Raw genomic sequence first — 124,412 nt, 5'->3', positions numbered from 1 at the left:
TGTCCACCGTCTTTGTTCGACGGCTGCTGCTGCTGCTACTACAGCAGCTGCTGCTACAGGAGCTGCAGCTGCTGCTACAGCTGCTGCTACAGGAGCTGCAGCTGCTGCTACAGCTGCTGCTACAGCTGCTGCTGCTACAGCAGCTGCTGCTACAGCAGCAGCTGCTGCTACTACAGCAGCTGCTACTACAGCAGCTGCTACAGCAGCTGCTACAGGAGCTGCTGCTGCTACAGCAGCTGCTACTACAGCTGCTGCTGCTACAGCTGCTGCTACAGGAGCTGCTGCTGCTGCTACAGCAGCTGCTGCTGCTACAGCTGCTGTAGCAGCAGCAGTAGCTGCTGCGTGGAAAGTCGCTCGTGTCGGGGTTTGTGTTCCGTGACGAGATGGGCGAGTGAGCTGTGTGCTTCCTTGAGAGCGTGATGGCAGCCAAGGAGGAGGAGCAGTTTCAGCTCAAATCGTTGCCGGCAGCAATGCGTCCTGCGTCGCCTGCCGCGAGTGTGACGCGCCCAGTCGGATGGCACAGGCAGAGGGTCACGTGACGCACACCAAGCTTGTCAATGTCAAACCCCAGAATGCCCAACCCCAAACCCCTATCTCCTAAACCCCAAACTCCTAAACCCCAAACCTATAACTCCTAAACCTACAACTCCTAAACCTACAACTCCTAAACCTACAACTCCTAAACCTACAACTCCTGCATCTCTAACTCCTAAACCTACAACTCCTGCATCTCTAACTCCTAAACCTACAACTCCTAAACCTACAACTCCTGCATCTCTAACTCCTAAACCTACAACTCCTAAACCTACAACTCCTAAACCTCTAACTCCTAAACCTACAACTCCTAAACCTCTAACTCCTGCATCTCCAACTAGCGCCTACATCTGAACCTCTCCATCCTCATCCTCTAACCCCAATCTCCAACCCCCTAAACCCTCTAACCCCCCAACTCGTAGTCCCCCGAACTCTTCACCGTGAACCTCGTCTCGTGGGTACAATTCAGTGACAGGGTAGAGGTGCCAGGCCCTTCCAAGTGGTTTCTTCATCCCATGCCGACAGGGAAAGTCGTGGGGTGGGTTGTGGTGGGTTTGGGGACGCGGATATTTGGCACGGGAAACCCGATGTCTCTTGGCCCGGTGAGAGGGAATCTGTGAGGTTCTGTCTCTGCTGAGCCACTGGTGGAAATTCCACGTTCCTATGGCGCGGAGGGTGGCGGAGATGAAGGGGGTGGAGGTGGGAGCAGTTGGTGAGTCCATCCAAAGGACGATTGTTTTACTTCCACAGCGCCTCTCATTAGCACAGTTGGGTACGTACGGTGCGAAATAAATTAAACACACACACAGACTCACGTAGGCACTCACACAGTCACTCACACAGTCACCCACTCACAGCCACCCACTCACAGCCACTCACCCACTCACACAGTCACCCACTCACACAGCCACTCACCCACTCACACAGTCACCCACTCACACAGCCACTCACCCACTCACACAGACTCACGTAGGCACTCACACAGTCACTCACACAGACACCCACTCACAGCCACTCACACAGTCACTCACCCACTCACACAGTCACTCACCCACTCACGCAGTCACCCACTCACACAGCCACTCACCCACTCACAGCCACTCACACAGCCACTCACCCACTCACACAGCCACTCACCCACTCACACAGTCAGTCACCCACCCACTCACCCACTCACAGCCACTCACACAGCCACTCACCCACTCACACAGCCACTCACCCACTCACACAGCCACTCACACAGTCACTCACACAGCCACTCACACAGCCACTCACCCACTCACACAGTCACTCACACAGTCACTCACACAGTCATTTACCCACACACACAGTCACTCACCCACTCACACAGTCACCGACTCACACTGTCAATCACACAGTCACTCACCCACTCACACAGTCACTCACACAGTCATTTACCCACACACACAGTCACTCACACAGTCACTCACCCACTCACGTAGTCACTCACCCACTCACACAGCCACTCACACTGTCACTCACCCACTCACACAGTCACTCAACCACTCACACAGCCACTCACCCACTCACACAGTCACTCACCCACTCACACAGCCACTCACCCACTCACACAGTCACTCACCCACTCACACAGTCACTCACCCACTCACACAGCGACTCATCCACTCACACAGTCACTCACACAGTCACTTACCCACTCACAGTCACTCACACAGTCACTCACCCACTCATACAGCCACTCACCCACTCACACAGTCATTCACCCACTCACACAGTCACTCACGTAGTCACACAGTCACTCACCCACTCACACAGTCACTCACCCAGTCACTCATCCACTCACACAGCCACTCACAGTCACTCACCCAGTCACTTACCCACTCACAGTCACTCACACAGTCACTCACCCACTCACACAGCCACTCACCCACTCACACAGTCATTCACCCACTCACACAGTCACTCACGTAGTCACACAGTCACTCACACAGTCACTCACCCACTCACCCACCCACACACGCCTCCAATTGGCACGGCTGGCTATGTTACGGTGCGAAAGAGGTCTAACACACACCTACACTACGCACATTTGTTGTGAGCATTCATTTGCCAGACCTCGAGGCGTCGTTTTGCCACCCCCCTCCTCCTGCCGCGTTGCCGTCTGCTGCGAGATTCGGAGCGTGATGCACGCATGGACGGGCACGGCCTGTTTGGTGGAGAACTCGCACGGAGAGGCGCGCGTGTCCCCTCCCCTCCCCTGGCTCCGAACCGGAACGACGCGGGTCTGGTTCAGATTGTCGCTCCCACCACCACCACCCACCCACCACCACCCACCCACCCACCACCACCCACACCCACCCACCACCCACCACCCACCCACACCCACCACCACCCACCCACCACCACCCACCACCACCCACGCACCACCCACCCACCACCCACCACCACCCACCACCACCACCCAAACACCACCACCCACCACCCACGCACCACCACCACCACCCACACACCACCACCCACCACCACCCACCCACCACCACCCACCCACCCACCACCACCACCCACCCACCACCACCCACCACCACCACCACCCACCCACCACCCTCCCACCACCCACCCACCCACCACCACCCACCCACCACCACCACCCATATTGCTTTATACGAACTCGTTACGGAAGGCCCCGGATTGCTCCCGTGATGTTTCCTCGCCACGTGACGATGCCCGCCATTGCCACGTGACGCGCCGGCATCGTCACTCTGACATTCGGACTCGGGCGCCCTGACAACTTACAGACTAAAGAAGTTCAACTTACTTACGATAGATGTTCAACTTACTGACATACAGACGTTCAACTTACTTACGATAGAAGTTCAACTTACTTACATACAGATGTTTCAACTTACATACGATAGAAGTTCTACTTACGATAGAAGTTCAACTTACATACATACAGACGTTCAACTTACATACGATAGAAGTTCAACTTACTTACGATAGAAGCTCAACTTACATACGATAGAAGTTCAACTTACTTACGATAGAAGCTCAACTTACATACAGACGTTCAACTTACATACGATAGAAGCTCAACTTACGATAGAAGTTCAACTTACATACAATAGAAGCTCAACTTACATACGATAGATGTTCAACTTACTTACATACAGAGTTCAATTTACATACATACAGACGTTCAACATACATACGATAGAAGTTCAACTTACGATAGATGTTCAACTTACTTACATACAGACGTTCAACTTACTTACGATAGAAGCTCAACTTACGATAGAAGCTCAACTTACATACATACAGACGTTCAACTTACAATAGAAGTTCAACTTACTTACATACAGACGTTCAACTTGCATACGATAGACGTTCAACTTACATACATACAGAGTTCAATTTACATACATACAGACGTTCAACATACATACGATAGAAGTTCAACTTACGATAGATGTTCAGCTTACTTACATACAGACGTTCAACTTACTTACGATAGAAGCTCAACTTACGATAGAAGCTCAACTTACATACATACAGACGTTCAACTTACAATAGAAGTTCAACTTACTTACATACAGATGTTCAACTTGCATACGATAGAAGTTCAACTTACATACATACAGACGTTCAACTTACATACGTACAGACGTTCAACTTACATACATACAGACGTTCAACTTACATACGATAGAAGTTCAACTTACATACATACAGACGTTCAACTTACATACGTACAGACGTTCAACTTACATACATACAGACGTTCAACTTACATACATACGATAGAAGTTCAACTTACATACGTACAGACGTTCAACTTACATACGTACAGACGTTCAACTTACATACATACGATAGAAGTTCAACTTACATACATACAGACGTTCAACTTACATACATGCAGACGTTCAACTTACGATAGAAGCTCAACTTACATACATACAGACGTTCAACTTACATACGATAGAAGTGCAACTTACATGCATACAGACGTTCAAGTTACATACGATAGAAGTTCAACTTACTTACATACAGACGTTCAACTTACGATAGAAGTTCAACTTACATACATACATAAGTTCAACTTACATACAGACGCTCAACTTACTTACGATAGAAGTTCAACTTACTTACATACAGACGTTCAACTTACATACAGACGTTCAACTTACTTACGATAGAAGTTCAACTTACATACAGACGTTCAACTTACATACATACAGACAGTCAACTTACTTACGATTTGAGTTCAACTTACTTACGATACAAGTTTAACTTACAGACTAAATAAGTTCAACTTACTTACATACAGACGTTCAACTTACGATAGAAGTTCAACTTACATACAGACGTTCAACTTACATACATACAGACGTTCAACTTACTTACATACAGACGTTCAACTTACATACATACAGACGTTCAACTTACTTATGATAGAAGTTCAACTTACTTACATACAGACGTTCAACTTACAGACGTTCAACTTACATACAGACGTTCAACTTACAGACGTTCAACTTACATACAGACGTTCAACTTACATACGATAGAAGTTCAACTTACATACATACAGACGTTCAACTTCCATACATACAGACGTTCAACTTACAGACGTTCAACTTACATACGATAGAAGTTCAACTTACTTACATACAGACGTTCAACTTACATACGATAGAAGTTCAACTTACATACATACAGACGTTCAACTTCCATACATACAGACGTTCAACTTACAGACGTTCAACTTACATACGATAGAAGTTCAACTTACTTACATACAGATGTTCAACTTACATACGATAGAAGTTCAACTTACATGCATACAGACGTTCAAGTTACATACGATAGAAGTTCAACTTACTTATAATAGATGTTCAACTTACTTACGATAGATGTTCAACTTACTTACGTACAGACGTTCAACTTACATACGATAGATGTTCAACTTACGATAGAAGTTCAACTTACTTACATACAGACGTTCAACTTACATACGATAGAAGTTCAACTTACATACATACAGACGTTCAACTTACATACATACGTTCAACTTACATACGATAGAAGCTCAACTTACATACAGACGTTCAACTTACATACAGACGTTCAACATACATACGATAGAAGTTCAACTTACGATAGATGTTCAACTTACTTACATACAGACGTTCAACTTACTTACGATAGAAGCTCAACTTACGATAGAAGCTCAACTTACATACATACAGACGTTCAACTTACATACGATAGAAGTTCAACTTACATACAGACGTTCAACTTACATACGATAGAAGTGCAACTTACATGCATACAGACGTTCAAGTTACATACGATATAAGTTCAACTTACTTACATACAGACGTTCAACTTACGATAGAAGTTCAACTTACATACATACATAAGTTCAACTTACATACAGACGTTCAACTTACTTACGATAGAAGTTCAACTTACTTACATACAGACGTTCAACTTACTTACGATAGAAGTTCAACTTACATACAGACGTTCAACTTGCATACATACAGACGTTCAACTTACTTACAATATAAGTTCAACTTACTTACGATACAAGTTTAACTTACAGACTAAATAAGTTCAACTTACTTACATACAGACGTTCAACTTACGATAGAAGTTCAACTTACATACAGACGTTCAACTTACATACATACAGACAGTCAACTTACTTACGATTTGAGTTCAACTTACTTACGATACAAGTTTAACTTACAGACTAAATAAGTTCAACTTACTTACATACAGACGTTCAACTTACGATAGAAGTTCAACTTACATACAGACGTTCAACTTGCATACATACAGACGTTCAACTTACTTACATACAGACGTTCAACTTACATACATACAGACGTTCAACTTACTTATGATAGAAGTTCAACTTACTTACAGACGTTCAACTTACAGACGTTCAACTTACATACAGACGTTCAACTTACAGACGGTCAACTTACATACAGACGTTCAACTTACATACGATATAAGTTCAACTTACATACATACAGACGTTCAACTTCCATACATACAGACGTTCAACTTACAGACGTTCAACTTACATACAGACGTTCAACTTACATACGATAGAAGTTCAACTTACATACATACAGACGATCAACTTACAGACGTTCAACTTACATACAGACGTTCAACTTACATACGATAGAAGTTCAACTTACATACATACAGACGTTCAACTTCCATACATACAGACGTTCAACTTACAGACGTTCAACTTACATACAGACGTTCAACTTACATACGATAGAAGTTCAACTTACATACATACAGACGTTCAACTTCCATACATACAGACGTTCAACTTACAGACGTTCAACTTACATACAGACGCTCAACTTACATACGATAGAAGTTCAACTTACATACATACAGACGTTCAACTTACATACAGACGTTCAACTTACATACAGACGTTCAACTTACAGACGTTCAACGTACATACAGACGTTCAACTTACATACAATAGAAGTTCAACTTACATACATACAGACGTTCAACTTGCTTACATATAGACGTTCAACTTACATACATACAGACGTTCAACTTACATACAGACGTTCAACTTACTTACGATAGAAGTTCAACTTACATACAGACGTTCAACTTACATACGATAGAAGCTCACCTTACATACATACAGACGTTCAACTTACATACATACAGACGTTCAACTTACATGCAGACGTTCAACTTACATACATACAGACGTTCAACTTACATACAGACGTTCAACTTACTTACATACAGACGTTCAACTTACTTACATACAGACGTTCAACTTACTTACATACAGACGTTCAACTTACATACATACAGACGTTCAACTTACAGACGTTCAACTTACATACATACAGACGTTCAACTTACATACATACAGACGTTCAACTTACATACATACAGACGTTCAACTTACATACATACAGACGTTCAACTTACAGACGTTCAACTTACATACATACAGACGTTCAACTTACATACATACAGACGTTCAACTTACTTACATACAGACGTTCAACTTACATACATACAGACGTTCAACTTACATACATACAGACGTCCAAGTTACATACGATAGAAGTTCAACTTACATACATACAGACGTTCAACTTACATACATACAGACGTTCAACTTACATACATACAGACGTTCAACTTACTTACATACAGACGTTCAACTTACTTACGATAGAAGTTCAACTTACATACAGACGTTCAACTTACTTACGATAGAAGTTCAACTTACTTACATACAGACGTTCAACTTACATACAGACGTTCAACTTACATACAGACGTTCAACTTACATACATACAAACGTTCAACTTACATACAGACGTTCAACTTACATACAGACGTTCAACTTACATACAGACGTTCAACTTACATACATACAAACGTTCAACTTACATACAGACGTTCAACTTACATACAGACGTTCAACTTACGATAGAAGTTCAACTTACAGACTAAATAAATTCAACATACATACTAAATAAGTTCAACTTACAGACTTAATAAGTTCAACTTACAGACTAAATAAGTTCAACTTGCATACTAAATAAGTTCAACACAGTCACTCACCCTCTAACACAGTCACTCACCCTCTAACACAGTCACTCACCCTCTAACACAGTCACACTCTAACACAGTCACTCACCTTCTAACACAGTCACTCACCCTCTAACACAGTCACTCACCCTCTAACACAGTCACTCACCCTCTAACACAGTCACTCACCCTCTAATACAGTCACTCACCCACTCACACAGTCACTCACCCTCTAACACAGTCACTCACCCTCTAATACAGTCACTCACCCTCTAACACAGTCACTCACCCACTCACACAGCCACTCACCCTCTAACACAGTCACCCTCTAACACAGTCACTCACCCACTCACACAGTCACTCACCCACTCACACAGTCACTCACCCTCTAACACAGTCACTCACCCTCTAACACTGTCACTCACCCTCTAACACAGTCACTCACCCTCTAACACAGTCACCCTCTAACACAGTCACTCACCCTCTAACACAGTCACTCACCCACTCACACAGTCACTCACCCACTCACACAGTCACTCACCCTCTAACACAGTCACTCATCCTCTAACACAGTCACTCACACAGCCACTAACACAGCCACTCACCCTCTAACACAGTCACCCTCTAACACAGTCACCCTCTAACACAGTCACTCACCCACTCACACAGTCACTCACCCTCTAACACAGTCACTCACCCGCTCTCACAGCCACCCTGCGATGAGCACGCCTGGCTGTGTACGGCGTGAAGGAAGTTGAACCCACCCCAGCCCGCGTGGCTGCTGTACGAACTCCTCCTGTCGACGTGCTGAGCGCTGGACCTGCCCTCGTGGTAGCCCAGCGCCCCCTGCCTGTTTTAAGGCAGCGGTGAAGACGACAAGGAGGAGGGGAACTGAGTTGAGAAGAGATGGTGGTGGTAGTGGTGGTGATGATGGTGGTGGTAGTGGTGGTGATGATGGTGGTAGTAGTGGTGGTGGTGATGGTGGTAGTAGTGGTGGTGGTGATGGTGATAGTAGTGGTGGTGGTGGTAGTAGTGGTGGTGGTAGTGGTGGTGATGATGGTGGTAGTAGTGGTGATGATGATGATGGTGGTGGTAGTGGTGGTGATGATGGTGGTAGTAGTGGTGATGATGATGATGGTGGTGGTAGTGGTGGTGATGATGGTGGTGGTAGTGGTGGTGATGATGGTGGTAGTAGTGGTGATGATGATGGTGGTGGTAGTGGTGGTGATGATGGTGGTAGTAGTGGTGGTGGTGGTAGTAGTGGTGGTGGTGGAGACTGGGGCCATGCCGGGGAAGCCACGTGTTGTTGATGTTGTTGTTGATGTTGTGGTCTCGGCCACAGGCCACGCGTGTTGTCCACATTCACGCCGCTGCTTCATTAAACGAAGAGGTTGAAGTCATCGTGATCTGCCCTTGTTCTGCTCCCCCCCCCCAGGGGTTGTTGTGAACTGGCCGTGGTGGCGAGGAGACTTTATCTCCCCCGCAGGAGGTTGTGGGTTCCATCCTGACCCTGACGATGCCCGCTGCTGCTGTTGCTGTTGCTGGAGTTTGCGTCTCTCTCCCCGCGGTCACGGGGATTGTTCTCTGGGTTACCCCCCGTCCACATTTAGAGTCAACATGTGTCTGTGTGTGTGTGGTGTCACAACCTGTGTGTGTGTCACAACCTGTGTGTGTGTCACAACATGTGTGTGGTGTCACAACCTGTGTGTGTGTGTCACAACCTGTGTGTGTGTCACAACATGTGTCTGTGTGTGTCACAACCTGTGTGTGTGTGTCACAACCTGTGTGTGTGTCACAACATGTGTCTGTGTGTGTCACAACCTGTGTCTGTGTGTGTCACAACCTGTGTGTGTGTCACAACCTGTGTGTGTGTGTCACAACATGTGTGTGTGTGTCACAACATGTGTGTGTGTGTCACAACCTGTGTGTGTGTCACAACCTGTGTGTGTGTGTCACAACATGTGTGTGTGTGTCACAACCTGTGTGTGTGTCACAACCTGTGTGTGTGTGTCACAACCTGTGTGTGTGTGACAACCTGTGTGTGTGTCACAACCTGTGTCTGTGTGTGTCACAACCTGTGTGTGTGTCACAACCTGTGTGTGTGTCACAACCTGTGTGTGTGTCACAACCTGTGTGTGTGTGTCACAACCTGTGTGTGTGTGACAACCTGTGTGTGTGTCACAACCTGTGTGTGTGTCACAACCTGTGTGTGTGTCACAACCTGTGTGTGTGTCACAACCTGTGTGTGTGTCACAACCTGTGTGTGGTGTCACAACCTGTGTGTGTGTCACAACCTGTGTGTGTGTCACAACCTGTGTGTGTGTCACAACCTGTGTGTGTGTGTCACAACCTGTGTGTGTGTCACAACCTGTGTGTGTGTCACAACCTGTGTGTGTGTCACAACCTGTGTGTGTGTGTCACAACCTGTGTGTGTGTGTCACAACCTGTGTGTGTGTGTCACAACCTGTGTGTGTGTGTCACAACCTGTGTGTGTGTGTCACAACCTGTGTGTGTGTGTCACAACCTGTGTGTGTGTGTCACAACCTGTGTGTGTGTGACAACCTGTGTGTGTGTCACAACCTGTGTGTGGTGTCACAACCTGTGTGTGTGTCACAACCTGTGTGTGTCACAACCTGTGTGTGTGTCACAACCTGTGTGTGGTGTCACAACCTGTGTGTGTGTGTCACAACCTGTGTGTGTGTGTGTCACAACCTGTGTGTGTGTGTCACAACATGTGTCTGTGTGTGTCACAACCTGTGTGTGTGTGTCACAACCTGTGTGTGTGTCACAACCTGTGTGTGTGTGTCACAACCTGTGTGTGTGTGTCACAACCTGTGTGTGTGTGTCACAACCTGTGTGTGTGTGTGTCACAACCTGTGTGTGTGTGTGTCACAACCTGTGTGTGTGTCACAACCTGTGTGTGTGTGTCACAACATGTGTGTGTGTGTCACAACCTGTGTGTGTGTGTCACAACCTGTGTGTGTGTCACAACCTGTGTGTGTGTGTCACAACCTGTGTGTGTGTGTCACAACCTGTGTGTGTGTGTCACAACCTGTGTGTGTGTGTCACAACCTGTGTGTGTGTCACAACCTGTGTGTGTGTGTGTCACAACCTGTGTGTGTGTCACAACCTGTGTGTGTGTGTCACAACATGTGTGTGTGTGTCACAACCTGTGTGTGTGTGTCACAACCTGTGTGTGTGTCACAACCTGTGTGTGTGTGTCACAACCTGTGTGTGTGTCACAACCTGTGTGTGTGTCACAACCTGTGTGTGTGTGTCACAACCTGTGTGTGTGTGTCACAACCTGTGTGTGTGTGTCACAACCTGTGTGTGTGTCACAACCTGTGTGTGTGTGTGTCACAACCTGTGTGTGTGTCACAACCTGTGTGTGTGTGTCACAACCTGTGTGTGTGTGTGACAACCTGTGTGTGTGTGTCACAACCTGTGTGTGTGTCACAACCTGTGTGTGTGTGTCACAACATGTGTGTGTGTCACAACCTGTGTGTGTGTCACAACATGTGTCTGTGTGTGTCACAACATGTGTCTGTGTGTGTCACAACATGTGTCTGTGTGTGTCACAACATGTGTCTGTGTGTGTCACAACCTGTGTGTGTGTCACAACCTGTGTGTGTGTGTCACAACATGTGTGTGTGTGTCACAACCTGTGTGTGTGTGTCACAACATGTGTCTGTGTGTGTCACAACCTGTGTGTGTGTCACAACCTGTGTGTGTGTCACAACCTGTGTGTGTGTGTCACAACCTGTGTGTGTGTGTCACAACCTGTGTGTGTGTGTCACAACATGTGTCTGTGTGTGTCACAACCTGTGTGTGTGTCACAACATGTGTCTGTGTGTGTCACAACCTGTGTGTGTGTCACAACCTGTGTGTGTGTGTCACAACATGTGTGTGTGTCACAACCTGTGTGTGTGTCACAACATGTGTCTGTGTGTGTCACAACATGTGTCTGTGTGTGTCACAACATGTGTCTGTGTGTGTCACAACATGTGTCTGTGTGTGTCACAACCTGTGTGTGTGTCACAACCTGTGTGTGTGTGTCACAACATGTGTGTGTGTGTCACAACATGTGTCTGTGTGTGTCACAACCTGTGTGTGTGTCACAACCTGTGTGTGGTGTCACAACCTGTGTGTGTGTGTCACAACCTGTGTGTGTGTCACAACCTGTGTGTGTGTGTCACAACATGTGTCTGTGTGTCACAACCTGTGTGTGTGTGTCACAACCTGTGTGTGTGTCACAACCTGTGTGTGTGTGTCACAACCTGTGTGTGTGTCACAACCTGTGTGTGTGTCACAACCTGTGTGTGTGTCACAACCTGTGTGTGTGTCACAACCTGTGTGTGTGTGTCACAACCTGTGTGTGTGTCACAACCTGTGTGTGTGTCACAACCTGTGTGTGTGTGTCACAACCTGTGTGTGTGTGTGACAACCTGTGTGTGTGTCACAACCTGTGTGTGTGTCACAACATGTGTCTGTGTGTGTCACAACATGTGTCTGTGTGTGTCACAACCTGTGTGTGTGTCACAACCTGTGTGTGTGTGTCACAACCTGTGTGTGTGTGTCACAACCTGTGTGTGTGTCACAACCTGTGTGTGTGTCACAACCTGTGTGTGTGTCACAACCTGTGTGTGTGTCACAACCTGTCTGTGTGTGTCACAACCTGTGTGTGTGTCACAACCTGTGTGTGTGTCACAACCTGTGTGTGTGTGTCACAACCTGTGTGTGTGTGTCACAACCTGTGTGTGTGTGTCACAACCTGTGTGTGTGTGTCACAACCTGTCTGTGTGTGTCACAACCTGTGTGTGTGTCACAACCTGTGTGTGTGTCACAACCTGTGTGTGTGTGTCACAACCTGTGTGTGTGTCACAACCTGTGTGTGTGTCACAACCTGTGTGTGTGTCACAACCTGTGTGTGTGTGTCACAACCTGTGTGTGTGTGTCACAACCTGTGTGTGTGTCACAACCTGTGTGTGTGTCACAACCTGTGTGTGTGTGTCACAACCTGTGTGTGTGTCACAACCTGTGTGTGTGTGTGTGACAACCTGTGTGTGTGTCACAACCTGTGTCTGTGTGTGACAACCTGTGTGTGTGTCACAACCTGTGTGTGTGTCACAACCTGTGTGTGTGTCACAACCTGTGTCTGTGTGTGACAACCTGTGTGTGTGTCACAACCTGTGTCTGTGTGTGACAACCTGACACAAAGTCTTCTACAGTCGCGGTCTTTCCTCAGATCCCCCCCCCACACACATGTTCCGTATGTTCCCGCATGTAGCCCGCAAACATAGCGCTGTGTGGAAAACTAATTTCATACACCCCGCACCCCCACGCACCCCGCGCCTCCACGTGAGGGTCTCTGCACATCGTGAAGGTCTCTGCACATCGTGAGGGTCTCTGCACATCGTGAAGGTCTCTGCACATCGTGAGGGTCTCTGCACATCGTGAAGGTCTCTGCACATCGTGAGGGTCTCTGCACATCGTGAAGGTCTCTGCACATCGTGAGGGTCTCTGCACATCGTGAAGGTCTCTGCACATCGTGAGGGTCTCTGCACATCGTGAGGGTCTCTGCACATCGTGAGGGTCTCTGCACATCGTGAGGGTCTCTGCACATCGTGAGGGTCTCTGCACATCGTGAAGGTCTCTGCACATCGTGAGGGTCTCTGCACATCGTGAGGGTCTCTGCACATCGTGAGGGTCTCTGCACATCGTGAGGGTCTCTGCACATCGTGAAGGTCTCTGCACATCGTGAGGGTCTCTGCACATCGTGAAGGTCTCTGCACATCGTGAGGGTCTCTGCACATCGTGAAGGTCTCTGCACATCGTGAGGGTCTCTGCACATCGTGAGGGTCTCTGCACATCGTGAGGGTCTCTGCACATCGTGAGGGTTTCTGCACATCGTGAGGGTCTCTGCACATCGTGAGGGTCTCTGCACATCGTGAAGGTCTCTCTACAAACTCGAGTTGAGCTTTGCTCTTTGCATCTTTCGGTAAAGTCACGTGGGTAGAAAATGAACTAAATCACGACGTTTCGGGCGCAACACACGAGCGTCCGTCACCAGGTGGGACACCCACAGACGCCCCCGGGGCAACCTCGCAACACGAGACGTTCATGCCGCGACTTGTCATCACGTGACGAACAAGGTCACGTGGGGGGGGGGGGAGCTGCGGGCAGCACCATCACCACGACTTGCCATCACGTGACGAACAAGGTCACGTGGGGGGGGGGGGGAGCTGCGGGCAGCACCATCACACGACTTGTCATCACGTGACGAACAAGACCACGTGGGGGGGGGGGGGGGCTGCGGGCAGCACCATCACCACGACTTGCCATCACGTGACGAACAAGGTCACGTGGGGGGGGGGGGAGCTGCGGGCAGCACCATCACGCGACTTGTCATCACGTGACGAACAAGACCACGTGGGGGAGGGGGGGCTGCGGGCAGCACCATCACCACGACTTGCCATCACGTGACGAACAAGACCACGTGGGGGGGGGGGGGGAGCTGCGGGCAGCACCATCACACGACTTGTCATCACGTGACGAACAAGACCACGTGGGGGAGGGGGGCTGCGGGCAGCACCATCACCACGACTTGCCATCACGTGACGAACAAGGTCACGTGGGGGGGGGAGCTGCGGGCAGCACCATCACGCGACTTGTCATCAAGTGACGAACAAGACCACGTGGGGGGGGGGGGGGAGCTGCGGGCAGCACCATCAGGCGACTTGTCATCACGTGACGAACAAGACCACGTGGGGGGGGGGAGCTGCGGGCAGCACCATCAGGCGACTTGTCATCACGTGACGAACAAGACCACGTGGGGGGGGGGGTGAGAAATGTGACGTCACATCAAAATGCGCAACTTTAAATAAAGACAACACGTTCTACTTAATTAAATAGACTTTGTAATAAATGTTTTCTCCTACAACATCCGAGTGCAGCGCCACATTAAATACGCACTACAATGACAACAATAGTTTAAAGCGATTTGAAGCATTTTTATTTTCAAAATGTAAATATGGTTTTGGGGGGGGGGGCAGAGCTTTGTGACGTCATATTTGAGGGGAGGGGGGGGGTCAGACATTTGTGACGCCGTGTGACGAGGTGGGGGCAGAGCTTTGTGACGTCATATTTGAGGGGGGGGGGGTCAGACATTTGTGACGCCGTGTGACGAGGTGGGGGCAGAGCTTTGTGACGTCATATTTGAGGGGGGGGGGGGGGTGGGTCAGACATTTGTGACGCCGTGTGACGAGGGGGGGTCAAGAATCGTCCAAAATCGCGTGACGTCATTTATGAACGGCCCCTTATCTGGCAAGACAATGAACAGTTGAGTAGTGTGAGTTTGGCTCTCGTCTCCTCGGCTGTGTGTGTTGCTGGGTGTGTCTTGCTGAGCCTGTCCCTGACTGGGAGTGGATTCAAGTCTCCGTCAGATTCCTCGTCCACGATCAACGGATGCGGCGTCTGATTCTAGACGAACTCAACTCAACTTGACCAGCGAGCTGCTGAGACCCCCACTGAGCTACCGTGGAGATACTTTTCAAGCCATTGGGGGGGACCACATCTTCCAGAGGGTCTGGGGGGGGTCCCCCCTCAGAAAAAATGTTAATTTGAAACCGAATTTCCTGCCTAAAATACAGCGAAACCTTGGATTGCGAGTAACTGGGTCTGCGAGCGTTTTTCAAGACGAGCAAATTTCTAAAATAAATATTAATCTGATAACCGAGCGATGTCTTGCAATACGAGCACTACTGCAGTACGTACAGGAAACGCTTTGTCTGGCGAGCGTCACGTGATCACAACTGAGCCAATGGGTCTTCTCTCTCTCTCTCTCGCTGCGGGATTGTGGGTAATCGTCTCCCGTGCTCGGTCTCAGTCGGTGTGCCTCACTCGTGTAGTCAACATCCGTGCGAGCGCACAGTAGGCTGTGTACTGTAGTGCTGTGACCACGTGTGTGCGCGTCAAGCATCGTTTTCATTTTGTGTCCAAGTGTAGTGACGTGTCTTTAGTAACTTTACTGCAAGTGAAAGTTGTCCTACACAATAACCCTCCTCTCATCTCTCTCGTCTCCCTCACACCAGCTACGATTGAATGTAATTAATACATTTTATTACTTTATATTGAATTTAAATAATACAAATATAAAAAGGTACAGCATTTTGTATTAATACTGGGAGGAACCACCTGGTTCCACCAGCCCACAGGGGATTATTGTGTCCGTCCGTCGTGCATCCAAAAATGGGAGGGGTGGGGCTGGGTGGAGAGGGGAGGGTGGGGAGGGGCTGGGTGGGGAGGGGAGGGTGGGGCTGGGTGGGGGCTGGATGGGGGGGGTGGGGCTGGGTGGGAGGGGTGGGGCTGGGTGGGAGGGGAGGGTGGGGCTGGGTGGGGGGCTGGATGGGGGGGTGGGGCTGGGTGGGGATGGTGGGGCTGGGTGGGAGGGGAGGGTGGGGCTGGGTGGGGGGCTGGATGGGGGGGTGGGGCTGGGTGGGAGGGGTGGGGCTGGGTGGGAGGGGAGGTGGGGCTGGGTGGGGGGCTGGATGGGGGGGTGGGGCTGGGTGGGGATGGTGGGGCTGGGTGGGAGGGGTGGGGCTGGGTGGGAGGGGTGGGGCTGGGTGGGAGGGGAGGGGCTGCTCACCCCCGTGGTGCCCTTATAAAACTCAACGTTTCACCTACTCACGCCGCTTGTGCCCGCCCTCACAGTCGGGCTTATTTGCGGAATACACCACGCCCTGGCCGTTGACCCTGCAGGCCATTGACCGAGCAACCCAACAACGTTCCTACCAGCTCCCTCCGCAGGAATGTGTTCATTTTTATATGAATATTTTGGGTTGTGAAAGGAATCATCTGAGTTTCGATTATTTCTCATGGGGAAATTCGCTTTGATATACGAGTGCTTTGGATTATTAGCACGTTTCCGGAACGAATTATGCTCGCAATCAAAGGTTTCACTGTAGTAAAACATTCGCGAACACATTGGATGGACTTTTTACAATATAATGCTTAATAGTGTATTGTATTTCATTGCCCTGTTTTTTCTTTTTTACCATTTCTTGTTTCATTGTTTGCAATGACAGAGACGAGGGATTCATAAAGTACAACCATTACATCTTCTTGGTTCTTTCGGTAAAGTCACGTAGAAGGGAAGTAATAAAATAATAAAAATAAAACATAATAAAATACAATTCTCACTAAAAGTACAACCATTACCACAATCACATCAACAGAAATCTATTTTATAGAAATATCTTGCGGGGGGGGGGAATTTTGAGCAGATTTGAATATTATATATATTATAATATACATTATTTATAATATATATTATAATATACATTATTTATAATATATATTATAATATATATTATAAATAATATATATTATAATATATATTCTAAATAATATATATTATAATATATATTATAAATAATGTATATTATAATATATATTATAAATAATATATATTATATATTATATGATAATGACGGCCTTGCTATACACGCGTGGTGATGTGTACTCGGAGAGAAATCCACGCGCCCGCGGGGAGAACTTACCAACTTTAAATATGAACTAAAACTATTGACAAACTATGTTCTATTTTTCGATTTAAAGCTTTCGTGACTGCAGGGATTCATCTTCTTGGTTCTTTCGGTAAAGTCACGTAGAATGGAAATAATAAAATCATAAAAATAAACCAATTAAATATAATAACATTTCGATTTAAAGCTTTCGTGACTGCAGGGATTCATCTTCTTGGTTCTTTCGGTAAAGTCACGTAGAATGGAAATAATTAAAGAATAAAAATAAACAGAATAAATAATTCTCACGACGTTTCGGCCACAACGCAAGCAGCCGTCCTCGGGTGAAGAATGACACGTCCTGGGCTCGGAGCGTCTATTTAAGCTGGGAGCGAGGAGGAAGAGCGCCTTGACACAATAATTTGCACATCAAGAGGAATGTTAGCATATTTATGGGAAATGCAGATATGCGACTAGTACTACTTGTGAAATGCGTAGGAGGTTTGGCGGGGGGTTTAAAGTCATATTTTGCCCGTGCATTATGCAGGACCAGCAGCATTTGACGAGGAGAGGCGCCTACTGAGCTCCCGTGAAGGTCTGTCTCAGGAGCGGCCTGGCCAGCACCAGCGACATCCCAACGGAGTGGAGGCGACTCGTCGTCGTCGTCGTCGTCTGGAGATTGATATCAGGAGCCACATCCTCGAATCGCGTGTTTCTCAACGTGGAGGGGAACAAATCCACGCGACCACGGGGAGAGAGAGAGACGCAGACTCCAAATATACAGCAGCAGCAGCAGGCGTCGTCAGGGTCGGGATCGAACCCACGACCTCCTGTAGACCAGGCGAGGTAGTCAACATCTCCTAGCCACCGTGATGATGATGAGAGACACAGACCTCCTGTAGACCAGGCGAGGTAGTTAACATCTCCTAGCCACCGTGATGATGATGAGAGACACAGACCTCCTGTAGACCAGGCGAGGTAGTTAACATCTCCTAGCCACCGTGATGATGATGAGAGACACAGACCTCCTGTAGACCAGGCGAGGTAGTCAACATCTCCTAGCCACCGTGATGATGATGAGAGACACAGACCTCCTGTAGACCAGGCGAGGTAGTTAACATCTCCTAGCCACCGTGATGATGATGATGATGAGAGACACATACCTCCTGTATACCAGGCGAGGTAGTTAACATCTCCTAGCCACCGTGATGATGATGAGAGACACAGACCTCCTGTAGACCAGGCGAGGTAGTCAACATCTCCTAGCCACCGTGATGATGATGAGAGACACAGACCTCCTGTAGACCAGGCGAGGTAGTTAACATCTCCTAGCCACCGTGATGATGATGATGAGAGACACAGACCTCCTGTATACCAGGCGAGGTAGTTAACATCTCCTAGCCACCGTGATGATGATGAGAGACACAGACCTCCTGTAGACCAGGCGAGGTAGTCAACATCTCATAGCCACCGTGATGATGATGAGAGACACAGACCTCCTGTAGACCAGGCGAGGTAGTCAACATCTCCTAGCCACCGTGATGATGATGAGAGACACAGACCTCCTGTAGACCAGGCGAGGTAGTTAACATCTCCTAGCCACCGTGATGATGATGAGAGACACAGACCTCCTGTTGACCAGGCGAGGTAGTCAACATCTCCTAGCCACCGTGATGATGATGAGAGACACAGACCTCCTGTAGACCAGGCGAGGTAGTCAACATCTCCTAGCCACCGTGATGATGATGAGAGACACAGACCTCCTGTAGACCAGGCGAGGTAGTCAACATCTCCTAGCCACCGTGATGATGATGAGAGACACAGACCTCCTGTTGACCAGGCGAGGTAGTCAACATCTCCTAGCCACCGTGATGATGATGAGAGACACAGACCTCCTGTAGACCAGGCGAGGTAGTTAACATCTCCTAGCCACCGTGATGATGAGAGAGACACAGACCTCCTGTAGACCAGGCGAGGTAGTCAACATCTCATAGCCACCGTGATGATGATGAGAGAGACACAGACCTCCTGTAGACCAGGCGAGGTAGTCAACATCTCATAGCCACCGTCATGATGATGAGAGACACAGACCTCCTGTAGACCAGGCGAGGTAGTCAACATCTCCTAGCCACCGTGGCTCCCTGATCAAGATTCAGAATCTGGGGAAATCCGAAGAGCGAAGAAGCCCTCTTTGACACATGCCCACGCTGGACTCTGCCGCCGATGACGAGAGAATCAAAATCGATATTGAGATTGGAGAAATCCGATAAGCTGCAAAGCGCTTTTCAACACCCGTCCAATTGGCCGCTGATTGACAGCAGATGTCACTGACGATCAGCTGAGCACCGCGGGACAGCTGAGCACCGCGGGCCAGCCAATCAGCGCGCGGGGCGTGGTCGGCATCCCCCCCCCCTCACGACTCACGCGCTGGTTAACCAATCAGCGCGCGAGACGGGGACGGCGACCCCGGCGACCCCCAACGGCCTTCACGCTGAACAACCAATCAGCGCGCGGCACGGCGGGTCGACCAATGGGATCGCGCGAATTGGTGGGAGTGGGAGGGGGGGGGTTGGCGCGCGCGCGGGTACCCTCGGGTGACCCTGACAACGAGTGACGACGACGTCACGCCCCTCCTCCACCAGCCCCGCCCCTCCTCACTATGCGCGCCATCTTGGGTAGGGGTGGCCCCATTGGGGGACTCCCGCGAACCCCTCGTGACGTCGCTCTGCTTCCCTGAGCAAGATGGCGGCGGCGCGGCTTCAATGCCCCGCCCCTCGCCCCGCCCCTCGCCCCGCCCCCCCGGTGGGTCACCCCCGGTGGGTCACCCCCAGTGCAAAGCGAGACGCGAGGGTGACGGGGACAGGAGGACGACGATGCTGCTGATGATGATGATGATGAACTCCGCGTCGCGGCTCGGGGCCGCGCTGCTCCCGCGCGCCCGCCACTCGCCGTTCCTGTGCCGGGCGCCGTGGCGCGCCGCCAGCAGCGTCCACGAACGGATCGAGAGGCGGCGCCGCGCGGCGGAGATCGGCGGAGGCCTGGCGCGGGTGGAAGCACAACACGCGCGGGTACAGTGCAGTGTGGTGTACAGTGTAGTGTGTGTAGTGTAGTGTGTAGTAGTGTAGTGTGTAGTGTGTAGTAGTGTAGTGTATAGTGTAGTGTGTAGTAGTGTATAGTGTAGTAGTGTAGTGTATAGTGTAGTGTGTAGTAGTGTATAGTGTAGTGTACTGTGTAGTGTAGTGTATAGTGTAGTGTAGTAGTGTAGTGTATAGTGTAGTGTGTAGTAGTGTATAGTGTAGTGTGTAGTGTAGTAGTGTAGTGTATAGTGTAGTGTGTAGTAGTGTATAGTGTAGTGTACTGTGTAGTGTAGTGTATAGTGTAGTAGTGTAGTGTATAGTGTAGTGTGTAGTAGTGTAGTGTATAGTGTAGTGTACTGTGTAGTGTATAGTGTAGTGTATAGTGTAGAGTATAGTGTAGTGTACAGTGTAGTAGTGTATAGTGTAGTGTAGTGTATTGTGTAGTGTATAGTGTAGTGTATAGTGTAGTGTATAGTGTAGTGTATAGTGTAGTGTGTAGTAGTGTATAGTGTAGTAGTGTAGTGTATAGTGTAGTGTGTAGTAGTGTATAGTGTAGTAGTGTAGTGTATAGTGTAGTGTGTAGTAGTGTATAGTGTAGTGTGTAGTGTAGTAGTGTAGTGTATAGTGTAGTGTGTAGTAGTGTATAGTGTAGTGTACTGTGTAGTGTAGTGTATAGTGTAGTAGTGTAGTGTATAGTGTAGTGTACTGTGTAGTGTATAGTGTAGTGTATAGTGTAGAGTATAGTGTAGTGTACAGTGTAGTAGTGTATAGTGTAGTGTATTGTGTAGTGTATAGTGTAGTGTATAGTGTAGTGTATAGTGTATAGTGTAGTGTGTAGTAGTGTATAGTGTAGTAGTGTAGTGTATAGTGTAGTGTGTAGTAGTGTATAGTGTAGTAGTGTAGTGTATAGTGTAGTGTGTAGTAGTGTATAGTGTAGTGTGTAGTGTAGTAGTGTAGTGTATAGTGTAGTGTGTAGTAGTGTATAGTGTAGTGTACTGTGTAGTGTAGTGTATAGTGTAGTAGTGTAGTGTATAGTGTAGTGTGTAGTAGTGTAGTGTATAGTGTAGTGTACTGTGTAGTGTATAGTGTAGTGTATAGTGTAGAGTATAGTGTAGTGTACAGTGTAGTAGTGTATAGTGTAGTGTATTGTGTAGTGTATAGTGTAGTGTATAGTGTAGTGTATAGTGTATAGTGTAGTGTGTAGTAGTGTATAGTGTAGTAGTGTAGTGTATAGTGTAGTGTGTAGTAGTGTATAGTGTAGTAGTGTAGTGTATAGTGTAGTGTGTAGTAGTGTATAGTGTAGTGTGTAGTGTAGTAGTGTAGTGTATAGTGTAGTGTGTAGTAGTGTATAGTGTAGTGTACTGTGTAGTGTAGTGTATAGTGTAGTGTACTGTGTAAGTGTATAGTGTAGAGTATAGTGTAGTGTATAGTGTAGTGTATAGTGTAGAGTATAGTGTAGTGTACAGTGTAGTAGTGTATAGTGTAGTGTATAGTGTAGTGTAGTAGTGTATAGTGAATTGTGTAGTAGTGTAGTAGTGTATAGTGTAGTGTATAGTGTAGTGTATAGTGTAGTAGTGTAGTGTATAGTGTAGTGTGTAGTAGTGTATAGTATAGTGTAGAGTATAGTGTAGTGTACAGTGTAGTAGTGTATAGTGTAGTGTAGTAGTGTATAATGTAGTGTATAGTGTAGTGTATAGTGTAGTGTGTAGTGTAGTGTAGTAGTGTATAGTGTAGTGTGTAGTGTATAGTGTAGTAGTGTATAGTGTAGTAGTGTAGTGTAGTAGTGTATAGTGTATAGTGTAGTGTATAGTGTAGTGTATAGTGTAGTGTACAGTGTAGTAGTGTAGTGTATAGTGTAGTAGTGTAGTGTATAGTGTAGTAGTGTACAGTGTAGTGTATAGTGTAGTAGTGTATAGTGTACAGTGTAGTGTACAGTGTAGTGTATAGTGTAGTGTGTGTGGGTAGTGTGTAGTGTAGAGTACAGTGTAGTGTGGAGTGTAGTGTGTAGTGTGTGTGGGTAGTGTGTAGTGTATAGTGTAGTGTGTGTAGTGTAGTGTGTGTGGGTAGTGTGTGTGGGTAGTGTGTGTAGTGTAGTGTGTATGGAGTGTAGTTTGTGTGTAGTGAGTGTGCGGGGAGTGGTGGTGCAGTGGTTAGCGTGCTGTGTGTGTGTGTAGTGAGTGTGTGGGGAGTGGTGGTGCAGTGGTTAGCGCGCTGTGTGTGGTGTGTATGGGGAGTGGTGGTGCAGTGGTTAGCGCGCTGTGTGCGTACAGTACATGTAGTAAAAGCAAGTAGCAGGCCCACTCACTGTCTACAGCATCCCACGTCAGAGAATGAGGAGGTTTACCGCAGCCTTCGCTCGGAGGTTCGGAGAGCCGTGAGGCGCTGTAAGGATGGGTGGTGGTCGCGGGTTGCTGAGGAGATGGAGTCTGCCTCAGTGGCCCGCGATCACAAATCACTATTTAACTCCATCAAAAAAGTAACCTGCAGCGCCACACCTATTACCATCATTAGAGGAAAAAACGGTGATCCAATCTCCGACCCCCAGGAACAGGTTTGCAGATTTGCTGAGCATTTCTGTGAGGTCCTGGGGGAGGGGAAATCCCTCAGCCAGGAAAACATCATGGCACAAAGTGGGGATAACCCTGCTGAGGCTGCGGTGCCTCAAATATTGGAAGAGGTCACCCCCTGTGAGTGGCTGGCTGAGGTGCCAGCTGTTGAGGAAGTACTGAGGGCGATCCGGAGTCTGAGACCAGGGAAGGCACCGGGCAGAGATGATCTCCCAAGCGAAATGCTGAGGCGTTTGTGCACAGACTGCCCTATATGACATCATAACAACAGTCTGGACCACTGGACGGGTTCCGCAGGACTGGAAGGATGCCCTGGTGGTCCCCCTCTTTAAGAAGGGGGACCGCACAGACTGTAACAACTACAGGGGCACCTCACTCCTCAGTGTGCCGGGAAAGGTCCTGGTAAAGATTATTCAACATCGCCTTGCCAGGCACTCTGAGGAGAGGCTTGCGGAGCCCCAATGCGGTTTCAGGCCAGGGTGGTCCTGCACAGATGCCATATTTTCTGTCCGTCTGCTACAGCAGAGGTGTAGGGAATTTCAAAAAGACCTACATCTCTGCTTTATTGACCTTGTCAAGGCCTATGATACCATCAACAGGCCTGGGCTCTGGGTTGTTCTTTGTGCTTTCGGAGTCCCTGACCCTCTGCTCACGATCATTAAGAACCTTCATAATGGTGAGCGGGCCCGGGTAAAACTACGTGGCCGGGAGTCGGAGCCATTCCCTGTTCACCTTGGGGTGTGACAGTAATGTCCTCCCACATTATTTTACGCATTTTTCGACCACGTAGTTCGAGAAGCCTTCCATGGCTGTACCGGTGGAATGTCCATCTGGTACAGATACAATGAGAGGCTGATCGATGCCCGAGTGCGATCGAGGGATGGCTCCCTATTGGTCAACCACGTTATGTATGCCGATGATCTGGTGATTGCTGCTCACTTTGAGAAAGAGTTGGAGACGCTGCTGCTGAGACTGGAGCGTGCTACTTAGAGGTGGGGCCTTACCATCAGCCCCACCAAAACTAAGCAGCTGCCTGGGTATTTTGTACCATCGGGCACTCCACCCCCACAACTCCCAATCGGTGATGGGGCAGTTGTGGAGAGAGTGGAGAGTTTCCCATACCTGGGCAGTGTGCTTATGACCGGCTCCGGTTTGGCAGCAGAGGTCTCACTCCGAATCAGTCGAGCGGCAATATCTTTTCATCGGCTGCGTAACGCTGTGTGGAAGCTACCTGGTCTGTCGCTCCGCACGAAGCTTCAGGTCTTCTTGGCCACGGTCATTCCCTCCCTTCTCTACGCTTGCGAAACGTGGACCCCCCTAATGGAGCATCTTCGCCGGTTAGAAACATTCAGGCTGGCCTGCCTACGATCCATCCTGGGTTTAACCTGCAGGCTGGATTGTGTGAGGAGCTCACAAATCCTTGAAAGATCTGGGCAAAGTCCCATCGGTGAGCTCCTCTGGCAGGCAAGGCTGCGTTGGCTGGGTCATGTAGCCCGCATGCCCAGCCACCGCATGCCTAAACAGCTTTTGTTTGGCAGGATTGAGGGGGCTAAATGGCCACGGCACGGGCTAGAGAAGAGATGGAGTGATGTGGTACAGGAGGACGTGGAGTTGAGTGGACTTGCCGATGACTGGTACCAGCGGTGTCAAGATCGGCCTCAGTGGAGGAGGCTCGTGAAGGACGCTACTGGGCAGTTGGAGGCAGTCGCCCTCCAACAACAACGGAGGGCGGAGGAGCGATGCTCACAACAACGAGCGGAGCGCCGGGTGGCTAAAGCACAGCAAGTTGGCACAGTAGGGGGCACAGGTGGTGCATCAGCCAGTCATCTCGGTCATCTCGGTCAGTCGACCCGTGGCACCTGCTGGGTCTGCCCCGTGACCTCCTGCCAGCGGGCGTTCGACACTTCACGTGGCCTCAGGGTGCACATGGCCTGGCACAAGCGTCGTGGTGACGTCACCGCCACTTAGTGGCGAATGGCGGTTGTTGTTGTATCTGTCTGTGTGTGTGTGTATCTGTGTGTATCTGTATGTATCTGTGTGTGTGTCTGTGTGTGTGTATCTGTCTGTGTGTGTGTGTATCTGTGTGTATCTGTGTGTGTGTCTGTGTGTGTGTCCCAGGGCAAGTTGACGGCGCGTGAGCGTCTGCTGGTGCTGCTGGACCCCGGCTCGTTTGTGTGTGTGTATCTGTGTGTATCTGTGTGTATCTGTGTGTATCTGTGTATCTGTGTGTATCTGTGTGTATCTGTCTGTGTGTGTGTGTATCTGTGTGTCTGTGTATCTGTGTGTGTGTGTGTGTGTATCTGTGTGTGTGTATATCTGTATGTATATGTATCTGTGTGTCTGTGTGTGTGTATCTGTATGTATATATATCTGTGTATCTGTGTGTATATGTATCTGTGTGTATCTGTGTGTGTGTCTGTGTGTGTGTCCCAGGGCAAGTTGACGGCGCGTGAGCGTCTGCTGGTGCTGCTGGACCCCGGCTCGTTTGTGTGTGTCTATCTGTGTGTATCTGTATGTATATGTGTGTATGTGTGTGTATGTGTGTGTATCTGTGTGTATCTGTGTGTATCTGTATGTATATGTGTGTATCTGTGTGTATCTGTGTGTATCTGTGTGTATCTGTGTGTGTGTGTGTATCTGTGTGTGTGTGTGTATCTGTCTGTGTGTATGTGTATCTGTGTGTGTGTGTGTCCCAGGGCAAGTTGACGGCGCGTGAGCGTCTGCTGGTGCTGCTGGACCCCGGCTCGTTTGTGTGTGTCTATCTGTGTGTATCTGTGTGTATGTGTGTGTGTGTCTGTGTGTATCTGTATGTATATGTGTGTATCTGTGTGTGTGTCTGTGTGTGTGTCCCAGGGCAAGTTGACGGCGCGTGAGCGTCTGCTGGTGCTGCTGGACCCCGGCTCGTTTGTGTGTGTCTATCTGTGTGTATCTGTGTGTATCTGTGTGTGTGTCTGTGTGTGTGTATCTGTCTGTGTGTGTGTATCTGTGTGTGTGTATCTGTCTGTGTGTGTGTGTATCTGTGTGTCTGTGTATCTGTGTGTGTGTGTGTCCCAGGGCAAGTTGACGGCGCGTGAGCGTCTGCTGGTGCTGCTGGACCCCGGCTTGTTTGTGTGTGTCTATCTGTGTGTATCTGTGTGTATCTGTATGTATATGTGTATCTGTGTGTATGTGTATCTGTGTGTGTGTGTGTCCCAGGGCAAGTTGACGGCGCGTGAGCGTCTGCTGGTGCTGCTGGACCCCGGCTCGTTTGTGGAGAGCGACATGTTTGTGGAGCACCGCTGCGCCGACTTCGGCATGTACAGTGACACCAACAAGGTGCCGCACAGACAAAGGTCCCCCGTGTAGCCTCCAGCAGGCTGTAGGGGCAAGTGCTGTGAGTAGCGAGCAGCAGCAGCACCTATGAAGGTAGACACAGACAAAGGTCCCCCGTGTAGCCTCTAACAGACAGTGGCACACGAGGGGTGAGTGGCCAGCACCACGCCCGACCGCCTTTGTCTCCCCAGGTACTAATTTGACCCACGTGATGCCCTGGGCCGGGTCAGATCATCGTCACCACCAGTGGCGCTGACTGCTACACCACCGCTCCCCATGCACACACAGCACACACACACACAGCACACACAGCACACACACACAGTACACACACTGCACACACACACAGCACACACAGCACACACACAGTACACACACAGTACACACACAGTACACACACAGCACACACACACAGTACACACACACACAGTACACACACACAGCACACACTCACACAGCACACACACAGCACACACACAGCACACACACACAGTACACACACAGCACACACACACAGTACACACACACACACAGTACACACACACAGCACACACACACACAGCACACACACAGTACACACACAGTACACACACAGTACACACACACAGCACACACACACACAGCACACACACAGTACACACACAGCACACACACACAGCACACACACAGCACACACACACAGCACACACACAGCACACACACACAGTACACACACTGCACACACACACAGCACACACACACACAGCACACACACAGTACACACACACAGCACACACACACAGCACACACACAGCACACACACACAGTACACACACTGCACACACACACAGCACACACACACAGCACACACACAGCACACACACACACAGCACACACACAGCACACACACACAGCACACACACAGCACACACACGCACAGCACACACACACAGTACACACACACACAGTACACACACAGTACACACACAGTACACACACAGCACACACACACACAGCACACACACAGTACACACACAGTACACACACACAGCACACACACAGCACACACACAGCACACACACACAGCACACACACAGCACACACACAGCACACACACACAGGACACACACACACAGTACACACACACAGTACACACACACACAGTACACACACAGTACACACACAGTACACACACAGCACACACACAGCACACACACAGTACACACACACAGCACACACACACAGCACACACACACAGTACACACACACACAGTACACACACAGCACACACACACACAGTACACACCAGTACACACACACAGCACACACACCCTCAGCACACACACAGTACACACACACACAGTACACACACAGCACACACACACAGGACACACACACACAGTACACACACACACAGTACACACACACACAGTACACACACAGTACACACACAGTACACACACAGTACACACACAGCACACACACACACAGCACACACACAGCACACACACACACAGCACACACAGCACACACAGCACACACACAGCGCACACACACACAGCACACACACACAGTACACACACAGCACACACACAGCACACACACACAGCACACACACACAGCACACACACACAGTACACACACACACAGTACACACACAGCACACACACACACAGTACACACCAGTACACACACACAGCACACACACCCTCAGCACACACACAGTACACACACACACACACAGTACACACACAGCACACACACACACACAGTACACACAGCACACACACAGTACACACACACACAGTACACACACACACAGCACACACAGACACACACACAGAACACACACACACAGAACACACACACAGCACACACACACACAGTACACACAGCACACAGTACACACACACACAGTACACACACAGTACACACACACACAGTACACACACAGTACACACACACACAGTACACACACACACAGTACACACACAGCACACACACACAGCACACACACAGCACACACACACAGAACACACACACAGCACACACACACAACACACACACACAGCACACACAGTACACACACACACACAGTACACACACACACATCACACACACCCTCAGCACACACACAGCACACACACACACAGAACACACACACAGCACACACACACAGCACACACACACATCACACACACACACAGCACACACACACACACACAGAACACACACACAGCACACACACACAGCACACACACACAGCACACACACACACAGCACACACACACAGCACACACACACAGTACACACACACACAGCACACACACCCTCAGCACACACACCCTGACCACGTGGGGTTCCATGTGGAAGCACTCAGCTGCTGCTATTGGCTCAGAGGTCACAGGGGGTCACAGACAGCCCCCCCCTCCCCCCGTGTCCTCACCCCAACCCTGAGGTCACGCAGCCATCAACTCAACCACGCCACCACCACCACTACACCACCACCACTACACTACACCATCACACCACCACCACCACCACTACACCATCACCACCACACCACCACCACCACACCGCCACCACCACCACTACACCACAACCACACCACCACCACTACACCACCACCACTACCACACCACCACACCACCACCACCACTACACCACCACCACCACTACCACACCACTACACCACCACTACACCACCACCACTACACCACCACACCCACCACCACCACTACACCACCACCACTACACCACCACACACCACTACCACACCACCACCACTACACCACAACCACACCACAACCACACCACCACCACTACACCACCACCACCACTACCACACCACCACACCACCACTACCACACCACCACCACCACTACACCACCACCACTACACCACCACACCCACCACCACACCACCACTACCACACCACCACCACTACACCACCACTACACCACCACCACTACACCACCACACCACCACCACCACTACACCACCACCACTACACCACCACTACACCACTACCACACCACCACCACTACACCACAACCACACCACAACCACACCACCACCACTACACCACAACCACACCACAACCACACCACCACCACTACACCACCACTACACCACCACCACTACCACACCACCACTACCACACCACCACCACCACTACACCACCACTACACCACCACCACTACACCACCACACCACCACCACCACCACACCACCACTACCACACCACCACCACTACACCACCACTACACCACCACCACTACACCACCACTACACCACCACCACTACACCACCACCACTACACCACCACTACCACACCACCACCACCACTAAACCACCACCACTACACCACAACCACACCACAACCACACCACCACCACTACACCACCACTACACCACCACCACTACCACACCACCACACCACCACTACCACACCACCACCACTACACCACCACTACACCACCACCACCACACCACCACCACTACACCACCACTACACCACTACCCACACCACCACCACTACACCACAACCACACCACAACCACACCACCACCACTACACCACCACTACACCACCACCACTACACCACCACCACTACACCACCACTACACCACTACCACACCACCACCATTACACCACCACCACTACACCACCACACCACCACCACTACACCACCACCACACCACCACCACTACACCACCACTACACCACTACCACACCACCACCACACCACAACCACACCACCACCACTACACCACCACTACACCACCACACCACCACCACCACTACACCAGCACCACCACTACACCACCACCACCACCACTACACCATCACACCAGAGGCTACACGGGGGACCTTTGTCTGTGTGTGTACAGTGTGTACAGTGTGTGTACTGTACGCGTGTGTACAGTACCCGGGGTACAGTGTGTACAGTGTGTACTGTACGTGTGTACAGTACCCAGGGGACAGTGTGTACAGTGTGTGTACTGTATGTGTGTGTACAGTACCCAGGGGACAGTGTGGTCACCGGACGAGGACTCATCAACGGGCGCCTCACTTACGTCTTCAGCCAGGTGAGCAGCAGCAGCCTCACCACACTCACCACACTCACCACACTCACCACTCACCACTCACTCACTCACCACTCACCACTCACTCACTCACTCACCACTCACTCACTCACCACTCACCACTCACTCACCACTCACTCACCACTCACTCACTCACTCACCACTCACTCACCACTCACCACTCACTCACCACTCACTCACTCACTCACCACTCACTCACTCACTCACCACTCACTCACTCACCACTCACCACTCACTCACTCACTCACTCACTCACCACTCACTCACTCACCACTCACCACTCACTCACCACTCACTCACCACTCACTCACTCACTCACCACTCACTCACCACTCACCACTCACTCACCACTCACTCACTCACCACTCACTCACCACTCACTCACCACACACTCACTCACCACACTCACCACTCACCACTCACTCACTCACTCACCACTCACTCACTCACCACTCACCACTCACTCACTCACTCACTCACTCACCACTCACTCACTCACCACTCACCACTCACTCACCACTCACTCACCACTCACTCACTCACTCACTCACCACTCACTCACTCACCACTCACCACTCACTCACCACTCACTCACCACTCACTCACCACTCACTCACTCACTCACCACTCACTCACTCACTCACCACTCACTCACTCACCACTCACCACTCACTCACTCACTCACCACTCACTCACTCACCACTCACCACTCACTCACCACTCACTCACCACTCACTCACTCACTCACCACTCACTCACCACTCACCACTCACTCACCACTCACTCACTCACCACTCACTCACCACTCACTCACCACTCACTCACTCACCACTCACTCACCACTCACTCACTCACCACTCACTCACCACTCACTCACTCACCACTCACTCACTCACTCACCACTCACTCACTCACCACTCACTCGCTCACCACTCACCACTCACTCACCACTCACTCACTCACCACTCACTCACCACTCACTCACTCACCACTCACTCACCACTCACTCACCACTCACTCACTCACCACTCACTCACCACTCACTCACCACTCACTCACCACTCACTCACTCACCACTCACTCACCACTCACTCACTCACCACTCACCACTCACTCACTCACCACCTCACTCACCACTCACTCACTCACCACTCACTCACTCACCACTCACTCACCACTCACTCACTCACCACTCACTCACTCACCACTCACTCACCACTCACTCACTCACCACTCACTCACCACTCACTCACTCACCACTCACTCACCACTCACTCACCACTCACTCACTCACCACTCACTCACCACTCACTCACCACTCACTCACTCACCACTCACTCACTCACCACTCACTCACTCACCACTCACTCACCACTCACTCACTCACCACTCACTCACTCACCACTCACTCACCACTCACTCACTCACCACTCACTCACCACTCACTCACTCACCACTCACTCACTCACTCACTCACCACTCACTCACTCACCACTCACTCACTCACCACTCACTCACTCACCACTCACTCACTCACCACTCACTCACCACTCACTCACCACTCACTCACTCACTCACCACTCACTCACCACTCACTCACCACTCACTCACCACTCACTCACTCACCACTCACTCACTCACTCACCACTCACCACTCACTCACCACTCACTCACCAATCACTCACTCACCACTCACTCACTCACCACTCACTCACTCACCACTCACTCACTCACCACTCACTCACCACTCACTCACTCACCACTCACTCACTCACCACTCACTCACTCACTCACCACTCACTCACCACTCACTCACTCACCACTCACTCACCACTCACTCACCACTCACTCACCACTCACCACTCACTCACCACTCACTCACCACTCACTCACTCACCACTCACTCACCACTCACTCACCACTCACTCACCACTCACTCACTCACCACTCACTCACCACTCACTCACCACTCACTCACTCACCACTCACTCACCACTCACTCACCACTCACTCACCACTCACTCACTCACTACTCACTCACCACTCACTCACTCACCACTCACTCACTCACCACTCACTCACCACTCACTCACCACTCACTCACTCACCACTCACTCACCACTCACTCACCACTCACTCACTCACCACTCACTCACCACTCACTCACTCACCACTCACTCACCACTCACTCACCACTCACTCACTCACCACTCACTCACCACTCACTCACTCACCACTCACTCACTCACTCACCACTCACTCACCACTCACTCACCACTCACTCACCACTCACTCACTCACCACTCACTCACCACTCACTCACTCACCACTCACTCACTCACCACTCACTCACTCACCACTCACTCACTCACCACTCACTCACCACTCACTCACCACTCACCACTCACTCACCACTCACTCACCACTCACTCACCACTCACTCACCACTCACTCACCACTCACTCACTCACCACTCACTCACCACTCACTCACTCACCACTCACTCACCACTCACTCACTCACCACTCACTCACCACTCACTCACCACTCACCACTCACTCACCACTCACTCACCACTCACTCACCACTCACTCACCACTCACTCACTCACCACTCACTCACTCACCACTCACTCACCACTCACTCACCACTCACTCACCACCCTCACCACTAGTACACTCACTCACCACTCACTCACCACTCACTCACCACTCACTCACCACTCACTCACCACCCTCACCACTAGTACACTCACTCACCACTCTCTCACCACTCACTCACCACTCACTCACCACCCTCACCACTCACCACTTACTCACCACCCTCACCACTCACTAGTACACTCACTCACCACTACTACTCACCACTAGTACACTCACTCACCACTAGTACACTCACCACCCTCACCATCACCACTCACCACTACTACTCACCGCTCTCACCACCACGCTCACCACTCCCCACTACTCACCACTACTCATCACTAGTACACTCACCACACTCACCACTACTCACCACTACTCATCACTAGTACTCACCACGCTCACCACTAGTACACTCACCACTACACTCACCACTACACTCACCACCACTAGTACACTCACCACTACACTCACCAACACCACTACTCACCACCACCACCACACTCACCACCACACTCACCACCACACTCACCACCACACTCACCACGCTCACCACCACTACACTCACCACCACCACCACGCTCACCACACTCACCACTACCACACTCACCACTACACTCACCACACTCACCACTACCAGGCTCACCACTACACTCACCACTACACTCACCACCACTAGTACACTCACCACTACACTCACCAACACCACTACTCACCACCACCACCACGCTCGCCACCACGCCAACCACTAGTACACTCACCACCACACTCACCACGCTCACCACCACTACACTCACCACCACCACCACGCTCACCACACTCACCACTACCACACTCACCACTACACTCACCACACTCACCACTACCAGGCTCACCACTACACTCACCACTAGCACACTCACCACCACACTCACCACCACGCTCACCACCACGCTCACACCACCACCACGCTCACCACTACACTCACCACCACTACCACTATTACACTCACCACTACACACTCACCACTACACTAACTCACAACTCACCACCCACTCACCACACTCACCACTACACACTCACCACTACACTAACTCACAACTCACCACCCGCTCACCACACTCACCACTACACACTCACCACTACACACTCACCACTACACACTCACCACTACACACTCACCACTACACACTCACCACTACACACTCACCACTACACACTCACCACTACACACTCACCACTACACACTCACCACTACACACTCACCACTACACTAACTCACAACTCACCACCCGCTCACCACACTACTCCCCCACTCTGTGCCGACTGGTGACGCTGTGACGCTGTGTGTGTGTGACGCTGTGTGTGTGTGACGCTGTGTGTGTGTGTGATGGTGTGTGTGTGTGACGCTGTGTGTGTGACGCTGTGTGTGTGTGTGACGCTGTGTGTGTGTGACGCTGTGTGTGTGACGCTGTGTGTGTGTGTGTGTGACGCTGTGTGTGTGTGTGACGCTGTGTGTGTGTGACGCTGTGTGTGTGTGACGCTGTGTGTGTGTGTGACGCTGTGTGTGTGTGTGACGCTGTGTGTGTGTGACGCTGTGTGTGTGTGTGTGACGTTGTGTGTGTGTGACGCTGTGTGTGTGACGCTGTGTATGTGTGTGACGCTGTGTGTGTGTGACGCTGTGTGTGTGACGCTGTGTGTGTGACGCTGTGTGTGTGTGTGACGCTGTGTGTGTGTGACGCTGTGTGTGTGTGACGCTGTGTGTGTGTGACGCTGTGTGTGTGACGCTGTGTGTGTGTGTGACGCTGTGTGTGTGTGACGCTGTGTGTGTGTGACGCTGTGTGTGTGTGTGTGACGCTGTGTGTGTGACGCTGTGTGTGTGTGACGCTGTGTGTGTGACGCTGTGTGTGTGTGACGCTGTGTGTGTGTGACGCTGTGTGTGTGTGACGCTGTGTGTGTGTGACGCTGTGTGTGTGTGTGACGCTGTGTGTGTGTGACGCTGTGTGTGTGTGACGCTGTGTGTGTGTGTGTGTGACGCTGTGTGTGTGTGACGCTGTGTGTGTGACGCTGTGTGTGTGACGCTGTGTGTGTGACGCTGTGTGTGTGTGTGACGCTGTGTGTGTGTGACGCTGTGTGTGTGACGCTGTGTGTGTGACGCTGTGTGTGTGTGTGACGCTGTGTGTGTGACGCCGTGTGTGTGTGACGCTGTGTGTGTGTGACGCTGTGTGTGTGACGCTGTGTGTGTGACGCTGTGTGTGTGACGCTGTGTGTGACGCTGTGTGTGTGTGTGACGCTGTGTGTGTGTGAGACGCTGTGTGTGTGACGCTGTGTGTGTGTGATGCTGGGTGTGTGACGCTGTGTGTGTGACGCTGTGTGTGTGTGACGGTGTGTGTGTGACGCTGTGTGTGTGTGACGCTGTGTGTGTAACGCTGTGTGTGTGTGTGACGCTGTGTGTGTGTGTGTGACGCTTTGTGTGTGACGCTGTGTGTGTGTGTGTGACGCTGTGTGTGTGACGCTGTGTGTGTGACGCTGTGTGTGTGACGCTGTGTGTGTGACGCTGTGGGTGTGACGCTGTGTGTGTGACGCTGTGTGTGTGACGCTGTGTGTGTGTGATGCTGTGTGTGTGACGCTGTGTGTGTGACGCTGTGTGTGTGACGCTGTGTGTGTGTGACGCTGTGTGTGTGACGCTGTGTGTGTGACGCTGTGTGTGTCACGCTGTGTGTGTGACGCGGTGTGACGCTGTGTGTGTGACGCTGTGTGTGAGTGACGCTGTGTGTGTGTGACGCTGTGTGTGTATGACGCTGTGTGTGTGACGCTGTGTGTGTGTGTGACGCTGTGTGTGTGTGTGTGACGCTGTGTGTGTGTGTGACGCTGTGTGTGTGTGACGCTGTGTGTGTGACGCTGTGTGTGTGACGCTGTGTGTGTGTGTGTGACGCTGTGTGTGTGTGTGTGACGCTGTGTGTGTGTGTGTGACGCTGTGTGTGTGTGTGTGACGCTGTGTGTGTGTGTGACGCTGTGTGTGTGTGTGACGCTGTGTGTGTGTGTGACGCTGTGTGTGTGACGCTGTGTGTGTGTGTGACGCTGTGTGTGTGACGCTGTGTGTGTGTGACGCTGTGTGTGTGACGCTGTGTGTGTGTGTGACGCTGTGTGTGTGTGTGACGCTGTGTGTGTGTGTGACGCTGTGTGTGTGACGCTGTGTGTGTGTGTGACGCTGTGTGTGTGTGTGACGCTGTGTGTGTGTGTGACGCTGTGTGTGTGTGTGACGCTGTGTGTGTGACGCTTGTTGTGTTCCAGGACTTCACGGTGTTTGGAGGCAGCCTGTCTGGAGCCCACGCACAGAAGATCTGCAAGGTGACGCCACACGCCTAGCACACGCCTAGCACACGCCTAGCACACGCCTAGCACACGCCTAGCACACGCCAGGCACACGCCTAGCACACGCCAGGCACACGCCAGGCACACGCCTTGCACACGCCTTGCACACGCCTGTCACACGCCAGGCACACGCCTAGCACACGCCTAGCACACGCCTGGCACACGCCAGGCACACGCCTAGCACACGCCTAGCACACGCCTAGCACACGCCTGGCACACGCCAGGCACACGCCTAGCACACGCCTTGCACATGCCAGGCACACGCCTAGCACACGCCTGGCACACGCCAGGCACACGCCTAGCACACGCCAGGCACACGCCTAGCACACGCCTTGCACACGCCAGGCACACGCCTGGCACACGCCTGGCACACGCCAGGCACACGCCTAGCACACGCCTACCACACGCCTGGCACACGCCTGGCACACGCCTGGCACACGCCTGGCACACGCCTGGCACACGCCAGGCACACGCCTAGCACACGCCTACCACACGCCTGGCACACGCCTGGCACACGCCTAGCACACGCCAGGCACACACCTGGCACACGCCTGGCACACGCCAGGCACATGCCTAGCACACGCCTACCATACGCCTGGCACACGCCTAGCACACGGGTAGCACACGTGTCTGCGTGCCACACCGTGTCTGTGTGTCACATCGTGTCTGTGTGTCACACCGTGTCTGTGTGTCACACTGTGTCTGTGTGTGACCCCGTGTCTGTGTGTCACACCGTGTCTGTGTGTCAACGTGTCTGTGTGTCACACCGTGTCTGTGTGTCACACCGTGTCTGTGTGTCACCGTGTCTGTGTGTCACCGTGTCTGTGTGTCACACCGTGTCTGTGTGTCACCCCGTGTCTGTGTGTCACCGTGTTTGTGTGTCACATCGTGTCTGTGTGTCACACCGTGTCTGTGTGTCACACTGTGTCTGTGTGTGACCGTGTCTGTGTGTCACACCGTGTCTGTGTGTCACACCGTGTCTGTGTGTCACCGTGTCTGTGTGTCACACCGTGTCTGTGTGTCACACCGTGTCTGCGTATCACCGTGTCTGCGTGTCACACCGTGTCTGTGTGTCACACCGTGTCTGCGTGTCACACCGTGTCTGCGTGTCACACCGTGTCTGTGTGTCACACCGTGTCTGTGTGTCACACCGTGTCTGTGTGTCACACCGTGTCTGTGTGTCACACCGTGTCTGTGTGTCACACCGTGTCTGTGTGTCACACCGTGTCTGTGTGTCACACCGTGTCTGTGTGTCACACCGTGTCTGCGTGTCACACCGTGTCTGCGTGTCACACCGTGTCTGTGTGTCACACCGTGTCTGTGTGTCACACCGTGTCTGTGTGTCACACCGTGTCTGCGTGTCACACTGTGTCTGTGTGTCACACCGTGTCTGTGTGTCACACCGTGTCTGTGTGTCACCGTGTCTGTGTGTCACACCGTGTCTGTGTGTCACCGTGTCTGTGTGTCACACCGTGTCTGTGTGTCACACCGTGTCTGCGTGTCACCGTGTCTGCGTGTCACACCGTGTCTGTGTGTCACACTGTGTCTGTGTGTCACACCGTGTCTGTGTGTCACACCGTGTCTGTGTGTCACCGTGTCTGCGTGTCACCGTGTCTGTGTGTCACACCGTGTCTGCGTGTCACACTGTGTCTGTGTGTCACACCGTGTCTGTGTGTCACACCGTGTCTGTGTGTCACCGTGTCTGTGTGTCACCGTGTCTGCGTGTCACACCGTGTCTGCGTGTCACACTGTGTCTGTGTGTCACACCGTGTCTGTGTGTCACACCGTGTCTGTGTGTCACACCGTGTCTGCGTGTCACACTGTGTCTGTGTGTCACACCGTGTCTGTGTGTCACACCGTGTCTGTGTGTCACCGTGTCTGCGTGTCACACCGTGTCTGTGTGTCACACTGTGTCTGTGTGTCACACCGTGTCTGTGTGTCACACCGTGTCTGTGTGTCACACTGTGTCTGTGTGTGACCCCGTGTCTGTGTGTCACACCGTGTCTGTGTGTCACCGTGTCTGTGTGTCACACCGTGTCTGTGTGTTACCGTGTCTGCGTGTCACACCGTGTCTGTGTGTCACACCGTGTCTGTGTGTCACACCGTGTCTGTGTGTCACCGTGTCTGTGTGTCACACCGTGTCTGTGTGTCACACCGTGTCTGTGTGTCACCGTGTCTGCGTGTCACCCCGTGTCTGTGTGTCACACCGTGTCTGTGTGTCACCGTGTCTGCGTGTCACACCGTGTCTGTGTGTCACCGTGTCTGTGTGTCACACCGTGTCTGTGTGTCACCGTGTCTGCGTGTCACACCGTGTCTGCGTGTCACCCCGTGTCTGCGTGTCACCCCGTGTCTGTGTGTCACACCGTGTCTGTGTGACCCCGTGTCTGTGTGTCACACCGTGTCTGTGTGTCACCGTGTCTGTGTGTCACACCGTGTCTGTGTGTCACACCGTGTCTGTGTGTCACCGTGTCTGTGTGTCACACCGTGTCTGCGTGTCACCCCGTGTCTGCGTGTCACCCCGTGTCTGTGTGTCACACCGTGTCTGTGTGTCACCGTGTCTGCGTGTCACACCGTGTCTGCGTGTCACACCGTGTCTGTGTGTCATACCGTGTCTGTGTGTCACCGTGTCTGTGTGTCACACCGTGTCTGTGTGTCACCGTGTCTGTGTGTCACCGTGTCTGTGTGTCACCGTGTCTGTGTGTCACACGGTGTCTGTGTGTCACACCGTGTCTGTGTGTTACACCGTGTCTGTGTGTCACACCGTGTCTGTGTGTCACACCGTGTCTGTGTGTTACACTGTGTCTGTGTGTCACACCGTGTCTGTGTGTCACCGTGTCTGTGTGTCACCGTGTCTGCGTGTCACACCCTGTCTGTGTGTCACACGGTGTCTGTGTGTCACCGTGTCTGTGTGTCACACGGTGTCTGTGTGTCACACTGTGTCTGTGTGTCACACCGTGTCTGTGTCACCGTGTCTGTGTGTTACACCGTGTCTGTGTGTCACCGTGTCTGTGTGTTACACCGTGTCTGTGTCACACCGTGTCTGTGTGTCACCGTGTCTGTGTGTCACACCGTGTCTGTGTCACACCGTGTCTGTGTGTCACCGTGTCTGTGTGTTACACCGTGTCTGTGTCACACCGTGTCTGTGTCACACCGTGTCTGTGTGTCACACCGTGTCTGCGTGTCACACCGTGTCTGTGTGTCACCGTGTCTGTGTGTCACCGTGTCTGTGTGTCACACCGTGTCTGTGTGTCACACCGTGTCTGTGTGTCACTGTGTCTGTGTGTCACACCGTGTCTGTGTGTCACACCGTGTCTGTGTGTCACACCGTGTCTGTGTGTCACCGTGTCTGTGTGTCACACCGTGTCTGTGTGTCACACCGTGTCTGCGTGTCACCCCGTGTCTGTGTGTCACCCCGTGTCTGTGTGTCACACCGTGTCTGTGTGTCACCGTGTCTGTGTGTCACACCGTGTCTGTGTGTCACACCGTGTCTGTGTGTCACAGTGTCTGTGTGTCACCGTGTCTGTGTGTCACCGTGTCTGTGTGTCACCCCGTGTCTGTGTGTCACACCGTGTCTGTGTGTCACCGTGTCTGTGTGTCACACCGTGTCTGTGTGTCACACCGTGTCTGTGTGTCACCGTGTCTGTGTGTCACACGGTGTCTGTGCGTGTCTGTGTCTGTGTGTCACCGTGTGTGTGTGTCACCGTGTGTCTGTGCGTGGCGGTGTCTGTGCGTGGCGGTGTCTGTGTGTCACCGTGTCTGTGTGTCACCGTGTCTGCGTGTCACACCGTGTCTGTGCGTGTCTGTGTGTCACCGTGTCTGTGTGTCACCCCGTGTCTGTGTGTCACCGTGTGTCTGTGTGTCACCGTGTCTGTGTGTCACCGTGTCTGTGCGTGGCGGTGTCTGTGTGTCACCGTGTCTGTGTGTCACCGTGTCTGTGTGTCACCCCGTGTCTGTGTGTCACCGTGTGTCTGTGTGTCACCGTGTCTGTGTGTCACCGTGTCTGTGCGTGGCGGTGTCTGTGTGTCACCGTGTGTGTGCGTGTGTGTGTGTCACCGTGTGTGTGTGCGTGGCGGTGCAGGTGATGGACCAGGCGGCGCTCGTTGGCGCTCCGATCATCGGCCTCAACGACTCGGGCGGCGCTCGCATCCAGGAGGGCGTCGACAGCCTCGCCGGCTACGCCGACATCTTCCTGGTGAGCCAACACCACCAACACCACCACCACCACAACCACTACCAACACCAACACCACCAACAACACCACCACTCCACCACCACCAACACCACCACTCCACCACCACCAACACCACTACCATCCAGGAGGGCGTCGACAGCCTCGCCGGCTACGCCGACATCTTCCTGGTGAGCCTCCAACACCAACAACACCACAACACCACCAACAACACCACTACCACCACCAACACCACCACCACCATCACCACCACTACCACCACCACCACTACCACCACAGCCACTACCACTACCACCAACACCAACACCACCACCACTGTGTATGTGTGTGTGTTGTTGTTGTAGAGGAACGTGATGTCGTCAGGAGTGGTGCCCCAGATCTCCCTCATCATGGTGATGTTGTTGTTGTTGATGTTGTTGATGTTGTTGATGTTGTTGATGTTGTAGAGGAACGTGATGTCGTCAGGAGTGGTGCCCCAGATCTCCCTCATCATGGTGATGTTGATGTTGTTGATGTTGTTGATGTTGTTGTTGTTGTAGAGGAACGTGATGTCGTCAGGAGTGGTGCCCCAGATCTCCCTCATCATGGTGATGTTGATGTTGTTGATGTTGTTGTTGTTGTTGTTGTAGAGGAACGTGATGTCGTCAGGAGTGGTGCCCCAGATCTCCCTCATCATGGTGATGTTGATGTTGTTGATGTTGTTGATGTTGTTGTTGTTGTAGAGGAACGTGATGTCGTCAGGAGTGGTGCCCCAGATCTCCCTCATCATGGTGATGTTGATGTTGTTGTTGATGTTGTTGATGTTGTTGTTGATGTTGTTGTTGTTGTTGATGTTGTTGTTGTTGTTGTAGAGGAACGTGATGTCGTCAGGAGTGGTGCCCCAGATCTCCCTCATCATGGTGATGTTGATGTTGTTGTTGATGTTGTTGATGTTGTTGTTGATGTTGTTGTTGTTGATGTTGTTGTTGTTGTTGTAGAGGAACGTGATGTCGTCAGGAGTGGTGCCCCAGATCTCCCTCATCATGGTGATGTTGATGTTGTTGATGTTGTTGATGTTGTTGTTGTTGTAGAGGAACGTGATGTCGTCAGGAGTGGTGCCCCAGATCTCCCTCATCATGGTGATGTTGATGTTGTTGTTGATGTTGTTGATGTTGTTGTTGATGTTGTTGTTGTTGTAGAGGAACGTGATGTCGTCAGGAGTGGTGCCCCAGATCTCCCTCATCATGGTGATGTTGATGTTGTTGTTGATGTTGTTGATGTTGTTGTTGATGTTGTTGTTGTTGATGTTGTTGTTGTTGTTGTAGAGGAACGTGATGTCGTCAGGAGTGGTGCCCCAGATCTCCCTCATCATGGTGATGTTGATGTTGTTGATGTTGTTGATGTTGTTGTTGTTGTTGATGTTGTTGTTGTTATTGATGTTGTTGATGTTGTTGTTGTTATTGATGTTGTTGATGTTGTTGATGTTGTTGATGTTGTTGATGTTGTTGATGTTGTTGATGTTATTGATGTTGTTGTTGTTGTTGTAGAGGAACGTGATGTCGTCAGGAGTGGTGCCCCAGATCTCCCTCATCATGGTGATGTTGATGTTGTTGTTGATGTTGTTGATGTTGTTGTTGTTGTAGAGGAACGTGATGTCGTCAGGAGTGGTGCCCCAGATCTCCCTCATCATGGTGATGTTGTTGTTGTTGATGTTGTTGATGTTGTTGTTGATGTTGTTGTTGTTGTAGAGGAACGTGATGTCGTCAGGAGTGGTGCCCCAGATCTCCCTCATCATGGTGATGTTGTTGTTGTTGATGTTGTTGTTGATGTTGTTGTTGTTGTTGTTGTTGTAGAGGAACGTGATGTCGTCAGGAGTGGTGCCCCAGATCTCCCTCATCATGGTGATGTTGATGTTGTTGTTGATGTTGTTGATGTTGTTGTTGTTGTAGAGGAACGTGATGTCGTCAGGAGTGGTGCCCCAGATCTCCCTCATCATGGTGATGTTGTTGTTGTTGATGTTGTTGATGTTGTTGTTGATGTTGTTGTTGTTGTAGAGGAACGTGATGTCGTCAGGAGTGGTGCCCCAGATCTCCCTCATCATGGTGATGTTGTTGTTGTTGATGTTGTTGTTGATGTTGTTGTTGTTGTTGTTGTTGTAGAGGAACGTGATGTCGTCAGGAGTGGTGCCCCAGATCTCCCTCATCATGGTGATGTTGTTGTTGTTGATGTTGTTGATGTTGTTGTTGATGTTGTTGTTGTTGTAGAGGAACGTGATGTCGTCAGGAGTGGTGCCCCAGATCTCCCTCATCATGGTGATGTTGTTGTTGTTGATGTTGTTGTTGTTGATGTTGTTGTTGATGTTGTTGTTGTTGTTGTTGTTGTAGAGGAACGTGATGTCGTCAGGAGTGGTGCCCCAGATCTCCCTCATCATGGTGATGTTGTTGTTGTTGATGTTGTTGATGTTGTTGTTGTTGTTGTTGTTGTAGAGGAACGTGATGTCGTCAGGAGTGGTGCCCCAGATCTCCCTCATCATGGTGATGTTGATGTTGTTGTTGATGTTGTTGATGTTGTTGTTGATGTTGTTGTTGTTGTTGTTGTAGAGGAACGTGATGTCGTCAGGAGTGGTGCCCCAGATCTCCCTCATCATGGTGATGTTGTTGTTGTTGATGTTGTTGTTGATGTTGTTGTTGTTGTTGTTGTAGAGGAACGTGATGTCGTCAGGAGTGGTGCCCCAGATCTCCCTCATCATGGTGATGTTGTTGTTGTTGATGTTGTTGTTGTTGATGTTGTTGATGTTGTTGTTGATGTTGTTGTTGTTGATGTTGTTGTTGTTGTTGTAGAGGAACGTGATGTCGTCAGGAGTGGTGCCCCAGATCTCCCTCATCATGGTGATGTTGTTGTTGTTGTTGTAGAGGAACGTGATGTCGTCAGGAGTGGTGCCCCAGATCTCCCTCATCATGGTGATGTTGTTGTTGTTGATGTTGTTGATGTTGTTGTTGTTGTTGATGTTGTTGTTGTTGTTGTTGTAGAGGAACGTGATGTCGTCAGGAGTGGTGCCCCAGATCTCCCTCATCATGGTGATGTTGTTGTTGTTGATGTTGTTGATGTTGTTGTTGTTGATGTTGTTGTTGATGTTGTTGTTGTTGTTGTTGTAGAGGAACGTGATGTCGTCAGGAGTGGTGCCCCAGATCTCCCTCATCATGGTGATGTTGTTGTTGTTGATGTTGTTGATGTTGTTGTTGTTGATGTTGTTGTTGATGTTGTTGTTGTTGTTGTTGTAGAGGAACGTGATGTCGTCAGGAGTGGTGCCCCAGATCTCCCTCATCATGGTGATGTTGTTGTTGTTGATGTTGTTGATGTTGTTGTTGTTGATGTTGTTGTTGATGTTGTTGTTGTTGTTGTTGTAGAGGAACGTGATGTCGTCAGGAGTGGTGCCCCAGATCTCCCTCATCATGGTGATGTTGTTGTTGTTGATGTTGTTGTTGTTGTTGTTGTAGAGGAACGTGATGTCGTCAGGAGTGGTGCCCCAGATCTCCCTCATCATGGGCCCCTGTGCCGGGGGTGCCGTTTACTCGCCAGCGCTCACCGACTTCACTTTCATGGTCAAGGTGAGTCACACACTCACACACACATACACACACACACACATACACACATACACATATATATACACACACATACATACACATACACACTCACACTCGCCAGCGCTCACCGACTTCACTTTCATGGTCAAGGTGAGTCACACACTCACACTCACACATGCACACACATACACACACATACATACACACACATACACACATACACATATATATACACACACACACATACATACACACATACACACACATACATACACACACATACACATATATATACACACACACACATACACACACACACTCACACTCGCCAGCCCTCACAGACTTCACATTCATGGTCAAGGTGAACATATACACTGACACACACACACAGATACATACACACACTCACACACTCACACACACACATACACACTCACACTCACACAGCACTCACAGACTTTACATTCATGGTCAAGGTGAGTCACACATAGTCACATACACACACACATACACACACACTCACATACACTCATACACACACACACTCAGATACACACACACATACACACTCACAACAACAACAACCGCCATTCGCCACTAAGTGGCGGTGACGTCACCACGACGCTTGTGCCAGGCCATGTGCACCTTGAGGCCACGTGAAGTGTCGAACGCCCGCTGGCAGGAGGTCACGGGGCAGACCCAGGTGCCACGGGTCGACTGACCGAGATGACCGAGATGACTGGCTGATGCACCACCTGTGCCCCCTACTGTGCCAACTTGCTGTGCTTTAGCCACCCGGCGCTCCGCTCGTTGTTGTGAGCGTCGCTCCTCCGCCCTCCGTTGTTGTTGGAGGGCGACTGCCTCCAACTGCCCAGTAGCGTCCTTCACGAGCCTCCTCCACTGAGGCCGATCTTGACACCGCTGGTACCAGTCATCGGCAAGTCCACTCAGCTCCACGTCCTCCTGTACCACATCACTCCATCTCTTCTCTAGCCCGTGCCGCGCCCGTTTAGCCCCCTCGATCCGGCCGAACAAAAGCTGTTTAGGCATGCGGTGGCTGGGCATGCGGGCTACATGACCCAGCCAACGCAGCCTTGCCTGCCGGAGGAGCTCACCGATGGGACTTTGCCCAGATCTTTCAAGGATTTGTGTGTGTGAGTGTATGTGTGTGAGTGTGTGTGTGAGTGTCTCTGTGTGTGTGTCTGTGTGTATATAACTGTGTGTATGTAACTGTGTGTGTGTGACAGGACACGTCGTATCTGTTCATCACGGGTCCCGACGTTGTGTCTGTGTGTGTGTAATTGTGTGTGTGTGTATAACTGTGTATGTGTGTGTGTGTGTGCGTGTGTGTGTGTGTGTGCGTGTGTGTGTGTGTGTGTGCGTGTGTGTGTGTGCGTGTGTGTGTGCGTGTGTGTGTGCGTGTGTGTGTGCGTGTGTGTGTGCGTGTGTGTGTGTGCGTGTGTGTGTATGTGTGTGTAACTGTGCGTGTGTGTGTGTGCGTGTGTATGCGTGTGTGTGCGTGTGTGTGTGTGTATGTGTGTGTATGTGTGTGCGTGTGTAACTGTGTGTGTGTGTGCGTGTGTGTGTGTGTATGTGTGTAACTGTGTGTGTGTGTGCGTGTGTGTGTGTGTGTGCGTGTGTGTGCGTGTATGTGTGTGCGTGTGTAACTGTGTGTGTGCGTGTGCGTGTGTGTGTGTGTGTGTATGTGTGTGTATGTGTGTGCGTGTGTAACTGTGTGTGTGCGTGTGCGTGTGTGTCGGTGCGTGTGTGTGTGTGTGCGTGTGTGTGTGTGTGTGTGTGTGTGCGTGTGTGTGCGTGTATGTGTGTGTGTGCGTGTGTGTATGTGTGTGTGCGTGTGTGTGTATGTAACTGTGTGCGTGTGTGCGTGCGTGTGTGTGTGCGTGCGTGTGTGCGTGTGTGTATGCGTGTGTGTGTAACTGTGTGCGTGTGTGTGCGTGTGTGTGTGTGCGTGTGTGTGTGTGTGCGTGTGTGCGTGTGTGTGTGTGTGTGCGTGTGTGCGTGTGTGTGTGTGTAACTGTGTGTGTGCGTGTGTGCGTGTGTGTGTGTGCGTGTGTGTGCGTGTGTGCGTGTGTGCGTGTGTGTGTGTGCGTGTGTGTGTGCGTGTGCGTGTGTGTGTGTGTGTGTGTGCGTGTGTGTGTGCGTGTGCGTGTGTGTGTGCGTGTGACAGGACACGTCGTATCTGTTCATCACGGGTCCCGACGTCGTCAAGTCGGTGACCAACGAGGACGTGAGCCAGGAGCAGCTGGGAGGAGCCACCACCCACACGGTCACGTCAGGTGCTCGCCCGCTTAGTCACCCACTTAGTCACCCACTCAGTCACCCACTCAGTCACCCACTCAGTCACCCACTCACTCACTCACTCGCTCAGTCACCCACTCACACACTCACTCACTCATACACTCACTCACTCGCTCAGTCACTCACTCACACACTCACTCACTCACACACTCACCCACACAGTCACGTCAGGTGCTCGCCCGCTTAGTCACCCACTCAGTCACCCACTCAGTCACCCACTCACTCACCCACTCACTCACTCACTCGCTCAGTCACCCACTCACACACTCACTCACTCATACACTCACTCACACACTCACTCACACGGTCACGTCAGGTGGTCACCCGCTTAGTCACCCACTTAGTCACCCACTCACTCACCCACTCACTCGCTCACTCGCTCAGTCACCCACTCACACACTCACTCACTCATACACTCACTCACACACTCACTCACACAGTCACGTCAGGTGCTCGCCCGCTTAGTCACCCACTTAGTCACCCACTCACTCACCCACTCAGTCACCCACTCACTCACTCATACACTCATACACTCACTCACACACTCACTCACACAGTCAGGTCAGGTGCTCACCCGCTTAGTCACCCACTTAGTCACCCACTTAGTCACCCACTCACTCACCCACTCACTCACTCACTCGCTCAGTCACCCACTCACACACACACTCACTCATACACTCACTCACACACTCACTCACACGGTCACGTCAGGTGCTCACTCGCTTAGTCACCCACTTAGTCACCCACTTAGTCACCCACTCACTCACCCACTCAGTCACCCACTCACTCACTCGCTCAGTCACCCACTCATACACTCACTCACACACTCACTCACACACTCACGTCAGGTGCTCACTCGCTTAGTCACCCACTCAGTCACCCACTCACTCACCCACTCAGTCACCCACTCACTCACTCACTCGCTCAGTCACCCACTCACACACTCACTCACTCATACACTCACTCACACACTCACTCACACGGTCACGTCAGGTGCTCACTCGCTTAGTCACCCACTCAGTCACCCACTCACTCACCCAGTTACTTACTCACACACTCACTCACACGGTCACGTCAGGTAGTCACCCGCTTAGTCACCCACTTAGTCACCTACTCACTCACCCAGTCACTCACTCACACACTCACTCACACGGTCACGTCAGGTGCTCACTCGCTTAGTCACCCACTCAGTCACCCACTCACCCAGTCACTCAGTCACCCACTCACTCACTCACTCGCTCACCCAGTCACTCACACACTCACTCACTCACCCATTCGCTCAGTCACCCACTCACTCACTCACACACACACTCACTCACACGGTCACGTCAGGTGCTCACTCGCTTAGTCACCCACTCAGTCACCCACTCACTCACCCAGTCACTCACACACACACTCACTCACTCGCTCAGTCACCCACTCACTCACTCATACACTCACTCGCTCAGTCACCCACTCACTCACTCGCTCAGTCACACGGTCACGTCAGGTGCTCACTCGCTTAGTCACCCACTCAGTCACCCACTCACTCACCCAGTCACTCACACACACACTCACTCACTCGCTCAGTCACCCACTCACTCACTCATACACTCACTCGCTCAGTCACCCACTCACTCACTCACTCGCTCAGTCACACGGCCACGTCAGGTGCTCACTCGCTTAGTCACCCACTCAGTCACCCACTCACTCACCCACTCACACACTCACACACTCACTCACACGGTCACGTCAGGTGCTCACTCGCTTAGTCACCCACTCAGTCACCCAATCACTCACCCAGTCACTCACTCACACGGTCACGTCAGGTGGTCACTCGCTTAGTCACCCACTCAGTCACTCACTCACTCACCCAGACACTCACACACACACTCACCCACTCAGTCACCCACCCACTCACTCACTCACTCACCCACTCACTCACTCACCACTCATACACTCACTCACTCATACACTCACTCACTCAGTCACCCACTCAGTCACCCACTCACCCACTCACACACTCACTCACTCACTCACACGGTCACGTCAGGTGGTCACTCGCTTAGTCACCCACTCAGTCACCCACTCACTCACCCACTCACTCACACACTCACTCACTCACTCGCTCAGTCACCCACTCACTCACTCAGTCACTCACTCACTCACACGGTCACGTCAGGTGGTCACTCACTTAGTCACCCACTCAGTCACTCACTCACCCACTCAGTCACCCACTCACTCACTCACTCACTCGCTCAGTCACCCACTCACTCACTCATACACTCACTCACTCAGTCACTCACTCACTCACACGGTCACGTCAGGTGGTCACCCACTCACTCACCCACTCAGTCACCCACTCACTCACTCACTCGCTCAGTCACCCACTCACTCACTCATACACTCACTCACTCACACACTCACTCATACACTCACTCACTCAGTCACTCACTCACACACTCACACACTCACTCACTCACACACTCACTCACTCACACACTCACTCACTCATACACTCACTCACTCAGTCACTCACTCACACACTCATACACTCACTCACTCAGTCACTCACTCACTCACTCACACACTCACTCACACACTCACTCACTCATACACTCACTCACTCGCTCAGTCACCCACTCACACACTCACTCACTCACCACTCACTCATACACTCACTCACTCATACACTCACTCACTCATACACTCACTCACTCAGTCACCCACTCAGTCACCCACTCACCCACTCACACACTCACTCACTCACTCACTCACTCACACGGTCACGTCAGGTGGTCACTCGCTTAGTCACCCACTCAGTCACCCACTCACTCACTCACACACTCACTCACTCACTCGCTCAGTCACCCACTCACTCACTCAGTCACTCACTCACTCACACGGTCACGTCAGGTGGTCACTCACTTAGTCACCCACTCAGTCACCCACTCACTCACCCACTCAGTCACCCACTCACTCACTCACTCGCTCAGTCACCCACTCACTCACTCATACACTCACTCACTCACTCACACACTCACTCACTCACTCATACACTCACCCACTCACTCACTCACCACTCACTCATACACTCACTCACTCATACACTCACTCACTCAGTCACCCACTCAGTCACCCACTCACCCACTCACACACTCACTCACTCACTCACATGGTCACGTCAGGTGGTCACTCGCTTAGTCACCCACTCAGTCACCCACTCACTCACCCACTCACTCACACACTCACTCACTCATACACTCACTCACTCAGTCACTCACTCACACACTCACTCACACGGTCACGTCAGGTGGTCACTCACTTAGTCACCCACTCAGTCACCCACTCACTCACCCACTCAGTCACCCACTCACTCACTCGCTCAGTCACCCACTCACTCACTCATACACTCACTCACTCACTCACACACTCACTCACTCATACACTCACCCACTCACTCACTCACCACTCACTCATACACTCACTCACTCATACACTCACTCACTCAGTCACCCACTCAGTCACCCACTCACCCACTCACACACTCACTCACTCACTCACACGGTCACGTCAGGTGGTCACTCGCTTAGTCACCCACTCAGTCACCCACTCACTCACCCACTCACTCACACACTCACTCACTCACTCGCTCAGTCACCCACTCACTCAGTCACTCACTCACTCACACGGTCACGTCAGGTGCTCACTCGCTTAGTCACCCACTCAGTCACCCACTCACTCACCCAGTCACTCACACACACACTCACTCACTCGCTCAGTCACCCACTCACTCACTCATACACTCACTCGCTCAGTCACCCACTCACTCACTCACTCGCTCAGTCACACGGTCACGTCAGGTGCTCACTCGCTTAGTCACCCACTCAGTCACCCACTCACTCACCCAGTCACTCACACACACACTCACTCACTCGCTCAGTCACCCACTCACTCACTCATACACTCACTCGCTCAGTCACCCACTCACTCACTCACTCACTCGCTCAGTCACACGGCCACGTCAGGTGCTCACTCGCTTAGTCACCCACTCAGTCACCCACTCACTCACCCACTCACTCACCCACTCACCCACTCACACACTCACTCACACGGTCACGTCAGGTGCTCACTCGCTTAGTCACCCACTCAGTCACCCAATCACTCACCCAGTCACTCACTCACACGGTCACGTCAGGTGGTCACTCACTTAGTCACCCACTCAGTCACTCACTCACTCACCCAGACACTCACACACACACTCACCCACTCAGTCACCCACCCACTCACTCACTCACTCATACACTCACTCACTCATACACTCATCCACTCACTCACTCACTCACCACTCATACACTCACTCACTCATACACTCACTCACTCAGTCACCCACTCAGTCACCCACTCACCCACTCACACACTCACTCACTCACTCACACGGTCACGTCAGGTGGTCACTCGCTTAGTCACCCACTCAGTCACCCACTCACTCACCCACTCACTCACACACTCACTCACTCACTCGCTCAGTCACCCACTCACTCACTCAGTCACTCACTCACTCACACGGTCACGTCAGGTGGTCACTCACTTAGTCACCCACTCAGTCACCCACTCACTCACCCACTCAGTCACCCACTCACTCACTCACTCGCTCAGTCACCCACTCACTCACTCATACACTCACTCACTCAGTCACTCACTCACTCACACGGTCACGTCAGGTGGTCACCCACTCACTCACCCACTCAGTCACCCACTCACTCACTCACTCACTCGCTCAGTCACCCACTCACTCACTCATACACTCACTCACTCACACACTCACACACTCACTCACTCACACACTCACTCACTCATACACTCACTCACTCAGTCACTCACTCACACACTCATACACTCACTCACTCAGTCACTCACTCACTCACACACTCACTCACACACTCACTCACTCATACACTCACTCACTCGCTCAGTCACTCACTCACACACTCACACACTCACTCACTCACCACTCACTCATACACTCACTCACTCATACACTCACTCACTCATACACTCACTCACTCAGTCACCCACTCAGTCACCCACTCACCCACTCACTCACTCACTCACACGGTCACGTCAGGTGGTCACTCGCTTAGTCACCCACTCAGTCACCCACTCACTCACTCACTCACACACTCACTCACTCACTCGCTCAGTCACCCACTCACTCACTCAGTCACTCACTCACTCACACGGTCACGTCAGGTGGTCACTCACTTAGTCACCCACTCAGTCACCCACTCACTCACCCACTCAGTCACCCACTCACTCACTCGCTCAGTCACCCACTCACTCACTCATACACTCACTCACTCACTCACACACTCACTCACTCACTCATACACTCACCCACTCACTCACTCACCACTCACTCATACACTCACTCACTCATACACTCACTCACTCAGTCACCCACTCAGTCACCCACTCACCCACTCACACACTCACTCACTCACTCACACGGTCACGTCAGGTGGTCACTCGCTTAGTCACCCACTCAGTCACCCACTCACTCACCCACTCACTCACACACTCACTCACTCACTCGCTCAGTCACCCACTCACTCACTCAGTCACTCACTCACTCACACGGTCACGTCAGGTGGTCACTCACTTAGTCACCCACTCAGTCACCCACTCACTCACCCACTCAGTCACCCACTCACTCACTCGCTCAGTCACCCACTCACTCACTCATACACTCACTCACTCAGTCACTCACTCACTCACTCATACACTCACTCACTCAGTCAGTCACTCACTCACTCATACACTCACTCACTCAGTCAGTCACTCACACACTCATACACTCACTCAGTCACTCACACGGTCACGTCAGGTGGTCACCCACTCACTCACCCACTCACTCACACACTCACTCACTCACTCATACACTCACTCACTCACTCAGTCACTCACTCACACACTCACACACTCACTCACTCACACACTTAACTCACTCATACACTCACTCACTCACTCAGTCACTCACTCACACACTCATACACTCACTCACTCAGTCACTCACTCACTCACACACTCACTCACACACTCACTCACTCATACACTCACTCACTCGCTCAGTCACTCAGTCACACACTCACACACTCACTCACTCACCACTCACTCATACACTCACTCACTCATACACTCACTCACTCATACACTCACTCACTCAGTCACCCACTCAGTCACCCACTCACCCACTCACACACTCACTCACTCACTCACACGGTCACGTCAGGTGGTCACTCGCTTAGTCACCCACTCAGTCACCCACTCACTCACCCACTCACACACTCACTCACTCACTCACTCGTTCAGTCAGCCACTCACTCACTCAGTCACTCACTCACTCACACGGTCACGTCAGGTGGTCACTCACTTAGTCACCCACTCAGTCACCCACTCACTCACCCACTCAGTCACCCACTCACTCACTCGCTCAGTCACCCACTCACTCACTCATACACTCACTCACTCACTCACACACTCACTCACTCATACACTCACCCACTCACTCACTCACCACTCACTCATACACTCACTCACTCATACACTCACTCACTCAGTCACCCACTCACTCACCCACTCACTCACACACTCACTCACTCACTCGCTCAGTCACCCACTCACTCAGTCACTCACTCACTCACACGGTCACGTCAGGTGGTCACTCACTTAGTCACCCACTCAGTCACCCACTCACTCACCCACTCAGTCACCCACTCACTCACCCACTCAGTCACCCACTCACTCACTCGCTCAGTCACCCACTCACTCACTCATGCACTCACTCACTCAGTCACTCACTCACTCACTCATACACTCACTCACTCACTCAGTCAGTCAGTCACTCACTCACACACTCATACACTCACTCACTCAGTCACTCACACGGTCACGTCAGGTGGTCACCCACTCACTCACCCACTCAGTCACCCACTCACTCACTCACTCGCTCAGTCACCCACTCACTCACTCATACACTCACTCACACACTCACTCACTCATACACTCACTCACTCACTCAGTCACTCACTCACACACTCACACACTCACTCACTCACACACTCACTCACTCGCTCAGTCACCCACTCACTCACTCAGTCACTCACTCACACGGTCACGTCAGGTGGTCACTCACTTAGTCACCCACTCAGTCACCCACTCACTCACCCACTCAGTCACCCACTCACTCACTCACTCGCTCAGTCACCCACTCACTCACTCATACACTCACTCACTCACTCATACACTCACTCACTCAGTCAGTCACTCACTCACTCACACACTCATACACTCACTCACTCAGTCACTCACACGGTCACGTCAGGTGGTCACCCACTCACTCACCCACTCAGTCACCCACTCACTCACTCGCTCAGTCACCCACTCACTCACTCATACACTCACTCACTCACACACTCACTCACTCATACACTCACTCACTCACTCAGTCACTCACTCACACACTCACCCACTCACTCATTCACTCACCCACTCACTCACTCACTCACACACTCACTCACTCACTCACCCACTCACTCACTCACACACTCACTCACCCACTCACCCACTCACTCATTCACTCACCCACTCACCCACTCACTCACACACTCACTCACCCACTCACCCACTCACCCACTCACCCACTCACTCATTCACTCACCCACTCACTCACTCACTCACACACTCACTCACCCACTCACCCACTCACCCACTCACTCATTCACTCACCCACTCACTCACTCACTCACACACTCACTCACTCACTCACCCACTCACTCACTCACTCACACACTCACTCACCCACTCACCCACTCACCCACTCACTCATTCACTCACCCACTCACCCACTCACACACTCACTCACTCACCCACTCACCCACTCACTCATTCACTCACCCACTCACCCACTCACACACTCACTCACTCACCCACTCACACACTCACTCACTCATTCACCCACTCACTCACTCACTCACTCACCCACTCACCCACTCACTCATTCACTCACCCACTCACTCACTCACTCACACACTCACTCACTCACTCACCCACTCACTCACTCACTCACTCACTCACACACTCACTCACTCACTCACCCACTCACTCACTCACTCACACACTCACTCACCCACTCACCCACTCACCCACTCACTCATTCACTCACCCACTCACCCACTCACACACTCACTCACTCACCCACTCACCCACTCACTCATTCACTCACCCACTCACCCACTCACACACTCACTCACTCACCCACTCACACACTCACTCACTCATTCACCCACTCACTCACTCACTCACTCACCCACTCACACACTCACTCATATACTCACTCACACACTCTCTCACTCACCCACTCACACACTCACTCACTCATTCACCCACTCACTCACTCACTCACTCACCCACTCACACACTCACTCATATACTCACTCACACACTCACTCACTCACCCACTCACACACTCACTCACTCATTCACCCACTCACCCACTCACCCACTCACCCACTCACACACTCACCCACTCACCCACTCACACACTCACTAGTGACGGTGTTGGTGGTGACGGAATTGGTGGTGACGTTGGTGATGATGGTCATTGTTGGTGATGGTGTTGGTGACGGTGTTGGTGGTGACAGTGATGGTGGTGACCTTGGTGATGATGGTCATTGTTGGTGATGGTGTTGGTGACGGTGTTGGTGACGGTGTTGGTGGTGACAGTGATGGTGGTGACCTTGGTGATGATGGTCATTGTTGGTGATGGTGTTGGTGACGGTGTTGGTGGTGACAGTGATGGTGGTGACCTTGGTGATGATGGTCATTGTTGGTGATGGTGTTGGTGACGGTGTTGGTGACGGTGTTGGTGGTGACGGTGATGGTGGTGATGGTGACGGTGACGGTGTTGGTGTTGTTGCCATGGTGACCCCAGGTGTGGCTCACCGTGCGTTTGAGAACGACGTGGACGCGCTGCTCAACCTGCGGGAGTTCTTCAACTTCCTGCCGCTCAGCAACCGCGACCCGGCACCCGTCCGGGTGTCACATGACCCCAGGTGGGCGGTGATGGTGATGGTGGTGGTGGTGATGGTGGTGATGGTGGTGGTGGTGATGGTGGTGGTGGTGGTGGTGGTGATGGTGGTGATGATGGTGGTGGTGATGGTGGTGGTGGTGGTGGTGGTGGTGATGGTGGTGGTGGTGGTGATGGTGGTGATGGTGGTGGTGGTGATGGTGGTGGTGGTGGTGGTGATGGTGGTGGTGGTGGTGATGGTGGTGATGGTGGTGGTGGTGATGGTGGTGGTGATGGTGGTGGTGATGGTGGTGGTGGTGATGGTGGTGGTGGTGATGGTGGTGGTGGTGATGGTGGTGATGGTGGTGGTGGTGATGGTGGTGATGGTGGTGATGGTGGTGGTGGTGATGGTGGTGGTGGTGATGGTGGTGGTGGTGGTGGTGATGGTGGTGGTGGTGGTGGTGATGGTGTTGATGATGTTGGTGGTGGTGGTGATGGTGGTGGTGGTGGTGGTGATGGTGGTGGTGGTGGTGGTGATGGTGGTGGTGGTGGTGATGGTGGTGGTGGTGGTGGTGATGGTGGTGGTGGTGGTGACGATGTTGATGATGTTGATGGTGTTGATGATGATGTTGAAGATGATGATGGTGATGTTGATGATGTTGATGATGGTGTTGATGATGATGATGGTGATGATGATGTTGATGATGGTGATGTTGATGATGTTGATGATGTTCATGTTGATGATGGTGATGGTGGTGGTGGTGATGATGTTGATGATGTTGATGATGTTAATGTTGTTAATGTTGTTAATGTTGATGATGTTAATGTTAATGATGTTGATGATGTTAATGTTAATGATGTTGATGTTGATGATGTTGATGATGTTGATGGTGATGGTAGTGATGATGTTGATGATGTTGATGATGTTAATGTTGTTAATGTTGTTAATGTTGATGATGATTATGTTGATGATGTTGATGATGTTGATGATGTTGTTGATGATGTTGATTATGTTGATGTTGTTGTTGATGATGATTATGGTGATGATGTTGTTGATGATGTTGATGATGTTGATTATGTTGATGGTGATGATGATGATGTTGTTGATGTTGATGTTGTTGATAATGATTATGGTGATGATGTTGATGTTGTTGATGATGATGTTAATGATGGTGATGATTATGGTGATGATGTTGATGTTGTTGATGATGTTGATGGTGATGATGATGTTGTTGATGTTGATGTTGTTGATGATGATGATGTTGATGTTGTTGTTGATGATGATGATGTTGTTGATAATGATTATGGTGATGATGTTGATGTTGTTGATGATGATGTTAATGATGGTGATGATTATGGTGATGATGTTGATGTTGTTGATGATGTTGATGATGTTGATGGTGATGATGATGTTGTTGATGTTGATGTTGTTGATGATGATGATGTTGATGTTGTTGTTGATGATGATGATGTTGTTGTTGATGATGATTATGGTGATGATGTTGATGATGATGATGATGTTGATGTTGTTGATGATGATGATGTTGATGTTGTTGTTGATGATGATTATGGTGATGATGTTGATGTTGTTGATGTTGATGATGTTGATGTTGTTGTTGATGTTGATGATGTTGATGTTGTTGATGTTGATGATGTTGATGTTGTTGATGATGATGATGATGATGTTGATGTTGTTGATGATGATTATGGTGATGATGATGATGATGTTGATGTTGACAGCGACCGCCTGGTGCCGGGGCTGGACACGGTGGTGCCGCTGGAGTCGTCCAAAGCGTACGACATGCTGGACATCATCCACTCGGTACACTACACTGTACACTACACCGTACACTACACTGCACACTACACTGTACACTACACTGTACACTACACTGTACACTACACACGACATGCTGGACATCATCCACTCGGTACACTACACTGTACACTACACCGTACACTACACTGCACACTACACTGTACACTACACTGTACACTACACTGTACACTACACACGACATGCTGGACATCATCCACTCGGTACACTACACTGTACACTACACCGTACACTACACTGCACACTACACTGTACACTACACTGTACACTACACTGTACACTACACACGACATGCTGGACATCATCCACTCGGTACACTACACTGTACACTACACCGTACACTACACTGTACACTACACCGTACACTACACTGTACACTACACCGTACACTACACTGTACACTACACCGTACACTACACTGCACACTACACTGTACACTACACTGTACACTACACTGCACACTACACTGTACACTACACTGTACACTACACACGACATGCTGGACATCATCCACTCGGTACACTACACTGTACACTACACCGTACACTACACTGCACACTACACTGTACACTACACTGCACACTACACTGTACACTACACTGTACACTACACTGTACACTACACTGCACACTACACTGCACACTACACTGTACACTACACTGTACACTACACCGTACACTACACTGTACACTACACTGTACACTACACTGTACACTACACTGTACACTACACCGTACACTACACTGTACACTACACTGCACACTACACTGTACACTACACTGTACACTACACACGACATGCTGGACATCATCCACTCGGTACACTACACTGTACACTACACCGTACACTACACTGCACACTACACTGTACACTACACTGCACACTACACTGTACACTACACTGTACACTACACTGTACACTACACTGTACACTACACACGACATGCTGGACATCATCCACTCGGTACACTACACTGTACACTACACTGTACACTACACTGCACACTACACTGTACACCACACTGTACACTACACACGACATGCTGGACATCATCCACTCGGCACACTACACTGTACACTACACTGTACACTACACTGTACACTACACTGCACACTACACTGTACACTACACTGTACACTACACTGCACACTACACTGTACACTACACTGTACACTACACTGCACACTACACTGTACACCACACTGTACACTACACTGCACACTACACTGTACACTACACTGCACACTACACTGTACACTACACTGTACACCACACTGTACACTACACTGTACACTACACTGTACACTACACACGACATGCTGGACATCATCCACTCGGTACACTACACTGTACACTACACTGTACACTACACTGTACACTACACTGCACACTACACTGTACACTACACTGTACACTACACTGCACACTACACTGTACACTACACTGCACACTACACTGCACACTACACTGTACACTACACTGCACACTACACTGTACACTACACTGTACACTGCACACTACACTGCACACTACACTGTACACTACACTGTACACTACACTGTACACTACACTGTACACCACACTGTACACTACACTGTACACTACACTGTACACTACACACGACATGCTGGACATCATCCACTCGGTACACTACACTGTACACTACACTGTACACTACACTGTACACTACACTGCACGCTACACTGCACACTACACTGTACACCACACTGCACACTACACTGTACACTACACTGTACACTACACACGACATGCTGGACATCATCCACTCGGTACACTACACTGTACACTACACTGTACACTACACTGTACACTACACTGTACACTACACTGCACACTACACTGTACACCACACTGCACACTACACTGTACACTACACTGCACACTACACTGTACACCACACTGTACACTACACTGTACACTACACTGTACACTACACACGACATGCTGGACATCATCCACTCGGCACACTACACTGCACACTACACTGTACACTACACCGCACACTACACTGTACACCACACTGTACACTACACTGTACACTACACTGTACACTACACACGACATGCTGGGCATCATCCACTCGGCACACTACACTGTACACTGCACTGTACACTACACTGTACACTACACTGTACACTACACTGTACACTACACACGACATGCTGGACATCATCCACTCGGCACACTACACTGCACACTACACTGTACACTAAACTGTACACTACACTGTACACTGCACTGTACACTACACTGCACACTACACTGTACACTACACTGTACACTACACTGTACACTACACACGACATGCTGGACATCATCCACTCGGCACACTACACTGCACACTACACCGCACACTACACTGTACACTAAACTGTACACTACACTGTACACTGCACTGTACACTACACTGCACACTACACTGTACACTACACTGCACACTACACTGCACACTACACTGTACACTGCACTGTACACTACACTACACACCACACTATACACTATTATACACTACACTATACACTACACTATACACTACATTACACACTACACTATACACTATTATACACTACACTATACACTACACACACTACACTACATACACTACACTACACACTACACTATACACTACACTATACACTACACTATACACTACACTACACACTACACTACACACTACACTATACACTACACACACTACACTACATACACTACACTACACACTACACTATACACTACACTATACACTACTATACACTACACTATACACTACACTACATACACTACACTATACACTACATACACTACCCTACACACTACACTATACACTACATTACACAATAGACGACACACACACATGCTGGACATAATCCACATGGTACCATCGCTGCACACACACAACACACAGACTACACACTCACCCACTCACTCACCCACTCACCCACTCACACAGTCACTCACCCACTCACCCACTCACTCACTCAGTCACTCACCCACTCACACAGTCACTCACCCACTCACACAGTCACTCACCCACTCACACAGTCACTCACCCACTCACACAGTCACTCACCCACTCACACAGTCACTCACCCACTCACACAGTCACTCACCCACTCACACAGTCACTCACCCACTCACACAGTCACTCACCCACTCACACAGTCACTCACCCACTCACTCAGTCACTCACCCACTCACACAGTCACTCACCCACTCACTCACCCACTCACACAGTCACTCACCCACTCACTCAGTCACTCACCCACTCACACAGTCACTCACCCACTCACACAGTCACTCACCCACTCACACAGTCACTCACCCACTCACACAGTCACTCACCCACTCACACAGTCACTCACCCACCCATTCACACAGTCACTCACCCACTCACACAGTCACTCACCCACTCACACAGTCACTCACCCACTCACACAGTCACTCACCCACTCACACAGTCACTCACCCACTCACTCAGTCACTCACCCACTCACACAGTCACTCACCCACTCACTCACCCACTCACACAGTCACTCACCCACTCACTCAGTCACTCACCCACTCACACAGTCACTCACCCACTCACACAGTCATTCACCCACTCACACAGTCACTCACCCACTCACTCAGTCACTCACCCACTCACACAGTCACTCACCCACTCACTCACCCACTCACACAGTCACTCACCCACTCACACAGTCACTCACCCACTCACTCACCCACTCACACAGTCACTCGCCCACTCACTCAGTCACTCACCCACTCACACAGTCACTCACCCACTCACTCACCCACTCACACAGTCACTCACCCACTCACTCAGTCACTCACCCACTCACACAGTCACTCACCCACTCACACAGTCACTCACCCACTCACACAGTCACTCACCCACTCACACAGTCACTCACCCACTCACTCAGTCACTCACCCACTCACACAGTCACTCACCCACTCACCCACTCACACAGTCACTCACCCACTCACACAGTCACTCACCCACTCACACAGCAACTCACCCACTCACGCAGTCACTCACCCACTCACCCACTCACTCACTCAGTCACTCACTCACCCACTCACACAGTCACACAGTCACTCACCCACTCACTCAGCAACTCACCCACTCACACAGTCACTCACCCACTCACACAGTCACTCACCCACTCACACAGCCACTCACCCACTCACACAGTCACTCACCCACTCACACAGTCACTCACCCACTCACACAGCCACTCACCCACTCACACAGTCACTCACCCACTCACACAGTCACTCACCCACTCACTCAGTCACTCACCCACTCACTCAGTCACTCACCCACTCACACAGTCACTCACCCACTCACAGTCACTCACCCACTCACACAGCAACTCACCCACTCACCCACTCACGCAGTCACTCACCCACTCACCCACTCACTCACTCAGTCACTCACTCACCCACTCACACAGTCACACAGTCACTCACCCACTCACTCAGCAACTCACCCACTCACACAGTCACTCACCCACTCACACAGTCACTCACCCACTCACACAGCCACTCACCCACTCACACAGTCACTCACCCACTCACACAGTCACTCACCCACTCACACAGCCACTCACCCACTCACACAGTCACTCACCCACTCACACAGTCACTCACCCACTCACTCAGTCACTCACCCCCTCACACAGTCACTCACCCACTCACACAGCCACCCACCCACTCACACAGTCACACAGTCACTCACCCACTCACACAGTCACTCACCCACTCACACAGTCACTCACCCACTCACACAGTCACTCACTCACTCACACAGTCACTCACTCACTCACACAGTCACTCACCCACTCAGTCACTCACCCACTCACACAGTCACTCACCCACTCACCCACTCACACAGTCACTCACCCACTCACACAGTCACTCACCCACTCACACAGTCACTCACTCACTCACTCACACAGTCACTCACCCACTCACACAGTCACTCACCCACTCACACAGCAACTCACCCACTCACGCAGTCACTCACCCACTCACCCAATCACACAGTCACTCACCCACTCACACAGTCACTCACCCACTCACACAGTCACTCACCCACTCACACAGCCACTCACCCACTCACCCACTCACACAGCCACTCACCCACTCACACAGTCACTCACCCACTCACACAGTCACTCACCCACTCACACAGTCACTCACCCACTCACACAGTCACTCACCCACTCACTCAGTCACTCACCCACTCACACAGTCACTCACCCACTCACACAGTCACTCACCCACTCACTCAGTCACTCACCCACTCACTCAGTCACTCACCCATTCACTCAGTCACTCACCCACTCACTCAGTCACTCACCCACTCACACAGTCACTCACCCACTCACACAGCCACTCACCCACTCACTCAGTCACTCACCCACTCACACAGTCACTCACCCACTCACTCAGTCACTCACCCACTCACACAGTCACTCACCCACTCACCCACTCACACAGTCACTCACCCACTCACATAGTCACTCACCCACTCACCCACTCACACAGTCACTCACCCACTCACACAGTCACTCACCCACTCATACAGTCACTCACCCACTCACCCACTCACCCACTCACTCACTCAGTCACTCACCCACTCACTTTGTCACTCACCCACTCACACAGTCACTCACCCACTCATACAGTCACTCACCCACTCACCCACTCACCCACTCACTCACTCAGTCACTCACCCACTCATTTTGTCACTCACCCACTCACATAGTCACTCACCCACTCACACAGTCACTCACCCACTCACACAGTCACTCACCCACTCACTCAGTCACTCACCCACTCACACAGTCACTCACCCACTCACACAGTCACTCACCCACTCACACAGTCACTCACCCACTCACACAGTCACTCACCCACTCACCCACTCACCCACTCACTCACTCAGTCACTCACCCACTCACTTTGTCACTCACCCACTCACACAGTCACTCACCCACTCACACAGTCACTCACCCACTCACACAGTCACTCACCCACTCACACAGTCACTCACCCACTCACACAGTCACTCACCCACTCACACAGTCACTCACCCACTCACCCACTCACCCACTCACTCACTCAGTCACTCACCCACTCACTTTGTCACTCACCCACTCACACAGTCACTCACCCACTCACACAGTCACTCACCCACTCACACAGTCACTCACCCACTCACACAGTCACTCACCCAATCACACAGTCACTCACCCACTCACCCACTCACTCACTCAGTCACTCACCCACTCACACAGTCACTCACCCACTCACACAGTCACTCACCCACTCACACAGTCACTCACCCACTCACACAGTCACTCACCCACTCACACAGCCACTCACCCACTCACACAGTCACTCACCCACTCACACAGTCACTCACCCACTCACACAGCCACTCACCCACTCACACAGTCACTCACCCACTCACACAGTCACTCACCCACTCACTCAGTCACTCACCCACTCACTCAGTCACTCACCCACTCACTCAGTCACTCACCCACTCACACAGTCACTCACCCACTCACACAGTCACTCACCCACTCACACAGTCACTCACCCACTCACACAGCAACTCACCCACTCACCCACTCACGCAGTCACTCACCCACTCACCCACTCACTCACTCAGTCACTCACTCACCCACTCACACAGTCACACAGTCACTCACCCACTCACTCAGCAACTCACCCACTCACACAGTCACTCACCCACTCACACAGTCACTCACCCACTCACACAGCCACTCACCCACTCACACAGTCACTCACCCACTCACACAGTCACTCACCCACTCACACAGCCACTCACCCACTCACACAGTCACTCACCCACTCACACAGTCACTCACCCACTCACTCAGTCACTCACCCCCTCACACAGTCACTCACCCACTCACACAGCCACCCACCCACTCACACAGTCACACAGTCACTCACCCACTCACACAGTCACTCACCCACTCACACAGTCACTCACCCACTCACACAGTCACTCACTCACTCACACAGTCACTCACTCACTCACACAGTCACTCACCCACTCAGTCACTCACCCACTCACACAGTCACTCACCCACTCACCCACTCACACAGTCACTCACCCACTCACACAGTCACTCACCCACTCACACAGTCACTCACTCACTCACTCACACAGTCACTCACCCACTCACACAGTCACTCACCCACTCACACAGCAACTCACCCACTCACGCAGTCACTCACCCACTCACCCAATCACACAGTCACTCACCCACTCACACAGTCACTCACCCACTCACACAGTCACTCACCCACTCACACAGCCACTCACCCACTCACCCACTCACACAGCCACTCACCCACTCACACAGTCACTCACCCACTCACACAGTCACTCACCCACTCACACAGTCACTCACCCACTCACACAGTCACTCACCCACTCACTCAGTCACTCACCCACTCACACAGTCACTCACCCACTCACACAGTCACTCACCCACTCACTCAGTCACTCACCCACTCACTCAGTCACTCACCCATTCACTCAGTCACTCACCCACTCACTCAGTCACTCACCCACTCACACAGTCACTCACCCACTCACACAGCCACTCACCCACTCACTCAGTCACTCACCCACTCACACAGTCACTCACCCACTCACTCAGTCACTCACCCACTCACACAGTCACTCACCCACTCACCCACTCACACAGTCACTCACCCACTCACATAGTCACTCACCCACTCACCCACTCACACAGTCACTCACCCACTCACACAGTCACTCACCCACTCATACAGTCACTCACCCACTCACCCACTCACCCACTCACTCACTCAGTCACTCACCCACTCACTTTGTCACTCACCCACTCACACAGTCACTCACCCACTCATACAGTCACTCACCCACTCACCCACTCACCCACTCACTCACTCAGTCACTCACCCACTCATTTTGTCACTCACCCACTCACATAGTCACTCACCCACTCACACAGTCACTCACCCACTCACACAGTCACTCACCCACTCACTCAGTCACTCACCCACTCACACAGTCACTCACCCACTCACACAGTCACTCACCCACTCACACAGTCACTCACCCACTCACACAGTCACTCACCCACTCACCCACTCACCCACTCACTCACTCAGTCACTCACCCACTCACTTTGTCACTCACCCACTCACACAGTCACTCACCCACTCACACAGTCACTCACCCACTCACACAGTCACTCACCCACTCACACAGTCACTCACCCACTCACACAGTCACTCACCCACTCACACAGTCACTCACCCACTCACCCACTCACCCACTCACTCACTCAGTCACTCACCCACTCACTTTGTCACTCACCCACTCACACAGTCACTCACCCACTCACACAGTCACTCACCCACTCACACAGTCACTCACCCAATCACACAGTCACTCACCCACTCACCCACTCACTCACTCAGTCACTCACCCACTCACACAGTCACTCACCCACTCACACAGTCACTCACCCACTCACACAGTCACTCACACAGTCACTCACCCACTCACACAGTCACTCACCCACTCACACAGTCACTCACACAGTCACTCACCCACTCACACAGTCACTCAGTCACTCACCCACTCACACAGTCACTCACCCACTCACTCAGTCACTCACCCACTCACACAGTCACTCACACAGTCACTCACCCACTCACTCAGTTACTCACCCACTCACACAGTCACTCACCCACTCACACAGTCACTCACCCAGTCACACAGTCACTCACACAGCCACTCACCCACTCACTCACTCACACAGCCACTCACCCACTCACTCACTCACTCACACAGTCACTCACTTAGCCACTCACCCACTCACTCAGTCACTCACCCAATCACACAGTCACTCACCCACTCACACAGTCACTCACCCACTCACTCACCCACTCACACAGTCACTCACCCAATCACACAGTCACTCACCCACTCACACAGTCACTCACCCACTCACTCACCCACTCACACAGTCACTCACCCACTCACTCACCCACTCACACAGTCACTCACACAGTCACTCACCCACTCACTCACTCACTCACTCACACAGTCACTCACCTACTCACACAGTCACTCACCCACTCACACAGTCACTCACCCACTCACACAGTCACTCACTTAGCCACTCACATAGTCACCCACCCTCCTATTAGTTGGCTACGTACGGTGCGAAAGAAGTTAATCGTACACGCACACATTAGCTACATGCACACAGACACACATACACTACACACAGACATACACACACTACACACAGACACACACAGTACACACAGACACACACACTACACACAGACACACACACACACTGTATTCATATTCGTTGTTTTTTTCGGTAAAGTCACGTAAGTAAAAAAATTAAATTAATAAAATTAAAATTAAAATCACGACGTTTCGGAGGCAACACAAGCACACACACTACACAGACACACACACACACTACACACAGACACACACACACTACACACAGACACACACACACTACACACAGACACACACACACTACACACAGACACACACACACTACACACAGACACACACACACTACACACAGACACTACACACACACACAGACACACACACACTACACACAGACACACACACACTACACACAGACACACACACACTACACACAGACACACACACACTACACACAGACACTACACACACTACACACAGACACACACACAGTACACACAGACACTACACACACACACTACACACAGACACACACACACTACACACAGACACTACACACACACACAGACACACACACACTACACACAGACACTACACACACACACTACACACAGACACACACTACACACAGACATACACACACTACACACAGACGCACACACTACACACAGACACTACACACAGACACACTACACACAGACACACACACTACACACGGACACACACAGACACACACACACACTACACACAGACACACACACTACACACAGACACACACACTACACACAGACACACACACTACACACACTACACACAGACACACACTACACACACAATACACACAGACATACACACACACTACACACAGACACACACACACACACTACACACAGACACAACAACCGCCATTCGCCACTAAGTGGCGGTGACGTCACCACGAAACCGCCATTCGCCACTAAGTGGCGGTGACGTCACCACGACGCTACGACGCTTGTGCCAGGCCATGTGCACCCTGAGGCCACGTGAAGTGTCGAACGCCCACTGGCAGGAGGTCACGGGGCAGACCCAGGTGCCACGGGTCGACTGACCGAGATGACCGAGACGAGTGGCTGATGCACCACCTGTGCCCCCTACTGTGCCAACTTGCTGTGCTTTAGCCACCCAGCGCTCCGCTCGTTGTTGTGAGCGTCGCTCCTCCGCCCTCCGTTGTTGTTGGAGGGCGACTGCCTCCAACTGCCCAGTAGCGTCCTTCACGAGCCTCCTCCACTGAGGCCGATCTTGACACCGCTGGTACCAGTCATCGGCAAGTCCACTCAGCTCCACGTCCTCCTGTACCACATCACTCCATCTCTTCTCTAGCCCGTGCCGCGCCCGTTTAGCCCCCTCGATCCGGCCGAACAAAAGCTGTTTAGGCATGCGGTGGCTGGGCATGCGGGCTACATGACCCAGCCAACACAGCCTTGCCTGCCGGAGGAGCTCACTGATAGGACTTTGCCCAGATCTTTCAAGGACTTGTGAGCTCCTCACACAATCCAGCCTGGTTAAACCCAGGATGGATCGTAGGCAGGCCAGCCTAAATGTTTCCAACCGGCGAAGATGCTCCACTAGGGGGGTCCACGTTTCGCAAGCGTAGAGAAGGGAGGGAATGACCGTGGCCGAGAAGACCTGAAGCTTCGTGCGGAGCGACAGACCAGGTAGCTTCCACACAGCGTTACGCAACCGATGAAAAGATATTGCCGCTCGACTGATTCGGAGTGAGACCTCTGCTGATAAACTGGAGCCGGTCATAAGCACACTGCCCAGGTATGGGAAACTCTCCACTCTCTCCACAACTGCCCCATCACCGATTGGGAGTTGTGGGGGTGGAGTGCCAGATGGTACAAAATACCCAGGCAGGTGCTTAGTTTTGGTGGGGCTGATGGTAAGGCCCCACCTCTTAGTGGCACGCTCCAGTCTCAGCAGCAGCGTCTCCAACTCCTCTTCTGAATGAGCAGCTATTACCAAATCATCGGCATACATAACGTGGTTGACCAATAGGGAGCCATCCCTTGATCGCACCCGGGCGTCGATCAGCCTCCCATTATATCTGTACCAAATGGTAATTCCCCCGGTACAGCTATTGAAGGCTTCACGAACTACGCAGTCGAAATAGATGTTAAATAATGTGGGAGCCAGAGGACATCCCTGTCGCACCCCAAGGTGTACAGGGAAAGGCTCCGACTCCCGGCCACGTAGTTTTACCCGGGCCCGCTCACCATCATGAAGGTCCTTAATGATCGTGAGCAGAGGGTCAGGGACTCCGAAAGCACGAAGAACAACCCAGAGCCCAGTCCGACTGATGGTATCATAGGCCTTGACCAGGTCAATAAAGCAGAGCTGTAGGTCTTTTTGGATTTCCCTACACCTCTGCTGTAGCAGACGGACAGAAAATATGGCATCTGTGCAGGACCGCCCTTTCCTGAAACCGCATTGGGGCTCCGCAAGCCTCTCCTCAGCGTGCCTAGCAAGGCGATGTTGAATAATCCTTGCCAGGACCTTACCCGGCACACTGAGGAGTGAGATGCCCCTGTAGTTGTTACAGTCGGTACGGTCCCCCTTCTTAAAGAGGGGGACCACCAAGGCATCCTTCCAGTCCTGCGGAACCCGTCCAGTGGTCCAGACTGTTGTTATGATGTCATATAGGGCAGTCTGTGCACAAACGCCACCCTCCCTCAGCATTTCGCTTGGGAGATCATCTCTGCCCGGTGCCTTCCCTGGTCTCAGACTCCGGATCGCCCTCAGTACTTCCTCAACAGCTGGCACCTCAGCCAGCCACTCACAGGGGGTGACCTCTTCCAATATTTGAGGCACCGCAGCCTCAGCAGGGTTATCCCCACTTTGTGCCATGATGTTTTCCTGGCTGAGAGATTTTCCCTCCCCCAGGACCTCGCAGAAATGCTCAGCAAATCTGCAAACCTGTTCCTGGGGGTCGGAGATTGGATCACCGTTTTTTCCTCTAATGATGGTAATAGGTGTGGCGCTGCAGGCTACTTTTTGATGGAATTAAATAGTGATTTGTGATCGCGGGCCACTGAGGCAGACTCCATCTCCTCAGCAACCCGCGACCACCACCCATCCTTACAGCGCCTTACGGCTCTCCGAACCTCCGAGCGAAGGCTGCGGTAAACCTCCTCATTCTCTGACGTGGGATGCTTTAGGCGATGAGAGTGGGCCTGTCGCTTTTTCTCAATTAACCTGAACACCTCCTCCGTCAGCCAGGGTTCCCGGGGAGGTCTGGACCGCGTACCCAAAGCAGCCATTGCAGCTGCATGAGTCACAGTCTTAAACCTCGCCCATTTACCCTCGACATCAGGTGGAGTGGGGGACGATGCCAACCCCAGCTGCAAGCGATGATGAAATTCTCGCTTGCAACTTTCATCAGCTAACTTAGACCAGGCCACTTTTGGTTGGAATGGGATCCTGGGTGTACACCCACCACCGGAGTGGAAGAATGGCAGGCGCATCTTACAGATGACTAGTCGATGGTCAGAGGGCAGATCCGCTCCACGGTAGGTCCTGGTGTCAAGGACATGGGCTCGCATCCGCTGGTCCGTCACTACGTAGTCCAGCAGATGTTCTTGCTTGGACCCGGCATGCATCCATGATGTTGTGTGGATGCGCCGATGCCGGAAGAGCGTGTTGGTAATTACAAGCCCATGGGCTGCACAAAAATCTAGCAGCCTCCTACCGTTATTATTGAGCTGATCTGGCCCATGCCTTCCAATCACTCCAGACCAGGTGCCAGCATCATGACCAACTCGGGCATTGAAGTCACCCAACAAGATGACTCTGTCCCGAGTGGCCACTTTAGCCAGCACCTGTGACAGGAGGTCATAGAAAGCGTCCGACTCATCGGCTTTGCCTGCATCCCTCCACGGATGTTCGTCTTCGGTGGGGGCATAAGTAACCACGACCACCACTCCTCGCCTCTGGTTGATGGGAAGGCGAGCCCAAAGTATCCTGGGGCTTACAGCTTCCCACACCTCACCGCCACGCTCCCACGCCCCCTTCATTCTTTTGTTCAGAAGAAGAGCCACACCCTGTTGTTTGGCAGTCTCCTGCCCCGAGTAGAGGACTGTCCACCCCTCATGGTGGCAGGAGCCAGAACCGGTCCACCGGACCTCCTGAATGCCACAGAGATCCAGGCGGTACCGGTCCAGCTCCCGACAGAGGAGTGGCAGCCTCTCCTCCGCAGTGAGCGTTCGAACATTCCACGTGGCCATCCGCAATGGTTTTTCGTTGTTTCTGGAGAAGCCCCGAGGGTTAAAATTCAATCTCCTGGCTCCGCCAAATGGGGTTTGGCCAGGAGACGTCATAAAAGCCTGACCCCCCGGGGCCTCCGGCACAAGCTTATTAATTACAGGTTTATGTTTAATTCGTAGTTTAGTGGTGGTTAATTGAAGGTGGAGGGGTTACCAGCCCCTCGCACCCGTCCAGAGCCCCCGTTTAGCCACTGTGGTGGTCACAGACGCCATGAGGGGAGAGGCCAATGGGCATTGGCCCTCCCCCCACAGCACTGCCCACGACAGACACACACACAGACACACACACACACAGACACACACACAGACACACACACACTACACACAGACACACACACACTACACACACACTACACACAGACATACACACACACGACACACAGACACACACAGACACACACACAGACACACACACTACACACAGACACACACAGACACACACAGACACACACAGACACACTACACAGAGACACACACAGACACACACACACACAGACACACACACTACACAGAGACACACACACTACACAGAGACACACACACACTACACACACTACACACAGACACACACACACACACAGACACACACAGACACACACTACACACAGACACACACACAGACACACACAGACACACACAGACACACACACACACACAGACACACACAGACACACACACTACACACACACTACACACAGACATACACACACACTACACACAGACACACACAGACACACACACACTACACACACACTACACACAGACCCCACTACTCCCCCATGCCCCCTCGTGCCCCCCCCCAAAGCCCCTCCCTCTTGCCTCACCCATGTTCCCTCCCCCCCCCGTGACCCCTCCATGCCCCACCCCGTGACCCTGCCCGTGACCCCCCGTGACCCCCCGTGACCTCCCCATGCCTCCCCCCGTGACCCCCCCCCCGTGACCCCCCCATGCCTCCCCCCGTGACCCCCACCCCGTGCCCCCCCGTGACCCCCCGTGACCCCCCCGTGACCCCCAGACGGTGGACGAGGGCGACTTCTTTGAGCTGATGCCGCGCTACGCTCGCAACCTGGCCCTCGTCCACCGTCTCGGGGGTCACGGGGGGGTCACGGGGGGTCACGGGGGGGCACCGGGGTCGGGGGCTCATGGGGGGGGTCACGGGGGGGGGTCACGGGGGGGGATGGGAGGTCACGGGGGGTACGGGGGGGTCACGGGGGGGGAGGTGGGGGCATCGTGGGCAACCAGCCCCGCGTCGCCTCCGGTGGGGTCACGGGGGGGTCACGGGGGGGGGGGGGGTCACGGGGGGGGGAGGGGGGGGTCACGGGGGGGAGGGGGGGGCACGGGGGGAGGGGGGGGGGGGTGAGTGGTCGTGGTGAGGAGCTCACCTTGAGTAGCTGCTGTGTGTGCGCAGGCTGTGCGTGATGCCTGTCACTGTGCCGCGTGCGTGTGTGTGTCTGTGTGTGTCTGTGTGTGTGTGTGTCTGTGTGTGCCGTGTGTTTGTGTGTGTGTATGACTGTGTGTGTGTGTATGACTGTGTGTCTGTGTGTGTGTGTGTCTGTGTCTGTGTGTGCCGTGTGTTTGTGTGTGTGTATGACTGTGTGTGTGTGTATGACTGTGTGTCTGTGTGTGTGTGTCTGTGTGTGCCGTGTGTTTGTGTGTGTGTATGACTGTGTGTGTGTGTGTGTCTGTGTGTCTGTGTGTCTGTGTGTGCCGTGTGTTTGTGTGTGTGTATGACTGTGTGTCTGTGTGTGTGTGTGTGTCTGTGTGTGCCGTGTGTTTGTGTGTGTGTATGACTGTGTGTGTGTGTCTGTGTGTTTATGTTTAATTCGTAGTGTAGCCATTCTTCCACTCCGGTGGTGGGTGTACACCCAGGACCCCATTCCAACCAAAAGTGGCCTGGTCTCAGTTAGCTGATGAAAGTTGCAAGCGAGAATTTCATCATCGCTTGCGGCTGGGGTTGGCATCGTCCCCCACTCCTCCTGATGTCGAGGGTGAATGGGCGAGGTTTAGGACTGTGGCTCATGCAGCTGCAATGGCTGCTTTGGGTACACGGTCCAGACCTCCCCAGAGACCCTGGCTGACAGAGGAGGTGTTCAGGTTAATTGAGAAAAAGCGACAGGCCCACTCTCATCGCCTACAGCATCCCACGTCAGAGAATGAGGAGGTTTACCGCAGTCTTCGCTCGGAGGTTCGGAGAGCCGTGAGGCGCTGCAAGGATGATGGGTGGTGGTCGCGGGTTGCTGAGGAGATGGAGTCTGCCTCAGTAGCCCGCGATCACAAATCACTATTTAACTCCATCAAAAAAGTAGCCTGCAGCGCCACACCTATTACCATCATTAGAGGAAAAAACGGTGATCCAATCTCCGACCCCCAGGAACAGGTTTGCAGATTTGCTGAGCATTTCTGTGAGGTCCTGGGGGAGGGGAAATCTCTCAGCCAGGAAAACATCATGGCACAAAGTGGGGATAACCCTGCTGAGGCTGCGGTGCCTCAAATATTGGAAGAGGTCACCCCCTATGAGTGGCTGGCTGAGGTACCGGCTGTTGAGGAAGTACTGAGGGCGATCCGGAGTCTGAGACCAGGGAAGGCACCGGGCAGAGATGATCTCCCAGGCGAAATGCTGAGGGAGGGTGGCGTTTGTGCACAGACTGCCCTATATGACATCATAACAACAGTCTGGACCACTGGACGGGTTCCGCAGGACTGGAAGGATGCCCTGGTGGTCCCCCTCTTTAAGTAGGGGGACCGTACCGACTGTAACAACTACAGGGGCATCTCACTCCTCAGTGTGCCGGGTAAGGTCCTGGCAAGGATTATTCAACATCGCCTTGCTAGGCACGGAGCCCCAATGCGGTTTCAGGAAAGGGCGGTCCTGCACAGATGCCATATTTTCTGTCCGTCTGCTACAGCAGAGGTGTAGGGAATTCCAACAAAACCTACATCTCTGCTTTATTGACCTGGTCAAGGCCTATGATACCATCAGTAGGACTGGGCTCTGGGTTGTTCTTCGTGCTTTCGGAGTCCCTGACCCTCTGCTCACGATCATTAAGGACCTTCATGATGGTGAGCGGGCCCGGGTAAAACTACGTGGCCGGGAGTCGGAGCCTTTCCCTGTTCACCTTGGGGTGCGACAGGGATGTCCTCTGGCTGCCACATTATTTAACATCTATTTCGACTGCGTAGTTCGTGAAGCCTTCAATAGCTGTACCGGGGGAATTTCCATTTGGTACAGATATAATGGGAGGCTGATCGACGCCCGGGTGCGATCAAGGGATGGCTCCCTATTGGTCAACCACGTTATGTATGCCGATGATTTGGTAATAGCTGCTCATTCAGAAGAGGAGTTGGAGACGCTGCTGCTGAGACTGGAGCGTGCCACTAAGAGGTGGGGCCTTACCATCAGCCCCACCAAAACTAAGCACCTGCCTGGGTATTTTGTACCATCGGACACTCCACCCCCACAACTCCCAATTGGTGATGGGGCAGTTGTGGAGAGAGTGGAGAGTTTCCCATACCTGGGCAGTGTGCTTATGACCGACTCCAGTTTATCAGCAGAGGTCTCACTCCGAATCAGTCGAGCGGCAATATCTTTTCATCGGTTGCGTAACGCTGTGTGGAAGCTACCTGGTCTGTCGCTCCGCACGAAGCTTCAGGTCTTTTCGGCCACGGTCATTCCCTCCCTTCTCTACGCTTGCGAAACGTGGACCCCCCCTAGTGGAGCATCTTCGCCGGTTGGAAACATTTAGGCTGGCCTGCCTACGATCCATCCTGGGTTTAACCAGGCTGGATTGTGTGAGGAGCTCACAAGTCCTTGAAAGATCTGGGCAAAGTCCCATCAGTGAGCTCCTCCGGCAGGCAAGGCTGCGTTGGCTGGGTCATGTAGCCCGCATGCCCAGCCACCGCATGCCTAAACAGCTTTTGTTCGGCCGGATCGAGGGGGCTAAACGGGCGCGGCACGGGCTAGAGAAGAGATGGAGTGATGTGGTACAGGAGGACGTGGAGCTGAGTGGACTTGCCGATGACTGGTACCAGCGGTGTCAAGATCGGCCTCAGTGGAGGAGGCTCGTGAAGGACGCTACTGGGCAGTTGGAGGCAGTCGCCCTCCAACAACAACGGAGGGCGGAGGAGCGACGCTCACAACAACGAGCGGTGCGCCGGGTGGTTAAAGCTCAGCAAGTTGGTACAGTAGGGGGCAAAGGTGGTGCATCAGCCAGTCATCTCGGTCATCTCGGTCAGTCGACCCGTGGCACCTGCTGGGTCTGCCCCTTGACCTCCTGCCAGCGGGCGTTCGACACTTCACGTGGCCTCAAGGTGCACATGGCCTGGCACAAGCGTCGTGGTGACGTCACCGCCACTTAGTGGCGAATGGCGGTTGTTGTTGTTGTTGTTGTCTGTGTGTGCCGTGTGTTTGTGTGTGTATGACTGTGTGTGTGTATGACTGTGTGTCTGTGTGTGTGTGTCTGTGTGTGTGTGTGTATGACTGTGTGTGTGTGTATATATGACTGTGTGTATGTGTGTATGACTGTGTGTGTGTGTGTATGACTGTGTGTGTGTATGACTGTGTGTGTGTATGTGTGTATGACTGTGTGCGTGTGTGTCTGTGTGTGTATGACTGTGTTTGTGTGTGTGTCTGTCTGTGTGTGACTGAGTGTGTGTGTCTGTGTGTGTGTCTGTGTATCTGTGTGTGTGTATGACTGTGTGTGTGTGTGTCTGTGTGTGTGTGTCTGTGTGTGTGTGTGTGTTCACTGTGTGTGTGTGACTGTGTGTGTGTGACTGTGTGTGTGTGACTGTGTGTGTGTATGACTGTGTGTGTGTACACTGTATGTGTACATTGCGTGTGTGTGTGTCTGTGTGTGTGTGTGTACACTGTGTGTGTGTGTGTGTACACTGCGTGTGTGTGTGTCTGTGTGTGTGTGTGACTGTGTGTGTGTGTTTGTCTGTGTCTGTCTGTGTGTGTGTGTCTGTGTCTGTCTGTGTGTGTGTGTATGACTGTGTGTGTCTGTGTCTGTGTGTGTGTGTATGTGACTGTGTGTCTATGTGTGTGTGTATGACTGTGTGTCTGTGTGTGTGTGTATGTGACTGTGTGTGTGTGTGTGTACACTGTGTGTGTGTGTATGACTGTGTGTGTGTGACTGTGTGTGTGTGTACACTGTGTGTGTGTGTATGACTGTGTGTGTCTGTGTGTCTGTGTGTGTGTGTACACTGTGTGTGTGTGTGTACACTGTGTGTGTGTGTGTGTATGACTGTGTGTGTACACTGTGTGACTGTGTGTGTGTATGACTGTGTGTGTGTGTACACTGTGTGTGTGTACACTGTGTGTCTGAGTGTGTGTGACTGTGTGTGTGTATGACTGTGTGTGTGTGTACACTGTGTGTGTGTGTGACTATATGTGTGTGTGTACACTGTGTGTGTGTGTATGTGTGTACACGTGTGTGTGTGTGTACACTGTGTGTGTGTGTGTGTACACTGTGTGTGTGTGTACACTGTGTGTGTGTGTACACTGTGTGTGTACACTGTGTGTGTGTGTATGACTGTGTGTGTGTGTACACTGTGTGTGTGTGTGTATGACTGTGTGTGTGTGTGTACACTGTGTGTGTGTATGACTGTGTGTGTGTATGACTGTGTGTGTGTGTGTGTATGACTGTGTGTGTGTGTATGACTGTGTGTGTGTGTGTGTATGACTGTGTGTGTGTGTATGACTGTGTGTGTGTGTGTGTATGACTGTGTGTGTGTGTATGACTGTGTGTGTGTGTGTGTATGACTGTGTGTGTGTGTTTGACTGTGTGTGTGTGTATGACTGTGTGTGTGTGTGCCGCAGGCTGCCTGGACATCAACGCGTCTGTGAAGGGAGCTCGTTTTGTCCGCTTCTGCGACGCCTTCAACATCCCCATCGTCACGTTCGTGGACGTGCCGGGGTTCCTGCCCGGTACGCACACCGCTCACCACACTCACCACACTCACCACGCTCACCACACTCACCACGCTCACCACCACCACCATGCTCACCACACTCACCACACTCACCACGCTCACCACGCTCACCACCACCACCACGCTCACCACGCTCACCACACTCACCACGCTCACCACCACCACCACGCTCACCACGCTCACCACACTCACCACGCTCACCACCACCACCATGCTCACCACACTCACCACGCTCACCACCACCAGCACGCTCACCACCACCACCACGCTCACCACCACCACCACGCTCACCACCACCACGCTCACCACCACCACGCTCACCACCACCACCACGCTCACCACCACCACCATGCTCACCACACTCACCACGCTCACCACCACCACCACGCTCACCACCACCACCACGCTCACCACCACCACCATGCTCACCACACTCACCACGCTCACCACCACCAGCACGCTCACCACCACCACGCTCACCACACTCACCACGCTCACCACCACCACCATGCTCACCACACTCACCACGCTCACCACCACCACCACGCTCACCACCACCACCACGCTCACCACCACCACCATGCTCACCACACTCACCACGCTCACCACCACCACCACGCTCACCACCACCACCACGCTCACCACCACCACCATGCTCACCACACTCACCACGCTCACCACCACCACGCTCACCACCACCACCATGCTCACCACACTCACCACGCTCACCACCACCACCACACTGTTGGTGATGTTGAAGATGATGATGTTGATGTTGATGATGTTGATGATGTTGATGTTAATGTTGATGATGTTGGTGATGTTGATGATGTTGGTGATGTTGATGTTGGTGATGTTGGTGATGTTGTTGATGTTGGTGATGTTGGTGATGTTGATGTTGTTGATGTTGGTGATGTTGGTGATGTTGGTGATGTTGTTGATGTTGGTGATGTTGATGATGTTGATGTTGTTGATGTTGGTGATGTTGGTGATGTTGGTGATGTTGATGATGTTGGTGATGTTGGTGATGTTGGTGATGTTGATGTTGTTGATGTTGGTGATGTTGGTGATGTTGGTGATGTTGGTGATGTTGGTGATGTTGGTGATGTTGGTGATGTTGGTGATGTTGGTGATGTTGGTGATGTTGGTGATGTTGGTGATGTTGCAGGCACGAGCCAGGAGTATGGGGGCATCATCCGGCACGGAGCCAAGCTGCTGTACGCCTTCGCTGAGGCCACCGTGCCCAAGATCACCGTCATCACCCGCAAGGTGAGCGCCTCACTCACCACTCACCACTAATCACTCACCACTCACCACCACTCACCACTCACTCACCACCACTCACCACTAATCACTCACCACTCACCACTCACTCACCACTCACTCACCACTCACTCACCACTCACTCACCACTAATCACTCACCACTCACCACCACTCACCACTCACTCACCACCACTCACCACTAATCACTCACCACTCACCACTCACTCACCACTCACTCACCACTCACTCACCACTCACTCACCACTAATCACTCACCACTCACTCACTCACCACTCAACACTCACTCACCACCACTCACCACTCACTCACCACCACTCACCACTCAACACTCACTCACCACCACTCACCACTCACTCACCACTCACTCACCACTAATCACTCACCACTCACTCACTCACCACTCACTCACCACTCACTCACTCACTCACCACTCACCCACTCACTCACTCACCACTCACCACTCACTCACCACTCACTCACTCACTCACCACTCACTCACCACTCACTCACTCACTCACCACTCACTCACCACTCACTCACTCACTCACCACTCACTCACCACTCACTCACTCACTCACCACTCACTCACCACTCACTCACTCACTCACTCACCACTCACTCACCACTCACTCACCACTCACTCACCACTCACTCACCACCACTCACCACTCACTCACCACTCACTCACCACTCACTCACCACTACTCACCACTCACTCACCACCACTCACTCACCACTCACTCACCACTCACTCACCACTCACTCACTCACCACTCACTCACCACTCACTCACCACTCACTCACCACTCACTCACTCACCACTCACCACTCACTCACCACCACTCACTCACCACTCACTCACCACTCACTCACCACTCACTCACTCACCACTCACCACTCACTCACCACCACTCACTCACCACTCACTCACCACTCACTCACTCACCACTCACTCACCACTACTCACCACTCACTCACCACCACTCACTCACCACTCACTCACCACTCACTCACCACTCACTCACTCACCACTCACTCACCACTCACTCACCACTCACTCACCACTCACTCACTCACTCACCACTCACTCACCACTCACTCACCACTCACTCACCACTCACTCACTCACCACTCACCACTCACTCACCACCACTCACTCACCACTCACTCACCACTCACTCACCACTCACTCACCACTACTCACCAAGATCACCTTCATCACTCGCAAGGTGAGCGCCTCACCACCACTCACCACTTACTCACCGCTAATCACCACCACATGGTCATCACCCACATGTGTGTGTGTCTGTGTGTGTGTGTGTGTATCTGTGTGTGTGTGTGTGTGTGCCTGTGTGTGTGTGTGTGTGCCTGTGTGTGTGTGTGCCTGTGTGTGTGTGTGTGTGCCTGTGTGTGTGTGTGTGTGCCTGTGTGTGTGTGTGCCTGTGTGTGTGTGTGTGTGCCTGTGTGTGTGTGTGCCTGTGTGTGTGTGCCTGTGTGTGTGTGCCTGTGTGTGTGTGTGCCTGTGTGTGTGTGTGCCTGTGTGTGTGTGTGCCTGTGTGTGTGTGTGCCTGTGTGTGTGTGTGCCTGTGTGTGTGTGTATAATTGGTTTTTTTACCCTTCTATCTGGCAACATCGTCATCTGGTCCAACCCATGTGAGACTAGGCTCTAAGGAAAGCTGTCTCGGGTGTGGACCAATCAACTTCAAGGACAGTGCTTACATAATCAGAGTTGTGTTTTTTGTTTGCATTATGACTGCAGGTATTGTGGTCTATGCAAACATGACTCCTTGTAAAAAGGTGTCAGTTTTGTTGCCAGACAGAAGGGTAAAAAAACAATTATCAACCCCCTACCCCCTGGTGGTGCTGGACGGGCAACGCTGTGGTGGGCAGTGCCGTGGGGGGAGGGACAATTCCGATTGGCCTCTCCCCTCATGGCATCTGTAGCCACCACAGCGACTAAATGGGGCCTCTGGACGGGTGCGAGGGGCTGCTCACCCCTCCACCTTTAATAAATTACCATTAAACCACGTCTAAAATATCTACTTAACAAGCTTGTGCCGGAGGCCCTGGGGGGACAGGCGTCTATGACGTCTCCTGGCCAGACTCCATCTGGTGGAGCCAGGAGATTGAATCTTCACCCTCGGGGCTTCTCCAGAAACAACAAAAAGCCATTATGTGTGGCCACGTGGAATGTTCGAACGCTCACTGCGGAGGAGAGGCTGCCACTCCTCTGTCGGGAGCTGGACCGGTACCGCCTGGATCTCTGTGGCATTCAGGAGGTCCGGTGGACCGGCTCTGGCTCCTGCCACCATGAGGGGTGGACAGTCCTCCACTCGGGGCAGGAGACTGCTAAACAACAGGGTGTGGCTCTTCTTCTGAACAAAAGGGGGTGTGGGAGCGTGGCGGTGAGGTGTGGGAAGCTGTAAGCCCCAGGATACTTTGGGCTCACCTTCCCATCAACCAGAGGCGAGGAGTGGTGGTCGTGGTTACTTATGCCCCCACCGAAGACGAACATCCGTGGAGGGATGCGGGCAAAGCCGATGAGTCAGATGCCTTCTATGACCTCCTGTCACAGGTGCTGGCTAAAGTGGCCACTTGGGACAGAGTCATCTTGTTGGGCGACTTCAATGGCCGAGTTGGTAATGATGCTGGCACCTGGTTTGGAGTGATTGGAAGGCATGGGCCAGATCAGCTCAATAACAACGATAGGAGGCTGCTAGATTTCTGTGCAGCCCATGGGCTTGTAATTACCAACACGCTCTTCCGGCATCGGCGCATCCACACAACATCATGGATGCACGCCGGGTCCAAGCAAGAACATCTGCTGGACTGCATAGTGACGGAACAGTGGATACGGGCCCATGTCCTTGACACCAGGACCTACCGTGGAGCTGATCTGCCCTCTGACCATCGACTAGTCATCTGTAAGATGCGCCTGCCATTCTTCCACTCCAGTGGTGGGTGTACACCCAGGACCCCATTCCAACCTAAAGTGGCCTGGTCTTAGTTAGCTGATGAAAGTTGCAAGCGAGAATTTCATCATCGCTTGCAGCTGGGGTTGGCATCGTCCCCCACTCCTCCTGATGTCGAGGGTGAATGGGCGAGGTTTAAGACTGTGACTCATGCAGCTGCAATGGCTGTTTTGGGTACGCGGTCCAGACCTCCTCAGAGACCCTGGCTGACGGAGGAGGTGTTCAGGATAGTTGAGAAAAAGCGACAGGCCCACTCTCATCGCCTACAGCATCCCACGTCAGAGAATGAGGAGGTTTACCGCAGCCTTCGCTCGGAGGTTCGGAGAGCCGTAAGGCGCTGCAAGGATGGGTGGTGGTCGCGGGTTGCTGAGGAGATGGAGTCTGCCTCAGTGGCCCGCGATCACAAATCACTATTTAACTCCATCAAAAAAGTAGCCTGCAGCGCCACACCTATTACCATCATTAGAGGAAAAAACAGTGATCCAATCTCCGACCCCCAGGAACAGGTTTGCAGATTTGCTGAGCATTTCTGTGAGGTCCTCGGGGAGGGGAAATCCCTCAGCCTGGAAAACATCGTGGCACAAAGTGGGAATGACCCTGCTGAGGCTGCGGTGCCTCAAATATTGGCAGAAGAAGTCACCCCCTGTGAGTGGCTGGCTGAGGTGCCAGCTGTTGAGGAAGTACTGAGGGCGATCCGGAGTCTGAGACCAGGAAAGGCACCGGGCAGAGATGATCTCCCAAGTGAAATGCTGAGGGAGGGTGGCGTTTGTGCACAGACTGCCCAACGTGACATCATAACAACAGTCTGGACCACTGGACGGGTTCCGCAGGACTGGAAGGATGCCCTGGTGGTCCCCGTCTGTAACAACTACAGCGGCATCTGTCTGTGTGTTTGTGTCTGCGTGTGTGTATGTGTGTGTCTGTGTGTGTCTGTGTGTGTGTCTGTGTGTGTGTGTCTACGTGTCTGTGTGTGTCTACGTGTCTGCGTGTGTGTGTCTGTGTGTATGTCTGTGTGTGTGTCTGTGTATGTGTGTCTATGTGTCTGCGTGTGTGTCTACGTGTCTGCGTGTGTGTGTTTGTGTGTGTGTCTGTGTGTGTATGTCTACGTGTCTGTGTGTGTGTGTGTGTGTCTGTGTGTGTGTCTATGTATCTGTGTGTCTGTGTGTGTGTCTGTGTGCGTGTGTGTGTGTGTCTGTGTGCATGTGTGTGTGTCTGTGTGTGTCTGTGTGTCTGTGTGTGTGTGCGTGTATGTGTGTGCGTGTGTGTGTCTGTGAGTGTGTGTGCGTGTGTGTGTGTGTGCGTGTGTGTGTGCGTGTGTGCGTGTGTGTGTGTGCGTGTCTGTGTGTGAGTGTGTGTCTGTGTGTGTGTGTGCGTCTGTGTGTGTGTGTATGTATGTGTGTGTGTGTGAGTGTCTGTGTGTGTGTGTGTGTGCGTGTGTGTATGTGTGTGTGTGTGCGTCTGTGTGTGTGTGTATGTATGTATGTGTGTGTGTGTGTCTATCTGTGTGTGTGTGCGTGTGTGTATGCGTGTGTGTGTGCGTAGGCGTACGGCGGCGCGTACGACGTGATGAGCTCCAAGCACCTGCGTGGCGACGTGAACTACGCCTGGCCCACCGCTGAGGTCGCCGTCATGGGGGCAAAGGTGAGCTCAACGCTCCTCACCACTCACCGCTCACCACTCCTCACCACTCACCACTCACAGCTCACTACCACTCACCACCACTCACCGCTCACCACTCACCACTCACCAATCTTCACCGCTCACCACTCACCACTTACCAATCCTCACCACTCACCACTCCTCACCGCTTACCACTCACCACCACCACTACCACAACTACCACCAGCACCACCAGCATCACTACTACCACCACCACTACCACCACCACTACCACCACTAACACCACTACCATTAACACCACTACCACCACCACCACCACTACAATACCACCACCACTACCACCACCACCACCACTACCATTAACACCACTACCACCACCACTACCATGAACACCACTACCATGAACACCACTACCACCACCACCACCACTACAATACCACCACCACTACCACCACCACCACCACTACCATTAACACCACTACCACCACCACTACCATGAACACCACTACCACCACTACCACCACTACCATGAACACCACTACCATGAACACTACCACCACCACCACTATCACCACCACCACCACTACCATACCGCTACCACCACCACTACCACCACCACTACTACCGGCACCACTATCACCGCCACCACCGCCACCACCACCACTACTACCGGCACCACTATCACCGCCACCACCACCACCACTACTACCGGCACCACTATCACCGCCACCACCACCACCACTACTACCGGCACCACTATCACCGCCACCACCACTACTACCGGCACCACTATCACCACCACCACCACCACTACTACCGGCACCACTATCACCGCCACCACCACCACCACCACCACTACTACCGGCACCACTATCACCACCACCACCACCACCACTACTACCGGCACCACTATCACCGCCACCACCACCACCACCACTACTACCGGCACCACTATCACCGCCACCACCACCACCACTACTACCGGCACCACTATCACCACCACCACCACCACCACTACTACCGGCACCACTATCATCACCACCACCACCACTACTACTACCGGCACCACTATCACCGCCACCACCACCACCACTACTACCGGCACCACTATCACCACCACCACCACCACCACCACTACTACCGGCACCACTATCACCGCCACCACCACCACCACTACTACCGGCACCACTATCACCGCCACCACCACTACTACCGGCACCACTATCACCGCCACCACCACTACTACCGGCACCACTATCACCGCCACCACCACCACCACCACCACTACTACTACTGGCACCACTATCACCGCCACCACTACTACCGGCACCACTATCACCACCACCACCACCACCACTACTACTACCGGCACCACTATCACCACCACCACCACCACCACTACTACTACCGGCACCACTATCACCACCACCACCACCACTACTACCGGCACCACTATCACCACCACCACCACCACCACCACCACCACTACTACCGGCACCACTATCACCGCCACCACCACCACCACCACTAATACCGGCACCACTATCACCGCCACCACCACCACCACCACTACTACCGGCACCACTATCACCGCCACCACCACCACTACTACCGGCACCACTATCACCGCCACCACCACCACCACCACTACTACCGGCACCACTATCACCGCCACCACCACCACCACTACTACCGGCACCACTATCACCGCCACCACCACCACTACTACCGGCACCACTATCACCACCACCACCACCACCACTACTACCGGCACCACTATCACCGCCACCACCACCACCACTACTACCGGCACCACTATCACCGCCACCACCACCACCACCACTACTACCGGCACCACTATCACCGCCACCACCACCACCACTACTACCGGCACCACTATCACCACCACCACCACCACCACCACTACTACCGGCACCACTATCACCGCCACCACCACCACCACCACCACTACTACCGGCACCACTATCACCGCCACCACCACCACCACCACCACTACTACCGGCACCACTATCACCGCCACCACCACCACCACCACTACTACCGGCACCACTATCACCGCCACCACCACCACCACCACTACTACCGGCACCACTATCACCGCCACCACCACCACCACCACTACTACCGGCACCACTATCACCGCCACCACCACCACCACCACTACTACCGGCACCACTATCACCGCCACCACCACCACCACCACTACTACCGGCACCACTATCACCGCCACCACCACCACCACTACTACCGGCACCACTATCACCGCCACCACCACCACCACTACTACCGGCACCACTATCACCGCCACCACCACCACCACCACTACTACCGGCACCACTATCACCGCCACCACCACCACCACCACTACTACCGGCACCACTATCACCGCCACCACCACCACCACCACTACTACCGGCACCACTATCACCGCCACCACCACCACCACCACTACTACCGGCACCACTATCACCGCCACCACCACCACCACCACTACTACCGGCACCACTATCACCGCCACCACCACCACCACCACTACTATCGGCACCACTATCACCGCCACCACCACCACCACCACTACTACCGGCACCACTATCACCGCCACCACCACCACCACCACTACTACCGGCACCACTATCACCGCCACCACCACCACCACCACTACTATCGGCACCACTATCACCGCCACCACCACCACCACCACTACTATCGGCACCACTATCACCGCCACCACCACCACCACCACTACTACCGGCACCACTATCACCGCCACCACCACCACCACCACTACTACCGGCACCACTATCACCGCCACCACCACCACCACCACTACTACCGGCACCACTATCACCGCCACCACCACCACCACCACTACTACCGGCACCACTATCACCGCCACCACCACCACCACCACTACTACCGGCACCACTATCACCGCCACCACCACCACCACCACTACTACCGGCACCACTATCACCGCCACCACCACCACCACCACTACTATCGGCACCACTATCACCGCCACCACCACCACCACCACTACTACCGGCACCACTATCACCGCCACCACCACCACCACCACTACTACCGGCACCACTATCACCGCCACCACCACCACCACCACTACTATCGGCACCACTATCACCGCCACCACCACCACCACCACTACTATCGGCACCACTATCACCGCCACCACCACCACCACCACTACTACCGGCACCACTATCACCGCCACCACCACCACCACCACTACTACCGGCACCACTATCACCGCCACCACCACCACCACCACTACTACCGGCACCACTATCACCGCCACCACCACCACCACCACTACTACCGGCACCACTATCACCGCCACCACCACCACCACCACTACTACCGGCACCACTATCACCGCCACCACCACCACCACCACTACTACCGGCACCACTATCACCGCCACCACCACCACCACCACTACTATCGGCACCACTATCACCGCCACCACCACCACCACCACTACTACCGGCACCACTATCACCGCCACCACCACCACCACCACTACTACCGGCACCACTATCACCGCCACCACCACCACCACCACTACTACCGGCACCACTATCACCGCCACCACCACCACCACCACTACTACCGGCACCACTATCACCGCCACCACCACCACCACCACTACTACCGGCACCACTATCACCGCCACCACCACCACCACCACTACTACCGGCACCACTATCACCGCCACCACCACCACCACCACTACTACCGGCACCACTATCACCGCCACCACCACCACCACCACTACTACCGGCACCACTATCACCGCCACCACCACCACCACCACTACTATCGGCACCACTATCACCGCCACCACCAGGGTAATCGGCATCTTTCCACCTCCACAGTAACCCATATCTCTCCGTGGCAACCCGTATTTCCATTGCCACGGTAACCGTGTCCTCCCCCGTTGCTGCGGCAACCAGTGTCCCCGTCTCTGCGATAACCGGCGTCTCCCCCCCCCCCCTCGTTGCCGTGACAACGTGTCCCCCCGTTGCCACGGTAACCCGTGCGTCCCTCCGTCTCCGCCGGTAACCGGTGTTCCTTGTTGCCGTGGCGACGCGCAGGGCGCGGTGCAGATCATCTTCCGAGGCAGCGCGGACCAGGCGGAGGCAGAAGCCGAGTACAGCGAGAAGTTCGCTAACCCCTTCCCGGCAGCCGTCAGAGGTGGTGGCTACACCAGCACCACCAACACCAGCACCACCACCAGCAACACCACCACCACCAACACCACCACCATCAACAACATCACCACCACCACCAACACCACCACCAACACCGTCAACAACATTACCAACATCGCCACCATCAACAACATCACCACCACCACCACCACCACCGTCAACAACATCAACAACATCACCAACACCGCCACCCCCACCACCACCAACAACATTGCCATCAACAACATTACCACCACCAACACCACCACCGTCAACAACAACATCACCAACATCGCTACCACCAACATCAACAACATCACCAACACCGCCACCACCACCACCGTCAACAACATCACCAACATCGCCAACACCACCAACATCGCCATCAACAACATCGCCATCAACAACATCACCAACACCGCCACCACCACCAACACCACCACCACCGTCAACAACATCACCAACATCGCCAACACCACCAACACCACCACCACCAACACCACCACCACCGCCACCGTCAACAACATCACCAACATCGCCACCATCAACAACATCGCCATCAACAACATCGCCACCACCACTACCACCAACATCAACAACATCACCACCACCCCCACCATCAACAACATCACCAACATCGCTACCACCACAATCACCAACATAACCAACATCGCCACCACCACTACCACCAACATCAACAACATCACCACCACCCCCACCATCAACAACATCACCACCACCGCTACCACCACAATCACCAACATAACCAACATCGCTACCACCACCATCAACAACATCACCAACATCGCTACCACCACCATCAACAACATCACTACCACCACCATCAACAACATCACCAACATCGCTACCACCACCATCAACAACATCACTACCACCACCATCAACAACATCACCAACATCGCTACCACCACCATCAACAACATCACCAACATCGCTACCACCACAATCACCAACATAACCAACATCGCTACCACCACCATCACCAACATCGCTACCACCACCATCACCAACATCACCAACATCGCTACCACCACCATCAACAACATCACCACCACCGCGACCTACAACAACAACCGCCATTCGCCACCAAGTGGCGGTGACGTCACCAAGACGCTTGTGCCAGGCCATGTGCACCTTGAGGCCACGTGAAGTGTCGAACGCCCGCTGGCAGGAGGTCACGGGGCAGACCCAGCAGGTGCCACGGGTCGACTGACCGAGATGACCGAGATGAATGGCTGATGCACCACCTGTGCCCCCTACTGTGCCAACTTGCTGTGCTTTAGCCACCCGGCGCTCCGCTCGTTGTTGTGAGTGTCGCTCCTCCGCCCTCCGTTGTTGTTGGAGGGCGACTGCCTCCAACTGCCCAGATGGAAATTCCTCCGGTACAGCAATTGAAGTCTTCACGAAGTACGTGGTCGAAATAGATGTTCAATAATGTGGGAGCCAGTGGCTCCGACTCTCGGCCGCGTAGTTTTACCCGGGCCCGCTCACCATCATGAAGGTCCTTAATGATCGTGAGCAGAGGGTCAGGGACTCCGAAAGCACGAAGAATAACCCAGAGCCCAGGCCTACTGATGGTATCATAGGCCTTCACTAGGTCAATAAATGTAGGTCTTGTTGGAATTCCCTACACCTCTGCTGTAGCAGACGGACAGAAAATATGGCATCTGTGCAGGACCGCCCTTTCCTGACACCGCATTGGGGCTCCGCAAGCCTCTCCTCAGCGTGCCTAGCAAGGCGATGTTGAATAATCCTTGCCAGGACCTTACCCGGCACACTGAGGAGTGAGATGCCCCTGTAGTTGTTACAGTCTGTGCGGTCCCCCCTTCTTAAAGAGGGGGACCATCAGGGCATCCTTTCAATCCTGCGGAACCCGTCCAGTGGTCCAGACTGTTGTTATGATGTCATGTAGGGCAGTCTGTGCACAAACGCCACCCTCCCTCAGCATTTCGCTTGGGAGATCATCTCTGCCCGGTGCCTTCCCTGGTCTCAGACTCCGGATCGCCTTCAGTACTTCCTCAACAGCTGGCACCTCAGCCAGCCACTCACAGGGGGTGACCTCTTCCAATATTTGAGGCACCGCAGCCTCAGCAGGGTTATCCCCACTTTGTGCCATGATGTTTTCCTGGCTGAGGGATTTCCCCTCCCCCAGAACCTCACAGAAATGCTCAGCAAATCTGTGAACCTGTTCATTGGGGTCAGAAATTGGATCACTTTTCTCAACTAACCTGAACACCTCCTCTGTCAGCCAGGGTCTCTGGGGAGGTCTGGACCGCGTACCCAAAGCAGCCATTGCAGCTGCATGAGCCACAGTCCTAAACCTCCCCCATTGACCCTCGACATCAGGAGGAGTGGGGGACGATGCCAACCCCAGCTGCAAGCGATGATGAAATTCTCGCTTGCAACTTTCATCAGCTAACTAAGACCAGGCCACTGAGGGTTTGAATGGGGTCCTGGGTGTGCACCCACCACTGGAGTGGAAGAATGGCAGGCGCATCTTACAGATGACTAGTCGATGATCAGAGGTCAGATCAGCTCCATGGTAGGTCCTGGTGTCAAGGACATGGGCTCGCATCTACTGTTCCGTCACTATGCAGTCCAGCAGATGTTCTTGCTTGGACCCGGCGTGCATCCATGATGTTGTGTGGATGCGCCGATGCCGGAAGAGCGTGTTGGTAATTACAAGCCCATGGGCTGCACAACAATCTAGCAGCCTCCTACCGTTGTTATTGAGCTGATCTGGCCCATGCCTTCCAATCACTCCAAACCAGGTGCCAGCATCATTACCAACTCGGCCATTGAAGTCACCCAACAAGATGACTCTGTCCCAAGTGGCCACTTTAGCCAGCACCTGTGACAGGAGGTCATAGAAGGCATCTGACTCATCGGCTTTGCCTGCATCCCTCCACGGATGTTCGTCTTCGGTGGGGGCATAAGTAACCACGACCACCACTCCTCGCCTCTGGTTGATGGGAAGGCGAGCCCAAAATAGCCTGGGGCTTACAGCTTCCCACACCTCACCGCCACGCTCCCACGCCCCCTTTTGTTCAGAAGAAGAGCCACACCCTGTTGTTTAGCAGTCTCCTGCCCCGAGTGGAGGACTGTCCACCCCTCATGGTGGCAGGAGCCAGAGCCGGTCCACTGGACCTCCTGAATGCCACAGAGATCCAGGCGGTACCGGTCCAGCTCCCGACAAAGGAGTGGCAGCCTCTCCTCCGCAGTGAGCGTTCGAACATTCCACGTGGCCACACGTAGTGGCTTTTTGTTGTTTCTGGAGGAGCCCCGAGGGTGAAGATTCAGTCTCCTGGCTCCGCCAGATGGCTTTTGGTCACGAGACGTCATAGACGCCTGTCCCCCCGGGGCCTCCGGCACAAGCTTAATTATTTTTTTTAATCGTGGTTTGGTGGTAGTTAATTTAAGGTGGAGGGGTTACCAGCCCCTCGCACCCGTCCAGAGCCCCCGTTTGGCCGCCGTGGTGTGTGGCTACACACTAAATTTGCCCCCCCCCCCACAGCACTGCCCACCACGGCGTTGCCGTCCGGCACCACGAGGAGGTAGGGGGTGGTTTTTGCCGGACCACCGCTACCACCATCATCAACATCACTACCACCGCTACTGCCACCACCACCGTCAACAACATCACCACCACCACTACCACCACCACCAGCACCACTACCACCACCACCATCACCACCACCAGCACCATCATCATCACTGCGACCATCAACACTGCCACCACCATCACCACCAGCACCATCATCACCAGCACCATCATCATCACCACTATCACCACTACCTCCAGCACCATCATCATCACTGCGACCATCAACACTGCCACCACCATCACCACCAGCACCATCATCACCAGCACCATCATCATAACCACCACTATCACCACTACCACCAGCACCATCATCATCACTGCGACCATCAACACTGCCACCACCATCACCACCAGCACCATCATCACCAGCACCATCATCATAACCACCACTATCACCACTACCACCAGCACCATCATCATCACTGCGACCATCAACACTGCCACCACCATCACCACCAGCACCATCATCACCAGCACCATCATCATCACCACCACTATCACCACTACCACCAGCACCATCATCATCACTGCCACTATCAACACTATCAACACTACCACCACCATCACCACCACCAGCACCACCAGCACCACCAGCACCACCAGCACATATTTTAATCATCACCATCACTAACCCCACCGCCTCCACCACTACCACCAGTACCACCACCACCACTCACTGTCCCCCCACTCCCCCCGTGCCCCCCCCCGTGCCCCCCCCCCCCCGTGCCCCCCCCCCCGTGCCCCCCCCCCCCCGGTGCAGGCTTTGTGGACGACATAATCCGCCCGGCGACGACGCGCCAGCGACTGTGCCGGGACCTGGACGCCCTGAGCACCAAGAGCCTCAAGAACCCCCACAAGAAGCACGGCAACATCCCCCTGTGATTCACACACTGACACACACACACACAGACACAGACACAGACACACACAGACACACACACAGACACACACAGACACACACACACACACACACAGACACACACACACACACACACAGACACACACACACACACAGACACACACACACAGACGCCCTGAGCACCAAGAGCCTCAAGAACCCCCACAAGAAGCACGGCAACATCCCCCTGTGATTCACACACTGACACACACACACACAGACACACACACAGACACACACACAGACACACACACACACAGACACACACACACACAGACACACAGACACACACACACACACACAGACACACACAGACACACACACACACAGACACACACACAGACACACACACACACACACAGACACACACTGACATACACCACACATATAGACACACACAGAGACACACACACACACACAGACACACACACACAGACACACACACACAGACGCCCTGAGCACCAAGAGCCTCAAGAACCCCCACAAGAAGCACGGCAACATCCCCCTGTGATACACACACACACTGATACACACATATAGACACACGCACACACACACAGACACACACAGACATACACAGACACACACACACAGACACACACACACACAGACACACACTGACACACATACAGATACACACACAGACATACACACACACAGATACACACAGACACACAGATACACACACAGATACACACACACACCCACACATACAAAGACAAAGATGCCCCATATAGCCTGAACAGACTGTAGGGGCAAGTGCTGTTAGCGAGTACTTATGAAGGCCGGAACGACACACGAGGGGGTGGGTGGCCAGCACCACGCCCGGCCGCCTTTGTCTCCCCAGTGGCAATTTTTACACACCGCACCAGGTACTCATTTGAGGCTGAGTCGACCTAGGGGAGGCCCGGGACCGGTTCAGATAATCGTCACTGGTTGAGCGGGAATCGAACCCGTGTCGCCGGGTTCATAGCGCAGCGTAGCGCTAACCACTACACCCACCGCTCCATGACCCCCCCCCCCTCTCCGTGACCCCACCTCCCCATGACCCCTCCTCCCCTCTCCGTGACCCCACCTCCCCATGACCCCTCCTCCCCTCTCCGTGACCCCACCTCCCCATGACCCCTCCTCCCCTCTCCGTGACCCCACCTCCCCATGACCCCTCCTCCCCTCTCCGTGACCCCACCTCCCCATGACCCCTCCCCTCTCCGTGACCCCATGACTCCTCCTCCCCTCTCCGTGACCCCACCTCCCCATGACCCCTCCCCTCTCCGTGACCCCATGACTCCTCCTCCCCTCTCCGTGACCCCACCTCCCCATGACCCCCTTCCCCGTGACCCCCCCCCCCCCCAATTGTGACCCCTGCGATGAGTTTGAGAGTTTTATGATGATGAGCCGAACATTTGAATCCTTCAATAAAGCACTTAGAGCCTTGCGACGTGGTTGTCGTGATGGTGGTGATGGTCGTGATGGTGGTGGTGATGATGGTCGTGATGGTGGTGGTGGCGATGGTGATGGTGGTGGTGGCGATGGTGATGGTAGTGGTGATGATGGAGATAGTGGTGGTGATGATGGTGATGGCCGTGGTGATGGTGTTGATGGCGGTGGTGATGATGGTGGTTACAGTGATGATGTGGTGGTGGTGGCGGTAGTTATGGTGATGGCGATGGTGTAATGGTGGTGGTGGTGGTGGCGATGGTGGCGGTGATAATGGAGATAGTGGTGGTGATGATGGTGGTTACAGTGATGATGTGGTGGTGGCGATGGTGGTGGCTGGTGGTGGTGGCGGTAGTTATGGTGATGGCGATGGTGTAATGATGGTGGCGGTACGGGAGTGGTCGTGGTGAGGAACTCACCTTGAGTACCTGGCGCTGTGTGTGTCGTCACCATCGCCACTGGGAAGACAAAGGCGGCCGGGCGTGGTGCTGGCCACCCGCCCCCTCGTGTGCCACATCATCAGTGCTGCTGCTACTTGCTACAAACAGCACTTGCCCCAACAGTCTGTTAAGGCTACACAGGGGAACTTTGTGTACTGACCATGTTATGTATGCCGACGATCTGGTGATTGCTGCTCACTTTTAGGAAGAGTTGGAGGCGCTGCTGCTGAGACTGGAGCGTGCCACTAAGAGTTGGGGCCTTACCATCAGCCCCACCAAAACTAAGCAGCTGCCTGGGTATTTTGTACCATCGGACACTCCACCCCCACAACTCCCAATCGGCGATGGGGCAGTTGTGGAGAGAGTGGAGAGTTTCCCATACCTGGGCAGTGTGCTCATGACCAGCTCCTGTTTATCAGCAGAGGTCTCACTCCGAATCAGTCGGGCGGCATTATGATTTCATCGGCTGCGTAACGCTGTGTGGAAGCTACCTGGTCTGTCGCTCCGCACGAAGTTTCAGGTCTTCTCGGCCACGGTCATTCCCTCCCTTCTCTACGCTTGCGAAACGTGGACCCCCCTAGTGGAGCATCTTCGCCGGTTGGAAACATTTAGGCTGGCCTGCCTACGATCCATCCTGGGTTTAACTAGGCTGGATTATGTAAGGAACTCACAATTCCTGAAAAGATCTGGACACATTCCCATCAGTGAGCTCCTCCGGCAGGCAAGGCTGCGTTGGCTGGGTCATGTAGCCCGCATGCCCAGCCACCGCATGCCTCAACAGCTTTTGTTTGGCCGGATCGAGGGGGCTAAACGGGCGCGGCACGGGCTAGAGAAGAGATGGAGTGATGTGGTACAGGAGGACGTGGATCTGAGTGGACTTGCCGATGACTGGTACCAGCGGTGTCAAGATCGGCCTCAGTGGAGGAGGCTCGTGAAGGACGCTACTGGGCAGTTGGAGGCAGTCGCCCTCCAACAACAACGGAGGGCGGAGGAGCGACGCTCACAACAACGAGCAGAGCGCCCGGTGGATAAAACACAGTAAGTTTGCACAGTAGGGGGCACAGGTGGTGCATCAGCCAGCTGTCATCTCAGCCAATGGCACCTTGGTCTGTCCCGTGACCTGCAGCTCGCCTGGCACTGCAGTCAATGCAAAGCACCTGAGTTACGTAACCGCCTCAAAGTGCACCTAGCCTGGCACAAGCGCCTTGGCGAATGGCTGCTGCTGTCTGTAGCAGCACACGCGTGTGTGGTTAGTGGGTGTGAGAGAGTGTGTGTGTGTGGACGTGTGGGGATCGGTGGTGCAGCGGTTAGCGCGCTGCGCTATGAACCCGGCGACACGAGTTCGATTCCCGCTCACGGCCAACACCAGTGACGATTATCTGAACCCGTCCCGGGCCTCCCCTAGGTCGACTCAGCCTCAAATGAGTACCTGGTGTAGCGGTGTGTAAACATCGCCACTGGGGAGACAAAGGCGGTCGGGCGTGGTGCTGGCCACCCACCCCCTCGTGTGCCGTTCCGGCCTTCATAGTTGCTCGCTAACAGCACTTGCCCCTACAGTCTGTTAAGGCTATACGGGGGATCTTTATCTTTGTGTGGACGTGTGTGTGTGCGCATGTGTGTGTGCATGTGTGCGCGTGTGTGCGTGCGTGTGTGCATGCGTGTGCATGCGTGTGTGCATGTGTGTGCGCATGTGTGCGCATGTGTGTGCATGTGTGTGTGCATGTGTGTGCGCATGTGTGTGCGTGTGTGTGCATGTGTGTGTGTGCGCATGTGTGTGCGTGTGTGTGCGTGTGTGCGCATGTGTGTGTGTGCGCGTGTGTGTGTGTGCGTGCGTGTGTGTCTGTTGCCGAGATGGCAACTCCTTTGCCTGGTGTACAGGAGGTCGTGGGGTCGCGATCGGAGCCCCGAATCTCCGCGTCTCAGGCGACGGAGTCCACGTCTCACGTGGCCACCGCAGCGGTGACGACGGCGAGCGAACACCACGGGGGCAAAGCCATCGTCCCTTTGGTGAGAATTTCCTTCCCTGCCCACCCACCACCCCATGTGTAGCCTCTAGCAGGCTGCAGGGGCAAGTGCTGTTAGCGAGAAGCTCCTATGAAGGCTGCCGGCACTGTGGCGCACGAGGGGGTGGGTGGCCAGCACCACGCCCGGCCGCCTTTGTCTCCCCAGTGGCGATGTTTACTACACCGCACAAGGTTCTCGCTTGAGGCTGAGTCGACCTAGGGTTAGGCCCAGGTACCGATTCAGATAATCGTCACCGGTGGTGTTGGCCGTGAGCGGGAATGGAACTCGGGTCGCCGGGTTCGTGGCGCTAACAGCTGCGCCACCGCTCCCCACCGCTTTGAGAGACACGGAGACACGGAGGCAGGGACGGGGTGGCTCTGTTAGAATGATTTATACTCTGAGATTATACACCGACGACGACGACGACGAGAAGGAGGAGGGGGAGGGGATGGAAACGGCACAACAGACTCGTAACGACCGTCTCGGAGATTCGAATGTCGACCGGAGGCTGAAGCTGCAGAGACTCGCGCAGAGACTCACGGACTCACACAGAGACACACAGACTCACACACAGACTCACACAGAGACCCACAAAGACTCACGCAAAGACCCACACAGAGACCCACAGACTCACACAGAGACCCACACAGAGACCCACAGACTCACACAGAGACCCACAGACTCACACAGAGACACACAGACTCACGCAGAGACCCACAGACTCACGCAGAGACACACAAAGACTCACGCAAAGACCCACAGACTCACGCAGAGACCCACAGACTCACGCAAAGACCCACAGACTCACACAGAGACCCACAGACTCACGCAAAGACCCACAGACTCACGCAGAGACCCACAGACTCACGCAAAGACCCACAGACTCACGCAGAGACCCACAGACTCACGCAGAGACACACAAAGACTCACGCAAAGACCCACAGACTCACGCAGAGACCCACAGACTCACGCAGAGACCCACAGACTCACACAGAGACCCACAGACTCACGCAGAGACCCACAGACTCACACAGAGACACACAAAGACTCACGCAAAGACCCACAGACTCACGCAGAGACCCACAGACTCACGCAGAGACCCACAGACTCACACAGAGACCCACAGACTCACGCAGAGACCCACAGACTCACTCACAGACTCACACAGAGACTCACAAAGACTCACGCAGAGACTCACAGACTCACGCAGAGACTCACAAAGACTCACGCAAAGACCCACAGACTCACGCAGAGACCCACAGACTCACGCAGAGACCCACAGACTCACGCAGAGACACACAGACTCACACAGAGACCCACAGACTCACACAGAGACCCACAGACTCACACAGAGACCCACAGACTCACGCAGAGACCCACAGACTCACGCAGAGACCCACAGACTCACGCAGAGACCCACAGACTCACGCAGAGACCCACAGACTCACGCAGAGACCCACAGACTCACACAGAGACCCACAGACTCACGCAGAGACCCACAGACTCACGCAGAGACCCACAGACTCACACAGAGACCCACAGACTCACGCAGAGACCCACAGACTCACAGAGACCCACAGACTCACACAGAGACTCACACAGAGACCCACAGACTCACACTGAGACTCACACAGAGACCCACAGACTCACACAGAGAAACACAGACTCACGCAGAGACCCACAGACTCACACAGAGACCCACAGACTCACGCAGAGACCCACAGACTCACACAAAGACCCACAGACTCACGCAGAGACCCACAGACTCATGCAGAGACCCACAGACTCACACAGAGACCCACAGACTCACGCAGAGACCCACAGACTCACAGAGACCCACAGACTCACACAGAGACTCACACAGAGACCCACAGACTCACACAGAGACTCACACAGAGACCCACAGACTCACGCAGAGACTCACACAGACTCACACAGAGATCCACAGACTCACACAGAGACCCACAGACTCACACAGAGACCCACAGACTCACACAGAGATCCACAGACTCACACAGAGACCCACAGAATCACACAGAGACCTACAGACTCACACAGAGACCCACAGAATCACACAGAGACCCACAGACTCACACAGAGACCCACAGACTCACACAGAGACTCACACAGAGACCTACAGACTCACACAGAGACCCACAGACTCACACAGAGACCCACAGAATCACACAGAGACCCACAGAATCACACAGAGACCCACAGACTCACACAGAGACCCACAGAATCACACAGAGACTCACAGACTCACACAGAGACCCACAGACTCACACAGAGACCCACAGACTCACACACACAGACACACAGACTCACACACAGAGACCCACAGACTCACACGGAGACCCACAGACTCACACACAGAGACCCACAGACTCACGCAGAGACCCACAGACTCACACAGAGACCCACAGACTCACGCAGAGACCCACAGACTCACAGAGATCCACAGACTCACACAGAGACTCACACAGAGACCCACAGACTCACACAGAGACTCACACAGAGACCCACAGACTCACGCAGAGACTCACACAGACTCACACACAGAGACCCACAGACTCACACAGAGATCCATAGACTCACACAGAGACCCACAGAATCACACAGAGACCTACAGACTCACACAGAGACCCACAGAATCACACAGAGACCCACAGACTCACACAGAGACCCACAGACTCACACAGAGACCCACAGACTCACACAGAGACTCACGGACTCACACAGAGACCCACAGACTCACACAGAGACCCACAGACTCACACAGAGACCCACAGACTCACTCACAGACTCACACAGAGACTCACAAAGACTCACGCAGAGACTCACAGACTCACGCAGAGACTCACAAAGACTCACGCAAAGACCCACAGACTCACGCAGAGACCCACAGACTCACGCAGAGACCCACAGACTCACACAGAGACACACAGACTCATGCAGAGACTCCCGAAAATTGACACAGAGACCCACACAGACTCACACAGAGACCCACAGACTCACGCAGAGACCCACAGACTCACGCAGAGACCCACAGACTCACGCAGAGACCCACAGACTCACGCAGAGACCCACAGACTCACACAGAGACCCACAGACTCACACAGAGACCCACAGACTCACGCAGAGACCCACAGACTCACACAGAGACCCACAGACTCACGCAGAGACCCACAGACTCACGCAAAGACCCACAGACTCACACAGAGACCCACAGACTCACGCAGAGACCCACAGACTCACAGAGACCCACAGACTCACACAGAGACTCACACAGAGACCCACAGACTCACACAGAGACCCACAGACTCACGCAGAGACTCACACAGATTCACACACAGAGACCCACAGACTCACACAGAGATCCACAGACTCACACAGAGACCCACAGAATCACACAGAGACCTACAGACTCACACAGAGACCCACAGAATCACACAGAGACCCACAGACTCACACAGAGACCCACAGACTCACACAGAGACTCACAGACTCACACAGAGACTCACACAGAGACCTACAGACTCACACAGAGACCCACAGACTCACACAGAGACCCACAGAATCACACAGAGACCCACATAATCACACAGAGACCCACAGACTCACACAGAGACCCACAGAATCACACAGAGACTCACAGACTCACACAGAGACCCACAGACTCACACAGAGACCCACAGACTCACACACAGAGACCCACAGACTCACACACAGAGACGCACAGACTCACACAGAGACCCACAGACTCACACAGAGACCCACAGACTCACGCAGAGACCCACAGACTCACAGAGACCCACAGACTCACACATAGACTCACACAGAGACCCACAGACTCACACAGAGACTCACACAGAGACCACAGACTCACGCAGAGACTCACACAGACTCACACACAGAGACCCACAGACTCACACAGAGATCCACAGACTCACACAGAGACCCACAGACTCACACAGAGACCCACAAACTCACGCAGAGACCCACAGACTCACGCAGAGACCCACAGACTCACGCAGAGACCCACAGACTCACACAGAGACCCACAGACTCACGCAGAGACCCACAGACTCACAGAGACCCACATACTCACACAGAGACTCACACAGAGACCCACAGACTCACACAGAGACTCACACAGAGACCCACAGACTCACGCAGAGACTCACACAGACTCACACACAGAGACCCACAGACTCACACAGAGATCCACAGACTCACACAGAGACCCACAGAATCACACAGAGACCTACAGACTCACACAGAGACCCACAGAATCACACAGAGACCCACAGACTCACACAGAGACCCACAGACTCACACAGAGACTCACACAGAGACTCACACAGAGACCTACAGACTCACACAGAGACCCACAGACTCACACAGAGACCCACAGAATCACACAGAGACCCACAGAATCACACAGAGACCCACAGACTCACACAGAGACTCACAGACTCACACAGAGACCCACAGACTCACACAGAGACCCACAGACTCACACACAGAGACCCACAGACTCACACACAGAGACCCACAGACTCACGCAGAGACCCACAGACTCACACAGAGACCCACAGACTCACGCAGAGATCCACAGACTCACAGAGACCCACAGACTCACACAGATACTCACACAGAGACCCACAGACTCACACAGAGACTCACACAGAGACCCACAGACTCACCCAGAGACTCACACAGACTCACACACAGAGACCCACAGACTCACACAGAGATCCACAGACTCACACAGAGACCCACAGAATCACACAGAGACCTACAGACTCACACAGAGACCCACAGAATCACACAGAGACCCACAGACTCACACAGAGACCCACAGACTCACACAGAGACTCACGGACTCACACAGAGACCCACAGACTCACACAGCGACCCACAGACTCACACAGAGACCCACAGACTCACTCACAGACTCACACAGAGACTCACAAAGACTCACGCAGAGACTCACAGACTCACGCAGAGACTCACAAAGACTCACGCAAAGACCCACAGACTCACGCAGAGACCCACAGACTCACGCAGAGACCCACAGACTCACACAGAGACACACAGACTCATGCAGAGACTCCCGAAGATTCACACAGAGACCCACACAGACTCACACAGAGACCCACAGACTCACGCAGAGACTCACAGACTCACGCAGAGACCCACAGACTCACGCAGAGACCCACAGACTCACGCAGAGACCCACAGACTCACGCAGAGACCCACAGACTCACACAGAGACCCACAGACTCACGCAGAGACCCACAGACTCACACAGAGACCCACAGACTCACACACAGACCCACAGACTCACGCAGAGACCCACAGACTCACGCAGAGACCCACAGACTCACGCAGAGACCCACAGACTCACAGAGACCCACAGACTCACACAGAGACTCACACAGAGACCCACAGACTCACACAGAGACTCACACAGAGACCCACAGACTCACGCAGAGACTCACACAGACTCACACACAGAGACCCACAGACTCACACAGAGACCCACAGAATCACACAGAGACCTACAGACTCACACAGAGACCCACAGAATCACACAGAGACCCACAGACTCACACAGAGACCCACAGACTCACACCGAGACTCACAGACTCACACAGAGACTCACACAGAGACCTACAGACTCACACAGAGACCCACAGACTCACACAGAGACCCACAGAATCACACAGAGACCCACAGAATCACACAGAGACCCACAGACTCACACAGAGACCCACAGAATCACACAGAGACTCACAGACTCACACAGAGACCCACAGACTCACACAGAGACCCACAGACTCACACACAGAGACCCACAGACTCACACACAGAGACCCACAGACTCACACAGAGACCCACAGACTCACACAGAGACCCACAGAATCACACAGAGACCTACAGACTCACACAGAGACCCACAGAATCACACAGAGACCCACAGACTCACACAGAGACCCACAGACTCACACAGAGACCCACAGACTCACACAGAGACTCACGGACTCACACAGAGACTCACAGACTCACACAGAGACCCACAGACTCACACAGAGACCCACAGACTCACACACACAGACACACAGACTCACACACACAGACCCACAGACTCACACGGAGACCCACAGACTCACACACAGAGACCCACAGACTCACGCAGAGACCCACAGACTCACACAGAGACCCACAGACTCACGCAGAGACCCACAGACTCACAGAGACCCACAGACTCACACAGAGACTCACACAGAGACCCACAGACTCACACAGAGACTCACACAGAGACCCACAGACTCACGCAGAGACTCACACAGACTCACACACAGAGACCCACAGACTCACACAGAGATCCATAGACTCACACAGAGACCCACAGAATCACACAGAGACCTACAGACTCACACAGAGACCCACAGAATCACACAGAGACCCACAGACTCACACAGAGACCGACAGACTCACACAGAGACTCACAGACTCACACAGAGACTCACACAGAGACCTACAGACTCACACAGAGACCCACAGACTCACACAGAGACCCACAGAATCACACAGAGACCCACAGAATCACACAGAGACCCACAGACTCACTCACAGACTCACACAGAGACTCACAAAGACTCACGCAGAGACTCACAGACTCACGCAGAGACTCACAAAGACTCACGCAAAGACCCACAGACTCACGCAGAGACCCACAGACTCACTCACAGACTCACACAGAGACTCACAAAGACTCACGCAGAGACTCACAGACTCACGCAGAGACTCACAAAGACTCACGCAAAGACCCACAGACTCACGCAGAGACCCACAGACTCACGCAGAGACCCACAGACTCACGCAGAGACACACAGACTCACACAGAGACCCACAGACTCACACAGAGACCCACAGACTCACACAGAGACCCACAGACTCACGCAGAGACCCACAGACTCACGCAGAGACCCACAGACTCACGCAGAGACCCACAGACTCACACAGAGACCCACAGACTCACGCAGAGACCCACAGACTCACACAGAGACCCACAGACTCACGCAGAGACCCACAGACTCACGCAGAGACCCACAGACTCACACAGAGACCCACAGACTCACGCAGAGACCCACAGACTCACAGAGACCCACAGACTCACACAGAGACTCACACAGAGACCCACAGACTCACACTGAGACTCACACAGAGACCCACAGACTCACACAGAGACCCACAGACTCACGCAGAGACCCACAGACTCACACAGAGACCCACAGACTCACGCAGAGACCCGCAGACTCACACAAAGACCCACAGACTCACGCAGAGACCCACAGACTCACGCAGAGACCCACAGACTCACACAGAGACCCACAGACTCACGCAGAGACCCACAGACTCACAGAGACCCACAGACTCACACAGAGACTCACACAGAGACCCACAGACTCACACAGAGACTCACACAGAGACCCACAGACTCACGCAGAGACTCACACAGACTCACACAGAGATCCACAGACTCACACAGAGACCCACAGACTCACACAGAGACCCACAGACTCACACAGAGATCCACAGACTCACACAGAGACCCACAGACTCACACAGAGACCCACAGACTCACACAGAGACCCACAGACTCACACAGAGACTCACACAGAGACCTACAGACTCACACAGAGACCCACAGACTCACACAGAGACCCACAGAATCACACAGAGACCCACAGAATCACACAGAGACCCACAGACTCACACAGAGACCCACAGAATCACACAGAGACTCACAGACTCACACAGAGACCCACAGACTCACACAGAGACCCACAGACTCACACACACAGACACACAGACTCACACACAGAGACCCACAGACTCACACGGAGACCCACAGACTCACACACAGAGACCCACAGACTCACGCAGAGACCCACAGACTCACACAGAGACCCACAGACTCACGCAGAGACCCACAGACTCACAGAGACCCACAGACTCACACAGAGACTCACACAGAGACCCACAGACTCACACAGAGACTCACACAGAGACCCACAGACTCACGCAGAGACTCACACAGACTCACACACAGAGACCCACAGACTCACACAGAGATCCATAGACTCACACAGAGACCCACAGAATCACACAGAGACCTACAGACTCACACAGAGACCCACAGAATCACACAGAGACCCACAGACTCACACAGAGACCCACAGACTCACACAGAGACCCACAGACTCACACAGAGACTCATGGACTCACACAGAGACCCACAGACTCACACAGAGACCCACAGACTCACACAGAGACCCACAGACTCACTCACAGACTCACACAGAGACTCACAAAGACTCACGCAGAGACTCACAGACTCACGCAGAGACTCACAAAGACTCACGCAAAGACCCACAGACTCACGCAGAGACCCACAGACTCACGCAGAGACCCACAGACTCACACAGAGACACACAGACTCATGCAGAGACTCCCGAAAATTGACACAGAGACCCACACAGACTCACACAGAGACCCACAGACTCACGCAGAGACCCACAGACTCACGCAGAGACCCACAGACTCACGCAGAGACCCACAGACTCACGCAGAGACCCACAGACTCACGCAGAGACCCACAGACTCACACAGAGACCCACAGACTCACGCAGAGACCCACAGACTCACACAGAGACCCACAGACTCACGCAGAGACCCACAGACTCACGCAAAGACCCACAGACTCACACAGAGACCCACAGACTCACGCAGAGACCCACAGACTCACAGAGACCCACAGACTCACACAGAGACTCACACAGAGACCCACAGACTCACACAGAGACCCACAGACTCACGCAGAGACTCACACAGACTCACACACAGAGACCCACAGACTCACACAGAGATCCACAGACTCACACAGAGACCCACAGAATCACACAGAGACCTACAGACTCACACAGAGACCCACAGAATCACACAGAGACCCACAGACTCACACAGAGACCCACAGACTCACACAGAGACTCACAGACTCACACAGAGACTCACACAGAGACCTACAGACTCACACAGAGACCCACAGACTCACACAGAGACCCACAGAATCACACAGAGACCCACATAATCACACAGAGACCCACAGACTCACACAGAGACCCACAGAATCACACAGAGACTCACAGACTCACACAGAGACCCACAGACTCACACAGAGACCCACAGACTCACACAGAGACCCACAGACTCACGCAGAGACCCACAGACTCACAGAGACCCACAGACTCACACATAGACTCACACAGAGACCCACAGACTCACACAGAGACTCACACAGAGACCACAGACTCACGCAGAGACTCACACAGACTCACACACAGAGACCCACAGACTCACACAGAGATCCACAGACTCACACAGAGACCCACAGACTCACACAGAGACCCACAAACTCACGCAGAGATCCACAGACTCACGCAGAGACCCACAGACTCACGCAGAGACCCACAGACTCACACAGAGACCCACAGACTCACGCAGAGACCCACAGACTCACAGAGACCCACATACTCACACAGAGACTCACACAGAGACCCACAGACTCACACAGAGACTCACACAGAGACCCACAGACTCACACAGAGACTCACACAGACTCACACACAGAGACCCACAGACTCACACAGAGATCCACAGACTCACACAGAGACCCACATAATCACACAGAGACCTACAGACTCACACAGAGACCCACAGAATCACACAGAGACCCACAGACTCACACAGACTCACACACAGAGACCCACAGACTCACACAGAGATCCACAGACTCACACAGAGACCCACAGAATCACACAGAGACCCACAGAATCACACAGAGACCCACAGACTCACACAGAGACCCACAGAATCACACAGAGACTCACAGACTCACACAGAGACCCACAGACTCACACAGAGACCCACAGACTCACACACAGAGACCCACAGACTCACACACAGAGACCCACAGACTCACGCAGAGACCCACAGACTCACACAGAGACCCACAGACTCACGCAGAGACCCACAGACTCACAGAGACCCACAGACTCACACAGATACTCACACAGAGACCCACAGACTCACACAGAGACTCACACAGAGACCCACAGACTCACGCAGAGACTCACACAGACTCACACACAGAGACCCACAGACTCACACAGAGATCCACAGACTCACACAGAGACCCACAGAATCACAAAGAGACCTACAGACTCACACAGAGACCCACAGAATCACACAGAGACCCACAGACTCACACAGAGACCCACAGACTCACACAGAGACTCACGGACTCACACAGAGACCCACAGACTCACACAGAGACCCACAGACTCACACAGAGACCCACAGACTCACTCACAGACTCACACAGAGACTCACAAAGACTCACGCAGAGACTCACAGACTCACGCAGAGACTCACAAAGACTCACGCAAAGACCCACAGACTCACGCAGAGACCCACAGACTCACGCAGAGACCCACAGACTCACACAGAGACACACAGACTCATGCAGAGACTCCCGAAGATTCACACAGAGACCCACACAGACTCACACAGAGACCCACAGACTCACGCAGAGACTCACAGACTCACGCAGAGACCCACAGACTCACGCAGAGACCCACAGACTCACGCAGAGACCCACAGACTCACGCAGAGACCCACAGACTCACACAGAGACCCACAGACTCACGCAGAGACCCACAGACTCACACAGAGACCCACAGACTCACACACAGACCCACAGACTCACGCAGAGACCCACAGACTCACGCAGAGACCCACAGACTCACGCAGAGACCCACAGACTCACAGAGACCCACAGACTCACACAGAGACTCACACAGAGACCCACAGACTCACACAGAGACTCACACAGAGACCCACAGACTCACGCAGAGACTCACACAGACTCACACACAGAGACCCACAGACTCACACAGAGATCCACAGACTCACACAGAGACCCACAGAATCACACAGAGACCTACAGACTCACACAGAGACCCACAGAATCACACAGAGACCCACAGACTCACACAGAGACCCACAGACTCACACCGAGACTCACAGACTCACACAGAGACTCACACAGAGACCTACAGACTCACACAGAGACCCACAGACTCACACAGAGACCCACAGAATCACACAGAGACCCACAGAATCACACAGAGACCCACAGACTCACACAGAGACCCACAGAATCACACAGAGACTCACAGACTCACACAGAGACCCACAGACTCACACAGAGACCCACAGACTCACACACAGAGACCCACAGACTCACACACAGAGACCCACAGACTCACACAGAGACCCACAGACTCACACACAGAGACCCACAGACTCACGCAGATACCCACAGACTCACACAGAGACCCACAGACTCACGCAGAGACCCACAGACTCACAGAGACCCACAGACTCACACATAGACTCACACAGAGACCCACAGACTCACACAGAGACTCACACAGAGACCACAGACTCACGCAGAGACTCACACAGACTCACACACAGAGACCCACAGACTCACACAGAGATCCACAGACTCACACAGAGACCCACAGACTCACACAGAGACCCACAAACTCACGCAGAGATCCACAGACTCACGCAGAGACCCACAGACTCACGCAGAGACCCACAGACTCACACAGAGACCCACAGACTCACGCAGAGACCCACAGACTCACAGAGACCCACATACTCACACAGAGACTCACACAGAGACCCACAGACTCACACAGAGACTCACACAGAGACCCACAGACTCACACAGAGACTCACACAGACTCACACACAGAGACCCACAGACTCACACAGAGATCCACAGACTCACACAGAGACCCACATAATCACACAGAGACCTACAGACTCACACAGAGACCCACAGAATCACACAGAGACCCACAGACTCACACAGACTCACACACAGAGACCCACAGACTCACACAGAGATCCACAGACTCACACAGAGACCCACAGAATCACACAGAGACCCACAGAATCACACAGAGACCCACAGACTCACACAGAGACCCACAGAATCACACAGAGACTCACAGACTCACACAGAGACCCACAGACTCACACAGAGACCCACAGACTCACACACAGAGACCCACAGACTCACACACAGAGACCCACAGACTCACGCAGAGACCCACAGACTCACACAGAGACCCACAGACTCACGCAGAGACCCACAGACTCACAGAGACCCACAGACTCACACAGATACTCACACAGAGACCCACAGACTCACACAGAGACTCACACAGAGACCCACAGACTCACGCAGAGACTCACACAGACTCACACACAGAGACCCACAGACTCACACAGAGATCCACAGACTCACACAGAGACCCACAGAATCACAAAGAGACCTACAGACTCACACAGAGACCCACAGAATCACACAGAGACCCACAGACTCACACAGAGACCCACAGACTCACACAGAGACTCACGGACTCACACAGAGACCCACAGACTCACACAGAGACCCACAGACTCACACAGAGACCCACAGACTCACTCACAGACTCACACAGAGACTCACAAAGACTCACGCAGAGACTCACAGACTCACGCAGAGACTCACAAAGACTCACGCAAAGACCCACAGACTCACGCAGAGACCCACAGACTCACGCAGAGACCCACAGACTCACACAGAGACACACAGACTCATGCAGAGACTCCCGAAGATTCACACAGAGACCCACACAGACTCACACAGAGACCCACAGACTCACGCAGAGACTCACAGACTCACGCAGAGACCCACAGACTCACGCAGAGACCCACAGACTCACGCAGAGACCCACAGACTCACGCAGAGACCCACAGACTCACACAGAGACCCACAGACTCACGCAGAGACCCACAGACTCACACAGAGACCCACAGACTCACACACAGACCCACAGACTCACGCAGAGACCCACAGACTCACGCAGAGACCCACAGACTCACGCAGAGACCCACAGACTCACAGAGACCCACAGACTCACACAGAGACTCACACAGAGACCCACAGACTCACACAGAGACTCACACAGAGACCCACAGACTCACGCAGAGACTCACACAGACTCACACACAGAGACCCACAGACTCACACAGAGATCCACAGACTCACACAGAGACCCACAGAATCACACAGAGACCTACAGACTCACACAGAGACCCACAGAATCACACAGAGACCCACAGACTCACACAGAGACCCACAGACTCACACCGAGACTCACAGACTCACACAGAGACTCACACAGAGACCTACAGACTCACACAGAGACCCACAGACTCACACAGAGACCCACAGAATCACACAGAGACCCACAGAATCACACAGAGACCCACAGACTCACACAGAGACCCACAGAATCACACAGAGACTCACAGACTCACACAGAGACCCACAGACTCACACAGAGACCCACAGACTCACACACAGAGACCCACAGACTCACACACAGAGACCCACAGACTCACACAGAGACCCACAGACTCACACACAGAGACCCACAGACTCACGCAGATACCCACAGACTCACACAGAGACCCACAGACTCACGCAGAGACCCACAGACTCACAGAGACCCACAGACTCACACAGAGACTCACACAGAGACCCACAGACTCACACAGAGACTCACACAGAGACCCACAGACTCACGCAGAGACTCACACAGACTCACACACAGAGACCCACAGACTCACACAGAGATCCACAGACTCACACAGAGACCCACAGAATCACACAGAGACCTACAGACTCACACAGAGACCCACAGAATCACACAGAGACCCACAGACTCACACAGAGACCGACAGACTCACACAGAGACTCACAGACTCACACAGAGACTCACACAGAGACCTACAGACTCACACAGAGACCCACAGACTCACACAGAGACCCACAGAATCACACAGAGACCCACAGAATCACACAGAGACCCACAGACTCACACAGAGACCCACAGAATCACACAGAGACTCACAGACTCACACAGAGACCCACAGACTCACACAGAGACCGACAGACTCACACAGAGACTCACAGACTCACACAGAGACTCACACAGAGACCTACAGACTCACACAGAGACCCACAGACTCACACAGAGACCCACAGAATCACACAGAGACCCACAGAATCACACAGAGACCCACAGACTCACACAGAGACCCACAGAATCACACAGAGACTCACAGACTCACACAGAGACCCACAGACTCACACAGAGACCCACAGACTCACACACAGAGACCCACAGACTCACACAGAGACCCACAGACTCACACAGAGACCCACAGACTCACACAGAGACCCACAGACTCACACACAGAGACCCACACACTCACACAGAGACCCACACACTCACACAGAGACCCACACAGACTCACACAGAGTCAGAGCCTCATGTTCACACTGGCCGTGGTGAACTGAAGTGGTGGCCATATTTGTCTCGTGGACGCTGGCGCCCTCTGCTGGTGACCCCTTGCTGGTGCTCCCTGCTGGTGACCCCTGCTGGTGACCCCTACTGACGTCACCTGCTGGCGTCACCTTCTGGTGCCCCCTGCTGGTGACCCCTGCTGGTGACCCCTGCTAGTGCCACCTCGGGACGCCACCCCCCGCCGCCGCCGCCGCTAGGTGAAGGTGACGTTGTAGGTGAGCTGGCGCCCGCTGTCCCACGCGTAGAGGGCGCCGTCGCGAGCGTTGTAGCTCAGCTGGGCGGCGCCCGCCCCTCCCCGGAAGGGGCTCCGCAGGCGCAGCCCCGGCGCCGCCAGCGCCCCGGTGTGCGTGTCGTACGCGTACGGCACCAGCAGCGTCGCGCCGCCGTCTCCGTCCTCGTCGCCGTCGCCACCCCCCGCTGGCGCCGTGCCGAGCCGCCGCCGGCGCCGCCGCGTAGAGGACGCCGCAGGCGAGGAACGCCAGCGAGAAGCGGCCGGCGCTCAGCCCGGTGCGGTAGAGCGCCGGCTCGCCGCGCGGGGCCAGGTCAGCGACGCCGAGACGCAGCAGCACGAGCGCCAGGCCCTCCGTCTCCACGTAGGCCACCCACAGGGAGCCCGAGTCCACCGCAAACGTCACCGACTCGCCGCCGTAGCCGGCGCCCGCCTCCCCTCCCGGCGAATCCGGCGACCCCGGGCCGGCGGTGGCGTCGTCGTCGTGGTCGTCGCCGGCGCCGCGATGCTCCGGCAGGAGGAGGTCGTGGAGCTGGTGCCAGGCGGCCACGTGGCGCCGGCGCAGGTCGTAGCGCAGGGCGGTGCGCGTGAAGGCGCGCCGGTAGTAGAGGGAGCCGGCGTGGAGCGCGTGGCCCGTGCCCAGCCACGCGTACGGCAGCTTGTGGGACGCGCTCCAGCGGCCTGGACACGGCGCCGGCGAGGGAGGGTGGGGGGGGGGGGTGGGGGGGGGTGGGGGGGGGTGGGGGGGGTGGGAGGGGTGGGGGGGGTGGGGGGGGTAAGCGGTGAGGGGGGAGGAGGGGACCGCCGGTGTCCAGCCGTGGTGTCACCGGCGGTGTCACCGGCGGTGTCACCACGTGGTATCCCTCACGCTACCCCCCGTGGTGTCCCCTGTCGGGTGGGAGGGTGAGGGGTTGGTGTGGGGGGGGATTGGTGAGGGGCGGTTGGTGGGTGGCGGTTGGTGGGTGGGGTGATGGGTGGCAGTTGGTGGTTGGGGTGATGGGTGGCAGTTGGTGGGTGGCGGTTGGTGGGTGGCAGTTGGTGGGTGGCGGTTGGTCGGGGAGAGTTGGTGGTTGGCGGTTTGAGTGTGGCAGTTGGTGGGTGGCGGTTGGTGGGTGGCTGTTGATGGGTTGGTGGGTGGCGGTTGGTCAGGGAGGGTTTGTGGGTGGCGGTTGGTGGGTGGCGGTTGGTTGGTGGGTGGCGGTTGGTGGGTGAGTTGGTGGGTGGCGGTTGGTGGGTGGGCTGGTGGGTGGTGGTTGCTGGGTGCGTTGTGGTGTGGTTGGGATTGTTGTTGTTGTTGGTGGTGGTGGTGGTGGTGCTCACCCTGGCGCAGGGCTGCCTCGTTCTCGAACTCCAGCAGGCTGCTGCCGTGCCGGTGGCTGGCCACGTAGATCTTCCCGCTGGGGTCCTCGGGGTCGCGCATCCACGCACCCGCCGCGTGGCCAAACCGCGCGTGGATCACCGGCGCCGATAGCGACAGCACCGTCGCGTCGCAGCCTGCGGGTGAGCGGGAGCGGTGGTGGTGGTGGTGAGTGGTGAGCGGGAGGAGTGGTGGGGGTGGTGGGGGGTGGTGAGTGGGGACCCGGTGAGCGGTCCCGCATCTCCGATGAACGCGGATGGGCTACGTGCGGTGTGACCATAGACTCAGCACTGCACCATAGACTCAGCACTGCACCATAGACTCAACACTGCACCACAGACTCAACACTGCACTCGACTCAACACTGCACCATAGACTCAACACTGCACCATAGACTCAACACTGCCCCATAGACTCAACACTGCCCCATCGACTCAACACTGCACCATAGACTCAACACTGCACCATAGACTCAACACTGCACCACAGACTCAACACTGCACTAGACTCAACACTGCCCCATAGACTCAACACTGCACCATAGACTCAACACTGCACTAGACTCAACACTACCCATAGACTCAACACTGCCCATAGAGTCAACACTGCACCATAGACTCAACACTGCACCACAGACTCAACACTGCACCATAGACTCAACACTGCACCATAGACTCAACACTGCCCATAGAGTCAACACTGCACCATAGACTCAACACTGCACCACAGACTCAACACTGCACCACAGACTCAACACTGCACCACAGACTCAACACTGCACCATAGACTCAACACTACCCATAGACTCAACACTGCCCATAGAGTCAACACTGCACCATAGACTCAACACTGCACCACAGACTCAACACTGCACCACAGACTCAACACTGCACCACAGACTCAACACTGCCCATAGACTCAACACTGCCCATAGACTCAACACTGCACCATAGACTCAACACTACCCACAGACTCAACACTGCCCATAGACTCAACACTGCACCACAGACTCAACACTGCACCACAGACTCAACAGTGAATGAGTGAGAGATCAGTGAAGCGGGCGAGTTATTGAGTGATTGATCGCCAAAGCGGGTGAGTGAGTGAGCGGGTGAGTGAGTGGGTGAATGAGTGAGTGAGTGAGCGGGTGAGTGAGTGAGTGAGCGGGTGAGTGAGTGGGTGAGTGAGTGAATGAGCGAGCGGGCGAGTGAGTGAGCGGGCGAGCGAGTGAGTGAGCGGGTAAGTGAGTGAGCGGGCGAGTAAGTGAGTGAGCGGGTGAGTGAGTGAGCGAGCGAGCGGGCGAGTGAGAGACTGGGTGAGTGAGTGAGTGGGTGAGTGAGTGAGCGGGCGAGTGAGTGAGTGAGCGGGTGAGTGTGTGGGTGAGTGAGTGAGCGGGTGAGTGAGTGGGTGGGTGAGTGAGTGAGTGAGCGGGTGAGTGAGTGAGCGGGTGAGTGAGTGAGTGAGTGAGTGAGCGGGTGAGTGAGTGAGTGAGTAAGAGAGCGGGAGAGTGAGCGAGTGAGCGGGTGAGTGAGCAGGTGAGTGAGCGAGTGAGCGGGTGGGTGAGCGGGTGAGTGAGCGGATGAGTGAGTGGGTGAGCGGGTGGGTGAGCGGGCGAGTGAGCGGGTGGGTGAGCGGGTGAGTGAGCGGGTGAGTGAGTGAGTGGGTGAGCGAGCGAGCGAGTGAGCGGGTGAGTGAGTGAGCGGGTGAGTGAGCGAGCGAGCGGGTGAGTGAGCGGGTGAGTGAGCGGGTGAGTGAGTGAGTGAGCGGGTGAGTGAATGAGCAAGCAGGTGAGTGAGTGAGTGAGTGAGTGAGCGGGTGAGTGAGTGAGTGAGCGGGTGAGTGAGTGGGTGAGTGAGTGAGTGAGTGAGCGAGCGGGCGAGTGAGTGAGCGGGGCGAGCGAGTGAGTGAGCGGGTAAGTGAGTGAGCGGGCGAGTAAGTGAGTGAGCGGGTGAGTGAGTGAGCGAGCGAGCGGGCGAGTGAGGGACTGGGTGAGTGAGTGAGTGGGTGAGTGAGTGAGCGGGGCGAGTGAGTGAGTGAGCGGGTGAGTGTGTGGGTGAGTGAGTGAGCGGGTGAGTGAGTGGGTGGGTGAGTGAGTGAGTGAGTGAGCGGGTGAGTGAGTGAGCGGGTGAGTGAGTGAGTGAGTGAGTGAGTGAGTGAGCGGGTGAGTGAGTGAGTAAGAGAGCGGGAGAGTGAGCGAGTGAGCGGGTGAGTGAGTGAGTGAGCAAGCGGGCGAGTGAGTGAGCGAGCGGGGCGAGTGAGCGGGTGAGCGGGTGAGTGAGTGAGTGGGCGAGCGGGTGAGTGAGCGGGTGAGCAAGTGAGTGAGTGAGCGGGTGAGCAAGTGAGTGAGTGAGCGGGTGAGTGAGTGAGTGAGTGAGCGGGTGAGTGAGCTGAGGGGAGTGAGCGAGTGAGCGGGTGGGTGAGCGGGTGAGTGAGCGGATGAGTGAGTGGGTGAGCGGGTGGGTGAGCGGGCGAGTGAGCGGGTGGGTGAGCGGGTGAGTGAGCGGGTGAGTGAGTGAGTGGGTGAGCGAGCGAGCGAGTGAGCGGGTGAGTGAGTGAGCGGGTGAGCGAGCGGGCGAGCGGGTGAGCGAGCGGGCGAGCGAGCGGGCGAGCGAGCGAGCGAGCGAGTGAGCGGGTGAGCAAGCGGGCGAGCGGGTGAGCGAGCGGGCGAGCGAGCGAGCGAGTGAGCGAGTGAGTGAGCGGGTGAGCGAGCGGGGCGAGCGAGCGAGCGAGTGAGTGAGCGGGTGAGCAAGCGGGTGAGTGTGCTGTCCGTGTGCCCTCTCCCCCCTCACCACCGTCGCCGTCTCCTCCGCCATGTGGCTCCGGGAGCCGCGGCACCACCGAGACTGGGGCGGCCGTGAAGCCTTCGCTAGGCCTCACAGGCAACTCCATCATGGCCACCCTCTCCTCCTCCACCTCCACCTCCCTCTCCTCCACCTCCCTCTCCTCCACCTCCCTCTCCTCCACCTTCCTCTCCTCCTCCACCTCCTGCTGCTGCTGCTGCTGCTGCTGCAGCTGCTGACCACGAGGGCTGCTGCTTGCGGCTCCGGCCCTGTCGGCGGTGAGGCCGGACCTCCAGGGCCTCCGTGCGAGTCGAGAGGAGAGAACGGCGGCGAGGGGAGATGCAGCGGGAGGATGGTGGTGATGGGGGTGATAGGGGTGATGGGGGTGATGGGGGTGATGGGGGTGATGGGGGTGATGTTTCGGGGAGCGGGGGGAGTGGGGGGAGCGGTGGGGGGAGGAGAGGGTAAGAAGAGGGTATCCCGAGCCTGGTTCCTCATCTACACCATGGGAACACAGCAGAGGGGATACACCACCGTGTTTATACATCAGTGATTATACCACACCACAGTGATTATACCACACCACAGTGATTATACCACACCACAGTGATTATCCCACCCCATGGGAACACACCACAGTGATTATACCACACCATGGGGTGGTACCATAGTCCCTTGAGCAGGTCAATAAAGCAGCAGAGATGTCGGTCCCTGTTGGAATTCAGTCACCAGATCATCGGCACACGTAACGTGTGATTGGTCAATAGGGAGCCATCCCTCTACGGCACCCGGCCTTCGATCACCCCTCCCGTTGTATCTGTAGCAGATGGAGATTCCTCCGGTACAGCCATAGAAAGCCTCTCGAACCACGTGGTCAAGGATGTTCAATAATGTGGGAGCCAGCGGACATCCCTGTCGCACCCCAAGGTGTACGGGGAATGCCTTTGACCCCCAGCCCACCATCATGAAGGTCCTTAATGATCGTGAGCAGAGAGTCGGGGACTCTAAAAGCACGAAGAACAACCCAGAGCCTCGGCCTACTGATGGTATCATAGGCCTTGACCAGGTCAATAAAGTAGAGATGTAAGTCTTGTTGGAATTTAAAACTGAATTTTGAAGATCACATTGATTATAGTGGTAAAAGACAAACATAAAAATTGGTTTTCTGTATCGACACAAGCACTGCTTCCCCCCCTATGTTCCGTTTCGAATTGATAGAAGCAACCATACTGCCTCTACTTGATTACTGTGACATCGTGTATACATCAGCCCCAAGTACTGTACTGAAGAAGCTTGACTCAATGTTTCACTCGGCCTTAAGATTTGAATTGAACTGCCCATATAGGACTCGCCACTGTGATCTCTACATTGGGTCAAACTTAACATCTCTCAATGTTCGACGGCTTGTGCACCAGATCTTATTTATTGATGATGTACTTGCAAAGAAATCCGCATATTACCTGCTGGATCTCCTCTCTGTTTCAATGAACAAATTTGACCTAAGGTCTACGCTCATTTACCAGCTTAATATTCCTTATTGCCGTACAGATACTGGAGGAGGGCCTTTGCTATTGATGCCCCCCAGGGTCTGGAATGCTGTTGCCAATAAACTGCAACTTGAATCGGTACCTATGAGATGTTCACTCAAAACTGCTCTAGAGGAGTTGTACACCCAGAGCCTGCCACTGCTATTCAGTGGCCTAAATACAATGTTTCGCTCCGGATGATCGCTGCAAAGTATGATTTGCGTTTTTATTTAGTGTGCTGATCTTAAAGGTGCGTGATATCGTTGAGGACTCTTGGACGCCGGGGTTTGAGGCACACGTATTTATTTCGCGTCAGTTGGCACAATCACGGACATACAACATTGGAGGGGGTGGTATCGGCCCCCTCACCCGGCTAGCTGGGGATACACGCGCTAGCTGTGCCTGACCTACCTCCTAGTCCTCCACTAACGGGCTAGGGGAGGCTACCTGGCCCGACACTGGTAAGTCGGGCTACGGTACCCGGAGTCCCAGAGCACTGGCTCTGGCTCTCGGGACCACGCCGCTGGCTCGGTCCTGCGCGCCCTGACAAGGGCGGCGATCCAGGAGAGTCCAGGGCCCTATCTGGACGATCTTCGGTCTTCACTGGTTTAGCTTAACATCTCTCCCCGAGCCCTCCGGCTCATCCCCTTTTATACCAAACCCCCCGCTGAGGGGTGGGGCCCCGGGGGATCCCAGCTCCGAGTCAGCCCCCCAGGCTGCCCGATGCGGACGTCGCTGGGAGCACCTGCACGTGCACCGACATGGCCACGCCCACTGTGTTTCTTTCCCGTGTGATCCCATTGCATACAGCCCCTCCGTAACACCCCTACAGGTGCATTGAAAAATGTTGACACTCCGACTGATGCTCCTGCTGTTGTGGAGTGACTCATGCAGCCAGCTGTGGCTGCAGAGTTTGGTGGTACATGTTGTTTATGTCGTTTATTGTGAAAATTGGGTCACAGTTCTATGATCTGCACTGTTTCATTGCTTTTATGGCTTTATTTTGGTGATTTTCGAAAAGTTTTTTGGTTTGGCCATGTTTGTTTGTTGTAGTACAGAATTAGACTGATGGCCTTAATCTAAGTTGTCTTGTGGTTGTTATTGTTGTTTGACTTGCATCCCACTGGGATTTTTGCACACAGTGTTGGTGTACGGTGCCTTTTCTGCAATATTTTGCTGTCTTTTCTTTGATTTTCTGTTTGCGCTCAGTCACATATTCACTTTAAGATGTTTTCTTGTTCATGTTTTTGTTTGTTGTGGTTGCACCCGATTCAAGAGCCGAATGGCTCACAGGGCTATACTTAATAAATGAATTTGAACTTGAACCTCTGCTGTAGCAGACGGACAAAACATATGGCATCTGTGCAGGACCGCCCTTTCCTGAAACCACATTGGGGCTCCGCAAGCCTCTCCTCAGCGTGCCTGGCAAGGCGATGTTGAATAATCCTTGCCAGGAACTTTCCCGGCACACTGAGGATTGAGATGCCCCTGCAGTTGTTAAAGTATGTGCGGCCCCAGTTCTTAAAGAGGGGGACCACCAGGGCATCTAAACACGCATCACACACACACACCACACACACACACCACTACGCACCCACCACACACACCACACGCACCACGAACACCACACACACACGATACACACCACACGCACCACACACACACAACACACATATCACACACACTCCACAAACCACACACTCCACAAACAAATAGCACACACATGTGACACGATGCACATACCACACATACACCACAAACACCCCACTCACACACACACACCACACACACACACCACACACATACACCACAAACACCCCACTCACACACATACACCACAAACACCCCACTCACACACACACAACACACACACACACCAGTCACCACACACATCACACACACACACCACACACACACCACTCACACACACACCACTCACACACCACACACCACACACACACCACTCCACACACACACCACACACACCACACACCACACACACACACACCAACACACACCACACATACACCACAAACACCCCACTCACACACACACCACACACACACACACCCACACACACACCACACTCACACACACCACACACCACACACACGCACCACACACACATACACCACACACGCACCACTCACACACACCACACACACTCCACACACACACACACTACACACCACACACACCACACATACACAAAACCCCACTCACAAACACACCACACACACCACTCACACGCACACCACACACACACACCACAAACACCACACTCACACACACACACCACACACACACACACCACACACACACACCACACATACTCCACAAACACCCTACTCACACACACACACCACTCACACCACACACACATACACACACATACACCACAAACACCCCACTCACAAACACACACCACAAACGCACCACACCACACCACATACACACACATACACCACAAACACCCACTCACACACACACAACACCCCACACACACCAGTCACACACACATCACACACACACACCACACACACACCACTCACACCCACACACCCACACCACACACCACACACACACACACCACTCACACACACCCACACACACCACACACCACACACACACACACCACACACACCACACATACACCACAAACACCCCACTCACACACACACCACACACACACACACCACACACACACCACACTCACACACACCACACACCACACACACGCACCACACACACATACACCACACACGCACCACTCACACACACCACACACACTCCACACACACACACACTACACACCCACACACACCACACATACACAAAACCCCCACTCACAAACACACCACACACACCACTCACACGCACACCACACACACACCACAAACACCACACTCACACACACACACCACACACAACACACACCACACACACAACCACACATACTCCACAAACACCCCACTCCACACACACCCACACCACTCACACACCACACACCACACACATACACACACATACACCACAAACACCCCACTCACAAACACACACCCACAACGCACCACACCACACCACATACACACACATACACCACAAACACCCACTCACACACACACCACCACATACACCACAAACACCCCACTCACACAGACACCACACACACACATACCACACATACACCACAAACACCACCACACACACCACACATAACCACAAACAACACCCACTCACACAGACACCACACACACACATACCACACATACACCACAAACACCCACTCACACACACACCACACACACACACACCACACACACCGCACACACCACACACACACCACACCACATAAACACCACACACACACCACACACACACTCCACGTAAACACCACACAAACACCACACACCACACACACACCACATTCACACACCACATAAACACCACACACACACCACACACCACACACACACCACATTCACACACCACATAAACACCACACACACACCACACACACACTCCACATAAACACCACACACACACCACACACACACTCCACATAAACACCACACACACACCACACACACACCACTACACCACACACACCACACACACACACCACAAACACCCGACTCACACACACACTACACACACACACCACACACACAACACCGCACACACACACCACCACATACACACCACATTCACACACCACACACCCACACATTCCACGTAAACACCACACACACCACACACCACACACACACCACACCACATAAACACCACACACACACCACACACACACCACACACACCACACACACACCACACATACACAATACCCCACTCACACACACACCACACACACACACACCACCACAACAACACACACACATACACCACACACTCACCACACACAACACACCACCACACACACACACACCACACACACCACACACACACAACACACACCACACACACATCCACCACACACACACACCACTCACACACACACACCGCACACACCACATTCACACCACACACACCACACTCACACACACACACCACTCACACACACACACCACTCACACCACACACATACACCACACACACACCGCACACACACCACACACACACCACACACACACCACACTCACACCACACACACCACACTCACACACACCACACCACTCACACACACACACCACTCACACCACACACATACACCACACACACACACCACACTCACACACCACACGCCACACTCACACACCCCACACACCACACACACACTCCACACTCACACACTCCACGTAAACACGTGTTCTCTCACCCGGCCCCTCCCCTCTCCTGGACAGCCCCCCACACAGCCCCCCCCCCACACAGCCCCCCCCACACAGCCCCCCCCCCACACAGCCCCCCCCACACAGCCCCCCACACAGCCCCGCCCCCCACAGCCCCCCCCCCACACAGCCCCCCCCACACAGCCCCCCCCCACACAGCCCCCCCACACAGCCCCCACACAGCCCCGCCCCCCACACAGCCCCCCCCCCCCACACAGCCCCCCCCACACAGCCCCCCCCCCATACAGCCCCCCCCCCCACACAGCCCCGCCCCCCACACAGCCCCCCCCCACACAGCCCCCCCCCCCCCACACAGCCCCCCCCCACACAGCCCCCCCCCGCACCATCTGCTTACAATTTCCAGTTCCTGTGCCCAATGGCTGTTAACTCACTCTCACTCGCTCTCTCTCATTCATTCACTTATTCACTCTCACTCATTCACTCACGCGCACTCGCTCTCACTCGCTCACTCATTCACTCATTCACTCTCACTCATTCACTCAATCTCACTCATTCACTCAATCTCACTCGCTCACTCTCACTGACTCATTCACTCTCACTCGCTCACTCTCACTCACTCACTCTCACTCGCTCACTCTCACTCGCTCACTCTCACTCGCTCACTCTCACTCGCTCACTCTCACTCCGCTCATTCACTCACTCTCACTCATTCACTCACTCTCACTCGCTCACTCACTCTCACTCGCTCACTCACTCTCACTCACTCACTCATTCACTCATTCACTCTCACTCATTCACTCAATCTCACTCATTCACATCAATCTCACTCGCTCACTCTCACTCGCTCACTCTCACTGACTCATTCACTCTCACTCACTCACTCTCACTCGCTCACTCTCACTCGCTCACTCTCACTCGCTCACTCTCACTGACTCATTCACTCTCACTCGCTCACTCTCACTCGCTCACTCTCACTCGCTCACTCGCTCTCACTCACTCGCTCTCACTCACTCGCTCACTCTCACTCGCTCACTCTCACTCGCTCACTCTCACTCGCTCACTCTCACTGACTCATTCACTCTCACTCACTCACTCTCACTCACTCACTCTCACTCGCTCACTCTCACTCGCTCACTCTCACTCGCTCACTCTCACTGACTCATTCACTCTCACTCGCTCACTCTCACTCGCTCACTCTCACTCGTCACTCGCTCTCACTCACTCGCTCTCACTCACTCGCTCACTCTCACTCGCTCGCTCTCACTCGCTCGCTCTCACTCGCTCGCTCTCACTCGCTCGCTCACTCTCGCTCGCTCAATCTCGCTCGCTCACTCTCACTCGCTCACTCTCACACGCTCACTCTCACTCGCTCACTCTCACTCGCTCACTCTCACTCGCTCACTCTCACTCGCTCACTCTCACTCGCTCACTCTCACTCGCTCACTCTCACTCGCTCACTCTCACTCGCTCACTCAACACTCGCTCACTCTCACTCGCTCACTCTCACTCGCTCACTCTCACTCGCTCACTCTCACTCGCTCACTCACTCTCACTCGCTCACTCACTCTCAGTCGCTCACTCACTCTCACTCGCTCACTCACTCTCAGTCGCTCACTCACTCTCACTCGCTCACTCTCACTCGCTCTCGCTCGTTCGCTCGCTCTCGCTCGCTCGCTCTCGCTCGCTCACTCTCGCTCGCTCGACTCTCGCTCACTCTCGCTCCTCGCTCTCCTCTCGCTCGCCCTCACTCTCGCTCGCTCACTCTCACTCGCTCACTCTCACTCGCTCACTCTCACTCGCTCACTCTCACTCGCTCACTCTCACTCGCTCACTCTCACTCATTCACTCAATCTCACTCACTCGCTCACTCTCACTCGCTCACTCGCTCACTCTCACTCGCTCACTCACTCTCTCACTCGCTCACTCACTCTCTCACTCACTCGCTCACTCTCACTCGCTCACTCTCACTCGCTCACTCTCACTCGCTCACTCTCACTCGCTCACTCTCACTCGCTCACTCTCACTCGCTCACTCTCACTCGCTCACTCTCACTCGCTCACTCTCACTCGCTCACTCTCACATCGCTCACTCTCACTCATTCACTCAATCTCACTCACTCGCTCACTCTCACTCGCTCACTCTCATCATTCACTCAATCTCACTCACTCGCTCACTCTCACTCGCTCACTCTCACTCATTCACTCAATCTCACTCACTCGCTCATCTCACTCGCTCACTCTCACTCATTCACTCAATCTCACTCACTCGCTCACTCTCACTCGCTCACTCTCACCTCGCTCACTCACTCTCTCACTCACTCGCTCACTCTCACTCATTCACTCAATCTCACTCGCTCACTCACTCTCTCACTCACTCACTCTCATTCGCTCAATCTCACTCGCTCACTCTCACTCGCTCACTCTCACTGACTCATTCACTTCACTCACTCTCTCACTCACTCTCACTCACTCACTCACTCTCACTCACTCTCACTCGCTCGCTCACTCTCACTCAATCACTCTCACTCGCTCGCTCACTCTCACTCACTCACTCACACCTCTCTCACTGCTCGCTCTCTCTCACTCACTCACTCTCACTCGCTCGCTCACTCTACTCACTCACTCTCACTCGCTCACTCTCACTGCACTTCACTGCTCACTCTCATCGCTCATCTCACTCGCTCAATCTCACTCGCTCACTCTCACTCGCTCCTCTCACTCGCTCACTCTCACTCGCTCACTCTCACTCGCTCACTCACTCACATCTCATCATTCACTCACTCTCACTCATTCACTCACTCTCACTCGCTCACTCACTCTCACTCGCTCACTCACTCTCACTCGCTCAACTCACACTCTCACTCTCACTGCTCACTCTCACTCGCTCACTTCACTCGCTCACTCTCACTCGCTCACTCTCACTCGCTCACTCTCACTCGCTCGTCACTCTCGCTCGCCTCACTCTCGCTCGCTCACTCTCACTCGCTCACTCTCGCTGCGCTCACTCTCACTCGCTCACTCTCACTCGCTCACTCTCACTCGCTCACTCTCACTCGTCACTCTCACTGCTCACTCTCACTCGCTCAATCTCACTCGCTCCACTCTCACTCGCTCACTCTCACTCGCTCACTCTCACTCGCTCACTCTCACTCATTCGCTCAATCTCCCTCGCTCGCTCTCGCTCGCTCACTCTCACTCGCTCACTCTCACTCGCTCACTCTCACTCGCTCACTCTCACTCGCTCACTCTCACTCGCTCACTCTCACTCGCTCACTCTCACTCATTCGCTCAATCTCACTCGCTCGCTCTCGCTCGCTCACTCTCACTCGCTCACTCCTCACTCGCTCACTCTCCACTCGCTCACTCTCACTCGCTCACTCTCCACTCGCTCACTCTCTCACCTCACTCGCTCACTCTCACTCATTCACTCAATCTCACTCCGCTCCACTCTCACTCGCTCACTCTCACTATTCACTCAATCTCACTCACTCGCTCACTCTCCACTCGCTCACTCTCACTCTCTCACTCACTCTCTCACTCACTCGCTCACTCACACTCATTCACTCAATCTCACACTCTCACTCACCACTCTCTCACTCCACTCACTCACTCTCATTCGCTCAATCTCACTCGCTCACTTCACTCGCTCACTCTCACTGACATTCACTCTCACTCACTCTCTCACTCACTCTCACTCACTCCCTCTCACTCGCTCACTCTCATCATTCACTCACACTCACTCTCATCACTCTCCTCACTCACTACACTCACTCTCACGCTCACTCCTCCCACTCACCTCACTCTCACTCGCTCGCTCACTCTCATCACTCACTCTCACTCACTCTCTCACTCTCACTCACTCCTCACTCGCCTCACCTCCTCACTCATCTCACTCACACTCACTCCCACTCGCTCTCACTCCTCACTCGCTACACTCGCTC

The 124,412-nt window shown here is 53.3% G+C and overlaps 2 protein-coding genes across 2 annotated transcripts; one reads left to right on the top strand and one right to left on the bottom strand.

Moving 5' to 3' along the window:
• The first annotated feature begins 20,461 nt into the window (after window positions 1-20,461).
• Window positions 20,462-93,261, top strand: LOC144740383 (propionyl-CoA carboxylase beta chain, mitochondrial-like). The gene is made up of 16 exons (XM_078623239.1): window positions 20,462-20,713; window positions 26,485-26,604; window positions 30,603-30,671; window positions 36,605-36,661; window positions 40,764-40,877; window positions 44,351-44,461; window positions 46,629-46,737; window positions 55,731-55,851; window positions 57,546-57,627; window positions 72,281-72,356; window positions 72,485-72,523; window positions 77,081-77,188; window positions 78,362-78,462; window positions 82,994-83,092; window positions 87,208-87,307; window positions 91,689-93,261. Exons 1-16 carry the CDS (start codon window positions 20,519-20,521, stop codon window positions 91,808-91,810), a joined length of 1,623 nt encoding a protein of 540 aa, XP_078479365.1. The 5' UTR covers window positions 20,462-20,518; the 3' UTR covers window positions 91,811-93,261.
• Window positions 93,262-110,402: 17,141 nt separating this feature from the next.
• Window positions 110,403-114,752, bottom strand: LOC144740382 (olfactomedin-like protein 2A). Its single transcript, XM_078623238.1, is given in 4 exon segments — window positions 110,403-110,760; window positions 110,762-111,184; window positions 111,824-111,997; window positions 114,650-114,752. Coding segments are annotated over 4 exon segments (993 nt in total). The 3' UTR covers window positions 110,403-110,467.
• Window positions 114,753-124,412: the final 9,660 nt, after the last annotated feature.

This window comes from Lampetra planeri, unplaced genomic scaffold (genome assembly GCF_965212315.1).
Source record: "Lampetra planeri unplaced genomic scaffold, kcLamPlan1.2.h2 scaffold_210, whole genome shotgun sequence".
NCBI classification, from domain to species: Eukaryota; Metazoa; Chordata; class Hyperoartia; order Petromyzontiformes; family Petromyzontidae; genus Lampetra; species Lampetra planeri.
This window is presented reverse-complemented; position numbering and strand designations above follow the sequence as displayed.

What these genes read in the sequence shown, in the direction of transcription:
- LOC144740383 (XM_078623239.1), top strand. Translation starts at nt 20,519, where the DNA reads ATGCTGCTGATGATGATGATGATGAACTCCGCGTCGCGGCTCGGGGCC. An exon ending in ACGCACAGAAGATCTGCAAG is followed by an intron (nt 36,662 to 40,763) that starts GTGACGCCACAC and finishes GTGGCGGTGCAG; the next exon opens with GTGATGGACCAGGCGGCGCT. An exon ending in CGTGCCGGGGTTCCTGCCCG is followed by an intron (nt 77,189 to 78,361) that starts GTACGCACACCG and finishes GTGATGTTGCAG; the next exon opens with GCACGAGCCAGGAGTATGGG.